Source organism: Odocoileus virginianus, chromosome 24 (genome assembly GCF_023699985.2).
Source record: "Odocoileus virginianus isolate 20LAN1187 ecotype Illinois chromosome 24, Ovbor_1.2, whole genome shotgun sequence".
Taxonomy (NCBI): Eukaryota; Metazoa; Chordata; class Mammalia; order Artiodactyla; family Cervidae; genus Odocoileus; species Odocoileus virginianus.
In genome coordinates, this window is record NC_069697.1 from 41372161 (window position 1) to 41474416 (window position 102256).

The following is a 102256-nucleotide window of genomic DNA, read 5'->3' on the forward strand; positions in this document are numbered from 1 at the left end:
AACAGATAAAGCCTATCTGGAGAAGGTCCAAATTCATTTTTGAGAAACCTTGCAGAAACTTATTGCAGTATGTCCTAACAAATATAAAATCCCGAACCCCACTGGACTGAATTAATCCCTACTTTGCTTGAATGTTCAATGTAGTTTACTCCAACCAAATAAATTTTTTCCATTTAATTCTTGCGCCCATCCATTGTTCTCATTTCTAAAAACAAAGGCAGTAAACAAACCAATTCAGTGTGGGAGTTGAATAAAACCTTCTAAATCATGACACTGGTTTCAGAAGCACTTATTTTCTTCTAATATGAATCATTCAAGTCTGATTAAAGGTGAGAGGGTGAGGTGGAGGGAAAACCCTTTTTGTTGTGTCTGGAAATGAAAAGCAGAGAAAATAAAGTTTGCTATTTATATCACTCCTAAATCTAAGTCAGTAGAAGGGGGAAGTTTCTGTTATCATTGATCAATGAATAATACAAAATATGTTGCGCAGACAGGATGTGTGCTAAACCAAGTGGAAAGTAATTCAGTAATAAGTAATAAAATAAAGTAGTTCAGGGATATTGATTAACAGAATTTCACTCTCTTGGTTCTAGAATTGTGGAAATAGCCCAGACTGGACCTCTTATTGATTCCTGAAGGTCTCTACTGACTCTTCGTTTCCCTTAGAAGGATCTCTGCAGAGTAGCTTAATTCTGAAGCTTTCATAGGTAGGATCTCTCTAGAGACCCTTGGGTCTGTTGATTCAATTCGGCACGTTTTGAATTATCCTAGAGTAGATCTATGCTGGTCTCTGTCATTGCAAAATTAATAAAACACTGTGTGGTAGGCGGATACTGGCTTCCAAAGGTACGTTCATGTCTTAATCCCCAAACCTGTGAATTTTATCTTTATTTGGAAAAAAGGGTCTTTGCAGGTGTGATTTAGGATCTTGAGATTATGCTGGATTATTGAGGTGGGCCCTGAATGCAACATAAGTATCTTTAAAAGAGGTGAGAGACATACAGATATACAAAGACAGAGGCAGTTTGGAGAGACCAGGGCCTCATGCTGAGGAATATGGGCAGGAAGGAACGATTTACCTCTTGGAGCTGCTAGAGGGAGCGAGGCTTGCCAACACTTTGATTTGGGGCTTTTGGCCTTTAGAATCCTCATAAAGTTTCTGTTTTGAGTCACCACATTTGTGGTAATTTGTTACAGTAGCCCTAGGAACTAATATATACTGCCTAGCTAGGACAATAGTATCTTTTTAGAAAATACTAAGAAACATGTTGTAAAAATAATGAGAACCCAGTTAACAGTAATTTACCTTCCTAAGACATTTTTATGGGGTAAAGCACCAAGCTGTCACATTTAAGAAAAATAATGTTGCAAGAAGTCAATTCTGACTCCTTGTTGAACTATTTGACTTGCTTTCTGTTGTTTTTGTTATTATAATCATACATAAAGGTCTGCCTCAGAGAATCCTTCCCCTTAGCTGTTCAACTAAAGTGCTTTTGTTCAGAACCCTGTCCACCTGTAGATGGCAGGAAAGAAGTAAACAGATTCCCTGCAGGAGGCTTGCCATTCTAGAAGATATCTGCAAGATGAACGATGGCCTTTTTACTTTGCTTCCTGAACATCTCTGATCCATAAAAAGAAACCTGGCACCCAGACCCAGGTAAGATGGTTGAGACATTAGTCTGCCATCTTCTCAGTCAGCTGACTTACTTTATAAAGTCGTATTCCTTGTCTCAACACTTCAGCTCTCATGCTCATTGGTCTGCTGTGCAGTGAGCAGGGCAAGCTTGGACTTGGTAACATTAAGAGGAACAAAAATGTTTGTATCATTGGAAAGGAGAAATATTTCAATGACACATATTTGAAAGATGCCTTGTGGACTTGGTAGAGCTGAAGTTAACTTGTCAACACTGGTTCTGAAACAGACTTTATACATGCCTCACTTTTTTGCAGATATAGCATTTCTTACAAATTCAGTTTTTGGCAACCCTGTATCGAGTAAATCTAATGGCACCATTTTCTCCAGCAGCATTTGCTCACATTTTGCTTGCTGTCACATTCTGGTAATTCTTATAATATTCAAACTTTTCCATTATCATTGTATTTGTTATAGTGATCTCTGATGTTAACATTGTAATTGTTTTAGATGCCTGTATATGGCCTCAAAGTTAATAAATGTGAGTGGTTTTCTGTTTCACTGATTGGTTATTCCTGTCTCCGGCCCTCTCCTCAGGCTTCCTTATTTTGATACACAACAGTATTGAAATTAGGCCAATTAATAACCCTACAATGGCCTCTACGCGTTCAACTGAAAAAATGAGTTGAATGTCTCTCATCTTAAATCAGAAGCCAGAAACAATTAAACTTAGTGGGAGAAGCATGTCCAAAGCCTCTTGTACCAGTCAGCCCTATTGTGAGTGCTAAGGAAAAGTTCTTGAAGGAAATTAAAGTGCTACTCCTTACTGCTGCTATGGAGAAAGTTGTAGTAAAACTACTAAACCAGCCACAACATTCTCTGGAACCAAAATCTAATCCACAGCAAAGCCCTCTCTTCAATTCTATGCAGGTTGAGAGGTGAGGAAACTGCAGAACGAAAACTGGCCCAAGTTGGTTCCTGAGATTTAAGAAGCCGCCTGCGTAACATAAAGTGCAAGGTGAAGCAGCAAGTGCTAAAGTAGAACCTGCAGCAAATTATCCACATCTAGCTAATTAATGAAGGTGGCTACACTAAATAGATTATTGATGTAGACAAAACAGTCTTCTATTAGAAGAAGATGCCATCTAGGACTTTCATAGCTAGAGAGAAGTCAATGCTTGACTCCGAAGCTTTAAAGGACAGGCTGACTTTCTTGTTAGGGTCTAACATGACTAGCGACTTTACGTTGAAGCCAATGCTCATTTGCCATTCTGAAAATCCTAGGGCCCTTAAGAATTATGCTAAATCTACTGTGATTTAGCATAATTTAGTGGACTTTCCTGGTGGCTCATATGGTTAAGTGTCTGCCTACAATGCGGGAAACCCAGGTTCAATCCCTGGGTCGGGAAGATCTCTTGAAGGAAATGGCAACCTACTCCAGTATTCTTGCCTGGAAAATCCCATGGACAGAGACACCTGGTGGGCTGCAGTCTATGGGGTCGCAAAGAGTTGGACACAACTGAGCGACTCACTCACTCATGATTATGCACTATAAATAGAAAATTAAAGCCTAGATGACAGCATATCTGCTTACAACACAGTTTACTGAGATTTTCAGCCCACTGTTGAGATCTACTGTTCATAAAAGATTCCTTTCAAATTCAGTACTGCTCACTGACAATGCCCCTGGTCATCCAGGAGCTCTGATGGAGATATACAAGGTGAACTATGTTGTTTTCATGCCTACTAACACAACATCTGTTCTACAGCCCATAGATCAACAAGTAATTTTGCCTTTCAAGTTTTATTAAAGAACTACATTTCGTAAGGCTATAACTGCCACACACAGTGATTTCAATGGATATGGGCAAAGTAATTTGAAAATCTTCTGGAAAGAATTCACCATTCTAGATGATATTAAGAATATTCCTAACTTGAATGGCCATCATTAAAAAGTCTACAAATAACTAATGCTGGAGAGGGTGTGAAGAAAAGGGAACATTCTGGCACTTTGGTGGGAATGTAAATTGGTGCAGCCACCATGGAAAACTAGATGGAGTTTCCTTAAAAAACATACAGTTGCCATATGATCCAGCAATCCCATTTCTGGGCACATATATAGACAGAACAATAACTGGAAGATATATGTACCCCTATGTTCAGAGCAGCACTATTTATAGTAGCTAAGACATGGAAGCAACCTTAATGTCCACTGACAGAAGAATGGATAAAGATGTGGTGTGTACACACACGCATACACATAGACATAGGAATAGAACTCAGCCATAGAAAAGAATGAAACAACACCATCTGCAGCAACATGAATGGACCTAGAGATTATCATACTAGGTGAAATCATAAAGACAAATACCATATGATATCACTTAAAATGGAAATCTAAAATATGACACAAATGAACTTATTTCTAAAACAGAAAATTCACACAGGGAACAGATTTGTGGCTGCCAAGGGGTAGGGAGGTTGGGGAGGGTTGGATTGGGAGTCTGGGACTGGAAGATGCAAACTATTATATATAGAGTGGACAAACAACAAGGTCTTACCCTATAGCACAGGCAATTACATTCAATATCCTATAATAAATCATAATGGAAAGGGAAAAAAAAATCAAACCAAAAATATTCCTGATTCAGAAAGAGGTCAAAGTATCAACATTAATAGGAACTTGGAAGAAGCTGACTCCAACTCTCATGGATGACTTTGAGGGGTTCAAGATTTCAGTAGACAAAGTAACTAGATGTGGTGGAAGTAGCAAAAGAACTAGCACTAGACGTGGAGCCTGAAAATGTGATGGAGTTGTTGCAATCTCACAATAAAACTTCAAATGGACGAGGAGTCACTTCTGATGGATCAAGAGTGGTTTCTTGAGATGGACTCTATTCCTGGTTAAGATGCTATGAAAATGCTGAAATGACAAGAAAGGATTTAGAATATTATGTAAACTTAGTAGATAATGCAACAGCAGGGTTTGAGACGACTGACTCCGATTTTGAAAGAAATTCTACTGTGGGTTAAATGCTACCAAACAGCATTGCATGCTACAGAAAAGTTGTTCATGAAGGGAAGAGCTGACCCATGTGGCAAACCTCACTGTTGCCTTACTTTAAGAAACTGCCACAGCCATTCTAGCTTTCAGCAAGTACTACCCTGACCCATCAGCAGCCATCAGCGCTGAGGCAAGATTCCCCACCACCAAAAAGATTAGGACATGATGTAGGCTCGAATGCTGATTAGCATCTTTTAGTAATAAAAGTACTTCTAAACGAGGCTTGTAGATTTTTTTTCTTTAAGACAAACTCACTGACTTCCATTACTGCAATATTCACTTTATTGCAGTGGTCTGAATTAAACCTGAAAATAACTCTGAAGTATGCCTGCAGACATACGTGGACCTGGTATTAATAAGATGGTATTTCCAAAACTATCCTACCATTTCCTTAGATCAGTAGCCATGTCCCTACCAAGAAGTATATGAAGAGACAAATAAATCATGATACATCTAGAGAATGAATTACTGCTGGCCTGCAGTGCAAGACAGTGGGGTCACAGTCTTACTCTTTTGCCGTCGAAGATGCTGTATTCTCTGGCTATAGAAGGCTATTTGCTGCCTTCTCTGCCTTTATCTTTGTAAGAGCAATTCTTTGCACTCCAATTTTTCTCTTCCCCACCTCCTTTAGACCCGGTTTTCTTATATTTCTCTATGCTTAATCCTTATAATTTCATTCATTATGGTTTCAGTGGCCTTTTGTACACCAAAGACTTCAAAGTCTGTTAAAATTCACCTCTCCTCAGAAGATACTCTTTAAAACACCTCACTTAAACTTTGTCATACCATGAAGTTCTTTACTCATGCACTAAAAACCGAAATTCCTTGCTGGCTTCTGTATTTTATCACCATTGGTGTTCATCTTCTCCAGTTTGGCTAATATAATCCACCATGTCTGTCTTTCCTTCAACCCCCACACTTAAGCCACTAACCAGTTCTCCAACTACTCCTTTAAAAAACCTTCTGGGCTTTCTCGGCACAGCTCCCGTGAATTGCTTCCTGCTTACAGACCCAAGCAGCACAGGCATTGGGTGGGGTGGCTCTAGCTCTAACATCACACTTCCTGAGCTATCTTTCACACGGCTGTCAGAATTTGCTGCTTTAACCTGGATGTCTATTATCACACAGACAGATAAAGGAACTGCAGTACACACACACAGTAGAATATTACTCAGCCATTAAAAAGGAACCCATAAGTCAATTCTAATGACATGGATGAACCTAGAGCTCATTACAGAGTCAAGTCAGTCAAAAAGAGCAACATTGCATAGGAACCTGGAATGTTAGGGCCATGTATCAAGGAAAATTGGAAGTGGTCAAACAGGAGAACTAAATTCCTAAAATTCTTAAAAGTTTTAGGCATCAGTGAACTAAAATACACTGGAATGGGTGAATTTAACTTAGAAGATCATTATATCTACTACTGTGGGCAAGAATCCCTTAGAAGAAATGGAGTAGCCATCACAGTCAACAAAAGAGTCCGAAATGCAGTACTTGGATGCAGTCTCAAAAACGACAGAATGATCTCTGTTTCCAAGGCAAACCATTCAATATAGCAGAAATCCAAGTCTATGCTCTGAGCAGTAATGCTGAAGAAGCTGAACAGTTCTATGAAGACCTACAAGACCTTCTAGGACTAATACCCAAAAGAGATGTCTTTTTCATTATAAGGAACTGGAATGCAAAAGTAGGGAGTTAAATAACTGGAGTAAAAGGCAAATTTGGCCTTGGAGTACAGAATGAAGCAGGGCAAAGGCTAATAGAGTTTTGCTAAGAGAATGCACTGGTCATAGCAAACACCCTCTTCCAACAACACAAGAGAAGACTCTACACATGGACATCACCAGGTGGTCAATACCAAAATCAAACTGATTATATCCTTTGCACCCAAAGATGGAGAAGCTCTATACAGTCAGCAAAAACAAGACCGGGAGCTGACTGTGGCTCAGATTACGAACTCATTGCCAAATTCAGACTTAAATTGAAGAAAGTATGGAAAAACCAGAAGACCATTCTGGTACAACGTAAATCAAATCCTTTATGAATATACAGTGGAAGTAACAAATATATTCAAGGGATTAGATCTGATATACAGAGTGCCTGAAGAACTATGGATGGAGGATCATGACATTGTACAGGAGGCAGGGATCAAGACCATCCCCAAGAAATGAAATGCAAAAAGGCAAAATGGTTTTCTGAGGAGGGCTTACAAATAGATGAGAAAAGAAGAGACGCAAAAGGCAAAGGAGGAGAGGAAAGATATATCCATTTGAACGCAGAGTTCCAAAGAACAGCAAGGAAGATAAGAAACACCTCCTCAGTGATCAGTGCAAAGAAACAGAGGAAAACAATAGGATGGGAATGTCTAGAGATCTCTTCAAGAAAATTAGAGATACCACAGGAATTCTTCATGCAAAGATGGGCACTTTAAAGGGGAGAAACAGTATGGATCTAACAGAAGCCAAAGATATTAAGAAGTGGCAAAAATACACAGAAGAACTATACAAAAGAGATCTTCATGACCCAGATAATCACGATGGTGTGATCACCAACCTAGAGCCACATACCCTGGAACGCAAAGTCAAGTGGGCCTTAGAAAGCATCACTACAAAGCTAGTAGAGGTGATGGAATTTCAGTTGAACTATTTCAAATCCTAAAACAGGATGCTGTGAAAGTGCTGCACTCAATAAATCAGCAAATTTGGAAAACTCAGCAGTGGCCACAGGACTGTAAAAGGTCAGTTTTCATTTCAATCCCAAAGAAAGGTAATGCCAAAGAATGCTCAAACTACCGCACAATTGCACTCATCTCACACGCTAGTGTGCTGCTGTCTATGGAGTCGCAGAGTTGGACACGACTGACGCAACTTAGCAGCAGCAGATGCTAGTAATGCTTAAAAAATTCTCCGAGCCAGGCTTCAACAGTACGTGAACCGTGAATTTCCAGATGTTCAAGCTGGATTTAGAAAAGGCAGAGGAACCAGAGATCAAATTGCCAACACCCACTGGATCATTGAAAAAGAGAGTTCCAGAAAAATATCTACTTCTGCTTTATTGACTATGCCAAAGCCTTTGATTGTGCGGACCTCAACAAACTGTGGAAAATTCTTCAAGAGATGGGAATACCAGACCACATGACCTGCCTACTGAGAAATCTGTATGCAGGTCAGGAAGCAACAGTTAGAACTGGACATGGAACAAACTGGTTTCAAATTGGGAAAGGAGTATGTCAAGAATGTATGCTGTCACCCTGCTTATTTAACTTATGTGCAGAAGTACATCATAAGAAACGCTGGGCTGGATGAAGCACAAGCTGGAATCAAGATTGGCGGGAGAAGTATCAATAACCTCAGATATGCAGATGACACCACCCTTATGGCGGAAAGCAAAGAAGAACTAAAGAGCCTCTTGATGAAAGTGAAAGAGGTGAGTGACAAAGTTGGCTTAAAACTCAACATTCAGGAAACTAAGATCCTGGCATCTGGTCCCATCACTCCTTGGGAAATAGATGGGGAACAGTGGAAACAGTGGCAGACTTTTATTTTTGGGGGCTCCAAAATCACTGCAGATGGTGGCTGCACCAATGAAATGAAAAGACGCTTACTCCTTGGAAGAAAAGTTATGACCAACCTAGACAGCATATTAAAAAGCACAGACATTACTTTGCCAACAAAGCTCCGTCTAGTCCAAGTTATGGTTTTTCCAGTAGTCATGTATGAATGTGAGAGTTGGACTATAAAGAAAGCTGAGAACCAAAAAACTAAGGCTTTTGAACTGTGGTGTTGGAGAAGACTCTTGAGAGTCCCTTGGACTGCAAGGAGATCCAACCAGTCGATCATAAAGGAAGTCAGTCCTGAATATTCATTGGAAGGACTGATGCTGAAGCTGAAACTCCCAATACTTTGGCCATCTGATGCAAAGAACTGACTCATTTGAAAAGACCCTGACGCAGGGCAAGATTGAAGGTGGGAAAAGAAGGGGATGACAGAGGATGAGATGGTTGGATGGTATCACCGACTCAATGGACATGAGCTTGAATAAACTCTGGGAGTTGGTGATGGACAGGGAGGCCTGGTGTGCTGCAGTCCCTGGGGTTGCAAAGAGTCGGACACAACTGAGTGACTGGAGTCAGAATGAGAAAAACAAATATTTTATATTAGTGCATATATATAGAATCTGGAAAGATGGTACTGATGAACCTAATTACAGGGCAAAAATGGCGATGCAGACATAGAGAACAGACTTACGGGCATGCACTAGCGGAAGGGTAGGCTGAATGAAGAGAGTAATGGAAGGATATATGTACTACCATGTGTAAAACGGATAACCAATGGGAATCTGCTGGACAACTCAAGGACTCAAACCGGGACTCTAAAAACCTAGAGGAGTAAGACATGGAGGGGGGGGGGGAACATTAAAAAGGGAGAGTACATATATATACACACACACACACACACACATCTATGGCTGACTCATGTTGGTGTATGGCAGAGGCCAACACAATATTAATACTGTGAGGCGATTTTCCTTCAATTAAGTTTGAAAAAAAACACACTGCTTTAGTCCTATTCCTCCCATTTAGAACAGCAGAGTGGCTCTCTAGTACCCACTCTGCACTGTACCTACTTTATCTTCTCCATTTCCAGTATTAAAGACACTCATTTCTGTCTGTCTAATTTCCATCACTGGTTGATCTGCTCTGAGAATCTAATTAACACTGAAATGAATAAAACTAAGAGAAATATAAATCAACAGTCCATACATTTTAAAGAAAAGTACAGTTTTTACTGTTAGTCACTTGGATTAGTATGGATAATGGAGCATGAACTCTGTGGTTAGAAATGAGGTATTGGATTTTTGCTTATTCCCCACCACTGAAACATTAAGAACCTTGGCAACAGGGACTGGGTTTATTCTCTCATTTACTTTTTGCTACTCCCCTCTCCTCCAAGCACAGCACCTTTCTTATTCAGAAGTTTGACAGTAACAGAATTTCCCATTATGAGCTTAGTTCTCCCAGAGGACATAAATTAACACACTATAAATAGAAATCTGAATGAGTAATAATGACAGAGAGAAACACTGAAGGCTTTTGAAAACTCCTGTAACCTTTTGATGTAACTGAATACATTATTCATATTAAAATTTTGTAGAATCTGCATTATTTAGTTTTCAGGAAAAAAACTTGTGTTCTGACTCAAACACTAAATATGGATAATTTTGCATTTAAGATTGTATATGCTTTTTTAAGGTTAAAAATCAGGTTTACTGTTTTGTAGCACAACAAAAGAACAGTAAAAATTCTCTCCATACCCTTTCAGACAATCAATTAACTGCCAATAAATGATAAAATCTTTATACATATTAAATGGTATCATGCTTTCCTGAATCATCAAATTGTCCCAAATGAAAGTTCTGAGATAGTTTAATAGATTACCCTTGCTCATTTGATGACTTACCCTTCCCCAGTAGAATCTAAGCTCTGTGAGGGCAGAACATCCCTACTCTATCCACACTAGCATAGTAAACAGTGCTTGGAACATAGTAAATATGATACCAAATGCGTTTTTTTTCCCAAATGCATTTGTTGATGATTTTGATACAAAATGTGCACGGATACCTCTAATTTTTGAAAAAACAAATCATTTGTAAGGTCAGTAATCTATACCAAAGGGTTTTAAAGGACCAAGTTCAGAGTATGTGCAACATATGGAATGCTTCTGCAGCATTTAGAAAACTGACCTATTTAGCAGTATCTTATTTCTACCTTTCAAAGATAAACTAATGTTAAGCCTACAAACTTAGTTGCTCCATTAATAGGTTTAGAGTTTTGATAAGTATCATCAATATCCTAACAAGGACTCATACATTCTTCTTTTAATGGTCAGTTAAGGGCACAGAAGTTTAGTTCTATTTTCAATCTCTTTCACTTCTCTCATGCAGTCATGAAATATCAGATGTATGGATGCACTGTAACAAAGTACAGAAGAGATTATAATTTTTTGAGTCTTGAAAAATCACAATTTGTTAAGGCTCATTGTTAGTTTGAGAGATAAAACTGCAAACACTGATTTCTAAGACAAGGTCGTAGGATTACAAAATATTAATAAACTTTACACTTTGTGATTTAAAGAGGCAGAAAATAATAAGGATTAAATTCAATGAAAACAGATAAACTATAATAAAAAATGTTGCAGTAAAAATTACTGATTCTAAGTTTGCTGCCCCACATCTAAAGATGAAATGACTTTTAAAAAAGCAAACATTTTCATAAATAGAGGTTTTAAAACTACTCATAATATCCACATGCAGTAAAGACTATACATTTAAGAAAAAGAGCTGAATCAACATGAAAGTTAAAACAGGGTTTTCACACTTTTTAGAAAAAAGTGAAATACCACTGTTTTCTCCAAAAACTTAAACCTTTCTCCAAGTATCCTTGGGGACATGAAAAAAGAACTCGAGTTTTTTGACTTTAGTTTTTTTTTTTTTCCATTTAAGCACCAGAAAAGTCCATGATTTGCATTCTTAAGCTGCAGTTATTTTATATGGGAGACAATGGTGCATTTGCCAAACCCCAGCCTTATTTCTGTTAGCAAGATACAAAATAAGAAACAACACAAATACTGACCTGGAGGATGACACTGGCCAAGTACTTCACTCTCTTTGTGCATGCATGCTAAGTTGCCTCAGTTGTGAGCGACTGTGAACCCATGGACTGTAGCCTACCAGGCTCCTTTGTCCATGGGTTCTCCAAGTAACAATACTGGAGTGGGCTGCCATGTCCTTCTCCAGAGGATCTTCCCAACCCAGGGATTGAACCCACATCTCTTATGTTGCAGTTTTTTTACCACTAGCACCACCTGGGTAGCCCCTTTAAAGCCTATGAAATAGACATTACTAACACTCCCATTTTACAGATAAATAACTGAGGAACCTACCCAGGCTTACATGCTAGGAGGTGGCAGAGCAGGGATTAGAAATCCAGGAAATATGGTTCTAGAGCCCATGTTCTTATTCACTATAGTAAACCGTCCACTCTGTATCCCTAACCCGTATCTGTAATTAATGTACTGGTTCCCATCAGACCAACAGTTCTCAACTGGGGCAATCTTGCCTTTCAATATCCATCTCCCTCTTCCCTGAATCTAACTTAAGGACACCTGGCAATATCTGGAGATAATTCTGGTCGTTTCAACCTGGGGGTAGTATTACATCTAATGGGTAGAGTCTAGAGATGGTGCTAAAAATCCCATAATGTGAGGGGAAAACTCATTATCTAGCACATAGCATTTACAGTGCTGAGGCTAAAAAACCCTGAATGGAGTATAAATTCTAGGAGGGCAGGGTCCTAAGTTGATCTTGGTTGCTGCTCTATCTTCAGATAGAGAAATTAAGTTTATCTGTTGAGTATTTATCTGTTTTTAAGAGCCTAGAATTCAGCCTGGCACATAGCTGTTAGGCAACAAACATTTATTTAAGGTAACTGAATTAATGGTGGTGCCCCCCAAAAGGACCAAAGAGATATAACAGGACATAACAAATTGAAGTGATTTCAATGCTCCACAATGCCACTTTTTTCAGATTTAATTTTCTCCCAATGACTATAAATAAAAACAATTCTGCCAAAACAAGTGTGTTAAGTGTGGTTTCTGAGAGAACATTTTTTTCTTTAGATACATTGAACCTTTAAATACATGGAACTCTGTGAGTTTAATAAGTAAGGAATAAGATTTCTTTCTTTTTAAAATAAAAGTTTCTAAATGTCTCATTCAAATACCAAGTATCTAAGGGATTAACAGACATCCCTAAATTAGATGGTATTACTAATTAGCTGCTGATATTCTCCAGTGGCTGGAAAATATTTTGAGAAAGTTTAAGATTTGTTTACAGATTTCAAAAAAGAACGGGAATTACAGCACATCTGAGACAAAGACCCATTATATAAAAAGTAGTACTTGAGTCCACTTCATTAAAAGATTTTTATGACCATAAGTGTAGCTGCATCTTATAGTTTAAAAAAAATCCATAAGTGAAACACCTGCTAAAGTATTTTCAATTCTTCCTCCTATACCTCAAAGAGCTACCGAACACTACCCAGAAGGCATACGTTCGTAAGCAATATTGCTTGATTTACAGAACTCTTTCCAAAGGAAAAATTCAAAAGATGGTTATGTGGATATTCAAACAATACTAAGAAAAATACCTGACATTTTCCTCTCATCATTTCTGTAATTAATAAATGAGTCTGGCTTGCCCAAACATTAAATTATGAAACCACACTATGCAAAATGCACCTATCACATTTAAAAAGAAGTTAGACCCATATTTATTTAACTAGCACTGTTAAACATTACACAAAACACATTCAAGTGGCAAGTAATTATAATGCAAGCCCTTGCATGGCAATCCAAATTTATTCAACTACTGATGCTAAGTTATACAAAATTGCACCACTTTAATTAAGGCTTTTAGTTTACATTTGGCCACCTCAAAAGTAGTTGTAACATTAGGTTGGTCAATTTAAATACTGTGGCTCCCTGTTGGATAGACACACAATCTTTACACCCAAACGTTAATGCATACAAAGCAACAAGGCATTGTTAAATAAAACAGCAATAGTTACTGCAACTTAGGCCTTGTGACCAATTACACATGATTAAAATTACTTCCCACATTCACATCCACAGTACTCTTTCCACCATTTAACATCTCAACCAAAACGTTACACATAGGAAACAATCACTAACAGGCAAAAATACTAAACCTGTATATTTGGTATTGCAAATACACTTATGCATGAGCAAGCAGGGATTCACAGTGAGAATCTACAGCTGCAGAAGCCTGAAAATGATTTACAAAAACTGTTAAATCATTAAAAAATTGTTTGAAAATATACACTTCTTGTTGTAGACCCCCACTGTACACACAACTATAAACATTGTTCCCTATGTAAACAAAAAAGGAAACATATAATAAAAGATTTGAAAAGTCTGGACATTTCCTTCCCAACAGATATTAAAGGCAACGTCTTTAATCTAAGACATTATACCGAAAGGACTATCATATTTTAAAGACAAGATCACTGTCTCCACAGGTTTTTTAAAAATTAAAAAAACTATATAGCTGTGTTAATCAAAGCGCTTATTTGTACAATACAATGATAATGACCTTGAATTTCTTAAAAAAAATTACAATAAGCTACAAGTATCAAAGAAGCAAAGTTATCTGGAGTAGTCTATATAGGAGCTCTTTGGACTTTCTTTTATTATGCTAAAATAGTGGTGCTTTTAGGATTTACATTATTGTACTCTCCAATACAAAGTATGGGGTGTGTTAAAGTATACAGTACACCATTTTCATACATGTACAACATCGGTGGATGAAAAATGTCTCTTAGCAGTAATACTGGATTGTAGCCTCTGGTTTTACCAGCTGCATACTCTAGGACTATTATATAAGTAAAAATCTCTCTGTGATACTGGAAAGTGATTAGAATGTGCAAACTGATGTAGTAGTTTTCATCCGCCTCTTAAAGGGTACCACCACAGAAAGTCCATTTAAGATGCTGGTAGGTTTAACAAAGTTGGAATGCTGGCACTGTTGAATTGGGCAACAGTTCTTCAGACCTGTCAAAAGGAGAAAATTAATTGAAAACACAGGTTGTAAATAGCATACTAAAGATCAAAAGGACATATTAAGACAACAGTTTGAAATAAACATAATAAAGCTTCCTATCCTCATCATTACATTATGATCATGTACTATGATTCACAGCAAAGCACGGGTAGACATATTCTGCTGCCTCCCTGAAAGCCACTCAAATGAAAGTTGAATGTACTTAAATGCAAATTTCTTTGTATTACCTCCCAAAGATTAAAAGCAGGAAAACTAAAAGCAAAAACAAAACTCCATATTAAAATTTTACATCAAGTAGACTTGACTAGAATCAAACAGGCAGCAATACTAACAAAATGGCTGGTCTGTAAGAGTGTTTATAATCCTAGAATTACATCATGAGTACAGAATGCACATCTAACCAAGCTCTCCAAGACTTTTCTTCCCTACTCTTCCAGTAAGTGGCTAAAAAGCTGGTGCAGAGAAGTCAATAAAATAAATTTATTTCATGAAGGCTCTCTACAGTTGACAGGTATGTATTTTTTAATTCTATAAAACAGATTCTACTTAAGAAACATCAGAAAAGGCTATTACACTAAAATCTTATTAAACTTAAAACAGTAAAATCAGAATTTATCAGTCTGTCATTTATTTATTTACTTTGGATGATTTTCTGTACATATGCCTGGGCTAAAAAAATACTTCCTTTTTATATTGGTTTTCTGGGAATCAGACTTGCTCCAGAATGTTTGTTAATATAGATGTGGCTGATGAAATACTTTCCACAAATGCTTTGAAATTTAAGTCCTCGTTTAGAGAATGAATGAGTTTCCTAAGTTTTCTAAATCTTAGCAGACCGACTAGAGCAAACTGGAAAGGACAGATGGCAGTGTGAGCTCAGGCACAAGTGTGCTGTCAAGAATGGGCAAGTGGCTGGAAAGGAGAGGAAATAGAAAATGAAAAGTTGTATCTCTAAGCAGAAAGTCGTTAAGTGGAGAGTAGGGACAAAACTCCAGAGAACTACAGGATCAGAGTGCTGTGGTTGTGCAGGGCCATTTAATACGGGAAGAAGCAGAGCTGGTAACACCCAAAGTTTCCAAGGATAAGAATACAGTGAAAAAAAAAAAACAGCTTAATGATACTTGGCAAACAGCAGCTAACAGATGAGGGTTTACCATGTGCCAGGTACTGAACTAATTACTTTGTAAGTATTAACTCATTTGCTATAACTATTTTCAAAAACTATGTTATAGTGATGTTTGCTCAATTTTCCTTTGCTGTCTCATCTCAAGGTTGTATCCGTGGTTCTCTCTGCCCGGCAACTCTTTACCCTCTAACTTCTACTTATCCATCAGATTTCAACTTAGATGCTCTCACTCTGAGACTTTCCCTGAATGCACAGTTCACATCTGACTGGTGTGATACCCCAATTAAATACTCTTGATAGTACCCATAATAGCATAGTGACTAACTATGGACTTTGGGAATCAGTTCAGAGTTCAAATTCTGAGCCATGTACTCAGATCATTAGATTCAATTCTGACTCTGCTGTTCACTAACTATAGGGCTTGAACAATCTTTCTGTGCCTCAGTTCACTCATCTGTAATATGGGAATTATAGTAATTCTGCCACACAGAATTGTTGTGAAAATTTACTAACATATAGGCAGTATTTGTCTGGTACATGATGTCAGGGTTTAATTATCGGTGTCATGCTGCATTTATTCCGTCAACAGCGTTTATAATATTTTGCAATGGTCTGTCTGACTTTTACACTAGACCTTAATTAGCTTAAGGTAACGAAGAGGAAAGCAGAGAAGATTGGTTTTGATCATCACTATGTTGTCAGCACAAACCAGTGATTCACTGAGATGTGAGTCTATACTGGATAAACTCATCTAGAATACTTATGTGGAATACCTTACTTCTGATGATCATATGTAAGTGAAATAATTATTTCAATTACTAGGATATCATATTAACTCATAAGAAGTAACCATTTGTTTTCTACAACAGAAAATTCTATACTTGCTTTTTTGACCTTTAATAAAGTTGAGGTTAAAAATCAGAGGAAACAAAACAGAAGAAAAGGTAAATTAACATACCTGGCTCAGAGCTACAATGCATTTAGTATATTAAAGCAGCTGACATGACGACTTTTTGCGGGCCTTCCCAGGCACTGGAGTTTTTCTGTTAATTTGTCGCACTAGGTCATAAAAGATCTGCAAACATTTATTAATTTTTTTTAATTTGCAGGGAAATTCCCCCCCCCGAACTACAAGTGAAAGAGTACAATGAAAAAACTGAACTTTCCATAACTCTTCTCCAAAAAGCAAATATTCTGTTCATTTAAGGAATGAGAGTAAAGCCAGGTATTCTTGTAATTGTCAAGTGCTTTTCTGTTTATTTTCTGGGAGGGCTGACATCGTTCTCCTTAAAGTAAATACTAAGTAGCTGCAGAAACCTCAGTTTAGTCAGAACATTTACCATCATCCGAAGAGAACAATCCTTTGCTCTTCTTTGACTCTATGTATTCTTATTCTACAACATAATTTTAAGTTCCTTAAAGGCAAGAGCCATTCATGCCTTCTTGAATTTGTCTTCATCTTTTACATAATATTGTCCATACATCTGAAGATTAAATCTGTCTTCCCCACCCTTATTCTTTTCCATCTAATCTTACTTCGTTTTATGGTAAATTCTACTGTACCACCAGTGTTTAATAAAGAGGCTCAAATAGTATTACTGCTTGTTAGCATACTAATTAACATACTTAATTAACTTGGGGTTGTGTTAATACACACATTATTTTCCATTAATTCTGAATGCTAAATTCCAAATCAAGAGTTCTATTACACCATACCTCATTAACATTTATTTTTGATTTTGCAGAGGATTCTAAGAATGCACAGTTGTTCCATTGTCTTGCTAGATTTTGACCTTGTTCCTTTCCTACAACTCTTTCATCTTCCAAGTCACACTTATTACCAACCAGAATCATTGGAACCTAAACGGGTAAAAACAAATAAGTAAACAAATATGCTACATAAATTCAAATCAAAATTCTAAGAGTCAATCACAAGGATTAGTTTTTATATTATGCCAGAGAAAAACACTAAATTAATAACGTGTACTAAAACTGACAGTTAAATATAAAAGCATTAATAATTAACTAAAAATTCTCACATACATTTTTTAGAAAACAAGCTATGATCTACTTATAAAAGAGGGAGAAAGACCATGAAAATTTTATCAAAACGGACTTTTATTTTAGGCACCCGGTGCAGCCTGCAGGATCTTAATTCCCTGATCAGGGACTGAAGCCACGCCCTTGCAGTGGAAGCACAGAGTCACTGGACTGCCAGGAAGTCCCTCACAAACAAATTATAGTAAGAAAACACAAAACTTATTTTTAAAAAGAAAATGCAAAAGGAAATACCTTAAAAAGTAAATATATTCCAAAATTTTAAAGTGTTACTCCAAAGGACACAAATCAATTTCAGATTTTCTGGTTTCTTAACAAGTATTTATCAAATAACTCATTCTCAGTTTCATAACACAAAAAAGGAGAAATTTAGAAGGTAGATAAAATTCAAGGTAGAATTTTTAGCTTTTCATATAGTCTATATTAAAAGCCAAAATTTAAAATCACTTTAATTTACTAAAAATCTAGACCATATTAATCATATTTTTGGACACTACAGGGAAAAATAATCCTTATTCTGTAAAATTCCTATTAATCCTTTAGAGATTGGCTCTCCAAAGAAGTTCTGGAAAAAATCCAAACTAGAAAATCAAGATTTGTGACTTTTTAGGGAACAGATATATAGTAGTATACTAATAAACACCTGTTTAATGTAACTATAGTAGTTAGCAGAGACACTGATAAACAGCTTTACCAACTGAAGTTGCTTTAAGTATGTTAAGGTCCCCCAAAATCCTCCTGCTTCAGAAGTCCAGGAAATGAGGATATTTCTAATAGGTGCTCCCAAGCTCTCAAAATATTTGCTATAATTAAACTATACATAGTACAGTGGTTCTTAAAAGTGTGATGCCCAGACCAGCAGCATCAATACCATCTGGAAATATGTTAGAAATGCAAATTCCTAAGCCCTATTCCAAACCTACTGAATTAGAAACTCTGGGAGTGGGACCTGGAAATCTGTTTTAACTAGTTTTACAGGTGATTCTGATGCAAGATGAATTTATATATATAGCGTGATGAGGAATTTTAAAAATCCTTTTGAAGTTTCCTACAGGGTTAAACTCCATTACGGTGTACTCAGAAGGGGCATGCTAGAGAGCATTAGAATTGAATAAATTTGTTGGCTTTCTTGCTCCTTCTGTCACAGTTGCTTGAGATATGTTCACGTTGTTCTCTTATTAAAAAGGCTCTTAAATCTACCAGAACGTCATCTGCTTTATTAGTAATATTTGCCACCGACACCTCTCCTTCTCCACCAGATGCAAGATTTAAAAATATGAAGGGAAAAAAATAGGAAGGGTATAAATTTTATTTTACACAGGAGGAAGGTATTTTTACATTACATATAGTGTTACATCACTTTTTACATTATATACAGTGTTAAAGGTACATTTTTCCCTTTCAAAGAAAAAGCTTTTGAAAAACAAACTTCTCAAAATAGATGAAGTTTAAATTGGATTTAATTTCAAACTTTTAAACCGGATATCACTACAATAAGGGTCTGAAAGAAAATGTATTTATTATGGAGCCAGCTTACATCATCCGTGTCTTTAACTCGAAGAATCTGTTCTCTCAGATCTTGTAAATCATTAAATGTGGACTGTGCTGTGATGGAATAAACTAACGCAAAGCCTTGTCCATTTTTCATGTACAAATCCCTCATTGCTGTGAATTGTTCCTACAGTTGAAAGAAAGGATCATTTTTAAAAAATAATGTTTTGACAGTTAATCTTACAATTTTCAAAGTCTATAATTAGACCTCAAAGAAGAATGTAGTAATGTTATGTAACATCTCTTAAAACTGTAGTCCATGGCTATTTGAAAAATTGGTATTTCAAGAAATAAGTGTTTTATTTAAAAATAATACACCAGAGCAGATTTATGTGCAGTAAATGCACTCAAGTGGAAATGTCCCATCTTCAAATGCTGCTTGAAGGCAGCTTTTCAAGACACCATATGGAAGGCACCCAAATCAAATCACCAAGTTACTCACAGCTAGCTCACAATGCTCCAGTTCTCCAAGGTCCACCAGCAAGTTACCTACATGGTGCCATTTCCCCACACTTTTCCTCCTTCGCTAGACTGTAAGCTTTTGAGTGTAAGAATACAAGCCACGACACGTATCAGGTACTCAAACATTAGATGAATGAGTACCACACATCCAGAGTAAATCTTCCCTTCACCTTCAGATACCATCAGATCTAGCTGTTCTGTAAATATATTGAAGGATGAAAGATACTATTCAAAATACTTCACACAGTCACTGAGGAATCTCAGGTATTTCCCACATTATTTAATATATGGAAATATAGTCTAACTTGCTTTAAAAGTACTAGTGAAGCTATGAAATCTTTCATACAAATTATCTACTTATTTCTTCAGTAAATGACCCATGCACACAAGAAAAGAATTCAAGAAGATAAGGAAGACAGCTTTAAGATTTAATGCAAGCCTTACTTTAAATAATGTTTGTCTATAAGATACTAGCATTTACAAGGTCAATACTGCCTAAGTTGTGTGTATATGTTAGTACTGTTGTACATACCGTTCCTGCAGTGTCCAAGATTTCAAGCATACACTGCTGTGCGTCTACTTCAACTTGCTAGGGGGAAAATTAAGGTAGATCTTCATTGTTTTTCCTGTATATAAGACTGCTTTAATACGTATAATATTAATACGATATTTAAAAGAGACATAGATTATAGCAACTTTGATACTAATCTCAAGTAATACATATTTTAACAAAACAGGAGAAAAAAAATAGCTGGATAACTAAGGTCTACTGATCCTCAAACTGCAATAAGTGTAAAAACTGTGAGTTCTCAATTTAATATAAGGGTATCTACAAGATATACAAGATCCAACCTCAATGTGAATCACTCAGCACTTAATTCTGGAGAGGAAATAATTTCAAATCAGCTCAAAATATTTTTATTTAATGCAGTAATAGTTCCAATAATGTCAGAAGTAACTAACTATATCAATTCTGCCATACTTTAGATATACTTTCCCTTTGCTTATAACCACATCCCCTTCACTGTACTGGAACAAAATTTTTGGTAGCAAGGAAGGAGAGCTATCAAATAAAATTGTTATCTTCTCCCTTCTAAATTAAACATGTCTGCATATTAAGTTTTACTGTCGCATGTTACATAAATGAACATAGAAATAAACTTTTCTACTATTACGAGCAGTGGAACTTTCTCAAGGAGTTGTAAACAGGAAGGTTAGGGAGACTTTTGTACTTACATCTTTATATGAAAAGCAAGGAGCCTGACAGTATTCAGTCTTTGGTGGGCAGAAATGGGGGAGAAACATGGAACTACCACCTGAAATGGATGTCTCAACTCTAAAGTCCAATTGCAACAAATTACAACTTGGGGGTCAATGTAAACTCAAAATTCTTTGTGAGCAAGAAAGAGAGATAAAGCAAGAGTGATTAAGATTCTTGTAAGATGGTAAACATGCAATGCCAGGAAATAATCAAATGTGAGTTCTCCCCACTAATTTTATAAATTAACTCTGCTCCTCATCCTATACTCTATAGAAAACATTTAATATTTATTAAGCTAAAAACAAGAATTTATGTTTACAGTAAAGTTGAAAGCAAAGGCCTTCTAAAGTAACATACCTTTCTATAAGAATCTTCTATCGTAGGATCATATTTTTCAACAAAAATTCCTTGAACAAACTGTACAGTCTGAAAAAAATTAACATACCATTATACTCCCTCAGAAAGAACAAATCCAAGCCTGCACATTCAAAAACATTAATTTCACGTAAGTAGTCATACGACTGATTAAAAAAACAGCCACAACTACCTTTGAACGTAAGTATTTGGTGGGAAAATTACTTCAGAAAGCTTTTTTTAAAAATTAATAATCATAACATTTCTTGTTGGGTAGGTCTAAATTTAGAGCTCATATATTTAAAAATTGTTAAATGGTTCCTATTTCAGTTTTAGGGCTTAAATGTGAATTTTAGTTAGAAAGTGGCTAATTATTTGGTGAACACACACATGTGCACACTCACAATGCCTCTCCATCACTTTGGATATATTTACAAATGAAAACGCAGTTCATACTCCATTGTACACACTTCTCAGTTTGATCCAAGCAAGTCAAATTTTGTGCTAGGTGTTCATGTGACAAATAAGTGGCAAAGTAAGATGGTCAGTCTATCTTAAGGTAGGCTTTGCTAAACTCTGAACTATTCACCAAGTTACTTCCCGTAAGTTTCTCCCCTTCCGAACTACCACTGTCAAGTTGTGTCTTCTTTCTTAACTATTTCTTGATATAAAAAACATGGTGGGACGAAGGTAAACTTTGAAAAAAGTTTTTAAAAAAAGTTATTTAATTTTTGTAACATAAAATTTATATTTTAAGCCAACTCACACTGAAATTGACCAAAATTTATTTCTATCTTGCTCTGAAATGCGGAGACATAGATTTGTATGTGCTCAAGTCCAAACTGTGCTTGAGTCCAAACTGTATTCTGGTCTGGAACCCATGTTCCAGAGAGAATATGATCTACCCAGATACAACTAAAAGTTGACTAGATTACAAGAAAAATATTATATTACTTCTAAAATCAATGAGATTTCACCTTAAAAAATAAGCAAAACCTAATGCTCAACAGAAAAAGAACATGTCTTAAGAGTGAATAGCTTGGGTACAGTTAGAATGTCTTACCAGAGCAGATTTTCCAACGCCTCCCGAGCCAAGAACGACTAACTTATACTCACGCATGGTGCAAACTTGTAAAAGCTAGTACCTTATTAAGAAAAAAAAAAGAAAGAATTCTTAAGTAACATCTTTGCATTCATGTGCTTCTTATATAAGCAAAACATGCAAGCATTTATTTAAAATGACCACTATACCATACTAAGATGGAGCATTTCATAAACAAACTTACTAAAGGATGCTACTGGTAGGGCTCTTTATAAAACATCAGGAGAAAGAAATTGCAGAATTCTAGACATGATTCTTAGCCCTATCCTATATTCAGTTACTATAAAATACTTAACTCTATCAAGAAAAAAGGGGGGGGACTGAAAAACTGCATGAAGGGGTATTCTATCGGCGAAAAGATGGCAGTGACAGACATGTTATCTCCTTTTCTGAACCATCTGCAATCCTGAATCACAAGTAGTTGAGGATATCTCCAATGAATAGCAAATAAAATTCCTGCCCTCAACTGAGCTAACTTTCTGGTAAAGATGAACAGGATACAGGAGGGATTTGCAAACAAATCCAACTCCCTGTTTTTGTACATAAAGCTTCATTGAAATACAGCCACATCCATTCACTTGTGTATTGTCTGTGGCTGCTGTCTTGTAATGGCAGAATTAAGTCCTTATATCACAAGCTATCTGGTCCACAGTGTCTAAAATATTTACTATTAACATGAAGCATTCACAGAAAAAACTTGATGGCCTCTGAGATACATAAATGGTAAATGAGTTAGCAGAGAAAGCTAACCAAATATCTATTACTGAAGTTTGTGTGCACGTGTGTGAGAGGGAAGGTTGAGGGCAGTGTGTGGATGGGGTGGCACAGAGACTGAAAACAGTAAGGAATCAAAAGTTAAATCTCAAGAACATGAGTGTCCAGACTGATAAAAGTCTACTGAGTTTTCAGTATGATGAAACAGGGGAAATCAAATAAACATAAAACCCAAAAGAAACAATCCATACCAAGGCTCATCATTTTAAAATTTCAGCTTACTACTGAGAGAGAAAGAAGATCCTGAAAGTTTTCAGGATGGGGAATAACATGAGAATATAAAGCTCCCACATTTCTAGAAAAAAAGTAATTTGCCAATGGCTATAGTACAGAAGTAGCCACCAGACCAGGCTTTAAATCCTCTTCAATCAAGAGATGACAGTTCCTTACTTATAGTAACACAATACCACGACTGGTCTGAACACATTTAACCCACCAATAACCATTTACTTTAGTGAATATGCTTCTGTGACCAGCCTATTATTGATAGCCTCTTACTTCTGAAAGTCAGTCTATTAGAATGGACTCACTTTGACATATTTCTTTGTATTAAACCTCTTTATATGTTCTTTCCTTCTAGTCCATACTCTTGAAGAAATCCTGTGTTTTATCTATCTGGTAGCTCAGATGGTAAAAGAATCTCCCAGCAATGAAGGAGACCCAGAAGAACTGGGTTCGATCCCTAGGTTGGGAAGATCCCCCAGAGAAGGAAGTGGCAATCCACTCCAGTATTCTTGCCTGGAGAATTCCATGGACAGAGGAGCCTGGAACGGGGCCACAGTCCACAGAGTTGCCAAAGGGTCGGACATGACTGAGCAACTAACACTACTACTATATGCCATCCTTATTTCTCCTTAGGATGCCATGTTTAACACCAAGGATGACTTTTCAAAAATTTCTCCTTCACTTGTGCCTTTAAATACATGAATCACTTCCTGTATTTTTCTCCATTCCTTAATTGGGGGGGTGGGGGGTGGGGTCTGGAAGAGACCAAATTAAAAAAACACCAGAAAAGTCAGTTGCTAACTTTCCCACTTACTAGTTCCTACATTTTATTTCTAAACTTAGTGAACTTATCATTTCCATAGACTTCTCTCCAGTCCTGAAACACTGTCTCCTTAACTTTTGTGAACTGCACAGTTCTTACCAGATATTTCATGAAAAAAGATATTAAATAAAAGTTGAACCACCTTTCAGTTTTAAGAATATCCCATATGGTAGTGTGCATTCAATTTATGACAAATAAGTTGTTTTCTGTAAATGTGTAACTGAAGTCAGGTTTATTTCTTTTAATGTAAAGTCATTTAAAAATAGGATTACTTAGGTGGTAATTCTATTCAGTTCCACGTAGACATTATCCAACCACACAGACTACATTAATATTTGAGAAATATTTAAAAATAAACTTACGACTCTAATGAAAGACACCTTCAAATTAGTGTTTCTGAACCCAGCTAGAGGGAACATGGTAACTTTGGGGTCAATAATTTACTGAACAGCATCCCAAAGAGCAAATCAACTAACTTTAACACAAACAGACTTATTTCCCTGCATCTTTTATCCTTTAGGCAGCTGGGCTGTGCCACTTTTTGATTCACTTCTCTGCAACTGTTTATGACTTAAAAAAAAGAGAGAGACTTCAGTGAACACCCAGCAAAATGCCAATAATCAGCAACTGTCTCACTTGACTGACACTGCTTTTACAGTTGATAATTAATTCATTCCTGCCTTTGAAAGTTTGTGGCTTTTTGGACTTTGAAATTTCCTAAAGACTCAGTAAGTTCAGCTATTGAAATGGTGTCGCTCATTCTTTGACAGTCCACCTAAGACCCTCATCTGGCATCATTCCCAGTGATGCCCTCAGACAAACAAGCGTACTGAATGGGCTGCCTGTGTCCAACTTGTTTGTTCTTAGATTTTCCTATCACATGAGTCAGTAACAACAATGATGGGTGCTCCAATCAGTTCCTTGAGCTCACACTGTTAAATCTGTTATTCAAGGATTTATACCAAGTAGGTTTTTGTATAAGGCAATTTAGGCTTTTGATTTTGGTCTGCAGTGTACTATTTAATAAGAATTTTGCCATTAGTTCATAATTCTTCAGCTACTTGCTTTGCTTTGCTTTCTGTTAAGTCTACTTGTGCAAAATCTTGTCTCGTGTTCTGTTTTGTCCGGGGCTGTTTTGTTTACATTCACTGTATAAGGGAGAGCTGTTTGGAATGGATGGACACACAGGTCTGAAAAGCCTCCAGTGAAATTTGAACTGGCCCCAGGCACTAAAGGTTGAAGATGAGTACAATCAGTGACCAACTCAGGCAAAGGTGAGTGATGAGCCAATCTTCACCATCGGTCACTCACTTTCATGACAGCATTACAGGGCCGTGAACTGTGGGGCTGTTTATGGGGCACCTTCCGAACTTCTGCTTGGTCAAGAGACCTGGAGATCTGTGTATAAGAACACATTTGTTAAGAAGAATTTTTTAAACTCCTTCTGTCATCTTTCTGCGCTGCTATATTGTGCACCACCCAGCTGATGCTCTCAAGAGCATCAATAACTCTGAAAGGAGAGGTAGTGTCAGGTTCTTCCTAGGCTTGCTCCAGTCAGCTTCTGTGATCATATGATAATGAAGCATGATTACGCTGGCGAATCTGAAATCAATGATTGCAGAGTTGAGAAAACTGTTGTCTGACACACAGGTCAAACAAGTATGGAGCGATCAGCCCCTAGACTTGATGTGCCACTAAAAGATCTAGAAAAATGGCAGAATAATATGCTCCTAACCTGTCAGTATGGTTTCACTGAACTGACAACTTCAGTGGGCATCACGGACCATGAAGAACCAAGATAAAAAAAACACAGGAGAGAAATTCCTTGGATTCTTTTTCTAGGGATAATACATATAGGAAAATAAAATGCCTCAATGGAAAAAAAAAATTAAAGCACACTTATATCATATCATATTCCCTCATAGCTCAGTTGGTAAAGATCAAGTGCAATGCAGAAAACCCTGGTTTGATACCTGGGTTGGGAAGATCCCCTGGAGAAGGGATAGGCTACCCACTCCAGTATTCTTGGGCTTCCTATGGCTCAGCTGGTAAAGAATCCACCTGCAGTGCAGGAAACCTGGGTTCGATCCTGGGTTGGGAACTTCCCTTGGAGAAGGGAAAGGCTACCCACTCCAGTATTCTGGCCTGGAGAATTCCATGGGCTGTATAGTCCATGGGGTCGCAAAGAGTCAGACACGACTGAGCGACCTTTACTTTAACTTACTTTCACTTTCACTTTATATCATATTGAGGAATAATTTACATCCAGTAAAAAAGCAGATCTTAAGCATACAGTTAAATGAATTTTGGCATGTGCCAATACCCTCCAACCTCAAACACAACTCTCATTAACATTTAAAACACTTCCATTATCCAAACAGTTCCCAATGTGTCTCTTCCCCAGTTAATTACCCCAACACCATTTTTTTGATTCTAGTGATCTTATTTGTCAAGGCTATACCTTTTCTAGGAAAAACTTCTGTGTCTTCTATAAACTTCCAGTATAATCTCAACTCTTGCACTTACATCGGTAAATTACAAAAATGGGGACTTTGACAATTACAGCCTAACAAGAGGACTTATGGCCAATTTTTAAAATGTAAAAATTAACACTTTCAGAGGAATTAGAAACACAGAAAAATTATGAGAAAAAAAATAACATTCAATCATCAACTCCTCTAATTGGTATTCCAAAGATTCAAAATCAGATGACTGAGACAGCCTTCCTTCGCCTCCCCTGCTCAAACCTTTGGAAACCTACTTGCCCTGAACCACTGTCTCTTTATACTTCCCACAATGCCTTTCTATTCCACTTACTCCCTGACCATACCACTGAAATGCACTACCTTTCTTGAGGGTTTCTTAGCAAAGGAAAAATCATACTAAACAACAGTCTCTTAAATTGCTAGAGCAGAAGTCAGAGCTGTAGAAATTGAATTTAAAAACTGGTCGAGAATTTAGTTGGAGTTATGTTTAAAGATTTTTCTAAATCTCAGATAGACGAACAGAAATTTGTTGTAGAATCCCAACTGAATTACTAAGTACTTAATTTTATCATAGAAGAGATTAAGAGCAGGAGGACAGTAAAGATCAGATTCAAACAGTCCAGCATATTAAAAAAAACCCAAAAAACTGGCCTTGAGAGAAGAAGAACCTATTTAGGAAATATACTATTTCAGGGGTAGACTGGTCAACATTTAAAACTGTAAACAAAATGAACACAGGAAACAAAATAAAAAAATTAACTTCAGGAAATTTTAAAGAGAGACATATTCCTTCTTTCTGTAAATGGTCTAAAGACCTGAACAGGAAACTGAAAATGAAAAATTAGAAAATCTACAATAGTCAAGCATTTTCTGAGATCCTCACAAAGTAATAGCTAGAAAAAAAAAAAAACTAAACCAAAAGGCTTTTGTTTTCTAAGAAATGGGAAGCTGTGAACAAGGACACTTGTACATACTATAAAAAGTAAACATTTTGGGGAATTACATTTCTTAATGAGATGACAGGGTCCTTCTTTCTTGCCAGTTGCTTCATATATCCATAGTATTACTTATCGCTAGAATGAGACAGGTTCACCCATATTACTGCTTTATTAGTAATTTGTTCCTTCTATTTAAAAAGCACAGTATGGATATAGATGATATTTTCTTTATCCATTCACCAGCTCATGGATATTTTGGTTTGTTTCCAGCCTGCGGTAATTATAAATAACATATATCAATTTAATTTTAGTAACACAAACATGAATTTTAACTGCAGAGCCCTAAGTTCACAGGAAATTGAAAACATTTCAAATTTCCAAGTAGGAAATATGAAAATCATCAACAGACTTTCAAATACAAAAACACAGTGACAAAACATATTTAACTAACCAATAAGCAGCTTTCTAACAAGCAACACTGATAAGAAGAAACCACAAATGAAGTAAGCCATCCTCTCTCATTGATTTTTTTGCCAATATTTCCTTATATGGATAAAAAAGCAAAATATTTTTATTTAAATCCTACTAAATACCAACTCTTGGGATAGCATTTTCCTTAAAAAAAAAAAAAAGAAAAAAGCCAAGATTGGAACTAATACCTATTTTTCAAATCTATGCCTTCTACTACACCAGCTTTGAAAAACTGTTTACAGATTCTAAGCCAAGGATAAAAAAAGGATTTCATTATGAATGCCAACTCTGATTGGCTGGCAATGGCCATTAGTTCAGTTTTTAAAATTTCATGCATAATTTTAAGATGGGTAGAGTTATATCAGAATTTCAAAGGGGTTATGATAATTGTTTGAGTCACTAAAAACAATTGTTCTCATTCACTGAACCCCAAAGAGGAACAATTTTGACAGCATAGCACAGTGGTTCATAGCATCTACATTTTAAATCCTGATTTTGTATAATCTTTGGCAAGTTATGAACCCTTTAAGAGCTTCACTTTCCTTACAGGGAAAATGGAGACAGTAACGCCTATACGGTGAGGTTGTGAGATGGATATACAACCACCTAAACTCCACAAAAATGACAATGTTTGTCTTTTATTATATCCCCAGAACCTCAAACAGTGACTGGCATATGAAATGTGGTAATTTCCCTCAAGAGTCCTTACACATAGTAATAATCAATAAAAGATAGCTTTAAAAATAATTGTAATAGCAATGGTCTGGGCTACCGCTCAATACAGTGTAGCAGAACTGATGTTCCCTCATCTGAGAATCACTGCTCTACCCTTTTACCTACTAGTTTAATAAAACACTAAGAAAGTAGGAGGAGCACTACTATTCCGTTTTTGTCTAGTTTATTAATAGAAAGTTTTTTCTAGGTAGGCAAAAGGATACAATGCATAGCCTAAAACTATCTTCCAATCATATGTGGGTTTCCATCCTTAATTTAGTCTTCCTATTACTACAACCAGTTTGGAATATGCTATGTTAAAAACCAACTGATCTATATTATAAATTTAGCTCTACTTACTATATGCCACTGAATTCTAAGAGGCATTTTAAAAATATACTTTAACATCTCTGAAATTGGAATGTATCTTATAGGAAACTCCTGCTGTCAATACAAAAAGTAATATATATATATTAATATATACTAATCTATCAGTATTTTGCATCATTTTAAAATGTAGTTTAGGGAGAAAAATAGTTTGCTCATTTTTTTCCTGACAGTTTTATTACTAATAAACAGTAAATTTATAATACACAAATGAAAATTAAAGCCAGAGGTGAAAGAGGAGTCATAGAGTTGTCCTGTAATTGTAGCATGTCATTGTAACTTAAAAATGGTGAAATCGGTTGGAATTAAAAAAAAAAATGGGGGGTTACATAAAGGCAGTCAGAAGGTATAAACTTGCAGTTATAAGTATGTACTAGGGATATAATGTACAACGTGATAAATAAAACTAACACTGCTTATGTTATATAAAAGTTCTTAACAGAGTAAATCTTAAGAGTTCTCATTACAAGGAAAAATACTTTTTTCTACTTTAATTTTCTACCTGTATGAGACAATGGATGTTCACTAACTTATTGTGGTAATCATTTCACAATGTATCTAAGTCAATTCATTATGCTGAACACCTGAAACTTACAGTGCTGTACATCAATTTTATCTCAATAAAACCAGAAAAAAAAAAGATGGCCAATATAAACTCAAAAATGCCAAGTTTAGCCAATCACTCATCTCACAATGAATAATCATTATAAAATACTGATAAAAATATTTACTACTCTGTATTACATATAATGGGCTTCCCACATGGTGCAGTGGTAAAGAACCCACCTACCTATCAATGCAGGAGACGCAAGAGATGTGGGTTTGATCCCTGGGTCAGGAAGATACCCTGGAGTAGGAAATGTCAACCCACTCCACTACTCTTGCCTGGAAAATGCTATGGACAGAGGAGTCTGCTGAGTTACAGTCCATGGGGTCGCAGAGTCAGACATGACTGACCGTGCGCACATACACATGCACATGCACACACATTGCATCTAATATTCTTCATTAACAAGACCCAGGGCACACCCAAGGTCAGACATTACTGTCCCTGATTAAGAACTACAAGATTATAAATCCAAAAATCATTGGGGAGGGACTCAGACGTGGTTAGCATCTGCCTTGCAGCGCAGAGGACATGAGTTTGATCCCTGGTGGGGGAACTAAGACCCCAGATGCCGTGGAGCAATGAAGCCTACAGGCCACAGCCAGAGAGCCCACCTGCGGAAACTACTGAGCCCCTACACCACTAGAGAGTCCGAGAACCCCAACGAAAGATCCCGCGTGACACAACCAAGATCCCATGTGCCACAACTGAGACCTGATGCGGCCAAACAAATTGGTAAACAAAGAAGCGAAAAACACTGGGGAAACTTTAAACAAACACCATTACAAAATGAAAAACAGACATAGTAAAACACCTCTTGGCTCTTTAGTTCATGCTGACATTTACTGAAGACCTACTCTGAACCAAGAATTGTGCTAAAACCTGAGAATTTAAAAAGAAAATCTAAGAAATGACACCTTCTATCAAGATTACTGTATTATAGCACTCAATATTTAACATGCACATATGAGTACCTTCTACATGTTAGGCTTTGTTCCAGGCAAACAGAATAAAGCAGTGAATAAAATACCCTACCCCCCAAATTTACAGTTGGGGGCTGTGAAGACAAAATCAATATAAAACATGGTAATTTGACAAGTACTATGGAGAAAAAAGTATAAAACTAGTTAAGGGAGATAGCAAGGAATGGAGAGATTATTTTAATCAGGGTGGTAATGAAGGTTTTAAAGTCAAAGTGCTATATAGCTCAGTACTCAGTCATCTCAACAAATTCATATTAAATCCTATTTTCAACGAAAGACTCTCATCAGGCTTTGTTCTGCTCAGTATTTTTAAATCAACATCTTTGGTGGGGTGATGTTCCAATTAATGTGGCTGAACTTAGATTTGGATTTGAGATAGTCACAGACATTTGTTTAGGATCCACAAGAGCGTTCAAGACTTCAATGCGCCTCTTGGGGTATAAATGGGATTTCTGGAGGATTCTAAACAGAGCTGGTCTTATGAGGCACATTGTTCAATGTGTACAAATTGCCCCTTGGCGATTTCCTTTGCTAACTCTATACAGGAGGATATTCATTATTACCCCTCACGGTAGAAAAAAACAGCACATTGGTCAGGACAGAATGTTCCTGACTCAAAAATACTCAGGATGCAGTAGGGTAATGTCAGTAACATGTGAAGCATTTTCAGCCACTATCTCAGCCCATAGTGACTGTTCCTCTTTCTGACAGGCTGCATCAAATACTTTAGGACTTGATTATACACTCTCTTGTTTTGCTTTCTAAGAGGAAACAAAAGGTTGTAGAAGGCATTATTATCTTTGATTTAAGAGGCTTGGCTCTATTTTAGAAGTTGTAGGCATGTAAATGCCTCCAGGAGCAAGGTGTTACTATTAAGGAATAGTGTGGATTAAGGCCAAACAGAGTGAACACTTATACAGCTAAAGTCATTCCAAATCTAAAAACTGTGAATATTGTGAAAACCAACACACTTATTTGAGTTATGGAGATCTGGACTCTGGGCCACCAGTTCTTTTACTTCTGGACTAGATGAACTCTAAGGTCCCTCTCAATTCCAAAATGTATTGTTACATCAAGTTTTGAAGAATTATAAAGAGAAATAATTTTTAAGAGAAATAATTTTTTTAAAGTGTCCTAATGTTATACTCCTCCTTCTTAGTATAAAATGATATATCACTGCCCACTGAACAACATGGGTTTCAACCATGTGGGGTCCACGTATTTAAAAAAATAAATTCGTATTACACAACTGGAGGTGGGCTGCCTCCTTGGATGCTGAGAGTTGACTGTAAAGTTATACTTGAATTTTTGTCTGCCGAACCTTCGCGCTATTCAAGGGCCAACTGTGAAATTCTGTTTTGGTAATAAAATTTAATGATAATGTAAATATTCTTTTCCTAACTACATAATGGAGGTTTAATATTATAGACATTTTAGAATTATCTTTCAAATATAATACAGATAAAGCTAAATAAAAAGGCTTGAAACAATAAGGACAATCTTCCTATTCATTTGCTGTCCTATCTATCAACACTACTGGGCACACAAGATGCAAAAGCCGGCTACATTTTCTTCTTCCTTCTAGCATGCTAGTCCAAAATGCTTTGTGAGGTCAATCAAGGGTTCTTTCAAACTAATTTAAGATTAGGGCGTGGGCATGAGGTTCTCCCTCAGGAAATATACTTCAACTATCAACCCAAATGAAGAGATTGGTTGTACAAGATTATACATATTGATTACAAGGATTAAGACTGGGTAGTAAAATATAAAAAGAAGCAAAAGGTCATTGCAAGAGAAAAGTTTACATATAAAATATGCAAAAATGTGGACTGGGGACCAAATGTCACCAGGCTGACCAATAAAACACTGAATAATGGATTCTATTTAAAGGTTGCTTTAATTCTATCCGGGATAAAATACAACACACCATCAAACCAAAGGAACTTGGTAAACTTTACTTATATTAATCCAGTAACAAAATTTGTATCCATAAAGTTACCATGAAAATGCTTGAAATCAAGATTATCTTAAAAAGCAAACACATACTTTTTTTTTTAATGATGGATCTATGTTTTAATGAACAAAACAATCCTATATTTTAAGAAGTTGAAACCAAACAAGTACTCAACTAACATTTTTAGAAACTTCCCTTAGCCAAGTATGGCCAATTCAGTTATCAATAAGGAAGTCATTTAGATAAGTTTGAGGACCAAAGTTAATTTCTCCTTAAAAATTTACCATAAAAGTAAAATACCATAATTTACCATAAAAGTAAAAACTATACTACCTTTGCAGTCCAGGGTTGTAAAACATGGATTCCAGAAATAAGAAGATCTAGAAAACTGGCTATTTATTCAATTTACCAATGAGTTTTCACTTATTTCTACGCTTGTGTTTTATCTATAAAACACTGATAGCAATTTTCACAGTTAGTGGGCAGGTTAAATAAGAACATATATTGGCTTTAAATGTTAGTCATTACCATATTTATTTTGTTGTTCCCTATTAGGTTCAGAAATGTTTGTCAAATAAAAGAATGAGTTAAAGACTAATAATTCATTTCAGCAAAGGAAAGAAATATTTAAATTTTTTAAAAGGCCACTAGCAAGTTAACTATTTTTAGATAAAATGCATTTAAGTTCTTTAGTTGTTGACAGACTATCATGAATCCCAATGGAAAATGAATTACACAAATCCTGACATTAAACACAAATTAAAGGTCTTCCCAGGTGGTCCAGTGGTTAACACTCTGCACTTCCACTGCAGGGGTCACAGGCTCAATCGCTGGTTGGGGAACCAAGATCCCAGATGCCATCCAGTGTGGCCAAAAAAATAAACACATACATACACGAGATGCTCAGGGCATATATCTCAAAAAATTAAATTAAAAAAAAAAATTAGTTTCTTATACTTGCCCTGTAGGAACTGTAACTTCAGTCAAAAAGAAAATGCTCTACAGCAGGAACAGCATGAAAACCAACAACTTTTGGGTTCCAGAGACACTTACATGCTCTTAACTCTATAATCTTTTTCTTTAAATCAATCTCATTAATAAATGTAGAAAGTAGGTTATAAGAAAGTGAAAGAAAGTGAAGTTGCTCAGTCATGTCCAACTCTTTGCGACCCCATGGACTGTAGCCTACCAGGCTCCTCTGTCCTTGGGATTTTCCAGGCAAGACTACTGGAGTGGGTTTCCATTTCCTTCTCCAAGGGATCTCCCCAATCCAGGGATCAAACCCGGGTCTTCCACATTATAAGCAGACGCTTTACCATCTGAGCCACAAGGGAAGTCAGGTTATAAGAATCAATACTTAAAAAGTGATAGCAACATTTAATTCATTTCCATTAAAATATTAAGTCAAAAGGATCTCCAAATAGCTACAGTCAAATTAAAATTCTCCCAAAATCTGCTGTGTGACACAGGAAGCTCAACCCAATGTTGTGTGACAACCCAGAGGGGTGGTAGAGGTTGGGGGAGAGGTTGAAGAGGGAGGGGACATATATACAAACACACACCTGTGGCTGATTCATGCTGATGTAAGGCAGAAACAAACACAACACTGTAAACCAATTATCCTCCAATTACAAATAAATAAAATTCTGCCAAAACATTGGTAATTCAAGTGATTTTCCTATCCTCAAGTTGTTTAGCTACAACCCTCCCTATATACCCCTACCCCACTCCCATTTGAAATTCTGTGATCTTAAACTATAAAGGGCTAAGTCAAAACACTTAACTACTGGTTCCTAAAGTCAAGTGACACTACCTCTCCCACTGAACACTTTCTGGAAGAGATGATATTTGATTTTTCCTTCCTGCCTCCTACTCTGAAAGCAGTATTTTCGTACCTAAAGAGGATTACTGTGCCCTCTTCTCACTCTTAAATAAAATTAACTACTCAAATGTTGAAAGAATCTGGACTAATCTTTTAGACACAATGTTAGTGTTCAAAACTTCTGAGTAGATTAAACAATTATTTTTTTGGAGGAAAAATTGAGACGTCCAAACACTAGACCCAGATGCTGGGAAAGATTGAGGGCAGGAGGAGAAGGGGACAACAGAGGATGATATAGTTGGATGGCATCACTGACTCTATGGACATGAGTTTGGGTGGACTCCGGGAGTTAGTGATGGACAGGGAGGCCTGGTGTGCTGCAGTTCATGGGGTCGCAAAGAGTCGGACATGACTAAGTGACTGAACTTAACTAACACTGGCTCAAACTCTCTTTTAAAAACAAAATGTCTGGAGCTTCTGGAACTAAGATTCTGCACCCCCAATGCAGGGGCACAGGTTTGATTCCTGGTGGGGGAACTAAGATCCTACATGTCTCACAACACAGCTAAAAACACAAAACACCCTCCCAAACAAACAAAACCAAACTACTAACAGGGAACTGCAAAATAAACAGTAACTTAAAAACGAATACCACGGATGAGAGGACAAATGGAAAATGTTTGTAATCTTACTAATTTTATACTCCACCAAGAAAAAGGTCTTTTTTGTAAACTAGACTTCTAAATCTACTCGAGCAAAGAATCTGCAGACCATCAAACTGTTCATAGCATCTTCTCTAGCCTGACTGTATTTATAACACTTCACAGAGGAAAAAAATTCTTCCTTTCATGCTTTTCATGGATTAATATTGTCAGTAAATGAAGCTTATTCCAACATACACTATATGATGTGCAATTGAAGCTATTTCCAGTTTTATTATTGAACTTTTTACTGTGGTTACCTTCCAGTTCAGTACTTGATCACATCTCTGAGAGAATATACGAACTAGAGTATAACTATCAGTAATCTGACAACTGCGGAAGAACCACATAAAGAAAGCTTAATAGATTTCTTAGTTAATACATGAGCAAGGTAGTTAAGTGAACCAAAAAAAAAAAAAAAAAAAAATCACAAAAAATGGAGACCCCAACAATGTTTCAAAAGCAGGCAAGAATAAATTAATGGGGGCTCAAGATCACCTTATCAGTTTCTATCAGCTGGATTTGTGTCCCTCCTGGTCCCCCAGGTCCTCGGACACGTCCTAAAAATTACCTGTCAGCTTTTTCCCTCTTGTCAGATCTAGTTGTAATAAATTCTATAGGCATACATAATGACTCAAAGATCTGCTGTGCTTGCTGAATTGAATTTAGGTAATGCAGTGTGGGCACTAGCTTTATTATCTTGCTACATATCTTAGAATTCCATACATACACATAACTAAGAGGCCTTAGTTAACTATATTTTAAATTGGAAAAAAACCAAATGTAAAATAGGAAAATATAACAACAGTTAAAGAGCACAGATTTTAGATCAGATTACCCGGGTTAGAATGCTGGTTCTAACACATATTAGCTAAATGATCTTGGTCATGTTATTTAATCTCTCTGTGCCTCATTTCCTCATCTGAAAATGGGGGAAAAAAGTACTTCAAGTTAAAAAAATATCAAAGTAACTTATTCCATGCAAAATACTTAACACAATGGTACTTAATTTTTTTTTTTTTATACTATCTAGCTGTCTACAGCGCTTAAAACCTGAAGCACCTGAAAGGCTTCAAAAGCATACTCTAGTATACTACAGAAAACCGTATACCCCAGGGAGTTGTCATTTGTCTCTCTTTTTCACCCCATTACCAAGTCTGATCCATTCTACCTTGATGTCTCTGAAATCAATTCCATTCTCTCCACTCCATTACCTCATAAGGGCTCTCATTATTTCTCATGTGGAAAAAGGGGGATATGGGATGCAAATATGAAGGGAAAACATTAATTTATTACACACTTGAATGTTCATGACCAGATGAGAGATGCTAGCTTTAATTGCAAAGATAAAGAGGTAGGGCATTCCAGAAACTTGAGAAAAAAACAAATATAACAGCTCTATTTCAGTAGCTTTTATATCCTAGAAGATGCTTTGTAAGTTAAGAACTTTAAAATGTTTATAGCATTTGTACTGTGTTAGCTCACAATCAAGTAGAGCTTACAGAACAAAACACTATTGCACAGAAGAGAACTGGCTGCCTAGAAGGATATGCTTAGCTGTGTCTGACACCTTGTGACCCCATGCACTCCAGCCCATGAACCTCCTTGTCCAAGGAATTCTCCAAGCAATAATACTGCAGTGGGTAGCCATTCCCTTTTCCAGGGTATCTTCCTGACCCAGGGACCAAACCCACGTCTTCCTCACGCAAGAGACCACTTGCAACACAGGAGACCTGAGTTCGGTTCCTGGGTTGAGAAGATCCCCTGGAAAAGGGGATGGCAACCCACTCCAGTCTTCTTGCCTGGGAAATCCCAGACAGGGAAGCCTGGTGGAATACAGTCCATGGGGTTATAAGAGTCGGTTACGACTTGCAAGACTAAACCACCAACAAGGATATGCTAGGCAAGGTTTCCCTAAATGGATATTTAATCCAGACCAGTGGATATTTTAAGAAATAGGCAGATTCACTGGGAGATGAGGGCATTCTGGGAAACAAAAGATTAGCATGAGAATTCATTACATCATGAATACATGCGAAAGGGCAGTAGGTATAAGAGGAAGGGGACTCCTGACCTGTCCTCTGTAAGAAACTGAGAAAGTTTCTAAGTTGGGAAATGAACACGTGTGTTATAAAAGAAAAGAGAACAAGACTATTAGTTTTCTGAACTCTAGGAAGGAGTTTAGTGCAGGTAAAAGATCATGACTTAAGTCAGGACAGTGATAGAAGGAATAAAGAGAATGGATACTTGAGAAATGTCTAAGTCAGAATCAAGAGAACATGCGGACAGACTAGAATGGGTGAGGAAAGGAAAGTGAGATGTAGCATGATCAAACAAATGGACATAGAGGTCATTAAATCAGACAGGGAACTTAAGACAAACAGATTTGGTAGTACGGATCTTCTACCTTTTGGTATAGGTCTCAAAGACAGTGGAGGAAAAACTGACAATGTACGGACATGGCAATAACATCTTTTATTCGTAAAGAGATTAGAAAGATGCTCAATGTCTGTATTCAAAATGCTTCAGGTATAGAACAGAACATTGATTTGTTTAGCAAGATTATAAATGTACCATGTGTAGTATGTTTCACTCAGTATTTCTGGCTTATTAGTTTGAAATGTACAATTTATATTGTGGGAAGAAATATCAATAACCTCAAATATGCAGGTGACACCATCCTAAGGGCAGAAAGCAAAGAGGAACTAAAGAGCTTCTTGATGAAGGTGAAAGAGGAGAGTGAAAAAGCTGGCTTAGAACTCAACATACAAAAACAAAATCACGGCATATGGTCCCAACACTTCATGACAAATAAGATGGTGGGAAAAAGCAAACAGTGACAGACTTTATTTTCTTGGGCTCCAAAGTCACTGTGGACAGTGACTGCAGCCTCCTTGGGAGGACAAACCTAGTCAGCATACTAAAAAGCAGAGCCATCACATTGCCAACAAAGGTCCATATAGTCAAATGTATGGTTTTTTCCAGTAGTCATGTATGGATACGAGAGTTGGACGATAAAGAAGGCTAAGCGCCAAAGAATTGATGCTTTCAAACTGTGATGCTAGAGAAGACTCTCGAGAGTCCCTTGGACAGAAAGGAGGTCAAACTAGTCAATCCCAAAGGAAATCAACCCTGAATATTCACTGGAATGCCGAAGCTCCAATAATTTGGCCATCTGATGCAAAGAACTGACTCACTGGAAAAGACCCTAATGCTGGGAAAGACTAAGGGCAGGAGGAGAAGGGGGCAACAGAATGAGATGGTTGGAAGGCATCACTGACTCAAAGGACATGAGTTTGTGAGACAGGGAAGGACTCTGTCAAATAGTGAAGGACAGGGTAGCCTGGTGTGCTGCAATCCATGGGGTCACAAAGAGTCGGATGCGACTTAACAACAAAAAATCTCAATTTTAAGGTTTTATAATTTTAGTTGTAAACCTTTATCAAATGAACTCTGATGGAGTCTTTTGCCTATTTATGAGAAAAAGAAATATGAGCAGAAAAAATGCGCACAAAACCAAAAACCCTTCTAGGTTTAATGAGTTTCTCAGTGTAAAACACTCAAGTGACTAGCTTGTATTTTACAACAAACCATAAAATAGAAAAATTATTTGCCTACACTGTGCCTTTGGACTTTGTCTTTTTCCTATTTATCTGAAGCCTTTTGTACATGGGAGAGTAAGCACCTTACATCCTATTTCTGATTTCTCTAGGAACAGATACTACTGCTATAGTGACACTATTGCCAGTGTTTACTCCATATTCTTTTAAAGAAAGTCTGGTCTAAAAATAAAATTTATCTATTAAAAAACAACAACAACAAAAATAAACAAAAACTACTATCAGCAAAAAAAGGGCAGATTTCCTTCTCATGTGAAAAGGATATAGCTCTTCTCAACTTCAATGTTAATGTTCCTGTTTTCTTGTCTTCTCAAGTTTTTTCAACATTCAGATGTCTCTTTACATTTCTAGAGAAGACTATAATGTTGGATACACTTGCTTCAGGGAAAAAGTAATTTTTCTACAACAATGTGGTCCAGGATATAAGCCTGCAAGTCTCACAAGGTGGCAAAAAGAACCATAAAAAGCTAAAATACCAAATGGAATCTATTCACATTCTTAAAACAAGAAAAATAATGAAAGAATAACAACCAAAAAAAAAAAACCCCATCCCACAAGAGCCTATTTTAGCCATCAAATTAAGGACACTGTTTAGTGTCCCAGAATAGTTTCTGTCCCACAACGGCTTACATGCTGACAAAATCTCCACTTTAAGTTATACACCTGCTATTAAAGACCCCAGCCAAACTCTGACTGACAGAACATGAGCAGACACAAAAGCGAACTCCAGCACAGGGGTGACTATGCACACAGTACCCTAGATCTTCTGTACAAACACAGTCTCTGTTAATCTATGGTCAAAGCGTAAACCACTTGAGGTAAATTTCAAGCTGCCTTGGACTTTGCTGTATCTAATAAAAAAATACATTTAAATAAAGCATTAATCATGTGACAGATGTTAAAAAATTTAGCACTATGTTCTGATAATATGTGTATGTATTGATAATATCATACACATATTCCAATTAGTCAAATGCATTTTTATTTGAACATTAAAGAATGTCTGTCCAAAATAAGTAATATTCAGAAACTTAATAAAAGCCCAAGTGTCCCAACACTCCTCTCCTCCGAAGCCAATCGCCTAGTTACCAGGCATTTATTAAACTGTCCTAACAGTTATAGGGCTTCCAAGGAGGCTCAGGGATAAACAATCTGCCTGCCAATGCAGGAGACATGGTCAGGAAGACTCCCTGGAGAAAGAAATGGCAACCCACTCCAGTATTCTTGCCTGGGAAATCCCATGGACAGAGGAGCCTGGCAGGCTACAGTCCATGGGGTCGTTAAGAGTCAGACACAACTCAGCGACTGAACAACAACAACAAACAGTTATAAGCAAGAAAGACAGCTACATCATAAAGTGGACTTAGGGTGACCAACAGTCTTGGTTTTAGCATTCAAAGTCTTGTGTTGCAGGAACTTCTCAGTCCGAGCAAAACAAGGTGGCTGGTCACCTTTGGTGGAACACATACTGATAGGAATTTTCTTCCTCTCATGTTTCATAGTTTTAAAGATGTGGAACTGTGAAAGCTTAGAAAACATCCTGCAAATGGACTACAAAGCTTATCTTTTTTCACTATCATTTTCTTCTCTGAAACAAAACATGGAAATTAAAAAGCAAACTGCACAGCAGCACTTGTATGACCCAAGTTTGAGTGTTTATGGTAACAAACAGCATTTGTACGGCCTTTACAATTTACAATGTATTTTGACGTGACTTTTCTCATTTGGATAAAAATCCAAGGAATTTGTCATGAAGGAACAGTGTCCCTTGCTTAGGTAGGAAATTACAGCTTTCATCGAATTAGTATCTGAATATGCATTCAGGGCAGATGATCATGAGGGTTACAAAGATGAGCAAAACATACTTATTCTCAAGAAGCTTACAATTTTCTAAGATGAGACGAAAATCATGGAAAATGTGAGAAACATAAAAATACTATGGAAATTGAGGAGAGGGTCAGGAACAGATTTATGAAGAAGACAGCAAATGACTAAAAGGTTTGGCATTAAGGAAAATGTGCCAGAGAAAAGTGAAAGCAAAGGCACAGAAGGCGGCAAAATGTAGGAATGTGATTAGACCACAAGAGAAAGCACTGTCTGAGCGAATCTCAAGGTAAAAAAGAACAAGACAGTAAAAACAGAGAGAGTCTACAGCTAAGATAAAATGAAGATCTCTGAGGACTGGTCAAGAGATCTGACTCATTTTGTAATCAACAGTAGTGGATATTTTGAAGAAAACTATACCAATATGGAGAAAATTAAAGGCACTTCCCCTTGTCAAAATTTATGAAGTTTTAATTGAAGGATAATTGCTTTATGCTTTACAAGATTATGTTGATCTCTGCCATACCTCAGCATGATTCAGCCATGCATGTGTGCACCCAGTCACTTCAGTCGTGTACAACTCTTTGCGACCCCATGGACTGTAGCCTGACAGTCTGCTCTGTCTGTGAGATTCTCCAGGCAAGGATACTGGACGGGGGTTGCCACACCCTCCTCCAGGGGATTGTCCCAACCCCGGGATCGAACCCAGGGCCCCTGTATCTTCTGCATCACAGGCAGTTGCTTTAGCACGAAGCCACCAGGGAAGCCCTGTACACATATCCCCTCCTCCCGAACCTCCCTCTCACCTCCCACCCCATCCCACCCGTCTATGTTGTCACAAAGCCCTGGTTTGAGGTCCCTGAGTCATACACCAAATTCCCACTTGCCATCTATTTTACATATAGTGTTGTGTATGTTTCTACGCTACTCTCTTCATTTTCCCACCCTCTCCTCCTACCCCCAACTGTTCACGAGTCTGTTCTCTATGTCTGTGTCTCTACTGCTGCCCTGCAAATTGGTTCATCAGTACCATTTTTCTAGATTCCATACATATATGCATTGTTAATACATGAGGTACTTTTTAAATGAATAAAAGGAGTTCTAACAGAAACCAGGATAATACATATAGAAAAAGTTTAGCATTTTATTAAATATGATTAATATATGACCTACTTTTAAAATGCATGAATTGATCTGTAAGATAAAATCTATAACAAAGATGATGAAAATCAAAATTAAGAGCTTAGAAGCAAAATGCTGCATAGAGGAAAGAAACTGCGAGACTAACAGAAGACAGTTAAGACAACTGGTCATTTCCGTTTTATCCCAAAACGCCGTGTGAATATGAAGCAGCTATAACGTTCAGACAGCGCAAATACTAGACCCACACATCCTAGCTGCTCCCCCCACCCCCGCCCTTTTATAACAAGATGCTAACTTTCATACCTCACCATCTGGTATCTAAAGCATCCTGAGATTACTGCTAATACCACTACCATGGAACATGGCACTTAGGGTATCTGCCTAAGATCTCATCTGTACTGACAAATGAGGCAAATACATGGGGCAGGCCATGTTTTTTGGACTCCCTGGAGCTCAAACAGTAAAGAATCTGCCTGCAATGCAGGAGACCTGGATTCAGTCCGTGGGTCAGGAAGATTCCTCTGGAGAAGGGAATGGCAATCTACTCCAGTATTCTTGCTTAGAGAATCCCACAGACAGAGAAGCCTGGAGGGCTACAGTTCGTGGGGTCGCAAACAGTCAGATGCGACTGAGTGACAAACACTTCACTTACTTCTTATATCTTCCCTCAAGCTGCTTTGAGTACACCTAAAGCATGAAAGGGCTTCCCTGGTGGCTCAGAGTGCAAAGAATCTGCCTGCAATGCGAGAGACCTGGGTATGATCCCTGGGTTGGGACGATCTGGTGAAGGAGGGCATGGCCACCCACTTCAGTGTTCTTGTCTGAAGAATCCCCATGAACAGAGCAGCCTGGTGGGCTGCAAGCTGCGGGGTCAAGAAGAGTTGGATATGACTAAGCACATAGAAAGCATTAAAAAATAATCAGTTAAGCTTTAAATACCTCATGACCAGAGATCTATATGTAATGTTAATTGCCATATAACCAACACTTAACACAGTGCCTGGAATACAAAGGCAATTATTTGTTGAATCAATCAAAACCAGTTTCCAGCCCCAGAGCACAGGCTGGCTAACTCCAGCTCACAGGCCAAACTTTACCACGTCTGTCTTAGGTAAACAATGTTTTGCGGGAACACAGCCATGCAACTGCGTACTGCCTGCAGTTACTCACTCTAAGACAGCAGAGTCAGTGGTTGTGACAGAGACCACATGGTCCACAAGGCCCAAGACATTTATTAACTGGCCCTTTACAGAAAGTTTGCTGATACTGTCCTGGAAGAGCTAAGGACAGATTCTGTTTATTAATTTACTGGTGGCAAAAGGGCTTTTGTTCAAAGAGCAACTGAAAATACTAATGGCTACCTGGAGTGCAGTTGTTAATGATGATTCTGGACACAAAGGGAAAATACAGTTCTCAATGATCAATGTCTGTTACGGTTTAGGGAAAGGAGACCTAGGATTGTAAATAGAAAAACCTTTGAAAACTTCTGCTGTAGAATATTTTAGAAAGCCACCATTGTTGTCTGATAGTTTCACAAAGATGAATTAGCTGCAAAATAATATGCAAAAACCTCAACAGAAAATCCCGAAAGGAATCGAGAATGGTCCATGTGAATGCTTAGGACTGTCTCAAAAACAACAACTTTGGTTCTGGCGTGGCTGATGTAGCCCTATTTTTAAACATGCAAGAGGCACCTTATTCACTTGGCCAACAGGTTCAGTTGTTTATTTGTGAGGATGACAAAATTATTATTAGGAGAACTTAAGGTAAGACTCCAACATATCCCAAAACTCCATCATGTTTTACAGATAAAACTGAAAAGGGTATCTTGGGTAAAGTGTCTTCTTTACATGTGAAGCTAAATTTGATTTATTAAATCTTCTCACTTTGATTATGGAAGTAGTTAATATAATAAACAGACTAGCATTAAAGTATTCATGCCACTAGGGCTCTGCAAAGTTTCCTTTCAGATTATTTTTAAAAGTTCTTTGTTTCATAGGCCTATGTCAAGTCCTTGTGCCCCAGCTATCAGGGAGCCTGCAAAAGCTAGTACTTGGCATTTTCATTTTCTATAAAGCAAGATTATCCACCAAGACTCATTTAGGTCTGCATGTTTTCAGACACTGAGTCTCTCTAAAGATAAACGTGAACACCCACGTCTGTATGTTCGTATAAGACATTTATAGTCAGATATTATGTTTCTGTTAGATGCAGCCTGGCCAGGGTATTGGCCATACCCTGGCGGGATAGGAAGTAAAGAGCCACGCATATTTAAGATATGGCTAATCGAAGGCACTGATGGGAATGGTTGGATGGGATGTCTCAAGGTCAGATCAAATTTAAATCTTAAAGCCCCAAAAGTCTAGGAGAATTAAGTGATATTAGACCAGTGGTTATCAATAACATCTCTCAATATCATAGGAATTGGATATGTCTGTGTTTTTAAAAGTACTCTAAAAGACTGATAATACCTTCTTTTCTCAAGATCCTAAGACCTACATCCCTAGCAAAGAAAGGTCAGAGTCTACCAGAGCCTGTACTATTCTTTTTTTTTTTTTTTTGCTTCCAATTAAGTGTTCCCAATTTAGTACAGAAAGGTCTTTGTGTTCCTGAGGCCTCCAGAAATATTTTAAACAATCCTTAGTCGTTCAAATAATCCACTCTTAACAGCTTAGCTTCCACACATCACACAAAAGAAGAGGCACCACCACTCCAAAGGGATGACTATTTGGGGGAGTAAGAAGGTTAACCAGATATTTTACTATGTTCCTAGTGAAGCCACATTTTCTCCAAGCCCCCTGAATTTGTGAGTCCAAAATTTAACACTTACACCAAAGGTGTTCAATACTTTTTGCACAACAGGTTGCAGAATGAAATGATTACATCAACTACAAAGATATCCTCATTAGTTAGGGAAAATATTTGTTTTCATGCATTTCAAGAAATCAGAAGTGAAGCTCTTTACTACCAGCAGATAGATTAGAATTCAAGTTAAGGGTAAGCATTCTAAAATAAATCCCTTTCATTTCTATGAATGGGAAAGTGTCACAAACATTTATTTTAGCATAGATATTCAGATTTTACAATATACTGCCCTCCACAAGCACGGGGGAACACTTTTTAAACAGAACTTTACAGTCTGTTTCAACAGAAGGCTGAATTCAGAAATAAACAGAATCTGTCTTCTATGAGAGAAGGAACAAATGACTACACAAATTTTTATTTCATTTTAGTGTTACATTTCTGAGATTTTAATGACAAAGCTTAATATAACTGCCCCCAAATGCATTTGAAACCATAATAAGAATGCCGTCCGTAATTTTAGACTGTGGGTTTATAATTTGCATTACATTCTAAGTGAAATTTCAAGACCAGGGCACTCCTAATGGAAAATTTCCTAGTAAATGTGCCACAAGTTCAGAGGAGAAAAATTAACCAACTAACAAAAGACAGTGGAAGCACAGGTACTTAACATAGTTTTCCCTAATAATTTTACTATCTTAATCTAAGCAGCAGTTTATGTTAGCTAATGCCCACACTGGTGTACGTAGCTAGCTATCTAATTTAATAGTTCTTCCTGTTACACTCTAGCCTCCTCGGTTTATTTACAGATGCACTTAGTACCCAGTAAAATAAAGACCACTTAGAAAAATAAAAGGTACGCCACACTTTGGAAGCCATAACAATGCTTACATTTGGCTTTTTCATACATTATTCCACTTACTAGTATAATTAGGTTAATAAGCACTTTTTAAAATAAAAGTAGCTTTGAAACAGGCCTGTCTTGGCAATTATGGATACAAGTCAATATCTAAAAACAGCACACACATTTGCATTCTTGGACATTAATATACACCAAATGAATGGATAAAGGCAACAAGGACTGAAGTTAGAAGTAATTAGGCTGCTAGAATAAGGTGAGCATATGTGGAAACCACAAAAAATGGGCAGGTACTTCTTATGATCAATCCTGAGTTCAAAGTAGGATCTTCATATTTTTAAAATTTTTTCCTTGTCAATACCAAGTAATTCCACCAAGGATGTTACAATAGAGATTATGTCAGTCCTACAACATGCCTATTCTAATTTTCTCTTGTGCTCTAAGCTCACAATTAAATGTATTATACAATTCTTAGAAATCTATCAATTGGGAGACAAACTGCAGGGTATAAGACTTTCAAAATCAAAGAAGAAACCTTAGCTAAAATATGAGCTCTCAAGCATTACATTAAAAAAAAAAAAAAAAAAACACCCCACTACTTTCCAGGCACTAATACACACTCATGAATCTCCACTACTTTCAAACATTTACCTGGACTCGAATTAGGTGGTTCTCCCATACCTTTTAAGACTTACCACCCTCAGCAGTGCCTTCCACCCTAAGTCTGCGAAAGAACTCCTTGGCAGAGGCTGTTTCTATACTAACTTCTTCAAAGTAACATTTTCAGACCCTGATGTCTTCACCAAAGACACAAAGTAATGAAGAATAAAGCCTTTCCACTATTTAAGACTCGTTTCTCAGAAAATTTGAAATCAGAAAATCTCTGAAACCTAGTTTAATTTAGTGGCAAAACCTGACCTAATATAAAAATTTTATACAGAAAGATTTCACCTAAGCACTGATGTGAAGCTATTTACAGTTTTATTTATCCCATTTACTGTAATTATTTGTGCTTCACTTTAGAAATATTAAGTGCTTGATTATACTCTTACTAAAATTCAAAACAAATCTTTCCCCAAAGTTCTGAACTCCTAATTACCTGGCACCAAGGGTTATAGGTAAAGTATTATGGACCTATAATCCATTTCACAAACATCTACTACAGCAAAATATTCTTGAACATACTTTGCACTTTTCTAATTTCTGTGTTGTCTACCTGGGGTTCACTGTTAGTCTAAAACTTACATACCCCTTCAATATCATGTACACTCTCACCTCATTTTCCAGGTCACCTTGGACTACTAAAGACTAAGAGTTTTCACTTCTTACTTTGATTCTATAAGCACTCATCTGTATCACTCATTTGGGTACTATTTGGAACTTCCATTTACATTTTGTGATGATTAAATTTTCATGTCTTCGCTAAGAACTTTTTGTGCATAATAACACAATTTAACCATAACATGCAGTAACTGAGAACAACTAGCTCTCAATTACAGGCAGTCAGATGAATGAGTCCTCAAGAGACAGATGCCCTAAAAAATGAGGGACTATAGCTGGAAATAAATATAACACTTAAAAAAAAACCAGTGTAAGAAATAGCTTATGATGGGAATTGATAAAGACAAACCATTGAACACTGTATTCTCTCAACTAAAATTATACAATTTGTCAGACTAGCCATCATCAAAAATCTACAAACAATAAATGTTGGAGAGGGTATGGAGAAAAGGGAATCCTACTGCACCGTTAGTGGAAATGTAAATTGATACAGCCACTATGGAGAACAGTAGGCAGATTCCTTAAAAAAGTAGCAATAAAACTACCAAATGATCCAACAATCCCACTACTGGGCACATACCCTGAGAAAATCATAACTGAAAAAGACACACGCACCCCAATGTTCAGGGAAGCACTATTTACAATAGCTAAGATATGGAAGCAACCTAGATGTCCATCGACAGATGAATGGATAAAGTAGTTGTGGTACATATACACAATGGAATATTACTCAGCCATAAAACGGAGTGCATTTGATCAACTCTAGTGAGGTGGATGACCCTAGAGCCTGTCATACAGGGTGAGGTTAGAAAGAGAAAAACTAATGTCGTATGTTAACGCATATATATAGAATCTAGAAATACTTAGAAAGAGAAAAACTAAAGTCATATGTTAATGCATATATATAGAATCTAGAAATACTTAAAAAGAGAAAAACTAATGTCGTATGTTAATGCATATATATAGAATCTAGAAATACGGTACTGATGAACCTATTCGCAGGGCAGGAATAGAGATGCAGACATAGAAAACAGACTTTGGACACAGCAGGGGAAGGAGGGGGTACAAATTGATAGTAAAAACAGCAAAAGTACTCTCAACTCACACACACAGTGATGAAACTTTTACTCTAATACCATAATTTCTAACTGATATATAATATTGATTTATCCTCCACATAGGATCCTCTGGTGGACAAGATCTATCAATCACTAAAGCACCATAGTGCTTTTCAAAGTGGAGTTTACCATTTTTGCTCAGTAGCAGCCCTGCTCCTTAGAAAGAGAACTTCTTCATCACCATTCTCTCTTTTTCTGTCCTACTTCTTGCCCTTTCGCCTCTTCATTGCCTATTATTACTATCACTACTTTCATGTAAACAATATAAAAGTATTATAAATGCTCTTCTGTATTTAAAAGCTTGCAAATCTAATCTTTTCTTTGTTGAAGGATGACCAAATATGGGAGAGAGCTCTCAAAAAAAAAAAAAAAGCTTAAGTATAAAAAAGCCTAAAATAAAGGGAATTTCAAACATGCTTTAGCTAGCAAATAAAACCATATAAGCAAGTGGCAATTTTGTGACTACTCTGCATGTCCAGGACATAAAATATGATCTTAGTATGTTGTCTAATTCAGAACAACCAGAATGGCTGACCAGTTAATTATTTAATATAGGGAGCATGAAAGCTTCCTATTAAACTCCCCTACCTTTACTGCAGGATTAGCTCATGGAGGCAGGAATTCTATAATACTTAATCCCTGAAACTATCCTGAAGTTATTACCTTTTTACACTTCTCTAAACCACGTCGTATCCTCTCTCTGATATAAACCCTGTTCTTTCAAGTAGTGATGGTCAGGCTCAATACTCTGTTTCTTCACAGAACGTACCCATTATTTCCAGGGAAATAACTGGCACTAAATTTCCAAGAAACTAGGTACACTACAAACTATAACTTATGTGTCTTACTTCTTTCATAACCTGAGATTTATTACTTGAACTGCAAGCAGGTTAGCTTAAAAATCCTTTAAAATTTGGAATAACCCTAAGACACGACTTTTATAAAAATGGTTGTTTAATAAGGTTTGTTCTTAAATAAACAAAGAAACAACTTTCTTCTAGAAGGTAAAAACATCAGTTGTTTTGGAAGAGTATCTAAACAGCACATCAAATTCTCAGGTCAAGGAGACATTATTAAGCTCGAAAGGGGAAAAAAATACATAGCTTCACTGTATGAAAACTACTGTGCTGTAGTTAGTCGCTCAGTCATGTCCGACTCTTTGTGACCCCATGGACTGCAGCCCACCGGGCTCCTCTGTCCTGGGGATTCTCCAGGCAAGAACACTGGAGTGGGTGGCCATGCCTCCTCCAGGGGATCACCCCAACCTAGGGGTCAAACTCAGGTCTCCCACATTGAAGGCAGATTCTTTACTGTCTGAGTCACCAGATGAAAGCTACTATATATCCTAAAATTGTGAAAGACAACTATTAAAAATCTATTCAAGGTTATGTCAAAACTTGAATACAGTTTATGCAACCTATCTATGGTTAAGTCATCAGATGTACAAAGCAAGTATTAAAACCAGAAAGTGGCTTAAAAAATTACCTAATCTATTACTGTGATCAAAAATCGAATGCGAGGAATTCCCTGTTGGTCCAGTAGTTAGGATGTGGTGCTTTCACTGCCAGGGAATCCAGCAGTTCAATGCCTGGCTGGGGAACTGCAAGTTAAGATTCTGCAAGTAGTGAGATGTGCCCCCCCACCCCTCCCAAAAAATGTTGAATAGACTGCTCAATAGAAACAAACAAACAAACAAAAAAACTGCCAAGCAACTAAACTTAAAATGATTATACGTTAAGAAGAGATTCCAAGATCATGCACATGAAAGCAGTGCCTCACAGTGTTCATCTATGGTTCCTATTCTTCTCTTCCCCCAACAAAAATATGTTCAATATATTGTAAAGCACGGAAAAATAAGTAATACACACAAAAAAGTAATAACCAGACAAACAGATGGGAATATCTTAACAGCCTTTCAGATAAATGTTGATGTTCCCTTCTGATGCTGTATCAACCTCCATCAGCTGCAGTATACTGGAATGTGTAACCTTACCAATGAACCTTGTGTTCGCTATCACACTACAACTCAGTGGTCTAGCTAGAGCCTTGGAAGGATTCCTTATCCCTGCATGATTTTCATGCACTGGTGACTTGGAAAATACTGGCTTATAGAGTCATGTCGATCTTCAAATATTGACATATTGATATATTTTATTACATAGTATTTTAAAAACCATGTTCATTAACATCACCAATATCATCGGAAAATTTTTTTAAGATATTGAGAAGCTGTGAAGAGTCACAGTGGCTAACACAAATTTTACAAAATTCTAATTTTCACTTGAAAATTAGAACTTTAATCATTGCTCATAAATACTGTCAATCTTTTCCTTTTAAAGCAACAGGTTCACTTTTAGAGAAAATCTAATACCCAAGTCTGAAAAACTTCTTCAGTCTGTCAAGCATTCTTCTAAGTAAAAACAGACTTCATTTAAAAAGTGGCTGATTCAGCTTGCAACTCAAATAATCACACAAATGCTTTCGGTAGAGACAACCATTATACTTCAGTAAGGAGCAAAAAAAAAAGAAAAGTATTTTAAGCATACTTTCTATTTAGTTATAGTATACTAAAATGATGTGTACAAAGTTGATGTCTGATTTTATTTTTAAACTTCTTCTTCAAGTGTGTTTAGGTTCTCTTTCTTCTTTAAAGTGTGGGTATATGGCAATGAAGAATACATACAATGACTGCTAACACAATGTAGTACTCTGACCTGATTTAAGATGTCAAGCTTTATCGACTTTTGCTTTTGTACATTGGTACAGCTATCAATACAGTGAAAACGTAAAGGACATCTCAGTATTACTGTAAAAAGTTTTCTACTTGTAGACTCCCTGCAAATGTCGAGGGAATACCCAGGATTCCTTTGACCATTCTTTGAAAACCACTGAGCTAGACTATTTATTTGTTCACAACCACAATTTTCTTCCTTAGTTCTCAATCACACCTTAGTAGGAATCTTAAAAATTAAGTAACCTAACCAACTTTACTTGGCACTAGCAAAGCTAAAGGTGAAGAGAAGCTTTATCATAAAGAACAAGAATACTACCCATTAGTGTATTTTATAAACATTTATGAATAATATTGCACTGAATCCTCAACATCTCTAAGGAGTACATGCCATCTTTCCCACCGAGGAAGCAAAGAGGTTAGAAAAACTTCAGAAAAGAAGTACAAATTTTGCCTTAAAATTCACTGCACTGGTAAAGATTACAAGTGATACTAATTTTCTTCATTATACTTATCTGTATTCAAAGCACTTTTGTATACTATCTCAAGTTCAACAATTTCAAGAGCAGCACAATAATAGATGCACACGTCTATATACCTCATTACCCCCTTTGTTATTATCTGTACAGTACAGAACTCCACATTCCTGAGGATTCCTGAGTTTTGCTATAGATCCGAAGGAGCTTAACGATAACTTGCAAATCTTAGAAGCAGCAGATGTAACTATGCTAGCATAATGTAGTCTCACTACAACCTTAAAACACAAGGTAAAAGTTGGATGCAATATGCACACCACTTTGACACCAACAAACTATTAATTAAACAAAAAGAGCTTTATTTTATAGTCCTTATTCCCAGTATCTAAGAACTTTTAGAAACTCCATTTTTAGAACACAGTGACTTGAAAAATACATTCTAAAAAGGAAAAATTATAGAAAACACAGATAATTAGAATTTTGAGTAACATTTTCCATTTCCTCTTTAGAAGCTTTTGCCAAAAACTGCTATTAAATGGACAAAACAGATTTTCTTTCATCTTTGTTTCTTTCCCACAGGCAAAGAAGAGGAAAGCAACAGGTAGAAGTGATCCACCAATAGGGCAATTAGTCCACTGTATACTTTCAAAATAAAGTTACTCAGCAAAATGCTAAGTTTTAAATACAGGAGAAAAAACTATTTTATTAAAAGTACATATTTACTGAAATATTCAAAGCAACTACTGGAAAACTCAAGAAGAAGCTCTATCATGTAGTGTAAGTGATGATTTCAAGAAATCACTTGAGATCAAAATTATGTATAGGTGATCAAAATTATGTGTAACTGCTTTAAATGGATACTCTCTTCCTTTAATATCTTTTAAGTCTATCTGTACAAGTTAAAACCTTTCAACCACCCACCACAGGACAAGACCATCGAGTGCACGCACACTACGAAATTACAAAAAAATTACAAGTGTTAGGCATTAGGAACCAGTCCAATATAAAATTCAAAATCAGAACATTAGATAATTATTTTGTAAGTTTTTAATAGACTTAAGATTCTTAATTTAAACGTGAACATATTTCTAGTACTTGAGCACCTCATATACAGTTTTAGGCTTAGTAATATCCAGAATATTGTTCTACACAGTAAATTCCAGATACAAATTCTTCAGTTCATGTGGCAAATATACGTCCTTTTTCTTTTTTTGGCCTCAGGGTTATCTTGTGGGATCTTAGTTCCCTGACCAGGGATTGAACCCAGGCCCTGTGCAGTTAAAGTGTGGAGTCCTAACTGCTGAACCGCCAGGGAATTACCCCAGTATTTTTTCTTTTGATAAGTAATTTAAATATTATTTAAAACCCTGGTACATTTCCTCAAATTGTCATTTCTTTCCTTTATAAGTTTTAAGGCTGGCTCTTTTTAAAAAGTTTAAATATCTTGATCCACTATTGATACAATGAAAAATTCTTTAAGACATTACTGAAATAATAATCAGTTGCTCTGTAGCCTTCATTTGACTAATATCAGTAATAAACACACCAGTATTAGGAAGTATGGAGAAATATTTCTTTTTGTTAGTGCTATACTTTAAAAAGTGATTTTATTTTTTTTAAGGCAGCAAAAAGGTCCTGGTAACTTTTCTTCTATAAAATATAAATTATAAGATTAAAGGGATTGGTCTTAGAATCCAGTGACCAAATAGGTTCAAACAAACTACGAGATTAAACAGCAAGCCAGTCTTTATTGCAAATAGATAAATTCATTCTATTCCTTGTACCAATTGCTTCCACTGTATTCATAAAATTTCCAAAGGACTAATAAATGAAAAGACTTTTAAGTTCTCAAAAGGTAATAATTAGTACCTTTTAGTACTACTGCAAAATATTTTAAGAACACTGAAAAACATTAGGTTTTCAGCACAAGGGCAAGTCATTTGCAGATGTCTAATGTTACAATGAATCATTGCATCAACCAAAATGTTTCTTAACTTTTTCTAAAACAAATCCAAATTGAAAAGGGTAACTCTTATTAACAGTCTTCAAAATTGATAGGAGAGAGAACAAACAAAAAATCAAGGCATAAATTTAGTCACAACCTTATATGGTCTTACAAAGTTTACAACCAGTCTTATATCAAGATTTTCTATAGACTGAACACGTGACATCACTGCCATGAGAGAAGACAGCTTTGACTATTCAGTTCATAAACACTAAACGACTCCCATGTCAGTCAGATCTAAACGCTACAGATCAATAACCACTCCCTCTTTACCAATACACAACCCAGAAACACATTATTTTAAGTCTTTGGGAAAATGACACATGCATACCAACAAGATCCTGATATTCAGTAATAAAGCTGTCTACTTACACTTTCGGAAGAAAAATAAACGACACCTTTGAAAAATTAATCAAATTCTATTTGTGTGAAATCCATTCCCTATTTAATTTCACTGCCTTAATAAACACTGATCAAATACCTACAACAAAAGTCAAAGAAAACAGAACATGGATTACTTCCCATTCAAAGCTTAGACTTTATAGTTAAAACAACATGTATCTTTAGTTACTATGTTATCAATCTCCGCATCCACCTTCTACCAATCTTGAATTGTATCAGAGCACCCACTTGATAACACCGTTCTTACATGGTGGCTCCTTACCATGGGGACTCTCTCTCACTTTATACAGCTAAGAGAAAATACTGAACTGCCCCAGTACAGGATTGCTTTGAGGATAAAAATCAATCTGTAAAGTTAAAATGGCTCCAAAGCCAACGTGGAAATGTTTCTTTTTGAAGGAATATAAAGATCTCTTCAAATATCATCTCTTTAAAATACTTATTAGTTAATATCTAAATATAAACGCTAAACACTGCATGTATAGGCAAGGTTCTAGGAACGAAGATACCGTAGAGAATGAAATGGATCAAGCTCCTACCCTCAGGGTACTTACATTTAACAAACCGGTACTGTCTCTACATCAAGATACTATGCCTGTGCTTCAGGGCATACAAACAATACATGGAGTTTATAATTCAGTGGCATAACAAAAAACACGTAACAGACGGCAGGAAGCCATACCTGTCATAGAAAGAAGAGACGATTTTCATAGGGTGGGGGAGGGTGTTAGGGGGCAGAAGCAGCAACACTGGCATGAACCCATACCACATTTTAAAATTAAGTCAGTTTATTATTGGGTTCTTCAGTTGTATTCCCATACCTGGCACATTAAAACCAAACTGGATACAGGTGTTTCAAAGATTTACTTTCTGGCTTCTTCAGATAAGGGAGTCTCACACTTTATTGTGATGACAAAAAGAAAATGCAAGTGAAACCACCTTCACAATAATGCAGAGACCGAAAGCATGGACGGGCTCAAATAAGACTATCATTCACGGCTCTGTGTCCTTAAAGTTATTTAATTATTCTGAATATCAACTAAGTATCAATTTAAATATCAACTAAATATCAATTAAAACCTGGTAATGAAACTACCCAAAGGATTCTTCTACACTAAAGTACTTATATCTTTGGAGTATGATGGGACGTCTATCCTCTACAAAATGTAATAATTCACCACAAAAGCGTCGTCTTTTTTCCTCCAGCTTCTCTACTATGGATAGACTACTGTCCTTCAAGTCAGCAGGACCACTGACTACTTATCTTATCTTTTCTAGGCCTCAGTTTCCTCCACCGTAAATTCAGAGGGTGGGACTCGATGATCTAAATAGCCTTTCCGGCCCTTAAAAAGTCCCATGACTACATTATGACTCAAATACTATTCAAGGTTCAGCTTTCACGAGTGATACCAGCTTTAAGTTAAATGAACGTCTCCCCTTTTAATGTTACCTCTTGCTAAGATTTTGTTGAGCAAGTCCAAACAGCATTCTAATTACAAAATAAGAGGATAAAAAAAATGAATTTTCGAGTTGAAAGCTTTGTTTTATAAGAATTATAAATTATATTTTAGATGTTTATATAGTAGATGCTATGCTACTAGCAAAACAAAAATCCAATCAGCTTAAATATTAAAATATGAAAATCACATCTTCATTCAGTGTCAACTTTCTACCCCGTTAAAACGTGATTTCCCATTACAGTAACACACAACTGGTCATCTTCACTCCGAACACGAGCTGCAGGGCAAAAATGTTTTTCTAAACTAGTAAGAGGGAGCAAGCGAAGAGGAAGCAAATCGTCAGCTTTAACTCAGCAAGGACAGTCTTTTCTCCAAAAGCTATCGGTGTTTTCAGAAGAAAAACTAGGATGGCTAGATTCAATGGGGGTAGCTTTAAATAATATTCATGGCGCTGACAGTCAGTGTTAGGATTAGACACCCCGAGATGTCCGAAAAAGAGAAGAGGACAAACTTCTGGATTTTCTTTCCCTCCGAAAGAGAAAGAGATTTCCTCTTGCTGACGATGGGAAAGGCCCCTTTAACAGTTTTTCTCTTCGCGGTGGCTGCAGCCAGACTAGGTGGGGCTCCCTCCGCTGCCATCCTCCTGCCACTTCCCGCAACAAACGGAGTAAAGCAGCCCGGTTTCAGGCAAACTTTTCCCCTGTCAGGCTCGAGCCCGCAAGGAGCCGGGGAGTGGTTTCCCCTGAAAGCTCTCCGCCCCTGCTCCGGACTGGGGGAAGCTGAGTCTCCGCAAAAGACAACTTTCTGATTTCCGTTCTAACTTCCACTCACACCCGGGAAGGAACCGAGGCGGCCGGCGAGGGGGCTCCGGGGCGGGGAGATGAGTCTTCCGGAGAGCCTGCGAGGGACGGCGGGCAGCTGAGAGGCAGCGGCGGCCGCGGGCAGAAAAGAGCAGGCGGGTGGGGGGGTCCTCGGGCTCTCACTTCCTCCGCCATATTTCAGACATTTGACCCCTTCCGCAAAGCGCGCTGTTCCCCCGCGGCCGCGGCTCGTACCCGCCGGCCTGGGAGGCAGCGCGCTCGCCGCCCCGGCGCCGGGCCCCAGCACCACCTGCCGCGCTCCGAAGCCGCCGCCGCCCTGGCCCCCTGACCGTCGCGCGCGCCCCGCCCGGCCCGCGCCGCACCCCAGCAGCTCCCCTCAGCAGGCGCCCGGCCCCCGCCCCGCGCGGCCGCCGCCGCCGCTCCCCTCAGTGCCCACGCACGCACTCTGCGAACCTCTCGCGCTGTCACCGGGTGCCCGCAGCCAGCGTCGCCTCACGCTCCCTCCGGGTCGCTCCTCCCGGCGCCACGGCGGTGCTGCCGCTACCGCTGCTGCCGCTGCCGCCGCCGCCGCCGCCGCTCCGGCTGGTTTACACGCCTGACTCTGGGCGAGGTTTGGCGGTGTCGCCTTGACGTCAGGCGTTCAGCCTCGCTCTCGCTTCCGTCCGCGGGCGGGGCGCGCGGGTGCGCGGCCCGGGAAGGGGCGGTACCGAAGGGCGGGGCGAGAGAGCCGAGGGGCGGGGCCACTCGTGCCGCCGCCGGGTCCCTTTCGCAGCGTTTCCTCCGTGGTGTTTCTGTTCTTCCTCCACCTCGCCCTCTCGGCCTCACCTTGACTTCTGAGACGTTAGCGGGTGTACACTGGTGGGAAAGGCTTAGAAACCGTCCGAAACTCAAAAGATGCCTTTAGTGCAAACTATAGTTTAATCACCGACACCACCAAACAGTTGGTGCTCGCGTATTCCTTTGTGTTGGGGAAAGTAGCCTGAGAAGTAACAGCGCTGTTTCCACACCTAGAGCTCCCGTGAAGGTGCCTAGGCCAGGGCACAGTCTTTTTCATTCTTGAAATGGTTTCTCCTGAAAGGTCAGGTGTCTTCTTTCCAATTCTTTCCAAATTACCCGGTCAAATTCAGGTAATCAATCCATAATCCCTAACAACTTTGTACCTAAATCAACCAAATGAGTAAAATAAAGCGCATATTTAAATGCATGACTGAGCACTCTTAAAAGAATTACCCATAGAGGTCTTTATGATGTGACTACTGGGCAACAGAAAGCACTTTCTGTTCCAAAATGCCTCGTTTCAAAAAGGGTGGGGACTTAACAGTGGAATTTAACACTATTAGAGAAAAGACTAAAATACAACTACCCTTTATACAAAATGTTAGCTTTTATGAAATTGAGTTTTGATGGACAAAGGTATTCTAACAGCAAAGTGCAGGGAGAACTTGGGACTGGGAGGTCATTAAAGATTTATTTTTGCTTAGTCCATAGTTTAACTGGACCCTGTTATAAAGCATTCTTGAAATAAATTTTTATGAATTTTTGTAAATTTGAAAGATTAGCAAAAATATGATTACTTTTACTCTTTTTAAGAATACTAGTAATTGAAAACTAAGTTAGAGGAATAGATAAGAATGAACTATAATTATCCTTAGTTTTTTTGTATCTAAGTGCTTTCTAGATTTTTCATGATTTAGGTTGATTGAATATGTTACATATTTTGGTAATTTGTTTCCTTAGAAAACCCTTTTAAAATGGAGATTTCAAAGGCAAGTGTCAGAGCAGTCTCTAGGAATTATTGTAAATTCTGAATGAATGAATCTCCAATAAACTTAAATTTATTGACCTTTCAATTATTGCATAAAACTTTGAAAAGTCTGTAAAGTGAGATCATAGAAGCAATGTTACCTGACTATACTATTTTTTCCTTTCTCTCTCTCTTTTTAAACTGTTTGACCTTTGGGCAGTTGATTTTCTTTTTTCCCCTGGAAAGAGTCTGTTTTAGAAGACTGGAGCTAGAATTATTTCGAGTTTGAGAGAAGATGTAAAATAGTTTAATTAAAATACATTTGTAAGAAAAGAAAAACATATGTTTTCTTCTGTTAGACTGAAATCGTCCCACGTGTATTAGGCTCTTCTCTCTATGCAGAGAATGCCAGACTGTACATCTTTTAAGCATGTATGTGTGCTCAGTCACTTAAGTCATGTCCGATTCTTTGCAACCCCATGGACTGTAGTCCACTAGGCTCCTATGTCCATGGGATTTTCCAGGCAAAGATCTTTTAAGCACTGAATTCATTTTTGGGTTTGCGTTCTTGAAAGCTCCTATCACCTTGAAAACTTTACCACGATATTCCACTGGCAACTTCAACAGGTCATGTGTACAAACTGAACCCATCACCTTTGTCACCAAACCAGTTTCTTCTCCTTTGTTAATTATATCATCTTTTAAATTACCCTAAATCATCTAATTTAAATTAGACTAAATTATCAGTCTTAAATCCTGATACTCTTTTTCTGCCTTTCCTGAAGCCATCAGTCAATTGGCACGTCTATCAGATAGTAATTCATTTCTCCTGAGACCGCGGTGTTTGGGTTGGCATTTCTTCTCAACTCTTGAACTTCGGGGGCACCTTCCTACATTGACTGTGGCCTCCTTTCTGTTCCTACTGTCATACATTCTACACATTGTTGCCAGATATTACCTTAAAGCTTACTAAGCAAGCCACTCTCTTCCTAAGAGAGTATTCAGTTACTCTCCTACCCTACTAAAATTAAAATCCTGGTATCTTATTTTTCCCTTCCACTTAAAAATGGCTTACAGTCAGAGCAGACCTCTCATCGCCCAGACATAGTGCTTCCCCACCTCTCTGGTGTGCAGAGGTGATTTCCTCTGCCTAGAATGCCCCTTCCTACCTCTGCCCTTCATTCAAGGTCCATTTACTTTCTCCAAGAAAGAGCATCTTTCCAATTTAATGTGGTCTCTTCTCTGCTGAATCCCCATAACACTACTGCTCCCTTTTTTTGTCACTTATTCTCAACCTTCCTACTAGGGCAGTGGCTTGCAAACTTTTTCTATAAAGCCAGACAGAAAATATTTAAGGTTTTGTGGGCCAGATTTACAGCTACTCAACTCTGCCTCTGTTGTGCAAAAACAGCCATAGGATACGTAAAGAATGAGTGTGACTATTTCTAATAAAATTTTATTTATGGATACTAATTTGAATTTCATATAATTCAAATATTTTTCTCTTTAAAAGAATCATTAAACATGTGAAAATTATTCTTAGCTCATGGCTGTAACAAAAACAGGCGGTGGGCTGCCATTGATTGCCCCGCTGTACTCAGGGCCAGCTTTGCGGGCATATGATAGGGCTCTGTGCTTAGAAAGTCCCCATAACTGTTTCAGTGAGCTCTGATGTCACCATATTGAAGTTTTTAATGATATTTGAACAAAGAGGTCTGCATTTTCATTTTGCACTAGGTCCCTCAAATCATCTAGTGGGTCCTACTGGTACCAGGAGATAAAGTCTATAAGATAAGGATATATATTTCTCATGTTTGGCATGGTGGTTTTCCTCTAATAGGCAATGTTGGAGTTTCTGTTCCTTAAGTACTGTGGAATAGTGGAGAACACCAGAGTCAGAGTTCAGCTCCACCCCTTACTAGCTGCATGTGATGGTGGTGTTCAATCATTCAGTCATGTCTGAATCTTTGTGGCCCTATGGACTATAGCCCGCCAGGCTCCTCTCTCCATGGAATTTTCCAGGCAAGAATACTGGAGTGGGTTGCAGGTTCCTGCTCCAAGGGATCTTCCTAACCCAGGGACTGAACCACATCTCTTGCATCTCTTGCTGTGGCAGGTAGATTCTTTACCACTATGCCAGCTGGGAAGCCAGTTAGCTGCATAGTCTTGGGCAAATTCCTTAATTCTACCAAGGCATAGTTTTCTCATCTGCAACATGGGGATATATAACCTCTGCCTTACAAAATTGTTGTAAGATAGAGAAAATAACCACATCTTAGCTCCTGGGACTAGAATCAGCAGCTCAAAATTAGTTTTCCCCTTTTTAGGGGAAGTGAATTAATAGTGTGCTCACCCATAATTCTTGCTGTATTTAACCTGATATTATATTTCTGATTTTTTATGTATTTGCTCTCTTAAATGTTGTACTTCAAACACCATTTATACCTCATTAGTTTCATTTCAACGGTCCACATAAGTAAAGGTCTTATTGCAAATGCAAAATTAGATTTTAAAGAACCTTCACATTTACAACTTCCCTAATTAACAATTAATGATTATTCACATTAACAAGAGTCATGCTGTTTAACTTCCAATTAAGCATGGTTATCAGTAGCATTGAGAATCATTAATGTTAAATATTATTATATTATTTCATTCACAAATGGATAATATTAAAATTTGATCCTTTCAAGGCACTTTGTTACAAGTTTTTTATTGTGTAAGTGTGTACATGTGTGTGTGTATATGTGTGCAATATATGATTATATAAATGTAGTTCTGTTTCTTTGCAACACCTTTCATAGCTGGGGTTGGAGGTTGAGAAGGATAAGAAGGCTGTTTGTTTATACAATAGAGAAAAAACAATGACTTAAATCCCAAGTTAGTTTTGTTCTGTTTTCTTGGTTCATAATTGTGTTTCAAACTCTGTGCAGTTATTTTAGAAATTCTAGCATTTAGTCATGTGAGAGAACAGGTAAGCATATTAGACCATTGCTATTATAGGAAAACAACTTAGGACTCATGCTCTCCTAGGGTAGTTTGCGTTTCTCTAAGATTTCTGATTTGTGGAAACCTCATACTTATATATAAGAAAAATGAGGCAGTTTGGCATGGTTTCTATTCTGTGCAATAGCTATAATAACTGCTTATTTGTCTCAAGATATGTTTCAAATTCTGTCTGTACTCTATTTCAGTAGTTGTAGGCTTGACCACCAGGTCTGCCTACACCACGTCAAATAACTCTTAACAGGTCGATAATTTTGTCATTGATAATGTCTATAGTGTAAGGAACAGATTATACTTAAAAATTTTCCCCTTTCTTAAGCTATAGCTGAGAAAAACCATACAAATGAAAATGACATTCCCAGAGCCATCATGCAAATAAATGTTGAAGCAGAGAAACACTGGAAGAACCAGCTTCACAAAATTCCCCCTGTTGTGAAACTTTCAAAAGAAACTTAAATTATGAAAATCTTCAAAAACCACATAAAAGTACTTTCAGAATCTGGGCTGTCTCCAAATCAAACAGCTAATAAAAGTATGCCAAAGATGCTCAAAAGTTAGGTGTCCTCTCAGACTATCATTATGACAGTCCTGGCTTTTATTCTCAATCACTCCTAAGTCCAGTGTATGCATCACATACTTCAGTAATGATGACCAATTCCAGGAGGTTGGTTTGAATAATCCATTATACAGATGAGAAGGCTAAAGCCTAGAAAGGCTAAGTGACCACGGCTGTATATAAAAATGTGGGTAGAGTTGAAATGTATATCTTAGTTTGGCTGCCTTCATTTGGCACCATACTGTCCTGTTATTCCTTTATTAAGGCTTTGTTCAGCCAGAAAATCTCTTCTGTCTGTTTTGTAATTTTCTAAATCTTAGTCATCGCTCAAGACCTTGCGGTTTCTTGCTTCTTTGAATTTCCTTAATAATTATTGTTTGTAACACTCATTTGGTACTTATCAAATATTGCCTTACTTAAATTGCTTTTGTCTTCTCTCCGTCCTGAGATCTTTGTGAACCCAAACATATCTTACACTTCTTTGTACTTACCAAACTGCTTGGCATCACATATTAGAAATAAAAATGTAGTTTGGGGAGATATCTTGCCAGTCTTGGTTGGATTCTCCAAGCTGATCGAAGTGGATTTGTGGCCTCTGGCAGTTATTTAACCTTTCAGAGTTTCTTATTAGTAATCTTTAAAATGTACATAAAAGTATTTAAAATATAGGTTTGATATTTTAAAATAAGGGATCCTGTATAAAAATGGAAGTAATATAGAGTAACAATTAAATGGATTGGTGCTAGAATCAGATTACAAGTTCAAATGGAGTCTCCATTCATCTTAGGGAACTTACTTCTGGTTCCTGTTTTCTCATTTGTAAAAGGAGTACACCAATAGAACCTATGTTATGGTTTTATTGTGAGGGTTAAAAGAGTTAACAATGCAAATAGAATAGTACCCACCACAAACTAAGTACTCTATAAATGTTGGCTACGTCATCATGAAAAGATTCTCAATAAATGTTGGTTCACACTGCATCCTCTGGCACCATAAAACTTTATACAAACATAGTAAGAGTTCAACAAATGCTTGTTAAACTTTCACTTTGCTTTGCTTATGACAGTCGGACATGACTTAGTGACTGAATGACATGATGGTCCTCAGTGAAGGGTTGACTGTGTTCTAAACTTTCTTCACGTCAACAGTTTGTAACTTGAAAATATTTATGGAATGGAAACAATGCTATAAAGTCTATAGTGTGGATACCTTAAAATATGACTTATTAGGAAAGGTGGAAAAAAAAAAAGCCTGTGTTAGTCCATTGACACTGAAAAACACACACAGTTCCAAAAGTACTATTTCAACTGCTGCTAATCAACATTTATAACACTTTTCCCTTGATTTTCATGGCACCTTATTCTCATGGTTTTTTCTCTCCAACTTTCTCGTCTTCCCCTTGCTATGCTAGCCCTTCTTCCTCCTGACCTTTAGGGGTTGGAGTGCCCAGGGCTTGATCCTGGGCCCTTTTCTTCTTGGATTCTTTCTTCTGGGCACTTCTAGTCTTTCCTATGGCTTGTATGCCACTTAAGTGCCAGTGTCTCATAGGTCTATATCTGCAGTTCAAACTTCTTTGCTCCAGATGCATAGAACCAGCTGCCTCCAGGAAACCTTACCTTGGCTGACTTCCCCAAACATTCTCTTCCTCCAGGAACCCTCCTATCAACAAATGGTATCAGCTCCCTATAACTGAGAACTATCACTTCCCTTTGCCGTACTCCACATATCAAATTCTTCACCAAGTCCTGTTGACTTTACAGTTGACCCTTGAATAATATGGGCGTTAGAGCCACTGACCCTTCACCCAGTCCAAAATCTGAGTATAATTTGTAGTTGGACCTCCTTATGAGTTGGGAGGGTCCTCTAGATCCTCAGTTCCTCATGAGCAGATTCAACCAGCCTTAGGTACTATAGAGCTGTAGTTTTTACTCTTGGAAAAATATCTATATATAAGTGGCTCAGCACAGTTCAAACCCATGTTGTTCAAGGATCAACTGTACTTCCTAAACCATTAAAATATGACCACTTTTCTCCATTTTCATCATCTGGTTCATTTATGTACTTTTTCCCTTCCTTTCATCCATTCAATAAAAGTGGTCTTAATTAAAAAAAAAAACTTTTTATAATGGAAAATTTCAGTTACACATAGAAAAATTAATGAGCCTCCATGTACACATCCTTCAATTCCAACATTTATCCTAATTTTTGCCATTCTTGTTTCATCTGTCCCCTCTTTTTTTTTTTTTCTGGTTGGAGTAGTTTAAGGAAACCCTATAGATAATTTAGTATGCATTTCCCACAGATAGGAACATTTTAAAAAATATAACCACAATGTTATTATCATACCTAATAAACTTTTAAAAGATCCCTTAACAAAATATGATCCCCAGGCCAAATTTAAAATTTTCTGATTGTATTGAGGATGGCTCCTTACTGTTGATTTGTTCCATTTGTCATCCAAACAAGTTCAAACACAATATGTAATTATTATGCCTCTTAAATCTCTTTCAGTCTCTGATAGCTCTCTTCCATTTGTTGAGTGGATATCCATTTGTGTTTTTCTTTTGCGATGTGCCTTTTTTTTCATCTTTCAACTTCTGTATAAATAATATGACTTTTGGTGGATAATTGTGGCAAAATCCTATAGCTTTAGAAAAAATCCTATAGCTTTGATATTACACATATTTAGCTACAAATGCTAGACTGAGAAAAAAAGGATCTTCCTTTCACATATTTACATTATGTAGAAAAATATGGACGATGGATTGAAAACTATTTATCTCAAAATCCAGATAAGAAGTGAATATACTGCATACAAGAACTTATCTCATTTGCTTCTTTAAAAAAATCCTTTGAGTTGGATATTTTTATCCCTGTCTTCAGATTAAGAAACAGATTGAGAGAGGCTAAGTAAAAAATATGGGACCATGGTGTCAGTCTGAAACAGGGCCAGAATCAAAGCCCCACTCTTTCCCAGCGGCTCATGGTCTCTCCATCCAGCAGTGCTGCTATAGTAATAAAGTAATGAAGGATGGTTTCAATAGAGGAAAAACTATCAAAAGACAATTCTGATAGATCCTTCACCCAGCTTAAAATGAAAAAGAAAAAAAAAAAAAAAGAGTCCAAGTCCTACTTGAGTGTATATCAGGGGGAGTAGATTATTTTGATGTAAGGTGTCCGGGAGTTGGTAGTGGACAGGGAGGCCTGGCATGCTGCAGTTCATGGGGTCGCAAAGAGTCGGACACGACTGAGAGACTGAACTGAACTGAATGTATGTGAGAAAGTATTCAGTGTGATTCCAATAAAAATTGGTAAAAGTCTGATAAAAGTTGAATAGTGACAGAAACAGCCTTCTAAGGACATTTATCTCTCCGTGCCCTCCTGCTGTAGCTGATTCTGTCCATTTCTTTTTTCTATTTAAATTATATCCTTTTGCCTTTTTAAGACGGGCTTTAACATCACTAATGTGCTTATACATTTCCTTCCTGCTTTTCTGTAGACCTCAGAACCACAACTTCTTTTCACCAGGATCCCTTGCCCCTCCTAACTGTCTCTATCTAAATTCTTCAGTGGCTTGTCATGACCTTAATGCCTAAGAAAGCATGTCAAAAGGCTACGTTAGCCAAGGGAGAGAAATTATGTTTAAAATGTATTTGGCTTGAAAAATTCTGTCTGTTTCACCACTGTGCCTACATGTTCCTGCGTTTACTCCAGCTGTGAGATAGCCTGGCCTCCTCCTGCTGTTCTCCATGCTACTAGCTTAAGATGACACAAGAATCACCCTGAAAAATCACACATTTATAATTGCTTCATGAATAGAGACATCCACAATCAACAAACAAAAAGCAAAGAATAACTAACCAATAGCCAAAAGAAGGAAAGTAGTTACAATGTCTTAGTTAATGGGTATATTTCCCAAAGAACTGAAGTGTCAGGGAGAATAGATTATTTTGTTTTTAGAAGCATTGCTCACAATAGCCAAAAGGTGGAAGCAACCCAAGTGTCCACTGACAGATAGATGGAGAAACAAAATGTGATGTAAACGTACAATGGAATATTATTCAGCCTTAAAACAAAGGAAGTTCTGTAACATGTTATATCATAGGTGAACCTTGAAGACAGTATTATGCAAAGGGAAATAAACCATCCACCAAAAGACAAATTTGCATGAGCCCACTTATCTATCTGAGGTACCTAGAGTAGTCAAATTCATAGGGACAGAAAGTAAAATGGTTATTGTTAGAGGCTGGGGGTAAAGGGGAGTTAGTGTTTAATGGGTACAGAGTTTTAATTTGGGAAGATGAAATTGTTCTGGAGGTGGATGATGGTGAAGGGTGCAGAGCAGTGTAAATGTATTTAATGCCATGAAACTGCACACATAAAGGTGGTTAAATTGGTAGATTTTAGGTTACGCAAATTTTACTATGATTAAAAAAAAAACTGTTAGGAAACTGGACTCTGGGTCAGAAAACCTGTGTTCAAATTCTGACTCCTTCACTTCACTTAGCTTTGAGAATCCACACTATTTCCACATCCTGAGTTTGAGTTGCTTCACCTAAAATCTGGATTAAGAAGAGTGTGTACTTAAATATATGATGGGAAGAGCAACAATCCCTAACTACAGCTGTTTCCTCCCTAAACAAACAAGCAAAGGTTTGTGAGAATTAAATACAAGTCTCTCTAATATCATTTATATTAATATGTTGCTTTGCATGTAGCACTCAATCAATGTTAGACACTGTAATTTAATGGTTATTTATTTACATTTAGCTCACTTTTAAAGATTATACTACCTCATCACTCATTCATGTCAAACTCTTTGTAACTCCATGGACTATATAGTCTGTAGAATTCTCCAGGCCAGTATACTGGAGTGGGTAGCCTTTTCCTTCTCCAGGGGATCTTCCCAAACCCAGGGATCAAACTGAGGTCTCCCACATTGCAGGTAGATTCTTTACCAGCTGAGCCACAAGGAAAGCCCAAGTTAGATGGGTAAATTTCCCTATGGGTTTGGAAATTTACTCCAGATTTAGACCTCTTTTTTTATGTGGATTATGTGGAGCCAGGAAGGTGGATTCAGTATCTAGATCAGCTGCGAAGGTAGCTGATCCAGAGATACTGACAAACGGCATGACATTTTGATGAGTTTGCAAAGTTTGGTGGAAAAAAACAAAGGTATTGGAATCATGTTAAAACTACCCTTTTATGTTTGGGAAATGAAATTTTCAGCCACTTTCTCTCAGCTCTCTGAAAATAAGTAGCAAAGAAAATAATGTTGATTTTTGAATAAACTGAAACTTGAGATAGTTTTTCAATAGTTTGGTGGCATTTGCTGCATAATCCAAGAGATACTCTCCAAGTTGCAACCACAGGGAAATTTCCTCCAGCCTGGATCATGGCTCTCTGGAAGGCTAGCACTGAGGATACATCTGCTAACTTGAATAATTACAGAACTATAATTGTGAAATGTCTCAATTTTACACTCAGAATTATGATCTCTTTGTGAATCATTTTTCATCTATGTGTGTGTGTGTGTGTGTGTAGAAGAAGAAACAGTAGAAAAAGCTGTGATGTTGCTGCTTTTGGAAAAGGGTAAACCTGAATAATACAAAGGAGACAGCGTGCCATGCTTTTTGCAAACAAATCCTCAACCCTTCAATGTGACCACTGTCATCATTGCATTTTTTTAATTTTAAAAAAATGTTTATTTATTAAGAAACTTTTTTTGGGTCATCACTGCATTTTAAAGATGAGGAAACAGGCTCGGAACTTGCCTGTGTAAGAAGTGAACTGGAATTTAAATGTAGATTGGCTCCAATGCTGTGTTCTTTCTCTCAAACCACACTCTCCAAGCCAGAACTTCTTGCCACTTGCTACTGTCATTGGAGTTAGTGTCACTAATGGAGCTGCTCAGGTTCTGAAATCATCTTCTGGAGATGAGAACTGTCCATGGATGACTGTGACGGTGGCTCTACTTGCCACCCCGCCCTCTGCTAAGGCAGGAAGCTGCCAACCAGAGGAGGTGAACCAAAGGGCACAATAACACCCCTCTCGCCCTGAAATATTTCTTCACCTCCTTCTTGACCTAAATAGCCACTATTAAGGCCGCTCAGTTTGGAAAACAAAAGGGCACTTGTCTTCAGAAAGCCCTAGTTAGAGTATATACCTGGGAGTCAGAAGCAGGCACTCCCAGTGTTTGCTTTCTCTCTCATTAGCACAGTTAATCGCATAAGCTTGTTGTCTCTTGGAAAGCCTAGAAAGACTACTTTTGGGAAAACACACTTGACAAGCAAGTGTCACCAGTGCCCCAGGAGCCCAGCAGGTCTGGGTAGGAATCCTGAAACCCACATAGCGATGGGGCTGACTGTGGACCCTGGGACAGTGTGGGCCTCAGTCACGGCTGCCTGGGATAATGAGGGTCTGTTGGTTGTAAGTAGCAGATACCAGCCTGAGGTACCTTAAGCAGAAAGGGAGCAGATTAGAAGAATGGGGAGGTATCTCGGGGAATCCTGGAATTATGGGGCAGCCAGGTCTCAGGAAATTCCCTTGTGCCTCAGATGGTAAAGAATCTTGCCTGCAATGCAGGGGACCCAGGTTCAATTGCTGGATGGGAAAGATCCCCTGGAGGAGGGCATGGCAACCCACTCCAGTATCCTTGCCTGGAAAATCTCATGGACAGAGGAGCCTGGTCCATGGGGTTGCAAAGAGTCGGACACAATTTAGCAGCTAAACCACTACAGATCTCAGGAAGAGAGGAACCAAGGAAGGTTCTGAGATGGCAGCGGAGGTTGGTAGAGGTCCCAGCCTACAGCAATCAGAGACTTCACTTGGCTCCTGATTCCAATATATCTTAAGCCTCTAGTAAGAGTGAGAATACTGTGTTCAGCTTAAGTGAGTGTTCACAGCTGACTTGATCAGCAGTGGCTGTGGGGGCAGGAAGGGGCAGGGATCCGCACTGAGACAAGTTCACACAACAGAAACAGAAACCCTCCCCGTGGGCAGTTTCCAGAGAAGAGGGGCTGGGCTAACACTGCGTTAGAGAACTGCCGCATATTCCTACAGATGCAGATCTTATCTGGGGAGTCATCCTGTACAGGCAGTTGCTTAGACAGAATAGTGTGAGGTGGTCGAGAGCGCTGGCTCTGGAGCTGTGTTGCCTGAACTTGAAAACCAGCCCCATCACTCCCCGGGCAACTTGTTTAAGTATTCTGTGTGTCTGCTTTTCTCTAGAGTGAAGATAGTAATAGTATTTACTACATGAGAACATTAGGATTAAATGAGCTAATACCAGCAAAGAGCTTAAAACAGTGCCTGGCACACAGAAAGCCCCGGATAAATCACTATTATCATCTGGCTTTTGAAACATCATAATATTCATTGAAATTATCAAATGGGCTCTCCTCACTTTAAGAATACCCAGTGAGGCTCTTTTAATATGTAACTTTATGAAAGAAAGAGGAACACAGTCAGATAAACACTTCATTATGAAATACCTGTTTGGCTGAACTCAGACATAAATACAGATGCAACAATATCAGATATCAAGAAAAGAAGTAAAACAAAGAAAATAAAAACAATAAAAGAAAAAATATGGATGCAACATCAAAAGCACAATCCACAAAGAAAAGAATTAATAAATTGGGCTTCATCAAAATTAAAAACTTAGGCTCTTTAAAAGGTGCCATTAACTGATTCATGATGTTTGGCAGAAACTAATACAATTCTGTAAAGAAATTATCCTTCACTTGAGAAGTAAATAAATTTAAAAAAGAAAAAAGAAAAAGTAGGCTAAAATGGTAAAAAACAAAAACAAAAACAAAAAAAGTTGCTGCTAAAAGAATGGAGAAGCCAAATACTTCTAGAAAATATTTGTAAATCATATATCTAATGAGGAACTTGAGACCAGGAGAAAAGAGCACTTAAAATTCAATAATAATAATAGTAAGACAAACTGACTAATTGAAAAATGGGCAGAAAATTTGAAAGGTATTTCACCAGAAGCTATCTGAATGGCTAATAAACACATGAAAAGATGCTTAACATTCTTATTTTGGGAAATGCAGATTAAAAATCACAGTGAGGTACCAGTATAAACTCTTCGGAATGACTGTGATGAAAGAGTGACTTTATCAAGTATAGGAGGCGTGGGGAAATGAATGCATTCACAGTACTGGTGAGAATATAAAACAATACATCCACCTTGGCAAATAGTTTGGCAATGTCTTAAATAGTAAAACATAAATTTAGCATATGACCCAGCCATTCCTTTCCTAGGTACATACCTAATAGAAATAAATAACATATGTTCATACAAAGACTTGTCTAAATATGCTCACACAATCATTGTTCATAATAGCTAAAAAATGGATCAGGTGGCACTAGTGGTAAAGAACCCGCCTGAAAATGCATGAGACGTAAGTGATGCAGGTTCAATCCCTGGATCAGAAAGATTCCCTGGAGGAGGAAATGGCAGCCCACTCCAGAATTCTTGCCTGGAGAAGCCTATGGACAGAGGAGCCTGGTGGGCTATAGTTCATAGGATTGCAAAGAGTTGAACATGACTAAAGTGACTCAGCATGCTCATGTGCGTTGGCTCTTGGTAAAATATTGATACAATCTGAATGTCCATTGACTGGTTAAATTGAATGTGGTATTATTATATAATACTATTTAGCAGTAAGAAGAAACATATTATTGATATATGCACAACATAGGTGAATCTCAAAACCACCATGCAAAGTGAAAGAAGAAAGACACAAAAGATTATATATTGCATGATCCTATTTATATGAAATCTCTGGAAATGGTAAATCTACAGAGACATATAAACAGAACAGTAATTGCCTGGCCTGGGCATGGGAGTGGGGATTAACTACAAATGGGAATGACAGAAATTTTGAAGGTGACAGAAAATGTTCTAAAGCTAGATTGCTGTGATGGTTGTACAAATGCTTGGATTTACCAAAATCATTGAAACATATACTTGTTAAAGGATGAATTTTATGGTATGTAAGTTATGTCTCAATAAAACTTCTTCTCTCTTCTATTCAGTCATTTTGACTGAGTTACCAGTAAAACCTATAGGTAAAAATAATTAAGAAAGAAGAAATCTCTATTTTAGTCCAACATTATTTGCTGAACCTCATTTGGGCTTCATAATGTTTTATGCCCAGTTCCATTCCAACCCCTCACTGATCCACCCTAGTGTAGTGAATTTCTCTTATCAGGACTGGTAAATCATGTATAGACAATGGAGTCTAAGCATTGAACACTAAGCATTCAAACTTTAGGGAGGGAATCTTTTAAGAACTATATTTATATAGCTCTAGCTATTCCCATTCTTCAGCAGCTATTCCCATTCTTATTTGCTATTGTACAGATTCAGGCATTACTGGGGTTTAAGAAATCATTCTCCAAGGAAAATGCTGATTTCTACAGTTGCCTGCGAATACCCTGAAATTTCTTTTCTATCTCTTCAATGTGTCATACTGCAATAACCGTGACAGGAAGAAAACATCTTTTAGATTGAGTACGACATCAAAAAGGCTTCTCCTGATACTTAAAAAAAAAAAAAATCATCTGCTTGATAGCTATTTCCTGTGTCAAACTAAAACTATCAAATGTTTCTGCAGCCATCTGGGGGTTTGTTGTTTATTTCACGCCAATGCCAGCATGTTAACACAAAGGACCGAAAGGGAATAACATTCATTCATCCTCCCATCCATCCATCCATCCTCCCCCGATTCATGCATCCTTCCATCCATCATCTACACATTCGATAATGATTTCTTGAGTTCCATCTGTGTATCATACTCTGCTACTAAAGTTTCCAAAAATGAGTAAGAAAGACATGGTCTCCACCCTTGCAGAGCTTAAAGTCTTTTTTGGATGACAGCTAAAGGCCAGCATGAAGACATTTTCCCACTTTCCAGGTTTTCTTGGGCTTGTCTTGGTTCCTTCATTGGTTGCACAAGTGGCATTTGTGGTGACTTGGTGACTAGGCAGTACCTCTGATAGTGAATGCAAGGAGACCCCTGTTGCTGGTAATGGTTTTTTACACATTGGCAGCGGTCACTTTGATGGACTTTGAAAGGACAGGCTTTGAAGCAGTCTGCCTGTTAACGCCAAGTGCAAAAGTCTTAGGGGTGGCCGCAAGAGGTCTTTAATTGGTAGCTGTGGCCTCCAGCACCTCTGCAAATTACATGGAAGTCAAATGCACTTAAGGGTATTTTTAAGTGAAAATATGCCTTCTGTACTTACTTGGAAGTGTATTAGATCTGAAGGTAGTGATGAGAATTATTTATTTCTCAAATATTTCATATTTCCATGAATATGTAGTAAATCAAGATCACTCTACAACTCTCGCAGCATTTTCAGTTCAGTGGTGTGAGGTAACTACCCAATATCATTGTATAACATTGTTTCTAGAAAGGAAAATTAAAAATAATGTGTTCAGCTGGGGCTCTCCAGAGAAAAATACAGTAAGTAATCAACCAGTTTATAACTAGGACCAAGAGATAGAGTTCCAACCTTTACTCTGGAAGGAAACAACAAGAAAAAAATATAAAAGTGGGACAGTGCTTCAGATAATATGTTAGTTAAAACCTCATGAGAACATTGTATTTGCTGGATAGCATTTCTGGTCTAAACTGATTCTGCATATGGCAAAGTCTGAGGCTTCTTGAATGAAATAATTTGCAGAAAGCCATGGAGTCTGATCTAGTTAAATACGTCAGTCACATGGAACTGCCATGGTGGTGGATCCTTTTCTTGGGCATCTCTGGAGATTCCCTCTGTTGAAAGTACTTCCTTGTGGATGCCCATGCCCAGAGCACCGACTCACCTTGCAGTCCTCTCCACCTCTGAGCCCAGGTATGTCCTTAGCGCCCTGACCAGCCCAGCATCCCAGGCCCCACTAACCAATCAGTTGGAATTAACACGTGAGATGAAACCTACTTGTCATCCTTGGACTAGAGAATGAGGACAGTGGCCTTAACTTTAAAAGGTTGTAGTACAATGAAAATGTGTTTCCTGGCAAGGAAGAGATTGCCTTGACCAGGAGTAAGAGCTTCTTTTGGAGAGGGAAATGGCAACCCACCCCAGCACTCTTGCCTGGAGAATCCTAGGGACAGAGGAGCCTGGCAGGCTATAGCCCACAGTGTTGCAAAGAGTTGGACACAACTGGGGGCAATTTAGCACAAAAGAGCTTCTTTGCTATGAAACTAATTGCTGGTTCTGAAGAATCAGGAAAGAGAGTTTGAGGAAGACATCAGTGATGGTGACAAGGTGTGGCAGCGTGAGGGGCAGTCGTGGCCAGGAAGTCAGCACAGAGAAGAAGAGTGGGCAATCAGAGAAAAGAGTGGTTTACTTCACAGTTCCCTGGGGTCAGGATGCTCTGGCTCTGTCTCTCCTTAACACTATCCTGAGAGGTTTGGTGGAGAATGACTCAGGATGAGGGCTCCGAACAATGAGTCACCTGCAACTTCCTGCCTTACCTGGACTTTTTGGGAAGCCTTTTACTACATACTGGATAAGAGCCCAGCCCCTTCTACCTTGTGACAACTGACAGCACTGTGCTTTGAGGCAAATCTGAGTAAACAGTCTAACCTCCATGTGGCCATCATTCCAGTAAATAAAGCTTTTAGTGACCTCAGAGGTGGTGAGGTTTGTGGTTTTACCATGAATGGCCTAAAGTCATGCAAGCACAGTCAGGCAAATCTGGGAACGTCCCTTTAAAGTCCTCTGATAAAGTAACTCAATGATGGGGATAATTTTATTGGCCCATTTAATAATAGAATGATAAACACCTTAAAGCTATCTTGCAAATTGGCACTTTCTCTTTTAATCGGTTTGTAGCCCTGGGCAAGCCTTCTTATTTCTTCATTTTCTTTTCTATAAAGATGATACCTTTCATAAAAAGAAAAGTAATAGCAAAATGCATTGAATATATACTGTCTGTAAGATATGGAGGTTGGTCCTGTGGAGTCATCCAAGATGGAATAAGCAGGGCTTCCCAGTGATTCAGTGGTAAAGATTTAGGTTGGAAAGGTATTCAATAAGAGTTGGCACTGGAGTTTCTTTTTTATTTTTGATGGTGGAGAAATAAAAAGCTGATTCCATTTGTTCTCTTATGCATTATTCATGGAAGAAAAAAAAAACAGTGAGCTGGTAAATAGTTTGAAATGAATACATATGAGGCTGTGGTGTATGTTTTAAAGTGATAAAGCACTCAACCACAATACATTAATGCTGGGCATGGTAAAACTTCACCAACATAAGCCAGAGGTTGGGAACTAGTAACGAACAGAACATAGGTCTGATGTCTTTAAATCAAAGTGTCTGGTCATTAGAACCAGGCTGCCAATGTGAAAGAAACTTTAACCTTTTATCACTTTTAGACATTTATTCTTCTTCTGACACGAAGCTGAAAGAAGCACTAAGGAATTTTAGAGCAACAAGCTAAAAATAATCTTCTCTAGTCCTCTTTCTTTTAACAGTAGCATTCTAACCCAATTAACAAACTGACTTAAAGAAAAATAAATTGTGGCCAGTTTGGTTACTTTTTCCTTCTCTCTGCTATTGAATTTCACTATAATTAGCATTTTTAAAAATCTAACTTTAATCAGGAAAACAAAATTGAGGATGTAGGCTGTGTAATTTGCTAGAGCATTTATTCTTGATTAATACACCTCTCATCTAATGGACTTCATATTTCTACAATTTTACACACTTTTCCCCTGCCTGGAACATGAAGAGTAACCCCAAGAGAAGAGACCCATTAGTAAGAATTCACTGTCTACACCTCTTCTTTTTTGCCATAAACATGGAGCAAATTGCCATATTTGAAGTATATATTTTTAGTCTCATCTCACCTGAAATACATTGAAAACAAACAGAAATGGAAGGAATCATGTCACTGATATTTCATTCAAACTACTTTTCTAAATTAAGAGTTTCAAACACACTACATAGCCTAATTGTGGTTGTATCATTATTTCTAATGCATTCAAAGAGTTTAAATAATTTACTGTAAACCACATAGTAACTTAAATAGCAAGGCTGAAACAGAGCCCAGAACTGGTGATTTCTAATGAGAAAGGGCACCTCTGCCCTACTGTATAAGATGCCATGTCACAGTGCTTGGCCAACTGTCCACAGCCACAAGCCTGCAGACTCCTTTCCCATTTCCTACTAAGTAGCTGCATTTTATTACCAATGAAACCTTTATTTCCTCTTCTCATTTACAGCACTAGACTTGTTCCTTTGTCATCAAAGCTACAGAATGTAAATCTGAATTTTAATGTGTGTGATAAATATACAAACAGTATGTTTTTGTCTCACTAAAAGTGTTTCATTTATTTATTTATTTGTGTGTGTGTGTTTCATTTAATTTTGCTTTTGAAGTATTTGATGGCCATCATCTTTCAAATTTATTTTTGATTTGAAGGTCTGTGCTATATTCTTTTGCCTTAGCTTGAAGCTCCCTCCCTCCCTCCTTCCCTCTTTCTCTTTCTTCCTTCCTTTTTTTTTCTTCGTTTCCTTCCTTCCTTTGTGGGATTTCTATTATCTGATAAAAATCCAGTAACAAAAACTTAGAAACCTAATAAGGGTCTCAGATGCTAAAATAGTTTCCCTTAAAATGTGACTAACCTTGCTTCACATTGCATTCAAGCTCAAGGGTCAAGTTCAGGCTAAATTATTTGGTGTCAAAAACAAAAATGATATCACAAGTCTATTTACCAAATGTCTGGAGGATAAAGCAGTGGGTGAGGTGCCCTCTCTCTCTCTCTCTCTCTCTCTCTCTCTCTCACACACACACAGACACACACACACACACATACTGGTAGCTCACTTGATAAATGGTTGGCAATTTTTGTGGTGAATACTCTAGGGCGTGCTATTTAAAACAGACCTTATTTAAGGCATCTTTACTTGAAGTAGGTCATTCTATATTTTCCAACATTCTGATACAATATTCTCTACAAAATCCAAGGCTTTTAAGGTTAGGAATTAAATTCACTTCATCGAATAATGTGTGGATCAGTTTCTTACTCTAAATGTTTAAAAATTTTTATAGGCATGAAAGAAATAGGTCTTTTTCAAATTTCTCTTCTATGTCAGGCACCTTACTCTGAGTCTGGCCCCTGAAGATAGACTTTGTAGATTGAAATCCAAGTGCCGCCACCCTCACCTGCATTACTTGGGCAAATTACTTAATCTTGCATATCTTGATTTTGCTATCTGTGAAATGGAGATAATGACAGGACACAGTTCAGTTGTAGTTGTGAGCGTTAATTAGATAATACAGTACAGTATTTAACATAGTTCCTGTCCTTAATCAACATTCATTCTTACTGTTGTAGCTAGCTATCTCCACTTACATTATACAGCCTCGGTTTTTATTATTACTCTGTGAGACAGGCATTATTGCATCTATTGAACAGATAGTAAATGCATAACCAGTGAAGTCTAGTAACTGACCCCGAGTCTCAGAACTTTGCACTGACTTGGTATTTGTGCTTCAACTATCTAGTTTCAAAGCCTATGTATCTCACTGCACTTTCTCCCTATGCATATGGACTGTGAATCATTACAGGATATTTTCTATATGATTTTTGACTTTTAGGATAAATTAATAAATTTGAATTTATCAGGTATTCCAACAACTAATTAATTCCAATTACAGGAATATTTGTGGCTGTTCTAAACTTTTATTTTGTAAGAAAGAAACAGATGACAGAAAAAGTCAGTTTACAGAGAAATTTATCTGAAGAAGAAGGAGAAAAGAGAGGAGGAGAAGGAGGAGGAAACACACATAAACATACACACACACCAGACATGAAAAACCCAAGGTATATTTCCAACTTGGGACACATTCAAACCAATCTCTTGCCTCATTTACATTTTGCAAAATTATTTTGAAGGCATCACAATGTGGCTTGAAGAACACAGACTTTGGAGCCATATAGAATCCATATAGTTAACTGAATTCCAGCTCAGTTGACTTCAGGAGCATCAGCCTCTGTTTTCTTATCTCTAAAATCAGGGCAATAGTACATACTTCATAAGTTTGTTGAGAAGATTAAATGAGACCATTTTGTGAAATATCAGGGATAGTGTCTGTTCAGTGGATGTCAGGCTATCATAGCATGTTTGTTGCTCAGTCATGTCCAACTCTTTGGGGCCTCATGGACTGCGGCCCACCAGGCTCCTCTGTCCATGGAATTCTCCAGGCAAGAGTACTGGAATGGGCAGCCATTCCCTTCTCCAGGGAATCTTCCTGACCCAGGGATCGAACCTGAGTCTCCTGCATTGCAGGTGGATTCTTTACCATCTGAGCCACCAGGAAAGCTCATGATAGTACATGTAGCTTTTATAATAATTTTTCAAGATTGTGTAAGATTCTCAAAAGTCTTAATAGTGTTAAAGGATACTCAATATTAGTGAAATCACAACGTTGTGGAATTCTAGAGATGGATGGTAAATTAGAGAGCTTTATAGTTCAATTACATTGCTTTATGTTTGAGGAAATCAAGACCCAAAGAGACTAAGGGAATTGCCCCAAATCACACAGCTAATTATAATCAGAGTTGGCACTAGAACCTGGCCTCTTAATTAATGGTTCCCCTAATATTTTTAAAGTTCTAAGTGAATGATATACCACTTGAGCAATAAATTACCAAATATGAATATCTGTGAACAGCTTAGGATTCTAATCAAAGGACATTTATAATAAAGTTAGGCATATATTTAATGATAGCTTAATTATTATTGTGCTACATGATAACACAGCATAAATGGTAAGTAGTTCATTTTTTTTTAAGTAGTTCATTTTAGAGTGTTGTATTTATTTTGTACACCAAGCCAAGAGAGTGAAAAATAAAATGAAGAAGAGCAGGAAACTGCTCTGAGGGCCTCTTTGAAGGCTTGTGAATCTGAGGCTTAGGTAGCTGTGGTTTTCTGACAAAAGATAGAGGGCTGAGAGGTGGTTTTGGAAGGAGAAGGGACAGGAAGCTCTCTTGAATTCTTCTCTTGGGAGGAGGGATAAACACTCATTTACTTCTGTATCGATGGAGTAATCAGCCAGAATTCTCTTTCCTCATCAGTTTCTTGCTGGAATCTGAAAGGTTCAGCTACCAGAACCAATCCTGGTAGAGTCAGAGGCAACACCCAGTGTGGAGTGATGGACGAGCTTTGTTTTAGCAAAACCTGTTTTCTATGATCGCTATGTCTGGACTCCCAACATTTCATAGTCATCTCCCTGATATACTGAGGACCTCCAAGAACACGTGGGCCACGGAGCACTCCCCAGCTCAGCCACCTGGGGAGACTCGGCTGCGTAATTACCCCTGTGGTTCTTGAAGAAAACCCTAGGTACGCCAATTCCTTCTGCTCTTACTCTCACCAGGAGTGGGTGAGACCGCCCCGTCTCTACTCTCCATCAGGACTCACTCACAGATGTGCTCGAGGGAAAGGCCCTCAGCTCAAAGCTCTTTTCTCCACAGTGTTTACCTGCTTCCTATCAGACATTCATCTGGAGGAGTCCCTGAAGCAGGATGTCTATTATTTACACTTGGGATAAATGAGTGTAATTAAAATGCTTTTCGAATTCTTGAACCAGGGGAAGGGACTTCTGAGGAGAATGGGGGAAATGAGGGAGAGTAAGCAAGAAGTACATTTTGAGTAGTAGGAGTTTCAGGGGAAAAGAAGCCTTTATTGGGGGCCCTCGAGGGAAAATTTGGGCAACCAGACAGCGGGATGAAAGGGAAAGTATGCTGAGAAACAGGGACGTGCTGATGTGCAGAGAAGGAAGGGAGAGTCTAAAGACCAGATTCTTTCTAGGACCTTCCTTCCCTTCCCTTCTGTCTCTTCCTGCTCTTCCTAAGAAAAAATAAAAAAATCTGATATTTAAATCTGGTCGAATCCCTGACACATATCATTCCTGGAGGGTTATACAAGTTGCTCACTCAGGGATGGTTTGTGCAAAGATCTTTGCAGAGACAAGCCCAGGACGGCGCTTGGGCAGTGGGTGAGACTATGTCTTACAAAAGCCGATGAAGATGTTCTCTGTCTGTGCTTGGGTGCAGTGCAGCTGACTCTGTCACTGACACTTCCCTAGCACCTTGCTATTTGGGTGGAATTGGCGCTTAGGCTTATAGCTAGGCATCAACCTATCTTCCTGATTCAGGTCACTCAGACAGTGGGTAACTAGGTGGGCCGTGGGGGGAGCCGAGGTGAGCATTCAGTTTAGCTCTGCACCCTGGGTCCCCTCTGAGCTTCACACTTGGGCCTGGTGTCAACTCTAGCTTCCCACAGCTCTTGTTACTGTCCTGGCCACCTTGCTGTGACTCCTGTTGCTCAGGCTGTCATTTTTACTGTTCTTGCCTGATTCTCCCTTTTCCTGCCACCACTAGCAATGCTGTCGGTGTGAAGGCACTGGCTCAGCTTGGCTGACCCTGGAATCAGAAGAGAGATTTGCCCAAGAAGGTGATGGCTCATCTTGTTGACCTGGGCTAGTCTTTTAAATGAGGGATGTAAATGTAGGTTTTGGAACTGGGAAGATCTAGGTTTGAATCTTAGCTTTGGGTAATCCTGTGACCTTGGGCAAGTCATTCAAAATTTGGAACTTTCTTTTCTCATTAGTTGGAGACATTAATGCCTCTACAGAGGATTGTTGAGAAGCAGGAGCACTTTATGAAAGATCCCTGGATATAGTAGACACTTAATCAATGGTGACTGAGAACTGTTGTTCAAATGAGCACAGTTCTTTTGGCCAATATGACAGAGAGAGCTCAGGGTTCCTGAAGTGGGCATGGAAACTAGGCCACTCCTCAATACCTTGTTAGAGTTGATTGATGATTTATGGATGGAGTCTAGGCTCATCTCTGTCTCCAGGAAATGTAGCTAACTTTAAGATCTTATTTCTAAGGCATTCCAGATAATGGGATTTTATGGAAAAAAAATTTTCACCACTAACAAATTAATAAATCATTGAACTGTTGAACCCTTTCTTAATGAGCCCAGCTTGAGCACAAAAACGGCTAGTCTTTTCAGAGCTGGTCTTGTGGCTGTAGGGACCAAAGGCAGTGATTGACTCCCGTATGTTTAGTTCCTTGACAGTAGGATTTATTGAGAGAGGTGTATTATTAGTATTACTTGGCCCTGTTGTCTGAACCCAAAGACAACGGCATTGAGTCCATGGCCATGGCTGCATTAGCCATGGAATCGTTGGTTTGGAATCCATGTCTAAAATATGCCCAAAGAAAGATGGTGGCTCCCAGCCCTCATCTTCTTTGATGCAAGACAGGAAAGGAGTTCCTCAGAGCAACAGCAGCTTAAGGAGGGGCTCTACAATCTGACAGGTGTTTGTTCCGGGATAACATCATATACTGATACCAATATTGATATCCAAACCAATACAAATGCCCTTACTAATATTTTATTAATGCTGATGTCAATACCAATTCCAATATTACTAAATGCCAACATTAATGCTTCTACTATTTCTGACACAAACAATCTAATACAAACTATCATTTTAACTATATGGCAGACACTATGTCAAGAATTTTGGAGTTATTATCACATTTAATCCTCACAAGACTTTTTTGATGATAAAATATATAGTATTTAGAATATACCAGGCATGGTTCTAGGTGTTAAAGTTATTTTCTTACTTAATTCTCCTCACAACTCTAAGAGACAGGTACAATTGTTATTCCTAAGGATCAGGAAATTGAGGATCAGATTGACTAAGAAAGTTGCCCAAGCTCACACAGTTAAATATGTGGCAGAGGAAAGATTTACAATAGGTTTCTCTGACTCTAATGACCTGGTCTAATGACTTGGTCATAGCAAACACCCTCTTCCAACAACACAGGAGAAGACTCTACACATGGGCATCACCAGATGGTCAACACCAAAATCAGATTGATTATATTCTTTGCAGCCAAAGCTGGAGAAGCTCTATACAGTCAGCAAAAACAAGACCGGGAGCTGACTGTGGCTCCGATCATGAACTTTGTATTGCCAAATTCAGACTTAAATTGAAGAAAGTAGGGAAAACCACTAGACCATTCAGGTATGACCTAAATCAAATCCCTTATGATTATACAGTGAAAGTGACAAATAGATTCAAGGGACTAGATCTGATAGACAGAGTGCCTGAAGAACTATGGATGGAGGTTCATGACATTGTACAGGGGCAGGGATCAAGACCATCCCCAAGGAAAAGAAATGCAAAAAGGCAAAATAGCTGTTTTAGGAGGCCTTACAAATAGCTGTGAAAAGAAGAGAAGTGAAAAACAAAGGAGAAAAGGAAAGATATACCCATTTGAATGCAGAGTTCCAAAGAATAGCCAGGAGAGATAAGAAAGCCTTCCTTAGTGATCAATGCAAAGAAATAGAGGAAAACAATAGAATGGAAAAGTCTAGGGATCTCTTCAAAAAAATTAGAGATATCAAGGGAACATTTCATGCAAAGATGGGCATGATAAAGGACAGAAATGGTATGGACCTAACAGAAGCAGAAGATATTAAGAAGAGGTGGCAAGAATACACAGAAGAACTATACAAAAAAGATCTTCACAACCCAGATAATCACGATGGTGTGATCACCAACCTAGAGCAAGACATCCTGGAATGTGAAGTCAAGTGGGACTTAGGAAGCATCACTACAAACAAAGCTAGGAGGTGATGGAATTCCAGTTGAACTATTTCAAATCCTCAAAGATGATGCTGTGAAAGTGAAGCACTCAATATACCAGCAAATTTGGAAAACTCAGCAGTGGCCACAGGACTGGAAAAGGTCAGTTTTCATTCCAATCCCAAAGAAAAGCAATGCTAAAGAATGCTCCAGCTACCGCACAATTGCACTCATCTCACACACTAGGAAAGTAATGCTCAAAATTTACCAAGCTGGGCTTCAACAGTACGTGAACCGTGAACTTCCAGATATCAAGCTGGATTTAGAAAAGGCAGAGGAACCAGAGATCAAATCGTCAACATTTGTTGGATCATCAAAAAAGCAAGAGAGTTCCATAAAAATATCTACTTCTGCTTTATTGATTATGCCAAAGCCTTTTACTGTGTGGACCATAACAAAGTGTGGAAAATCCTGAAAGAGATGGGAGTATCAGACCACCTGACCTGCCTCTTGAGAAATACGTACACAGGTCAGGAGGCAACAGTTAGAACTGGACATGGAACAACAGACTGGTTCCGTGGTACTCCAGGTAAAGGAGTCCATCAAGGGTGTATACTGTTACCTTACTTATTTAACTTATATGCAGAGTACATCATGAGAAATGCTGGGCTGGATGAAGCACAAGCTGAAATTAAGATTGCCAGGAGAAATATCAATAACCTCAGATATGCAGATGCCACCACCCTTATGGCAGAAAGTGAAGAACTACTAAAGAGTCTCTTGATAAAATGAAAGAGGAGAGTGAAAAAGGTGGTTTGAAACTCAACATTCAGAAAACTAAGATCATGGCATCCGGTCCCATCACTTTATGGCAAATAGATGGGGAAACAGGGGAAACAGTGACAGACTTTATTTTTTGGGCTCCAAAATCACTGCAGATGGTGACTGCAGCCATGCTTGCTCCTTGGAAGAAAGTAATGACCAACCTAGATGGCATATTAAAAAGCAGAGACATTACTTTGCCAGCAAAGTCTGTCTAGTCAAAGCTAAGGTTTTTCTTGTAATCATGTATAGATGTGAGAGTTGGACTATAAAGAAAGCTGAGCACCGAAGAATTGATGCTTTTGAACTGTGGTGTTGGAGAAGACTCTTGAGAGTCCCATGGACTGCAAGGAGATCCAACTAGTTAATCATAAAAGAAATCAGTCTTGAATATTCATTGGAAGGACTGATGCTGAAGCTGAAACTCCAATACTTTGGCCACCTGATGTGAAGAACCGACTCTTTCCCTGAGGCTGGGAAAGATTGAAGGCAGGAGGAGAAGGGGACGACAGAGGATGAGATGAGATGGTAAGATGGCATCACTGACGCAATGGAGATGAGTTTGAGTAAACTCTGGGGGTTGTGATGGACAGGAAGGCCTGGCATGCTGCAGTCCATGGGGTCACAAAGTGTTGGACATGACTGAGCAACTGAACTGAACTGACTCTAAATCTGGTCTTGTGTGGTGCATTTCTGTGTTTAGAATTGTCAGGACACATTTATATATTGTCTGTATGTTTCTGCCTCTATTAATGACATTTATGACACATTATCTCAACAGAACACATCTTTTATTAAAAGATAATTTTATCCTCAAGTTTTGTTCCACTTAAAAGTGTCTTAAGTGAGAAATATTTTCTCTTGGTTTTTCTTAATTTCACTAAGTTTACTGAAATTTAGGCTTCCAAAATTTTGCTAAGGCTGGGTTATTGTCCATTTTTATAAACACTGAGGCTATCTTTTTAGATTTCCTATATTTTTGAAAAAATTTCAAATATTTATTTTTTTTTTTTGTGACGAGCACCTCATCATCTTTTACTTGGGTGTGTCTCTTTAACAGTCTACAAAGATACTACAACTGCTTCTTTCAACTGTTCTCATCAAGTACCACTTCAAGGCAGAATTTTCTTTCATTAAATTGGATTTTGGGGAGAGCTTAATGTTTAGGGGGAATTTTTGAAAGAATGTGATTTTTATGATTTTTCTTGGTTTCATATTTGATTTTAATGTTCAGAAGGGTACTTCAAAGAAAGTCTGCAGATATGCATATCTGCAGATATGCAGATCAGCCAAAATAGAATCTTTCCAAAGTGAATGCACAGCCATTTTCCTGGGTCTCAATGCACCCTCAAAGAGATCGTCAAGGGGCTAGCTGGTAGTTCATTTTTCCTTTAATCCATATACTGGGTTGGGAAGATCCCCTGGAGAAGGAAATGGCAATCCACTCCAGTATTCTTGCCTGGAGAATCCCATGGATGAGGAGTCTGGCAGGCTACAGTTCATGGGGCCGCAAGAGTCAGACATGACTTAGCGACTAAACCACCACCACCATGCACTGGCCTATCACTGCGATCTGATGTCATTTGTTATTTGCGATGGATTTAACATGGTACAATGCAGGCCTCCCCGGATGACAGTGACTGGAATCAGATATCCACACACAACAGCTTTCACAAAGTTCTTGAACTGTGAAAGGAGCTGAAATCCAGGACCAATCCTGTCAAGTGTTCAAAATTGTCGTATAAACCAGAACTCCTGTGTGGTCTCTAATGAAATGCAGAAGTCATGAGGATTCTTTCATGATTTAAAGTAGGGTTCTTAACCTGGGAATCATAGATCCCCAAGGTATCTGTTTAGAATTAAGTAGACTTGATTGGAAAAAAAAACCAAAACATATTTATTTTCACTAATCTCTGGCTGAAATTTAGAGTATTCTTCCCTTATGAAGGTAGACCACAAATTACAATAGTATTAATATTACCCATTGATAATACCTGTGATTCTGTCTTGGAAATCATAGGTATTTTCCCTTTATATTACTGTTGTTACCAATGTCACAAAGTATCATTTATCCCTCTCTCTAAAGTCACAGTAATTGCCAGACATTATTATATTTCTTAAAATTGAATGCTTTAATAAGGAAGTACATGTCTTAATATAATATTAAATTTAAAAAATTTGTTGATAATTGTACTTTTATGTTATTGGCTTATAATATTATTACTTTAACTTCATAGATTTGAAAATATTTTTTTAAAAGGGCTCCACCAGAGAAAAGGGAACCCTGACAAACATAGGAATGTAAATTGGTGCAACCTTTAGGGAAAATATTATGGAAATTACTTAAAAACTAAAAATAGAACTATCATATGATCCAGCAATTCCACTTCTGGGTATATATCCAGGAAAATTGAAAACTTTAATTAGAAAAGATATATGTACCCTAGTGTTCATAGCATCACTATTTACAATAGACAAAAACGGAGGCAACCCAAATGCCTAGCAAAAGATGATTGACTTAAGAAGATGTAGCATATATAAACAATGGAATATTAAGTCAGCCATAAAAATGAATGAAATATTGCCATTTGCAGCAATATGTATGGACCTAGAGGAAATAATGCTTAGTAAAAGAAGTCAGACAAAGACAAATGCTATATGATATCACTTATATGTGGACTCGAAAAAATAATACAAATGCATCTATATACAAAACAGACACAGACTCACAGACATAAACAAACTTATGATTACCAAAGGGGAGCAGGAAGGTGGGGAGGGACAAATTAGGTGTATGAAATTAAGAGATACAAACTATTATAGACCCAATAGCAAAGCTGCCAAGATTTACTGTGCATGACTCACAGGGAGTCATACCTGAGGGTGCCTGTAAGCCAGACTCTCTGTGTGGTGTCCAGAGAGCCTCATTTACCTTTCTAGCTTTCAACAAGGATGACTGACCCTCAGTTTAACAGATCTGAGTCAGAACTCTTGAACATAAAAAAAGACCAGCCAGCCCATAGCCAGGGATGTGAGTAGGTCCCAGTAGTCAATAGCCAAAGAAGATATACTGTGTTTCTATCTACAGTATATCAGGAATGAATTCAGGCAGACTGTGGATTTTTGCACAAGTGCTCCTGTACCAAGATTGAGGGGAATTATATTGTATAATATGCTACTCAATTTAAGTCCTTATTCTTCAAGATGCATACAGGAGAATCTAGCTTTTACTTTTCCAAATTTAATATGGATTTGACAATATATCCAAAGGTTGTCTCTGAACTTGGGAATGGCTATTATCTTGAGAAAATCACTCCATTCTCTGATTACTCATTGGAATAAGCATCTACTTAAAAGACTATAACCTTAAAATAGAAACAATTTGGGAAAATTATAGGTATCAGTTAGGATTAAGATCTGCTGCATATAATTGGAAATGCCAAATCACAGTAGCTTAAACAAAATAGACATTTACCGTGTTTTCTCTTGTGTATAAAAAAATCCCGAGGTAAGAAGTCTAGGAGCAGTACATCTCTGTAAAGTTACTGTCCTCGTCTCCCTCTCCTTTTGCTACTCCGTTCTTATCAAACAATGTCTAGTCTTATGATTCAGTGCAGATGTTCCTGCCATCACATTTGCATTCAAGTAGCAGAAAGGGCTTGAGGAGAAAGATGTTCAATTTGGGACATTTTGGATTGAGGTGCCTGAAAATATCCAAGGAAATGGTTAGAAATGCAGGCTCAAGACTCAGAGGAATTGCCTGGTGAGAGGTGCAGGACCAGGCGTGGACTGTATGTAAAGTGACAGGCGCCAAACCAGGGGCATGTGAGATGGCCCTGGTTGAGTGAATACCACTAAGAGAGGGCCAAGGAGAGAAACCTGGAAATACTAATAAAATTAAAAATTTTTTTTCAGACAGAAAGATAAAAAGTTCTTCTCTCAGCCAACTTAGCTTCTGTTTAGCAGCCTTCTCAATAAGTAAGCCATTCAACATTTCTGCTTATATTTCACTGACCAGAGCTTAGTCACATGGTCCCACCCAGGTGTAAGGCAGAATGGGAAATGTAATCTTATAATAAGGTGTCTTGTTGGCTCCAATTAAGCTGGAGTTTCATTTCTAAGGGAGAAAAGAGAGTGGATATTAGGTGGCAGCTATGATGACATTATATACACAGGGACTTAGGTATACCCATATTCAGAGAAAGAGCATCGAACTAGCAGACAAACGCCCTGGGTCCTATTACTGCATCCACTTTGTATCTGCAACACCTTCAACAAATGACTGAACTTCCCTAAAGATTTAATTCTTTTATTTTAAAATGTGGATGTGACCATTCTTTTCCTGGTGCTTCCTGTCTGTTGTGAACTTTAACTGAGGCAATGTTTGTGAAAGCATTTTTACAACTAACTATAAAAGTATTGCATACACGCAAGGTATGTTGTACCTGCAGGATGCCTGAAGCTATAATCAGAGAAGAGTAAGTGTAGCAGATCCCCCAGCAAACCAGCCATACCTGAAACCCTGAGCAAAGAAAACAATCCCATCTCTATATTGACCTGTTAACTTCTGATAATGCATTTTCTAAGTCCAGGTAGAAATTAAATGGTTGTGTCATGGAACCATTAAATGATGCCAGCTACATGTTCTATAATTGTGACATGGGTAGAGAAAGTGATTTTCAATGATAGTATCATGTATGATAAACAAGGCTTTAAATGCAAGTCTTGGTCACTATTGAGAGGACAGAATCAACTCTAACCCGCAGAAGGATTTTAAAAGGCCTACAGAAGCACTGGGGACAGGAAGGTGAAGAAATAGCATAGGCCTAGTTTCCACAGACAACTATCAAAGCTCCCAGAGAATTTCACTGCTGTTCCTGCCATGATCAAGAAACCATCTGTAAAATCAGCAGTCTTGCCTGGGGGCCTAACTCTAGCATCACACAGCTGCCGCCTATATCAGATCCAGCATGCTGGACACCTAAATGGTGCCCCATGCTCTCTCTGGCCTCACTTAACTCCATTCCAAAACCAATTCGCACACAACTGGATCTGACTGGTGGAGCCTCAGTTAACCCAGAACCCTAGCTTCAAGTAGCTTCCTAGGTGGTGCAGTGAAGAATCTGCCTGCAATGCAGGAGGGGCCGGTTTGATCCCTGGTGGAAAAGACTCCCTGGAGTGGGAAATGACAACCTACTCGTGTATTCTTGCCTGGAAAATTCTCTGGAGAGGCCTGGCAAGCTACAGTCCATGGGGTCGCAAAGAGTTGGACGTGACTAAACACACACACACATCTAGCTTCAAGAATCTAAGAAATAGAGTTTTTGCCTTTACAACATATGAAGAGAAGCAATGTTGGTATATATTGCTATATGGGCCAACTGTCAATCCAGTGTCTGTCAGAATCTACACCTGTGACATGAAAATTGCTATGTGAGGTCCCAAAGTACTGGCTGCAAGTCTTAGAAATGAAACAATCTCAGTGCAACATAATAGAATTAGAGCAGAGGAAATTTGCTTTACTCAAATGTGAACTGAATGAATAGGAAGAAAGCACAGGAAACATTAATGTTTCAATACATGTATCTGTAGCAAGTAATTCTTAAGTTAAAACATTTGCACCAGCATTAAATGCAAGTTAAGCATGTGGATGTTTCATTAAGGATATAATTTGCTCATAAGTATAAATTTCTCTTTACTCATTAATTAGGACTAGAACAACTTACTCATTTGAACGTATTTACACGTATGACAAAATTACAATAATTAAAGTTCAACAGGTGCACGGTGATGATCTAATGAAATTTTATTGACTAGGAGAAGTCCCCATAAATATCTTTCTGCTTGAACAGCTTAGCTAATGCAACAAAGATGCACAAAAGTAAGAATGGGTTAGAATCATAGAAAAATGGCCACAGTTCTTAATAATTCCAATAATATGGTGGGAGAAAAATGTATTCATTAGAGAGAGAAAATACTTTTGTTGTAGCAGATCAGAGCAGCTTCTGAGAAGGGCAGGTTCTCTGTTAGATAATGCAGAGCTTCCTCTGTAATAGAGCCATGACCTCCCACTGGCTAGTATATAGGAGAAGCAGACAAAGAAGGCCAGTGGATCGAAGGACTGGGTTGACATCTTTAAATATTGCTTGTGCAGGGCTTTGTGTGAAGGCAGGAGAGAAGGGAATACTAGAGGGCAATGGGGCAGCAAGGAGATCCTTCCTTCTAAGACCTGCTTTGTTTTTCCCTAAGAGAAGGTTCTCAGCCTCTTTAGTCTCAAGTTCCTTTTAAATTCTTAAAAATTATAGAGGCCACCATAGTTTTTGTTTTTGTAATATTTATCAAGTCAATCTAGATCAGCATCATTAACAAATTATGGGGAAATAATGCTACATTTTTATACTTGGCAATTGCTCAGTTCTTTTCTAGATTTGATTGGGTTTCAACTGGCTTCATCTACCTACCTCTGTTGTGGAAGTGGCATCACACAGTGGCTAATAAAGGGTCCTTGAGCTGGGATGAAGCCAGTAAGAAAATGTCTTCAAACAAAATTTCCTTTTCAACGAGGATGGCCGAGGTACTCCTATGTCGTAGTTTCCAACTGCTTGAGGTAGGCTGGGTAGTGGAGTGTTTGGGTTAGGGAAATCTTGCCATTAAGCTTAATCCCAGAGAGAAGAGAATCTAAAAGGTGGGGTCCTTATCCCCTGTGTGTCCAGGAAGGCTTGTAGATGGTGCGCTCCTGGAGATCAAGGCATTCGTGATTACCATGAATGAGCTTCAGGTTGGTTTTCATTCTATCTGTTCTCAATTATGGCTGAATCGTAGAGATGAGAGGCAGAATTAGGAATTCCACCAGGGATGGGATGTGACAGCCATGTTTTGGAAAGCTTCTTGGAGAAATAAAGTGCACGTATGTTCTAGACGGGGACTTCCCAGGTGCTGTTAGTGGTAAAGAGCCTGCCAAGGCAGGCAGATGCAGGACTTGTGGGTTCAGTCCCTGGGTTGGGAAGATTCCCTGGGGGAGAGCATGGCAGCCGACTCCAGTGTTCTTGCCTGGAGAATCCCATAGACAGGAGCCTGGTGGGCTACAGTCTGTAGGGTTGCAAAGAGTCAAACATGACTGAATCTACTTAGCATGCACGTGTGCATGGATATCTTGAAAGAGAGTCATTAGGAAAATCTTATAGTCTTAAGTTTTCTCCTGTGAATTCTTAGAAATACACAGGAATTATTTCTGGAGTGTTGAAGAGTCTTCAACATTTCATAGCCTAATGTTTAGAATTTACTTTAGCTGGTTTGATTTAGCCACAGCAGATTCCTACTCAACATTTAAAAGCCTCTCTTGTGAAGCAGAGAATTTGGTGTCAATAAACAATGTTTCTGACTTATCCCTGGGAGGTTCCTGGTTGGGTTGACTATGGAAATCTTCTGATATTTCAGAAAGCTTATCATGATCTTTTCTTTGGCCTATTTTTTCTCCCCTCCTCACCCTTAAAAAAAAGTCTTCTTCAGGACTGTCCCCCCTTCTTTATACTTTTGGCCACAGGATGATGAAAATATGTTTTTCCCACACTTTTATTTACTTGAATACATTATCTTACACAAAGCTAGATCTTTCCCACAGTAAATACTTAATTTTAATTCAGGAGTTTTGAAAATAAGGTTCTTCTCACTTTCAAAAATATTCAAATTTACTTTTTAACCTTACAGATTTCTATGTAATAATATATGTTCATTTTTATTGAGGTCTAGATGTGGTTACATATACAATTTTTTGACTGTGCTGGGTTCTTTGTTGTGACATGTGGGATCTTCGTTGCCATGTATGGATCTTTAGCTGTGGATATGTGGGATCACAGTTTTCTGACCAGGGATCGAACCCAGGCCCCCTGCATTGGGAGTGTGGAGTCTTAGCCACTGGATCTGTATACTTTTTTACTCTTTTTTTGGGACTTGAATAAGTTTTCCATCTATCAAATGTATTTTTGATGATAGTTTTGGTTTTGGTATAATCACTTAATGTGGAATAATGCCTCACCTGACAGTAACTCTGTTCAATCATGTCTCAATATTATTTTTGTAATTTTACTGAAATTTTTCTTTAACCCCTAAATATAGATTTTGATTCCCCAACACATTTTTAAAAAATTTATATATTTTTTATTGAAGGATAATTGCTTTACAGAATTTTGCCGTTTTCTGTCAAACCTCAACATGACTCAGCCATAGGTATACATATAGCCCATCCCTTTTGAACCTCCCTCCCATCTCCCTCCCCATCCCACCCCTCTAGGTGGTTACAGAGCCCCTGTTTGAGTTTCCTGAGCCATGCAGCAAATTCCTGTTGGCTATCTATTTTACATATGATAATGTAAGTTTCCATGTTACTCTTTCCATATATCTCATGTTTTCTATGTTTTTGTATCTCAATTTGTATAGTTCCTATATATGATATGGTTTATACAATTACTTGAAACAATGTGCTCGTAGAACATCAAATAATGTTACGAGAAGGAAATGCATAGAACTAAAGTCCCCCTGCATTTCATTGTGTTATTGACTTAATGGAAATCTCATTAACTGTGCTACTTTTCAAAGTGACCACAAACATCACTTCATATTGCTAAGAAGAGAAACTGTCCTATGGAAATGAGTACAAATAATTCCCAGAAAAGACAGAGTCGTTGTAAAGCATGTTTTAATTAGAAGCTAAAGCAAATAAAATCTGCGAATGAACCAATAAAAAAGAAAAAGAAAAGGATTTGCAAAATAAATCCTGTGATACACTCAGGGAAGAGCTGTATGACATTTCCTTTTCCTGTAATAATGGCACTCTATTTGGTTGACCAGCTGGCCAGTCAGTCCCTAAAGCCTTCATATCCTGTTTTCCAATTATAGGACTACAAATTAATGCATCTCCAGTGTTGAGCAATGATATTTTGGATCATTTAACTAACTCCTTTGTACAGGTTACCTTCGTTTATCAGCACCATAAAAATGAGACTGACAGTAGCATTTATAGTCACTGCGAAGAGTAGCCTAATAAGCTGGTTGAATCATAAACTCATTCTTTTCTGTTGCCCAGCATTTCTAGTGGAGCTGAAAGGTTGAAGAAAAATGAACCATACATTTTATAAACAGACAGATAAATGTGGTGATAGGTTGACTTTGACAGTATTAAAGCTAGGATGAAAAATCATTTATTCACCATATTTTAAAATTAAGGAAGCCATTGCTTAATAGTGAGGCTCAAATTTATATAATCAGGTAGAATCATGATACGTTTCAACTGGCAAAATACTGAAAATTATCTGGAGCCATAAGTATTCATACAATTTTTTTCCTCTTAGAAAAATGCCTCAAAGGCAGTTTATTTTAAAACCATATTTCTATAATATTTTAATAATTTAAGAAAGATAAAGTTAGGTTATTAAATTTTTGTGTTGCCATTATTGTAACATTTGATAAATGAATAATGTGAATACACTTGTGCTCTGCCATTGACATGACCGGCATGGTAAAGGCTTCTTTTGTTTTCAGTGTTTAAATTGTTGGGCTGGACAGTGTGGGAGAAATAACTGCATGCTGCATAATAAATTCTTCTTGATAGGATGATGCTTTCAAAGGAACTCAGATTTAAGCTCCCCTTTTCTGAGATTTGAATGGGCAATTTGGAAATCCAAAATACAAATATGGCTTTTTCTTCCTTGTTCTAGAAGAAAGCACATTGTCAAATTTTTTTTTTTTTCCCCTCATAGGGAATAAGGTCTTATTATGGCTGGGGACAGTCATATTCACAAATAACATTAAATTTGGATTTTTGGTATACTGCTGCCAAATGTGGTCATATGTACAGTCTCACTGCCAGATGTATTCTACAATGTTAAATGTGTATCTTATCACTGGATTACATTCCCCTGAATTATTGTTTTAGAATAAATCTTGCAATTATCTTGTGACTATCACATTGTTCTGTGGGTGGGTGAGGTGCAAAGCGTGTTAAAAGTATGACATTGCCAAATGTTAACATTTATGTAATTTTTGTAACCTTGTTCAGGTATTTTTTCTATTTTAATGAGACAAGGAACTCTAAAAGAAAAAAGAAAGTGACTTTCTTTTTAACCTCTGGGGAATTTCAGTAAATACAAAGAAAAGATTGATGACCAAATGAGATCCCTAGAAATAGTTATATGTTTTTAGACCTCATATAACTAAAATATAGTTCTATAGTTTTTAGAGGAGTGAAGTGATATTTGAGGAAAGGCAATTAGGGAGAAGTTGGAACCAATATATATATACACACATACATACATATATGAAAATAAAAAAAGAGAAAGGACTAAAACTATCAAAGTATAACCATTAGCTAGCCATGATTTCAAGAAGCAGTCTTCACCTTTTGATTATCCCAGTACTGTCAAGGACACACCTACACAGTTAACTCTCCCTTGTTTAGCCTGGAAGTGCCCTCTTTCAGCAAAACACTAATGCAATTAATGTGTGGACCCTAAATAGTGATAGTATTCTCAAGTTTAATACCAGGGACACTATTTTACTTCTTATAAACTGCTTCATCAAGCATCCAAATTGTAAACTGTAAGTGGTGATACTCTTTTCACAAGTACTTTCTCTCATTGTGCCTGCAGCGTTCCTTATTCTTTTCATGGTGCTGCTTCCTGGTTTCTTTTACATCTACCCTGTCTATGACATTTTGTTTCTTAGAGTGGGCATATAGCCTATATATACTCGTGGTCCCAGACTTATATCTTATTTCCCCCTGATGGCAACAACTGTGGTATCACCCCAGATGTTCAGAACTGATATATACTAAGTTCTCAAAGTGTGGTCCCTAGACAAAGAACATCAGCATCACCCAAGGACTTGTGAGAAATGCAAAACTGGGGGCTCTACCCTAAAGAATGGGAAGCTCTAGACATGGGGCTCAGAAGTCCGTCTTTGAAAAAAATTCAAAGTGATTCAAGGTGATTCCAATGCATGATAAAAAGTGAATATTCATGTTTTAATAGGAGGCAATATCTTTGCCCAAAGAAACACATTTTTTTCATAGAAGAATTTCACAGTTCAGGTTATTAAGGCCAAAGGGAAGTTATTCTGCGGTCTTCAGGTTATAGCCCTAACTCCATCTGTCCATAAAATGAATGTTGATTTGGGTGTAAATGCTAAAATAAATTATTTAGAGTTGCAGCCATTTAGGTGGTAGGCAGATAAGAGTGGATATAGTTGCTCAGAAGTAGGCTGGGAATGGAGGAGGAAATGGCAACCCACTCCAGTATTCTTGCCTGGTGAATCTCATGAACAGAGAGGCCTGGCAGGCTACAGTCTATGGGGTCATAAGAGTCGGATACGACTTAGTGACTAAACCACCACCAGGCTGGGAAAGACTTGGTCTCTGATAATTGAAGTAGGGAAAAGATTGAAAGGAAATTTGCTACTTTTTTTTTGCAAACAGGGGCAAGCTTTGTTCTTTTTCTGCCCTTTTTGCTTTTGACCTTGAATGATTACAAGATGGCTACAAAGCCTCTTAAAATTAAAGCTCATTTTACTACAAAGAATTTTTATGCAGTAACTTTAATGTTGAACTTAAATTGAACTAGATTCCAGACTGCATACTGTTATTAACTTTCTTGGTAGTTTTATGTAAATGAATTGAATTTTCTCTCAATTTCTCTTTCAACTGTAGATCTTTTCAATCTATGGACATAGCATGGGAATAGAGACTGTTAATAAAAACTATGAAAAAGTGTTTTTTATTAACATGGTACTCTTTCTAAAACATGATCATGACTATCAGTGTGCAGATTATATTCACATAAAGCATATTTTCTTTTCTCTTTTTTTACACAAATACCACTTGTTAACTGAAATTGGACAACCTAGGTAACCCTGGGGTTACCTATTACATACTAGTCTAATGAAAATTGTGGTTGAGAGTTTAGGCATTATTTCCGGCTCTGGTTGTGTATTGCAATAATATGTAGATGAAAAAAATGTATAAATGCACAGCTTTCTTAATAATAATAAATGCACAGCCTTTTGTTCTTAATAAGAACAAAATGTAAAGACAACTTCAATAGCTAATTGTTTGATGGGAACCAAAATCCCTTCTTGTTTTTCTCTGGGAACATGTAGCTGGCACACAGTAGTAAGCTTATGAATTGAATAACTGAATACTGTATTAAAATAATAGCAAATTAAACAAAAAGGATTTAGTTGAAAACATGAGTGAGCTCTGGAAACATATGTTACAGGGACAGAAAAAAGTGATTACCTAAGCGATCAAGTGTATGAGGATCCATGAGATTTTCACATCATCTCCATAAAATCCATGCGATTTCCATAGATCCTACAGAGTCCAATTTGATAAGTTATGTGATTGCATTTTCTTACCTGCTTCTGAAAGGGTGTTCAGAATTAAAGAACAGTTTGAGGAGTAGGGGAGAATGAGAAGAACACCAGATTTCCCAGAAGCTGGCAAGGTAGTGACTGTGGCTGAACTGCTTTTAGTATCTTGCAGGGAAATCTAAGCCAGCAGCTTCACATGAGGATCTAAAGCTATTAGCATGCGGGTGACAGAGCAGTAAACCAGTCCAATTTATGTCTGATTTATCTTGCAGTACAATGAGTTTTTAATCTAGCATTTTTCTTCTAATTCTTTCAAAGCATCATGCAAATAATTATTAATTTTCCCAACATCTGACAAAGAGGATAGCAAAACAATGTATTTTATAAATTACTGGTGGATGGATGGTTGTGCTAGGAAACAATGTAATCATCTCTTGGACTTCACATCCTCAGTTCTAACTACCTTACCGTGCTACTGACATGATAACATAAGCAGTAGGTGATACAAGGAAGAGAGACTTTCCAGTTCAAGAGAGTGGGGTCTGCACCCTAGACTAACCACTGAATTAAACTTGTGGCATTGGATGTGTTACTTAACCTTTCTGAACCTCAGTTTCTTCATTTGTAAAACATGCTTAGTAATGCTAGCTTATTGTAAACGTTAACAATGCTATGTGTGACTGGTCAGAATGGCCATCATCAAAAAGACCATAAATAACAGGAGCTGGAGACAGTGTGGAGAAAAGGGAACCCTCCTACACTGTTAGGAATGTAAGTTGTTTCAGCCACCATGGAAAATAGTATGGAGGTTCCTCAAAAAATTAAAAATAGAGTTACCAAATGATCCAGCAATCCCACTCCTGGGCATGTACAGAGTCAGAACTATAATTCAATAAGATACATGCACCCCTATGTTCATAGCAGTCCTGTTTACAATAACCAAGACATGGAAGCAACCTAAGTGTCCATTGACAGATGAATGGATAAAGAACATGAGGTATATATATATATATATATATATATATATATATACATACAGTGAAATATTACTCAACTGTAAAAAAGAATTAAATAATACCATTTGCAGAAACATGGATGGACCTAGAAATGATCATACTAAGTAAATCAGATAAAGACAAAAATATCATGTTCTTTTAAAATCATATCATTACTTACATGTGAAATCTGAAAATGATGCAATGAATTTATTCACAAAACAGAAACAGACTCACAGACATAGAAACAATCTTATGGTTACCAAAGGAAAAGGTGGGGAGGTATAAATTAAGAGTTTGGGATTAACAGATACACACTACCATAGAGAAATAGATAAAACGAGGATTTACTGTATAGCACAGGGAACTATATTCAACATCTTCTAATAATTTATAATGGAAAAGAATCTGAAAAAGAATATATATACATGAATGTATACACACACACACACACACACACACACACACACACACACACACATACCCAAATCACTTTGCTATACACCTGAAGCTAGCAACATTGTAAATCGGCTATCCTTCAACAAAAATAACTTATTTTTAAGCTCTGTGTGTGAAGTGTCTGCTGCCTCACAAGCTCTCAACACAATAAAAGCTACAACAGATTTTAATTTTAATGTTATCTGTTACATCACATAAAGAGAGAATGCTCACAAATTCTGACCTGGGCATCTGGCATTTGCAGTTTTCAGTAGGATTTCTCAGTTGTACATGGATCATAGTCCTGAGTCGACTTCTTAACTCCTGTGACAAGGCATCATAATGAAAAAAATTCTAATTTTATGTGGAATGTATTTGTTAATCTGTGGTCAGACCTTTTGCAAGATTCCTTTGAAAGTCCTCAAAGAAAGAATTCATTTGGTATTTACACTTGAGCACTTACACTTTATGCCTTTTAAGAGTGAGCAACATCTGGAATCAAGGTCTAGTTACACAGCTTTTGTTTTGAAACCAACAGATGACTCCTGCTGGCACTCGGCCGATGTGACTTGATTCAAGCCTGCAGGGTGATACCCCGGGGACCAGCCTCTGCCCCTTCACTCCCTCCTCTGGTGCAGCAGGGCCAGCTGACCTCTGCTGGGCGCCCTGGGTCTGGCCCCTGCTTGGCCCTCTTTCTCTCTCTCCAGGCTGTCCTGGCCCACTCCAGCTGCTTCCCATTCATTTCCTGGCTTCACAGCTTGCAGAGGGCTTGGGAACACTTCCCAAGTGAGGCAGCAATCAGTGTTCTTCACAGTGGGCAGTTTTCCTGCCACACGGCGCCTTCCTCCTGCAGCACTGCCCACCTGCATTGCTGCTGGATGTGTCCCAGGCAGTCAGAGCTCAGAGCCCGTGATGGAGCTGAGAGGAATTCCTGCCACGGGCTGATGGGAGCCCACCCCCCTGCACACTTGGTGCAGGGCGCTGGAAATCCCCCCTGCCCTGCCTCCCACCTCCGACCGGAGGGGAAGCATCATCTCAGCAGATTTCTACACTGTTCCTCTTCTGCCCTGTTCCTATTTCCCCAAATGAGAGCCCCGAGGAAGGCCAGCAGGGCTGGGAATCAGCTAACCGGGGTTAAAGCATGAGAAATACCAGAGGTTCAGACAGGAAATAAGAACCAAGAGTGTTTTCAGAGAGTTGACAGAACCCAGGATCGGCTGAACATTCACCCCTGTGGATAAGAGGAGCTGGTCTCTGCCCGCTGTGATCCTGGTGCCTCTGCGGGTGAACTCTAAAGGCTTCAAGCCATGCCTGAAGCTCTAGCTCCGAGCCCAGTTTCCTCTTTCCAGTAAAAGCAGGGTGTGGTGCAGCATTTTCCAGAGTGTTCTGTGGAGGAAGAATCCCCTGAGATACTCCTTGAGGAAAGGTTTCCATGGTTGAACAACATTGTGCAATGCCGCACACTGCCTCTGGCTCAGGGAAGATTTGCCGGGCGCCTGCACAGGCTGGAGGCTCTTAGAAGTTCTGCTTTACCCAGAGGTTCCGAAAGTTACTGGACCACAGAAAGCTTCTGTCAACTAACACCTAATAACCACCAGTAAAATTAGTGTTCCATGAACATGCTGTTCTCTCACCCTACCGAGCACACACCCACCTCAGGGCCTTTGTCCTCTGTTCCCTCGGCCTGGAATGCTGTTTCTGCAGCTATTCACATCACTAACTCCCTCACCAGACTGAGGTCTCTGCTCAAGAGATGTCTTCCAGGATGATGCTATTTAAAAAAGCCTCCTCTTTCACCCCTATCCAGTCACTTTCGTTAATCCCTTTCCCTGCGTCATTATTTTTTTCATAGCACTTATAAGTCTCAGCACAGCAAGTCACTTATTTGTTTTTATGTAAGGATTAAGTTAATTTGGATAAATCTAATGTAGTTCAAATTAAGCTCCATGAGGGCAGAGGCATTGCTTTGCCTGAGGTAGCTTCACCTCTGGAATGGTGCTCAATGCAAAGGTGACGTTACAACAAATACTTGTCAAATGAATCCATGAAGAGTGGAAAAGGGCAAGTTATCTCAAGCAGAAGACCTGTCACTAAACCCTGGCTATACTTCTTTCTTTCTTGATGTGACCTTGAGCAAATCCCTTCATTGCTTGGACCCTTGATTTCTTTATATAAAATGAGAAAAAAATAACACCCATACCATGTATCTTTCATCAGAAGGATCAAATGAGGGCTTGGCTATCATGGTACTCTGTAAAATGTTGGGACTGTCTTTGTTCAGGCTGCTAACAAAAGGACCTCTAGCTGGAGTGGTTTGTATGGTGGTGGCGGTTTAGTCGCTAAGTCATGTCCGATTCTTGTAACCCCATTGACTGTAGCCCGCCAGGCTCCTCTGTCCATGGGATTTTCCAGGCAAGAATATTGGAGTGGATTGCCATTTCCTTCTCCAGGGGATCTTCCCAACTCAGGAATTGAACCTGGGTCTCCTTCATTGCAGGCAGATTCTTTACCAACTGAGTTATGAGGGAAGCCCCCCAAAAGACATATTTAGCTACATGGGGTCTTAGTTGTGGCACATGGGATCTAGTTCCCTGACCAGTGACAGAACCTGGACCCCCTGCATTGGGAGCTCGAGTCTTAGCCACAAGGAATGCCCCACACTTTTGGAGGCTGAGAAGTCTAAGATCAGAGTGCTGGCAGATCTGGTGTCTGGTGAGAGCCTGCTTCTTTGTTCATAGATGGCTTTTCTTTTTTTTTTTTTTTTTCTGTGTCCTCACAGGGCAGGTAGTGGGAGGAAACTTGCCTGGAGTTTCTTTGATAAGTACACTAATTCCATTCATAAGGGCCCCACCCTCATGACCTAATCACCTTCCCAAAACCCCACTTCCTAATACAATTTCACTGGGGATTGGGTTTCAACATATGAATTTTAAGGGGGACACAAACATTCAGACTATCCTGGCTAAGCAGATATAGATTGTTATTATCAAAGATAAAATACAGAAAATAAAAGGCAGGCAACCCCCATGGTGGAGATCAGATTTTCTGGGAGCATGAGGATAAGTCATTTTGACAGAATGGAAGGAGAGAGAGCAGGAACCTAGAAAAAGTAATGTGACCTAGAGAGGAAAGACTCCTTGATATCATTATCAATCATAGGAAGTTGTGGGTATTTATGGGGTGGGGGTGGGCAGAAAGATGCACAAATAGAGGCTGGTGAATGCTGCTCTGCTTATACTTTGCTTTTCAAACAAAGTTTATTTAATTCAGATGAAAACCCTAGTAGGGTAAGTGTGTTTTATCTACAAGGTAACAGAAGTCAAAGGGATTTCACTACTGTACTCAGGGTTATATAGGATGTGTGAGTCCAGATTTGAATGCTGATCTGAGGCTGTGTGACTGTGCAGTCTTGGCTCCCACAGAGTCTGAATGGGTCTGCTCCTCACCTTGTTTGGAGGTGCCCCCGTAGGAGCCAGGGCAAGGGACTCCAGAGAACATCTGTTAGTCTCTTCCTCAGCTCTTAGAAAAAAAAAATTGAACTACAAATCTGCAAATGCTGCTGAGACCCAGACCACCCAGGGGAGTTGCTCGCTGCTGAAGGGAGCAGGGGAGTGAAAGAGGAAGGTAGGAAGTTGTTAAGATGTAGCACTGGTTTGTTTTTAGCAGAAATGTGCATATGTTCAGAAAGCAGAAATCGGTGAGGCTGGGGTGTGTGGAGATTGTAGCTTGGTTTGTTTACTTGTATTATTTTCTGTTGTTAGGGCTAATTTCTTCTCGTATCTGGTTTCTCTTTATTTTTTAATCATGTGGGGTTATTAATGTTTGCATTAACTAGTTATCTGTGTGTCTCCATCTGCGTCAACCTAAAAATCATAAATGACTACCGTTAACAATCCAGGAATGGAAGCGACTGAATGAGATCTAATATTCTTCTCTGTGTTACCAATGTTTACCTAATCAGGATTTCAATCTTTGAAAAACCTTAATGCATTTGGGTATTGAATTCAATGAAGTTTTCCTACAAGTTCAACTGTTAGACGATGTGTGAAACTTGCCCCCACTGACGATGCTGGGAACTTTGCCCATAAAACTGGGGACCATGGTTGGAAATCAACTCTCAACATTTTTAGAACATGGAGTAAAATGAGTATGATTAATGTTGTCACTACTCCATGGAGCTCATTCTCCGTATGAAAGTTGTCAGAGTGAGTATGAAGGGACGATTTGATTACACGAGTAAAGGGCAAATCTAAGCAATGATCAGAAAGATTCAGCCCCCAAACGTCTCACTTGAAATAAACACGGAGCTGATATTTAGAAGTGAGAACAGGCAAAGGAAAATGTTTTCCTCTCATCTTTTGATTTTTTGGTTTCTTTTTTTTCTGAATAACACTTTTAGTTTTCTCAGTTCAAGTGAATGGTCATTCTGTGTGTGTTGAGGGGAAGGGGGAGTTGGGGAGAGAAAGAGGAAGCATTTCAAGCTTTGCAAAGCTTTTCTCCCTTTATGCCATGGACTCCCCCCTCCCTGGAAGGCCCCAGGCATATTCTGTCTCCCCGTCGTGATCCTGATCGTGAGCAGAAGGACTAGGGGTGGGATCCCTGGCAGCAGACTCAGAGTTTGGATCTCGACTTCAGCGCTTTCTTCTGGCCTTGATGCAGTTATTTATTTCTGGCAGTGCGAGCTTTCCACTAGTTGCGGTGTGCAGAGGTTACCCTCTAGTTTCGGTATGCAGGCTTCTCATTGCACTGACTTCTCTCTTTGCAGAGAACGGGCTCTAGGGCACTTCGGCTTCAGTAGTTGGGGCGCGTGGGCTCAGTAGTTGCCGCTGGCTTTGGTGCAGTTTTTAACCTGTCTCAATTTTCTCATCTGCCAACGGGGATAATGACATTCCTTGTATATCCAGGCTGTGATGAAACAAATTTCTAGGCTCAAGATGAAGCTGCTTCTACTTGGATGTCACCTCAGCAAACAGAAATTGAGATAACATCCTTGTGAATGTTCCTTTTGACCAGAAATGCAGGATAGCCAGTCAATCAATCCCCAAACGCCAACCCAAGTCTGAGCCTTTCAGTCCAAACAAGGCAGGCTATGAGGCTCCAGCCAATCAGATATTTTCTATTTGTCTTTCCTTGTTCTTTATTCTTTATCCTATCAGAGCTTCCTGCCTTCTGCCCCTTTTTGCACTTCTTGGGATAGAAACTGTCCACTTCATGAAGTGTTAAATAAAGTTTATTTGTATCACCTAAATTGTCTTCCTTAATCATCTTTTAACAGTTGTCATGAAGATTATACAAGGTTAGTATGTGGGGCATCTGACACATAGCAAACATTCAGTAAATACTAGGGTTATTTCTACTATGAATAGCCTCTTCATTCTCTGGGAGGATATTCCTTTCTTGAGGGAAAGAACTGTTTTACTTCTCTTGTCATACTCAGGATACCCATAGACTGTCACATCCACAATGTGAATGGAATCCACATTTAACAAGACTGTGTGTTGCAATTAGCCCTCCAGCTTCCTGAAAATACGCCTGTTATAATCTGCATGTTCTCCTTGCAGGTATTGTCCCGTGTTAGAAAGAGGATTTGAATGCTTTTAAATTCATGGTGTATTTCTCAAAAGCATATCCTTCACATCTAAACGTCACCTTATTTTTTTGAACATGCACTTAGACAGATTGGATCCTACTGTTCTGTGGTCTTCCCTGGGAGCCTGATTTTTACAGAGCTGGTAGGGGTCCTGGGCATATGAAAAGATTCGCAGTTGTGGAAACCAGACGATGTTCTAAACAGCTTTGCTGAGAAAACAGTCATTTCTGTTTCTTCTGGGTTACATTCTTGTCACCTGCTTTTCCATGAGATGGTCAGAGACAGAGGAAAATTGATTAGGATGCTCATTGCTATTATTATTAATACCTTTGAAAAGCTTTGTAAATTGGGTATTTGCAAAGGAGAACTGCTTAAGAAACAGGACAATCATTCACTGTCTGTCTGAGACAAATAATTCTGTGGTACTGACTGCAAAAATCATTTAGGTTGTACAGATCAAGCTCCATGAACAGCATTTCATTACAGAAAGATAGCAAGAACTGTCTTATTAAGAAGCACTGTGATGGTAAAACAAGATTAAAGTGAGTCAAAAAAGAGATTACCAAGCAGGGGTCAAGAAAGAATAGAGGGAGGCTTGAACATGGATATATAGGTCCAGATAAATTAATTCTATGGGTATTTGTTTATAATAATTATACATAAATATTTGAATAATAATCACACCCCCAAATTAACTGAAAATTATACTCCATTCAATTGCATGAAGCAGTTACATGTCCATTATCAACTGAGCCAAGGGACATGTAATGATGTGAAAAGGAAGAGCCCCATGAAATGTTTCCATAAAAACTGAGTTTTTCCTTCACTTACATTTACTTGTCAAAGGAATAAAATTTCATTAACCATATAAATAAAGTATCCTGAAGGCACCAGCTACTGCTGTTTCTGAAAGCTACCCTATATTTAGAAACTTTCTGTGGTTTTCAGATAAATGTATTTCCTTTAGAAAAGCAATTCTCACAACCTAACCTAAGCGACAGAGCAGGGGCTGTTTCTAATGAAACTAAGGAATTCGTGATGTCATCTGGTGTGTGGCAATCCCTCAATTAAGAGGGGAGGATCAGAAAATGCAAAACCCTATGATTACACTAAGCAACTTGAAATGCATCAAAAGCTCATTATGAGTGGTCACAGTTTGCGCCAAAATACAACCCTATAGAAAGTGAAAAGATCTGCTCTTTTTATATACTCAGTTTTGGAAGCCGGCGGTGACAAACTTCACAGATCAGCAGCCTCCCCTTTGAGCAAATGTAGAAAACCACTTGTTAGTTCCTCCCCTCTACGCAGCGCTCCCGGTGGCTCCACTTTGTTTTTAAACTTCTTTATTTTGGGTCAAAGTCAGGCTTACCAAGCTCTAAAGTACACGGGACCTCCTGCTGTCCGTCCCAAGCGGCCCCAGGAT

The 102256-nt window shown here is 38.1% G+C and overlaps 1 protein-coding gene across 4 annotated transcripts; it reads right to left on the minus strand.

The window, feature by feature from the left end:
* Window positions 1-13080: 13080 nt before the first annotated feature.
* RAP1B (RAP1B, member of RAS oncogene family) lies at window positions 13081-56289 on the minus strand. Of its 4 annotated transcripts, none has more exons than XM_020896719.2 (8): window positions 56131-56289; window positions 22212-22293; window positions 21152-21220; window positions 20066-20122; window positions 19058-19198; window positions 17179-17322; window positions 16421-16537; window positions 13081-14326 (listed from the first exon to the last, which is right to left on the minus strand). In XM_020896719.2, exons 2-7 carry the CDS (start codon window positions 22266-22268, stop codon window positions 16451-16453), a joined length of 555 nt encoding a protein of 184 aa, XP_020752378.1. In that variant the 5' UTR covers window positions 22269-22293; window positions 56131-56289; the 3' UTR covers window positions 13081-14326; window positions 16421-16450. The 4 variants fall into 4 exon arrangements, with proteins under 4 accessions (XP_020752378.1, XP_020752379.1, XP_070310729.1 ...); XM_020896720.2 differs by having other exon boundaries at window positions 56122-56289; XM_070454628.1 differs by lacking the exon at window positions 56131-56289 and adding an exon at window positions 53951-54033.
* Window positions 56290-102256: the final 45967 nt, after the last annotated feature.

Coding starts and splice junctions, on each gene's coding strand:
- RAP1B (XM_020896719.2), bottom strand. CDS start 22,268: ATGCGTGAGTATAAGTTAGTCGTTCTTGGCTCGGGAGGCGTTGGAAAA. Junction 20,123..21,151: donor TAGAAGATTCTTATAGAAAG/GTATGTTACTTT, acceptor TTTTCCCCCTAG/CAAGTTGAAGTAGACGCACA. Junction 17,323..19,057: donor GAGTTAAAGACACGGATGAT/GTAAGCTGGCTC, acceptor TTACCCGTTTAG/GTTCCAATGATTCTGGTTGG.